At 36.0% G+C, this 144179-nt stretch overlaps 3 protein-coding genes and 1 long non-coding RNA gene across 4 annotated transcripts; all 4 read left to right on the top strand.

The window, feature by feature from the left end:
* Window positions 1-50842: 50842 nt before the first annotated feature.
* On the top strand, window positions 50843-124269 carry ATM (Serine/Threonine-kinase ATM-like protein). The gene is made up of 80 exons (XM_086570884.1): window positions 50843-51126; window positions 51203-51311; window positions 51407-51529; window positions 51618-51779; window positions 51863-52058; window positions 52151-52310; window positions 53276-53415; window positions 53505-53562; window positions 53681-53784; window positions 54452-54550; window positions 57590-57678; window positions 59393-59444; window positions 60498-60582; window positions 62108-62182; window positions 63197-63238; window positions 63358-63428; window positions 66859-66907; window positions 67305-67376; window positions 69788-69943; window positions 70061-70147; window positions 70235-70422; window positions 71070-71622; window positions 71745-71813; window positions 71949-72113; window positions 73229-73354; window positions 73634-73761; window positions 75430-75589; window positions 81616-81662; window positions 81735-81798; window positions 82898-82972; window positions 84525-84644; window positions 86520-86705; window positions 90117-90238; window positions 90339-90408; window positions 90567-90694; window positions 91777-91918; window positions 92033-92173; window positions 92343-92441; window positions 92549-92595; window positions 92688-92883; window positions 92976-93194; window positions 94787-94858; window positions 94962-95031; window positions 96203-96320; window positions 96437-96560; window positions 104366-104509; window positions 105789-105899; window positions 106119-106166; window positions 106271-106375; window positions 106836-106922; window positions 107888-108205; window positions 108317-108432; window positions 108631-108697; window positions 108808-108882; window positions 110119-110241; window positions 110467-110631; window positions 110721-110825; window positions 111286-111437; window positions 111546-111747; window positions 111827-111874; window positions 112047-112130; window positions 112797-112880; window positions 113161-113241; window positions 113329-113418; window positions 113494-113556; window positions 114260-114400; window positions 114511-114567; window positions 114711-114770; window positions 115098-115192; window positions 115586-115694; window positions 115917-116006; window positions 118598-118677; window positions 118759-118837; window positions 119278-119324; window positions 119402-119501; window positions 120246-120377; window positions 120494-120628; window positions 120716-120781; window positions 122466-122609; window positions 123900-124269. The coding sequence occupies exons 1-80, from the start codon at window positions 51058-51060 to the stop codon at window positions 123975-123977; spliced, it is 9108 nt and encodes a 3035-aa protein (XP_086427010.1). The 5' UTR covers window positions 50843-51057; the 3' UTR covers window positions 123978-124269.
* Window positions 80406-81092, top strand: LOC147523387 (uncharacterized). Its single transcript, XR_015216033.1, has 2 exons — window positions 80406-80569; window positions 80655-81092. It is a non-coding gene; the product is annotated as an uncharacterized LOC147523387 (long non-coding RNA).
* A 5785-nt stretch (window positions 124270-130054) lies between the features above and the next one.
* On the top strand, window positions 130055-130837 carry LOC147523385 (protein FAR1-RELATED SEQUENCE 5-like). The gene has a single exon (XM_086570872.1). The coding sequence runs from the start codon at window positions 130055-130057 to the stop codon at window positions 130835-130837; it is 783 nt and encodes a 260-aa protein (XP_086426998.1).
* Window positions 130838-130840: 3 nt separating this feature from the next.
* Window positions 130841-132440, top strand: LOC147523384 (protein FAR1-RELATED SEQUENCE 2-like). Its single transcript, XM_086570863.1, has 4 exons — window positions 130841-131026; window positions 131151-131570; window positions 131871-132192; window positions 132334-132440. Exons 1-4 carry the CDS (start codon window positions 130841-130843, stop codon window positions 132438-132440), a joined length of 1035 nt encoding a protein of 344 aa, XP_086426989.1.
* Window positions 132441-144179: the final 11739 nt, after the last annotated feature.

Below are 144179 nucleotides of genomic sequence, written 5' to 3'. Positions count from 1 at the left end.
ATCCAAAAGCCTGAAATACTGCCAGAATGTACTATGGAGAAAAACATGCAAATTTGGATGCATGCTGTGAGTTCCTTCTGTGATATGAGCAATGCATTTAACAATTAAAGGACAAGTTCCCAATACAAGTGAATTCCAATTTTGAATCCATTTTAGATAATGTGAAGGGAGGAGATTCTGTATTAATTATGGTAAAGGTGATGGAAGGGATATTTTGGCTTTATTCCAAAAGGATTCTGAAAAGTCTATGGAGAGAGTACTCCAAGAAACACAATCAAGGGATCTTTTCAGATCACGAGATTTATTAAACTTTTTTTTAAAGTCAGACCAAGTTGTTAAGGTACTCTGGTTATTTTTGCCAAAATATTTAGCAGTAACCTTGAGGGTCTAGAAAAGACTTTTTTTTATCATTCTGTTCAAAAGATTTGATAACATTGTCCAAAATGGACTTCTGAAAGCTGTGAAGCTTCTGATTTATAAAGAACTTATGCCTGTCATCATAGACATAAGGTAACTCTAGATCATCAAATCGTACTTTTCTTTTACCAGTATTGTTAGACTTTCTAGAAAGAGAATGCGAAGAACTTGCAATGGTGCTGATATAATCAGACTCCAAGATTTTACCTTTGTTGGTGATATTAGGTTGACTAACAGACTCCTGGGAATAATCCCAGTTAGGGAGGCCTAAATTGTCCTCAAAGTATGGTCTAATTTCAAAAGGCACATGGCCATGGATAGAACTGTATTAACATCTAAACAAGAATGATATAGGACATTCAGAAGAACTAGAAGCAATTCCTGTGACTCAAAGATAATTTGAACTATGATATGTGCAATTGTTTATGCTCTATGGAATGAGAGGAATAGCAGACGCTTTAAGAACAAAGCGCACACTCCTGCTCAAGTTATGAATGACACTTTGAGGAAAATGAAGTTATACTTGCAGAAGGAACTCAAGGAGGTCCCAGACAATGCGGAGACTAGATCCATATTAACACACTTGGGAATCAGTTACCAGACTGTCTAGAAGCAGCCAAGACTATGTCAGTGGTCAAGCTTTCATGCTTAATGTTGATGGGTCTCTCCAACAACACATGGCAAGCTTTGGAGGCACTATAAGAGATGAGGAAGGAAATGTCACACTAATGTATGCAGGAGCCTCAAGAAAGAGATCCATCCTTTTTTTGGAGCTAATGGGTATCGCTAAAGGATTGAAAGCAACAAAGGTGGAAGACATTAAACATCTTGTGGTTAATTTAGATTCCCAAAGAGTTGTTAGTATAATCAATGAGGAAGAGCCAACACCATGGTACTGCCTGAACCTTATGTGTGGCATTAGAGCATATAAAATGTCATTTATTTCTGTATCAGTACAACATATACTCAGGGAAGGAAATAGAGCAACTGATCATATTGCAAGAAATCATAATGTGAGAGAAGAGGGAGTTTGGTATAGTATAGGACCTATGGATGAAATACTAAGTGTTATAGTACAACAAGATGCTGAGGGTTATGTTCGTTTATACTAGAGTTTAATTTTAAGGCAGGTTTGGGTGCCTAACCCAAAAAAAAAAAAAATCCTCAAAGTTGTTGATAATTTCAACATCAGCATTATCATGTAAGGATTCAGAGGCCATTGGTGGTTGCTCTGAGGGCTGTCCATATAATGGATTTTCCAATGAACCAAATTGGAGCATTATGTATTCTGTAAGAAAAGACATTAAATAATATCTTAGATTGACAGGATATAATCCCGAAGAAATATTCTCTAGATAAGAATGAAGAGTATATTGTTTCCAAAATATTTGGATACTCATATGAGAACATTTGTTTGTGAATTATATTTTACAATCTTGATTATTGTATTCATGCAAAGGAGAAGAAAGAAACTCGAAAAGCAAAGGGTGATTCTCAAAGTTAGCACAAATACTATATTTATCAATTTTATTAATAGGAAGAATGGCGTTTAAGAACAGAGTTCCCAGAATAATTTTCTGGGTAAGATCTTTTATTAATACAAACGACATAGGTATATTAATCTCATTTTTACTAATATCAACCTTAGTTAATTTATGTTGAATAGCTATTTTACTACCACTAGCACTAGTCATGGTCTGAGTAGTAGCTTCAAAATACTATCCAAGAATCAAACCTTCTTGTATGCAGTTCATATCTTCACCACTATCAACTAAAGCAATATAATCAGTAAGAATATATTCTTGGTTAATAATCAAGGTTATAAATATATTCCATTTCCTGGAAAATATAGTAGAAATAAAATTACAATGTTCAAAGTCGTTGTTTGACTTTTCTTCTATCACCACCTTTTCTGTTTTAATTCAATTTATAAAACTCTCTGTTTTAATTGAATTATATCATTGGTAAGATTCTGCACCTCTTTTTTCAAATCATGAAGAGGAGGTGGTTTTGAAGAACTAGGTTTATTATTTCCTAGGCGATCAAAAACCTCTCTAAGGTTATAACCTTCTGAAGGATCAACAATATCATCCTTGACTACTTTAAAACAAGTTTTAATTAACTTAAGTTTAGTGTCAGGATTAGTAATAGTATCAAGAAGATCTAAAACTGATTACCGATCATTGGTCAAGACATTAATGGTCAAACTATTCATATGTAAGATAGCTTCCATGCTATCACACTTTGCTTGCAGCATGTTACACTGACATGGTGACTCATTATCCGAAGAAGTAGAATAAGGATCATCAGACTCATTATCTGATTCAGAAGAACTGGTGTTAAGTAATAATTTACTTAATTGTAATTTAAAATCTTTATCAATCTCTAAATTATTAAGCTTCTGTTTGGTTTGGCACCTATTGGCATAATGACCAATTTTTCCACATTTTAAACAAGTAACATTATTCTTATGATGTGGATTACTTTAAAAATCTTTATTAGATTTCCAATTTTTATTGAAATTATTTTTATTTTTCCAAGAGTATTTTCTCTTATAAGGTTTATGTGTTTTATGAGAAGAAACCTTCTTCTTCCTCTCATGAGGAATATCATAAGCAAATTGCTCACAAAATTCTCCTAACTCTTTCTTACCAGAAAGGTTCCGCTTTTTAAGCTGATGTTGTAGCTTTATGTCATTGCAAAGGCTAAGACCTTTTTGAATGACATGATTAATAAGATTACCATAAGTATGAGAATTATAAGGGATGGTAGATCATCCATTTAAGTCTCTAAGCTTTTTTTTCTAACCTTTTCTGTAAATAAGTTAGGCAGACCATCAATAAATTTAGATTTCTAATGCTCATTATTAGCATCATGTAATTGAAAAACTTTGGCTAAGAACACATCTTTATACCATCTAAAATGAGATAGAGATGGACATCTAGGATTTTGGAGAAATTATCTAATCTTCTCAGCATTCATATCTTCTGGTCCGATAAAATAATGGACAATAGTCAAACACAAAGTATAAACGACATCTGATATAGATACTTCCACATTTGCATCAGGGTTTAACTCCATCTTTACTGAGTTAAAAATTTCATACCTTTGCTCATTAGTGAGAACATTATCCCACCAGCCTTTCAAGGTTCCAACAAAACCCTGGCATATGAACTTACAGACATCCGTATCTGTATTACCATTAGCTTTGCAGACACTGGTGATATCCACACTTTGCGGTCTAAAGATTTGGAATCTCTGCTCCGTTCGGTGTAGACTCAAGTCCTTACTCACGTCTTCGTGCGTTTTGCTCGAGTAGGGATTCGAGCCAACCTAAATTCTATGACAGCATACAACTTTCTTATGCTCTAAGTAGGGAAACTAGTGAGTTCATATTAGATTACTAGCTAGGTTTAGTTTTGTTGTTTAAATACTAACGGACACTTAAAATGTGAGGCATAAAAAAAAATGGGAAAACTAAGATTTTTAACTTGTAATTTAAAGAGAAGGGAAGGGTAGAGGATTAAGCTACTCATGCAAGGCCTAGCTACAAGTCTTTTAGAAACAGGTCACTACCATCTCAATCCCTAGCATAATATACCTATCTCTAAACATATCATACTAGCATGTCTGAAATATCATTCTAACTCCTAGTTCTATTTTACAACAGTTGATCAGATATTGGTCAATCTCTGTCATTTTGGGACAGGATGAAAAATAGAACCTAAGTCTCTAAGTAGTGATTCTGGAATCCTAAATTTGTAGCATGATCCTCACATGAGCATCATTAACCCTCTCTTTGGGAGGGTTTTAGCTCATGATCCTTGGATTGTTTGAAAGCTACAATATATATTTGTTAAAGAGAGAGAGAAAGAAAAAAAGAAACTAAAAACACTGATTACCTACTGATAAGTGCTCAAAAGAGTGATATTTAACCCTCGATTATGCCTCTTGTTTAGCCATCTTAGTGGACTAATAGTGTTTATAAGTTGTGTTTTAAGATTCTACAGGTGAAAAAGAGAGTTTTGTAGAATATTAGAGAAAATGGGGTAAAACGAAGCAATTCGGAGCATTAAGGATCACATGGGAGGCCCGTGGACAATCATAGAGAAGGCCAAGGAATTGGAGCTGTTAAAGATGCAACTTGGACCTATTTTAAAGTCTATTTGGAAGCCCAAGGCCAAAGGATTCATTGTTTGGACCAAAGCCCGCAAAAGAGGATAGAAGGATAGAGCAGAAGAGAGAAAATCGGCTTATGCGTCTGGGACGCATGTATTGAGCGTCCAGACGCATTGAGTGCGTCTAGGACACATAAATCGAGCGTCCAGATGCATTGATTAAGTCTGGGACGCATGAATAATGTGTCCAGACGCATGAATCGACAGTGTAGCCAATTCCTTCTCAGTTTTGAAGACGAAGTCGGACTCTGGAAGAAGTCTATTTGTATTAGGAAACAAATGACGGTTTGGAATGCTTCTAGAGCCCATTATAACCCCTATAAATAGAGGGCATAAGTGCCTCATGTAATTGGCCAATTCACTTATATTCTTGTCTCCATAACTTGAGGCAGAGAGAGATTAATAATAAAAGATCGGTTTTAACTAGCTGAGTCTTAATAAATTAGTCTTTCTAATCTTATGTTCTTCAACTCTTCTTCTTCTCGTTCTTCGTGTTCTTCCTTCTATATGGAAGACTAATCTTCTCCTTCAAGGGAGGAGATAAAGCCAGTGCTTAAGGTTTAATGATTCTTCTGGTTCATGATGTTCTTCAATCAGGTTAGTTCTTTATGTTTTTAGTTATTAGTTCCATTGCCCACACCAGGGGATGGAAGTATAGATTAAGGTTTTTATTTATTACAATTGAATATCATGCTAGTTTAGGGTTTTATTTATTGCAATTGAATATTTGCTAGTAACATGCTTTTATTTATTGCAATTGAATATAATGATAGAATAGAGTTTTATTTATTGTAATTGAATATTATACTATTATTCTCTACTTTTCTTCTAATTGTGTAGTGTTTTAGAGTAAGGGAAGTATTCCTTGTGTTTGCCTTAGATGGTGATTCATTGAATAGCTGCCCAAGCTCACATAAAAGGAAAGAAGATACTAGTAACATGAACATGGGAACAACCTTAAGTAGAGTTAATTGTTTAACGATGTTTCACCCAAAAAGGCATCGGCACTCGCTTTCGATTGCCGATTAGTAGTCTACTTGGAGAACAACATGAAGCAAAAGGTCATTGAATCAAAAGCATTGGTGGATTTGAATCTCTTGAATCTATCTCTCTCATATTCTCTCCTTATTTCCAATTCTTAGCTTTAGTATAAGTTTAGTTAGTTTAGTTTAGTTTAGCATTAGAATCTACAATATCTATAATCATAGTTTTTAATCCCTCAAATCCCCTTTCCAAATCCACATCCTTCATATAAACATACACTTAAAAGTGGAACGATACCCTACTCATCTTTTACTTATTGAGGGATAATTAGGTTTTGATACGCTTCTCTTTTGTTCAACGACCATACCACATCTCACACACAAAAGGAGGCAGTGTCACCTACAGAAATGATGAAGTTTTTTTTTCAAAAACTAAAGGTGTTCCCCATTAACACTATTACAAGCTTTTCTTATATAAAACTCCAAACTAAAAAGTCTAACTAACCAACAAGCAATGGAAAAAGGAAAAGTAATCAAGGAAGTAAATAGAGTGAATGCCCGTGTTTTGTTTTCTTCCTCTCATATTAGACCATTCTCCTTACATCCTACGTGAAACACACATACACATTTATTTCCATCTTATCCACACATTCAAAACAAAGTGACACCTTGCTTTGTTTTCACTATTAGTACCTAATCTCATCTAACCTCATTAATTACATGCAAGGTGTCCATTTGTGCCAATAATTTGATGCTTTTGTCTTGACATGCTCTATAATTGATGACTCATATCTTCTTGTGGGCCTGGAAAGTGGATCCATTGGTGGGCGGTGGGCCCGGACATCAATTTCTGTAATTTATGGCCTGAGATAAAACTAGTCGTACTGATCATCTGGACAGCTTACTTGCCAAAACCGGAGTCCAGGTTCAAGAGATATGTGCTCCGGAAGTTTGATGCTTCTGTGCATATAATCCTGTTCTGACTTAATTCTGTACTGTTTGAGTCTTTGGGCTTTAGTCTGGATTTGTTGGGCTTCACATGGGCTTGATCGGAAAGCTTATGTATACTCCCTATTCCGTACTTAAATGTTGGCTTTATCATCATTTTATATTAGTTGCTCCAACCTGCAAAAGCACGAAAATGCGATTATTTCATGATTATTAAACACAAAATTAACCGAAATATTATATCTCTATGGGGTTTTATAGTACAGTTTTGGGTGCTTATCACACCACCCCTAAACAGCAATTTGTTTGTCCTCAAGCAAAGAGGAGACATTAAAACAGATAAGTGGCCAAAACTGTGCATTCTAAGCTAATTCTCGTTTTGCAGAGTGCGGTTGCATTAACCGTATGCAACAAGGCCTTAAACCACTAGGAATTCCCTAGTGGACGAGTTATAGCCTCGTGAGAGTTTTCCAGAGAAGATACTCACAAACTTCATTTATACTACAACGACACAGTAACAAAAGCTTGTTTCCTAAATTAATCTCAGATATCTATACATCTCCTTAGCGGGGAACAAAGATTAAATCCTTTGAAACTCAAGTTAATATGCATACAATAATTGAAACATCTACATATGAACATGCATACAGTGAATTTTACATTGAACTGCACAAATAGGGCCGTTTCTGGATCCTTTGGAGAGCGTACCTAAATGGGTTCTCATAGGTATGTGTCGAAACACAAATTCACTCATAATTTTTTCACTCAGGTTCGCTAACTCCAGTTTGCAGTAGGCACACATTTCCTCACATACTCGATGACAATCAGAGGAGCCGAGGTCGATCAATCACATCTACTACTTATTATCACACCATCCTACTCCTAATTGAGCTAGAGGTTTTTATTAGGTATTATGGGGCTTAGGTGATAGTGTAGAAGAAAATGAAAGTGGAAGATAAAAAATGATAAGAATGAGTGAATAAGGTCTTCAAGATATTTACACTCGAGAAATCCTTGTTTTCTTTTCTTGCTTCTACCTGAGTTTTCCTACTTTGCTCTTAAGCCTTTGTACTTATTTCATTTTTTTTCAAGGCTTAAGAACCATGATTCTATTTTTTTCTTTCCTAAAGCAGGTAACTAACTTTTATTTGGGACAAGTGTTTCTCTTTATTTTTCTACATTTCATCCTATTTATCATACTAATCATTTAGGTAGGTTCTTTATTTGGGGTTAATAGATGGGTAAGGAATTTTTGGTGAAAGTGAAAGGTTTGATGAAAGGTTCAGTGGGGTGACTAGCGGTAAAATTTGTAACAGGTAAGAATTTTTAGCTATGTCGATCCAAAGAAGGCCTAAATTCTCGCCTAGGGTTCGAATGGTGATCAAGTAAGTAGACGCGTAATTTTCTCTATTCGGAAAAACTACTCCTCTGTGCCATTACTCACAAATCACTCATATCGAGGCTTTTGGTTAGATTCTCACAAGATTGATAGTTTAAGTAGACTAACCGTGGGTTCCAGAAATTTACTGTTATGTACAATCGATAATACTCAGTGCATGAATACTCATGAAAAGATGTAAAAACTATTGCGTACGTATTATCTTAAGTTTCTTAAAAATGAATCCTAATTTGAATGCTAATGTGAGACTTCTAGACAATTTTCATCATTGAAAAGGAAACAAGACTTTGTCACTAAGTACATTTACTAACAAGAAAATAGAAACTATATACAACCTACAAGTTGCCTAATTTTTGCTACAAGTTTAAAGCACCCCCAAACTGAATGATGTTTAGTCCTCGAAGTAAAAATAGATAAAGAAAGGAATTACTTGAGAATTGTGAGCAAAATTAGGGCTGGACTGCTAGAACAAAAAGTTGTTGTAACATAATATATTATACATAAATAAACAAAGAAAAACAATAGCACACTATATACAACTATATACATTTAGATATATGTACAATTCCCTACTCAAGTTTACCATCTAGGATGTGGTGATGGTCTGGCGTTTTCTTTAGTGAAATGCATTTCCTTAGCATCGCGCCAAAAGATAATGTTTTGCCAAATGGTGGCCCATTCTTGTTCACTCGGATTCGTTCAAATGTTTCAACATCTTTTCATCGTTCGGATAACAACGAATATGTCTCAAGTACCGTGCAGGACGTTTCCATTGCCTAAACCTTAATGAACGAATGATTTTTTTTTGCTGGGCACATAGAATCTACCTTGACCCAGTCATAAAAAGTAGCTGAAAACTGTGGGAAATGTGTCTTCATTATTCGGCAAGCGGTTACAGGTAAAAGTATATACTAATCCCGAACAATGTGAGCTCATTTCAGATTAGGGATAACACAGTTTAAGATATCAAAGAATGTATGACCTTGAGCAAGCGCATTGAAAACTGCATAGGCAGCATCATTGGCGGTCGAAAAATGCTAATCTCCCATGATGTTCAGAAGGACAAACAACATCGCATTCCCCACGTTCATGGTCATGCTGGCTAAGGGAATGGTGATGTCTGGCCATCTGCCTAGTTTAGTTCCTTCATCTTTAATTTCAAGACCATCACCGTATGCTGCGCGAAAAGCAGACCATAAAAAGGAACTAGTAGAGTTTTGAAAAATGTATGGTCATGTTGTTGTCGGCTCGTGATATGGAAGGTCCAAAGTAAGGGCAAGCGTTGGCTCAAAAAAGATATGGTGTGTGCCACCAACTTGGATTGTGAATCCGTCTAAGAAAAAGCCGTGAGCAGCGTTGAATGCTGGTGTTTCTCCCATAATAGCATAAAAGTAGGCCACCAAATTTGGAGAATAACTTTGGTCAGGGCGAATAACAAGAGAAAACCACCCGATGTTAGTGATGTAATCACGAAAATGAAGACCATACGCATTGAAACCCATCATAGCCTGAAAAGATTGCTCAAGAATGAGTTTCGGAGATGTCATGCTTGATGAAGAAGCCATATGTGATGGAGTAGAATGATGGATAATGCAAAGATTCTTGACAGACTATCAATCAATGTACATGAGGAAACGTCCAAAATGAAGTATCCACGTTACGAATAACAACGTGAGAGTCCTATCGGAAGGAAATCAAGTATGTCGCCCACGTTTAATGGATAAAGATGTGTATGAAAAAAAGTGTCCAATAAAGTTTGACTGTATGGATGACAGAGTATGGAAGAAGATAGACCCCTCCTGTAATCAAATCTAAAATAACATGTTAAAATTTGATTATTGGATATAACAACGTGAACTATGATAATCCTAGTAGGTCTAACTTACAAAGATAACAACAATATTAATTAAAGGACGAAAAACTTAATTAATAATAATTATTTTGTTTTATTTTGTTTTGTTTTGGGAAGTTGAGTTTTGTAAAAACAGAACGCAATTTTTTTTTTTTTTTTTTTTAGAAGAAAATCATGGATCAGGATGATGATGAGGATTGTGATAAGGATGTAGATCGTGGACAACACTATTCAGTTCCTCAATTTGTTGGCTGAGCTGAAGTTGAAGGTCCTCCTAGTTGCTAGAGAGCGTAGTTTAATTCTCTATTAGGAGAGTATGATTTTCCAAGGACTGAGAGTGAGTTTCCAAGATTGCCTCCTGGTCAACATCATGCATTGCTTGACGCTCTTGGAAATTCATAAGATTTTTTATAATGATTTCCTGACGTGTGTGTAGTGCTCGCTTGCCTTGGTGAAGAAAATGAATGCCATCCATAAGATTAAAAATGTTCTGTATGGCACTTTCATCAAAAAAATGTTCAGAGTATGAGCTTTGGTCTTCTTGTTCATCTGGCAGAGTATTTGGAGTCCAAAAACCAGTGGCACATTCAGTGTGAATTACAGTAAGGCCCGCTTTTTGAAGAGGTATTTCTGGATAAAGAGGTGGATAACCCCAACGCATCATAATTTTCGTGACTAAAGTAGGTAGAGGTGCTAACCTTTTTTTAGGCATGGTAATCGAGTTCCAGAGATATTGAATTATGCAAAAGTCATCCCTATGATTCTGCATAATCCAAAGTAGGTAGAGTTGAGGTTTTGTCACTTCCGTTGATGATGATGTACCTGCTACATTGTGTCCTAACCAGTGGAGCATGATAAGAGCCCAAAACTGTAGTTTTAACCCCTTAACCATCATACTTTTAGACCAATTATGTGAGTAATAATTAAGAGTTAATACTGATTACATGTTTTTTATGCATTTCAGGCTTCAAAGCCCATGATGTGCAGAAATGTGCCACTTTAGCGAGATAAAGGAGCAAAGGTTGGTTGCTAAGGAGTTTCGTGATTAAAGGCCAAGATTCAAGAAGACAAAGCCTTTGTAAGCCCGGTCAAAAGCTGAAAAGTCGACGCGGCGTAAAACAAAGACACAAAAAGTCGTGAACTTCCAAAGGCCGTATCTTTGGACTCAGACTTCGGAATTGGGCCTACCTTATGTCAAAACGACCGGCTCGGAAAGAGCTTTCCAATGGTCTAAGACTTGACCCAATCAGAGGATCAAAAGTGGACGAAAAGTCTGTTGAAGCCAACTGCAACTGAAGAAGCCTTTTTGGACTGAAAGAATTGGGTTTTGGGCCAGAGAAAACATGGCTCCAAGCCCATGCACGATTTTTGGATCTGAAACATATAAAAACAAAAGCTTAGCTCTTTGTTGATGGTAGATAGTTAGGTTAGAAAATAAATTAGGTTAGGATAAGAAAAGTAGCCATTAAACCTTAGTTCTAGATCTAGTTTTAGATTAATTAATTAGTTTTTATTCTTGCCTTAAATTCAGTATTAAATTATTGTTATTGCTATTCATTAGATAAATAAAGTTAATTAGTTCTCCATAATCTAGTTTCATTTTTCATTTATTTATTAGCTTAAATCTTTAGATTTACTTATTTGTCATTATTAGTTTAATTCAATTATTGCATGAGTAGTTTCGAATTGAGTTTAAACAAGTAAAGTTCAAATCTTTATATTATGTCTTGTTTAGATTCCATGAGAAATGATAGTCTTTTGATTCTCGGCTAAACCTCCATTAGAGGGGGTTGAGAAGCCTTGATGAAAACTTGATTTGTGTTAGCGTAGGATAGTCGTAATTTCTATTCCACTCTAGAAACGATTAGTTCACCATGAGAATGGGTTTAATCGTTCACATGCTAGTTATGAATTGGTAGAAATGCCATGTGTAATTAGGAATTAGGAAAAACCAATTGTTCTGCGTAGCAGTTCAATTCGGATCACGACGATTCGTCGTTAGTAAGTTAAGTTAAGTTGAGTTAAGGTGGAATTCAATCCCCCTCTAACTCCTTATCATAGAATCGACGTAGTATTCCCATAGTTGTTTAAATAGTCTACTAGTTGCATCTTGTGGGTAGTTGCATCGTAGTCTAGTTATCATTTCGTAAATCTCCCATTAGACTTAGAGTAGAGTAATTAGACTAGAAAACACAGCATGTGGAAGGACTAGGAGTGGAACGAACTTCCTACTCCACTATATCTGTTCAATAGATCGAGAGTAGAACAATCTTTGATAAATTTAGCCACGTAATATAAGTTTTAGTTTACTTACGTTTTGAGTTTCATCGTTCATTTCGTAGGTAAACTTTATCTTTTTACATTTATCAAATGGCACCGCTGCCATCTTAGTTACCTTTAACATTGTTTTCTTACTATAATTAGTCATTTTTAAGTCCCATTAAACCCACCCACCCTTGTTCGATTCTAACTGTGGTTGTCTTTTTCAGCATTAAACTTCCTCGAAAAAAAAAAAAAAAAAAAAAACGGAGCGCACCTGCTCCCCAAAGGAGCGCACCTGCGCTAAAGTTACTGGAAGCTGAGGGCGACCCGCGCTCAAACACTGTAACTCGAAGTTTACACTGAGTGCACCTGCGCCCAAAGTGAGCGCACCCGCACCCTGAGCTGAATTTTGCCGGATTTCCACAGGTTTGATTCGAACTTCAATTTTTCAAGTTTTTCAGTGTTCTAACTTGTTATATACACTGAACTCGCATAACCAAGACGTTATTCATAAGCGAAGCAAGGACACAATCAGGAATTCCTTTCTTCCACACCTCGCATCTCCTGTTAGAGGTTTATACTAGTATATCATGATTGTTTGGAGTGTTGACATGTTTAGCTAAGTTGGTATTAGCCTTGTATGAGATTAAGGTCTGGTTGAACAAAAACACTGAATGTAATTACACGACAACGTCAACAAACAAGTCTATCTAGTATACCACCCACTACACCTCTAGCTACTATTTCACACACACCACCTGATATAATGCCTGAAGAAGGAGAGACTCCTCTCTCTGACTTCTACAAAGCCTTGAGCGATAGCCCCAAATCTTGCATCGTTCTAGCAGACCCAGTGGGGGATTTCCAAATCCCCCCAAATATCTTTAATTTGTTACCCGAAAAACCTTATTAGCACATGCGTAGGATTGAACAAGTCCTAACAACATTCCACCATCCTACGGTTGGTGCAGAACAAATTAAACTGAGGGTATTCCCTTTCACCTTAGCCAATAAGGCGGCGTCTTGGTTAACTGCCCAAGCGCCTAATTCTGTGGACTCGTGGGCTAAACTTGTTCAGCTGTTTATGGAACATTTTTACCCACCCCTAAAGACGGATGAGATGCTTTCCAAGATTCATTTCTTTCTACAAAATCCTCACGAATCATTTTCAGAGGCTTGGAATCGTTTCACCGATCTCCTTATAGAGTGTCCACATCATAACCTAGCGAAAGACACGTTAGTTCGTGCCTTTTTCAAAAGACTTCTACACCACCATAAAGAAGTCCTTGACATAATGAATAGGGGTAGTTTCTTAAGTAAAGGAGCCTCGGAGGCTTATAAATTTTTAGAGGATCAAACTAAGCGAAATAACAACTGGGGGGGTAGTGATGATATCCACCGCTCCGCTAGTTCTTCTAATACAGTTAAGGCCACCGGTATGTTTGAAATTAAACACGGTCCCGAGCTTAAAACTCTAATCGAATCACTCACTAAAAAGGTAGAGGCCATTTCTGTTCAACAAAAGCCTATCCCCGTCATGAATGTAAATTCAAATCCATGTAGTTTCTGTTGGAGTCTTGAGCATCCCGACTCCCACTGTCCTATAGCCTATGAACAGGCTTGTTCCATTAATAGTGAACCTAACGCCCCTTGGAGACAAAATCTTAACTTCGGTTTGGAGAAATAACCAACACGCCACACCTCCGTGGTACAATAATCAATATGTTAGGCCAACGCACGCTTATAACCAAGCTCCACCACGACAAGGGATTGGTCGGGGGTAATTATAATAATTATAACAACCAAGTGCAACCTCGACAAGGTCAAGCACAAGGTCAAGGTAGTTATAATAATTATAATGCTAATAGAGGTATCGTTCCAAAGAAATAATAACTATCAAAATCCGCCCCAAAATAATTCACGCGAGATAGTTCGATCCACCACCCGTGATCGCTACACCCACACAACCGGATCGTCTTGACACCTTCATACAAGTGAGCCAAAACTTTTCCAAACCATGGCTCAATCTAACCAACAGCTTCTACAATCCGTTAATAATTTAAAGCCAACGGTTGGCCCAAGATAAAGCCCAACCCAAAGGTGTGTTTTCAGGTCACGCAATACCTAATCCTAAAACAACAAACACAGCCTTTGAGGTAACCGATAATACTAGTAATGAATATGAAAATGTAGGTGAGCTAAATGCCATCACCACTCTCCATTCTGGCAGAGTGGTTGATAACAAAGTAACTATGCCTATAGTTACCCCACCAAGATAACCCTACACCTTTATTTTACTAGATACCGAAATAGAAACTGAAGAGCCCACCACTGTAGAGGTACCAGTTACAACACAACCTAAGAAACAGAAAGCCAAGGTTAAACATCTAGGTGATACATATGCTAAATATAGAGAGAAACCACCGTTTCTACAAAAATTAGCCATGTTAACTAGGGATACAAATTATGAGGAGATTAGGGACGTTTTCAAGAATCTAACTATAAACCTTCCCTTCCTCGAAACTATTAAAAAGCTACCACACCATGCTAAGTTTCTTAAGGAGTTGTATACTACTAGGCGTAAGACCAATATACCAAAAGACACCTTTTTAACATAACAATTCCCAACTCTATCTGAACATAATGGAATTGTTAAGTACAAGGACCACCCTCGATCCCCATCTTGCATATGCATCCTTAGGAGATTCCTATACGACGACCGCGTTATTAGACCTGGGGGCTAGTATTAACTTACTCCTATTTTATTTGTATAGACATATAGGTCTAGACGAGATGCAACCCACTAAAATGACATTGTAATTAGCTGATCGGTCTATTAAGTATCCCAAGGGTGTGGTCGAAAATGTGCTGGTAAAAGTTCAGGATTTCTACTATCCGGCTGATTTTGTCATCCTCGATACAGAAGTCGCTAACGACTCTGTCCCGATCATCTTAGGGCGTCCTTTCTTGGCAACTGCCAATGCGCTCATTAATTGTCGCGATGGTTCGATGTCCATGTCTTTTGGTCATCTTGTTGTTGAAGTAAATGTTTTTAAAACAAAGACACATTTACCCGATTCGTCTATGGATGGAGAGGTTAGCATGATCGAGAGCTTAAACGAGATTATTTCAACAACACGTTCCCTGATAATCATATGCCCAAATTTCTTTCCTTTGGAAGTTTAGACTCCAACATTTTCATCCCTACACTAGTCGATACACATATTATGGATGAGGACGAGATAGATGACTTTCTCAAAGATACAGAGGACTACCATAGTAATGTGGATATGACCAATCTAGATGAGGAATTCGATGAGTTTCTTAGAGCAGGTGATGATTCACCCTATCAAGAACTACTTTGCACAACATCCACCTCGACTCCCCTCCTTCCACCCTTTCAAAGGAATCTCGAGAGTGCACTCGATCCTTTTGTTTCCCCTATGCTTCATAATTTTTTAAATCCACCCAGTAAACAAATACTTCAGAAGGACAAACTATTTGACACTTTCATTTTCAGACTTGAGACATTCCCTACCTACACCATGAATGAGTTTTGTGCTAAACTCACATCCTCATTGTTTACATGCTTTTCTTCTACAACTTATCCATATCCACCATATCTTCCACAACCATTCACTTTTCCACACTTATTCACTAGGACACCCTCTCGTTCAAAAATGAAAAAGAAGGTGCATGCTAGGTTACGTTATAGGGTTATCCGACTTCGCTTTCATTTCACTAGGTTGCGTCATAGAAAATCTTGGTGCTTAATTGTGTTTGGATATGTTTTTTGTGATATTTATTTATGGAATGATCCTCAACTATTTCAGTTGTTGATATATGATAAACTGCGTGTTCATACATATGTTTAGATAAAGTCTCGAGTATCTGACTATAAATGACTCAATTTTTTGTGTTTGGTGCATTTCCTTTCATTTCCATATATTGGTGAGTGCACCATTAAGGTAACCGGGCCCTCCCTATGGAGTGTGTGGCTGTAAGTATCGGATCCTAAGTCCACGTTTAACATAATTCACGTTTTCCACTATTGCATGTTTTCTCGGATTTTTGAGTCATGTTTCTCTATGGGGTGAATTATGTCCTTATTCCTTATTGTTTTTCCTTATAAAAATAAAAAAAATATTAAATAATAAACATAGTAATCTAGGAAGTCTCGAGAATCTGACTTTAAAAGACCCACTTTTAAAAAACAAATTTTCTAAACTCTGTTGTAAAAAATTTGTTTGGGGGTGGGGTGTTTGTGTTTCCATCCTAGAATGTTTTATGTCCCATTAGAGTTGCTTACGCCATTTAATTGTATTCCAATTCCGGTTGACATAATCTATGAATTTAGAGATCATTCGTTCGAATAACTTACGTCATGCACGCACTTTGAGGCATTTTCCATTTTTTTATATGTCATCCACGGTCGGAATAGAGTGTTTTATAGATCATTGGATTGGAAATTCTCTCATGATCGTTTCCATATCTCATTCGCAAAAATCGGACCAGTAACGAAGCGGCAAATTTAGTTTGAAGTTGCGCTAAAAATCGACAAAAATTCGAAAAATTCGAATTGGGCTTGGGCCCAACCCGCGCGCACGGCAGCGCACCTGCGCCCCTTTGTTTCCACCAACAGTCGCGTTCTTCACTTCTCCAAACCGCCATTAACAACCAACAAAGCTTCAAACCCTAACTAAAAAATAAAATTAAAAAGAAACCTAACTACACCACGCCACACATCCAAATCAATTTCAAATCTTCTCAAAAACCTTTCCACCACCACATCCATCCTTTTGAAAAACCAAAAACCACCGAAAAATCCAAAGATTGGAACTGCCGATCCACCACCGCGCCACCACCGCACCACCACCATTGTTGTTCCAGTGAGGTTGTTCCTCATTGCTTCCTACACCTTCTACAAACCCCAAATCAGTTCAAACTTCCAATGGCTCAAAGACGCCGGATTTTGCCAGAGCAAGCATTTACTGGCGACCACTTCGCGCCATTTTATGGTGACGAAATGATTAGTAGAGATTGGAATAGCTTGTGGTACTTGACCGACGCCTTTTACCACGAAAAGTTAGTCCGACGGTTTTACAACACGAGGGAGTTGGAGGGGAATAGAATTTTCGTTACGGTGGCAAAGAGGAGGAAGGAAGTAACTGCTGGGTTGTTGGCTGAGATTCTAGGCATTCCGCCTAGAATCCATCTTGATGCCACGTTACAGGAGTCCCAATATACTGGGGTCGAGCCGTTGATGAACGCGGATTCTACGAAGGGGAACTACAATGTGAGCTCGCATTGTGTTCGCCAGGCATCCCTCAGAACCAACCAGCTGGCTGCAGCTCAGTGGATTGGTAGGAATGTCATAGGGAAGGAGAAGGTCAGCGATATCGGTCTGAACTGCCTTCACATTCTATAGATACTCCAGGAGCAAAAGTATGAGTTCTGTATCTTGGAGTTTTTGCTTAACATGATTAGGGGAGTAGGGAAGTCTATTGCACCTCTCCCTGTTTTGATAACCAAGATCATGCTGAAGTTGAGAGCGACTCCGACGTCTAATAGGATTTACCTCATACTGCACCGAAATCCTCGGATTTATAAGGAGTGTATCCAACAAGTTTGGAAGTTGCCTGAGGATAGGGTAGTCGACGAGGAGGATGGTGGAAATGAGAATGACTCGGAGGATGAGGAGGACTTGACTTGTTTTGATGCTGATGCTTTGGAGAGGTGTTGGTCAGATGCAGAACGCATGGCTGTGATTCATCGTGGCATACGTTCACTTAATACTATCTGCAAAGACCTGCGGACTCGACAGGCTACTATCCACCATAACTTCGAGATTCGTACCCTGCGAGAGGATGAGCGGTGGGAACAGATGATGGCTGAGCTAGAATCTCAGCGCCAGTTCTAAGCCGATATGTTTGCACGCTTCCCACCTCACAGGGATTCTCCTTCTGAGGATACATCATCGAGGCACGAGCGTCGTCGCCGAAAGACGAATGGTGCTGGCCCATCGGGAGCTCAGGAGCCATCTCCTGAGCGTGTGCCCTCCGCTACCAGTACCGACGTGTTTAGGGATAGTATAGCTTGATGATTTTTATTTGTAGTTTTATTATTGTTAGTTATTTTAATGTAAGTTTTAATTCTGTAATTTGAATTTTGTAGTGAAAGGGCATTTAATGCCAATATTAATATAATGTCGTTATTTTCATCGTGCGTGGTTGTTTAATGTTGATCCCACTTTCCCAAATTTTTTGGGGGTGGTACTATTTAGTCCAGCATGATTTTTATATGACCCCCATTTTTTTTAGAAGTTATTTCGGAGTCAGGGTGAGAATATTGCCGATTAGGCATATCTATGAATAAATATCATGGTAGGATGAAATCTCGATAAAATAGGTAGGTTCTATCCTAAATTCAACCTATAAGATACTATGGTTGTTTTAGAATCAAGAATATGAGTTGTTTCCGTTTCGGGTTTGAAAATTTTAGTATTTCCGAAAATTGCCGTAAAAACTTTTTGGCAACTTCCCGATCCGTTTTAGCAACTTTAAACCTATAAAAACTTCAGTCATTCTACACTCACAACCCACACTACACCTAACTTCCATCACTCACCTTTCACTCCCACGTTTCCGGTTGTTCTTCACCATTTTCACAAATCAGCACCTTGGAGCGCACCTGCGCCCTAGTCTCTGTCAGAAATTTTTGCCTTGGCTGCTTCCCAAGGTGAGCATGACTCGCGCCCAAACACTAGAACTCAAAAGCATCGAGAGCGACTCATACCGACCTCCGTAAACACAAAAATTTTCAGTTTTCTGCGGGTTGTTCCCGGATCATTTGCAGCTGTTCCAGAGCATCGTTTTGATATGACATCCCCTACAATAATACTGGAACAGTCTTTCGAAGATTTGTTCCAAAGCACTACTTATGGTGCTTGGTTTCGCGATGCGATCACATACGTAGGCTGGGAACCGCTTATGGTAAGACCTGATGAACTTTATTCTCCAGCACTTGCATCTTATTTTTATGATAATTGTATTTTCTTTGAGAGACCGGATGGAGAACAAGTGTTCTCCATCAACATTAATGATGAACCAATAGAAATTACCAGGTTCTTGCTAGCATTTGTTCTTGGACTTGCTATGCCCGCTGAAATACAAGACCCATGGTGCTATTGGGTAGATAATATGCATGTCTACACTTATGAGTTTTTGCATGAGTCGTATGGGGTAGGCATTTTCCGTGTCGAGGACCAATGGGAATATAACGTCGCCTTTGGTAGCGTGTCCATGAACATAGGAACTGTTATGTTTTGGATCATGCTAAACATTTTAGGGGAATGACGTTTTTCTTCTGTGAATGATGCCACTTGCAGCGTCTTCCTTGCTTTATCCACGGGACGTAATTGCCACGAGCTTTCCAGAACCTTGATGTCTAGTTTAGCTCAAGCACATAGCATGAGGCATAAGTACCTTCTTATGCCTGTTCTAATTTCCCGTATTATGTTATGTTTCTTTCCTGTTTTTTTGTACACGTTTCACGGATTGGATTACGGTCGACACTGTGCGACCCACCAATAGTATTATTCGATCTTTCCATGCAATGACTTGGCAAAGGGTGGAGGATACAACCTCATCGTTGCACCCTACACCTGTCGCGGAATAAGTGGCGCTTAATAGGTTAGCAATAATAGATGATAAATGGCGGAAGCCCGCAAATTATCATGGCATGGCAGATCGCCTGAAGGAACCTCACTTCTTTATAGAAGAAGAGGATGAGGAGGATGATGAATAAAGCGGGAGATAAGGTAAGTTTTCATTCTAGTTAATGTCTGCTTATGTCCCAAGCAATTTGATTCTTGTTAACCCCATAATGGGAGGAACTCTTATAGAGTTGCGTCAGTTTTTATATTAGTATGTTTTAACCTTGTTTTGTAGATGTTCCAGAATTTCACGCGTTTCCATGGTATTTTTCTATCCTATTTATTTAAATGCTTTGAGGACAAAGCATGCTTCTTGTTTGGGGGGGCATAGAAACACGTGTAATTAAGGCATCTGTTAGGATATAGATAGGTATAATGTGCACTTGTTTTCTAGTTAAAATTTCAAAAATTCAAAAATATAAATAAATAAGTTATGCTATACACTTAAGAATATTGGTATTGTTTTCTTTCTCTATGATCTTAATAATCTAGAAGTCTCACGTAGCTTTTGCATTAGAATAATTGTTAGAAACTTAGGTTAAGATGTAGGTAATAATCTTTTCATCTATCTATAAATATATTACATGACTATCTATGATTGTTAGCAACAAGTTTCTGAACTCTAGGCTAGAGTACTTATTCTACAAATCCTGTAAGAATATAGCCTAAAGCCTTATATGAGTGGAACATTTGAGAAATGACACAAGGGAGAAGTAAAATCCGGATAGAGAAATCACACGTCCACTTGCTTGATCACTATGTCATATCCTAAGCGAGAATTTAGGCCCTCTTTGGATCGATATAGCCGAGAAATCAAACCTATGAATTATTTTCCACTAGTAAGCCCCTCCGAGCCTTTCTTTAGCCTTTCATAAACCACAAATCATTTACCCTGTTACAAAACAAAACAAAATAAAAATTCAACCTACCCAATTTAGATAAGTCTAAGAATAGAATGAGGAAGAAAGAAGAAGAGAAAACACGTGTAAACAAAAAGTTAGTTAATTGCTTGAAAAATAAAGAAAAGAAGTTTCCATCCAAATAAAAGAAAAATAAAAATAGAAATAAAATAAAAACTCCAAAAAAAAAATAGAATAAAAGGAGTCAAAAGCCAAAAAAAAGAAAAAAAAAAAAATATGGCTAAAGATGGAAACAAAGTGTAGAAGCAAAAAAGTAAATAACAAGGTTTTCTCTAGTTACATAATATGAAGACTCTATTATCTCAGACTTGTCCTTTTTTGAATATCCATTTCCTTCCTTCTTAAACCATCTCCTAATCCCATGACACCTAATAAAGACCTCTAGCTCAATTAGGAATAGGTTAATGTGATAGTAAGTGGCGGATGTGTTTCATCGACTCGGCTTCCTTGTTGTCATTGAGATTGTAAGGTAAAGTGTGCCCTGCCCACTAGAGTAGCAAAACTTGAGTGGAAAAATCAGTGTTGTATCTTGACTATTATTGTGAGAACCTACTTAAGGGCCAGCTATTCCGAAGTTTCAAAAAACAGACACCTGCTAGGCATTTCATAGTATTACTCATTGTATATATGTTTATTGTAGATGATTGATTATTATGCATATATTAGCTTAGGTTTCGACTTGATTACTCTATATGCATTGCTAGTGAGAGGTATAGTTAATTTAGAGCATGAATAAAGGAAACAATAGTTTTATTTCTTAGTCGTTGTAGTATAGATGAAGTTTGTGAGTACCTTCATGAAAAACTCTCACGAGGCTATAACTTCGTCCACTAGGGAATTTCTAGTGGTTTAAGGCCTTGTTGCGATATGGTCAATGAAATCGCACTCAGCGAAACGAGAGTAGATAGAACTCCATTTTTGGTCACTTATTCTAATTTCTCATCTTTGCTTGAGGACAAGCAAAATGCTATTTGGGGGTGGTTTGATAAGAGCCCAAAACTGTAGTTTTAACCCTTAACCATCATACTTTTAGACCAATTATGTGAGTAATAATTAAGAGTTAATACTGATTACGTGTTTTTTATACATTTCAGGCTTCAAAGCCCATGATGTGCAGAAATGTGCCACTTTAGCGAGATAAAGGAGCAAAGGTCGGTTGCTAAGGAGTTCCGTGATTAAAGGCCAAAATTCAAGAAGACAAAGCCTTTGTAAGCCCGGTCAAAAGCTGAAAAGTCGACGCGGGTAGAAACAGCACACAAAGTCAGCAGAACTTCCGAAGGCCGTATCTTTGGACTCAGACCTCGGAATTGGGCCTACCTTATGTCAAAACGACCGGCTCAGAAAGAGCTTTCCAATGGTCTAAGCCTTGACCCAATCAGAGGAGCAAAAGTGGATGAAATATCTGTTGAAGCCAACTGCAGCTGAAGAGGCCTTTTTGGACTGAAAGAATTGGGTTTTGGGCCTGGGTCAGAATCAGGCCCAAAACATGGCTCCAAGCCCATGCACGATTTTTGGATCTGAAACATATAAAAACAAAAGCTTAGCTCTTTGTTGATGGTAGATAGTTAGGTTAGAAAATAAATTAGGTTAGGATAATAAAAGTAGCCATTAAACCTTAGTTCTAGATCTAGTTTTAGATTAATTAATTAGTTTTTATTCTTGCCTTAAATTCAGTATTAAATTATTGTTATTGCTATTCATTAGATAAATAAAGTTAATTAGTTCTCCATAATCTAGTTTCATTTTCATTTATTTATTAGCTTAAGTCCTTAGATTTACTTATTTGTCATTATTAGTTTAATTCAATTATTACATGAGTAGTTTCGAATTGAGTTTAAACAAGTAAAGTTCAAATCTTTATATTATGTCTTGTTTAGATTCCATGAGAAATGATAGTCTTATGATTCTCGGCTAAACCTCCATTAGAGGGGTTGAGAAGCCTTGATGAAAGCTTGATTTGTGTTAAGCGTAGGATAGTTGTAATTTCTATTCCACTCTAGAAACGATTAGTTCACCATGAGAATGGGTTTAATCGTTCACATGCTAGTTATGAATTGATAGAAATGTCATGTGTAATTAGGGATTAGGAAGAACCAATTGTTCTGCGTAGCAGTTCAATTCAGATCACGACGATTCGTCGTTAGTAAGTTAAGTTGAGTTAAGGTGGAATTCAATCCCCCTCTAACTCCTTATCATAGAATCGACGTAGTATTCCCATAGTTGTTTAAATAGTCGACTAGTTGCATCTTGTAGGTAGTTGCATCGTAGTCTAGTTATCATTTCGTAAATCTCTCATTAGACTTAGAGTAGAGTAATTAGACTAGAAAATACAACATGCGGAAGGACTAGGAGTGGAACGAACTTCCTACTCTACTATATCTGTTCAATAGATCGAGAGTAGAACAATCTTTGATAAATATAGGAACGTAATTAAGTTTTAGTTTACTTACGTTTTGAGTTTTATCGTTCATTTCGTAGGTAAACTTTATTTTTTTACATTTATCAGAGCACAACTTGTTGATTCTGTTTCAAGGAGCGTTGAAGAACAACGTGATGACTGTAGCGTCCCGATTTTCTAGACAATTGAATATTCAAGTAAAAAAGCTCAATCTGAATATTCAACAATCTAATAAACCAAGACATGAGCAGGTTTAACTCACACGAGTCCAAACTAAAACTAAAATATAAAACCCCCCATGAACATCGTATTCTAACAAAATTTCGGCAGAGTTTCCTCTGTATTTCTAACATTATATAAATTTACAACCTGTCATAACCTAAAAATCAAATAATACACTTCCATTTATAATTAAAAAACCTCAACCATAAACCCAACTACTAAAGATATTGATTCGTGGCACCGGCTACTTAACCATGTCGACCAATGCCAGTTAAATCAAATAGCTACAGTGCCCCGAAACCAATCTCATACCCCTGATCGGTCTTTCACAATTTAACGTTAATCCATGTCATAGTTTCTAACTAATTGATGCATTCAAATATGGATTCATTCTTAAGGACAGTAAATAAATACTAAATTATTACAAAACAACTTAAATGAATAAATTTAGGAATAAGAACAGCTAAAAGAACCGTCTTAGCCGATCAGAGTACGCTTCACGTTAAAAATTTCTTAGTGAACCATACGCCTTTTTCCTGTTTTCTGGGAGCTTGTTTGTCCCTGTGAAGATACTTCAACGCTCAACTTTGGATACGTAGTCAATATATAATAATCAACTTGAAATGAAATTGAAAACAAAAGACAAGGTTAACACATACCTTTAGCTACTTAATACTACTTACCGTTTCCTTATTAAATCTTCGGAACTGCATCGATTAACATAATCTCAAGAAAACGTTAGCATTCAATATAATTCAATATATCTGATAAAACATAAAAAGATAGTTTATCTACGAAATGAACGATAAAACTCAAAACGTAAGTAAACTAAAACTTAATTACGTGTCTAAATTTATCAAAGATTTCTACTCTCAATCCTATTGAGATATAGTGGAGTAGATGATTCGTTCCACTCCTAGTCCTTTCGCATGGTAATGTCCTCTACGTATAAGTAATCCTAACTTAAAGTCTAATGAGAGAATTACGAAATGATAACTAGACTACGATGCAACTACCCACAAGATGCAACTAGTCGACTATTTGAACAACTATGGGAATGCTACGTCGATTCTATGATAAGGAGTTAGAGGGGATTGATTCCACCTTAACTTCGACTTAATCCTACTAACAAAGAATCGTCATAATCCGAATTGAATCGCCCATGAAACAATGCTGGTTACTCCTAATCCCTAATTACACATGGCATTTCTACCAATTCATAACTAGCATGTGAACGATTACACCCATTCTCATGGTGAACTAATAATTTCTAGAGTGGAAAGGAAATTACAATGACTCTACGATAATCGGAATCAAGCTTTCATCAAGGCTTCTCAACCCCCTCTAATGGAGGTTTAGCCGAGAATTATCACGCTACCATTCCCAATCAAATTCGAACAAGACATGATATAAAGATTTGAACTTTACTTGTTTAAACTCAATTCAAAACTATTCATGCAATAATTGAATTAAACTAATAATGACAAATAATTGAATCTAAGAATTGAACTAAATACGTAAATGGAAAATGAAACTAGATTACCAAGAACACTATTTTATTAATCTAATGAATAAGAAAACAATGATTCAAATACTAAATTAATAATCTACTTGTTCTAAAGTAATTAATTAAACATGAAACTAGATCTAAAATAAGATATGAAAAACTAATTAATTAACTAATTGAAATTCTAAAACTAATTAATGGAGGCTAACTAATCTAGGTCTAACTATCTACTATTAACAAAGAGTCAAGCTCTTGTTTTTATAATTTCAGATCCAAAAATCGTGCATGGGATTGGAGCCATGTTTTGGGCTAGAGAATCAGGCCCAAAACCCAATTCTTTCAGTCCAAAAAGGCCTCTTCAGCTGCAGTTGGCTTCAACAGACTTTTCGTCCACTTTTGCTCCTCTGATTGGGTCAAAGCTTAGACCATTGGAAATCTCTTTCCGAGCTGGTCGTTTTGACATAAGGTAGGCCCAATTCCGAGGTCTGAGTCCAAAGATACGGCCTTCGGAAGTTCTGCTGACTTTGAGTGTTGTTTCTGCCCACGTTGACTTTTCAGCTTTTGACCGGGCTTTAGAAAGGCTTTGTCTTCTTGAATCTTGGCCTTTAATCACAGAACTCCTTAGCAACCGACCTTTGCTCCTTTATTTCGCTAAAGTGGCACATTTCTGCACATAATGGGCTTTGAAGCCTGAAATGCATAAAAACACATAACCAGTATTAACTCTTAATTATTACTCACATAATTGGTCTAAAAGTATGACTGTTACAGGGTTAAAACTACAGTTTTGGGCTCTTATCAATATCCATGCATAACACGTACAATTATATATTTAGCTAGAATTTATCAATAATAAAATAGATTAAACACTCGACTTCTTTGTACAAGGGGTAGGGGTTTTCCTATGGAAACGGCTGAGCCGGGTGGCTGCCTACGTACCCATTTAGGGATCAAGCCAATCGTAGTTCCCCTATTGAGGGTGTACGGATCTATGGGAATGGATTAAGCCATTCTGATGAGGAAGGCGGTATAGGTTCTTCACTCTTGTTCTAACCATGTAACGTCCACTAATCGATTCTTAACCTTGAATCAGTATACTATATCGTACATCCCTATACTTTTAATTTTTTGAGGATTTTGCCGAATTCTTGAGCAACCACACAACATATATATATATATATATATATATATATATATATATATATATATATATATATATATATATATGTTACCCAACCTAGATAAAAGAAGTAATTCACAAAGAGAACCTATGACAATCGCATGGCATTAATACACTTATCTCAATAATATTCTAACAATATATATATATATATATATATATATATATATATGTTACCCAACCTAGATAAAAGAAGTAATTCGCGTAAGAGAACCTATGACAATCGCATGGCATTAATACACTTATCTCAATAATATTCTAACAATTAATTAATTACGCGGGAAATAAAACAATAAGTTAATAAAAATATACACGGATATATTAAAGCTTGTTACGGTTTGTGGCAGCCCGACAATGGCCTGCAGTGACCTAACATGGCATGTAGCGGCCTGACATATGGCCTGGTGATAGACTCCTTGTGGCATGTAGCGGCCTGAAGGTGTGAGAACAGTTTGAAAATCCAAACAATTGCTTAACAACATGATAGACATAAGGTATGCCACTCTTAAATTAGCTAAGCAAACCTTGACCATTTAAATTTCATGAAAAATAATTTATTAATAGCTATGATTAAGTTACCATACCTTTGACTTACCTTCGATATATCTAACCTGGTGGCACTCAAAGTGAGGCCAGGGATCCGTTATTCCCGAGAGCGAGAGAGAGAATCATCCCCAAAATCTTTAATAATCGGTGACCAGCGCACCATCTTTTTGAAGCAGGAGGCGTTTCTGCTTATCCTCCTCCCTCTATAAGCCATGCGACAGCTAGCCTCCCCATACAACAAAACCCTAGACTTCATCCCCTTTTATTTCCCCCAATTTTAGAGAGAGAGATCGAATGGCTGAGAATCCCAAAACCCCCTGAGAGTTCCTTTTTTTTTTTTTTTTTTTTTTTTTTTTTTTTTCCATTAAAACCGGCCCATACTAGAAGCATACCCAAAATAAAACAAGACTTAAGAAGTGGCCCAATAATTATATAACGGCCCAACAGAATAACAAGCCCAATACAATAAACAGGCCCAATATAAAATTTAACTCCATGAAAAACCCCATATCAATTAATCAAGCCTGCCAAATGATAAATGTTCAACCTCGCCATATACGTAATTACCTAGAGTGGCACTGAACTAGCACGTAAAATGATTAGTTTACCCGTAGGTAAAATTCCGGGTCATTACAATGATTGTGTCCGATTTCACCCCGAGATACAGTGGCATGTAGTATTTGTTTGACGGTATCAAATGGTGACTCTTGAATATGGAACTCCGGGTTATTCATTGGAATTTGAAATATGTCGGAGATAATTTCCCTAGTCAATTCAAATCGTTGTCCATGGGCATAGAAATATAATTTACCATGTTCAAGTCCGCTAAATTAGTAGAACATCAAAACCAATTCACTGGAATAAACAACTTGCGAATGATATAGAAAAGGCATCCATCCTCAATGTACAATTTTAGTGTCAAAATATGGAGAAAACAGGCCGTCATCAAAAAAATTCAAATTTTTTTTCTCGGGCACTATCTTTTGTTGTTGATCCATTTGAAAAAATAAGTGGGGGAAGAATAGTGGAGAATTCGTGAAATGAAAATGGCTGAAAAGAAGAAATTTATAGCCAATATATGAGTCTGTACGAATCAGAATGCCACTTGCAGTTAGATGCATAATTAATATGTGAAAACGTACACTAGTGAACCATGTGGTGTTGGTACACATAATTATGTAACAGTAACTATGGGTATCCATAGTATGTCTTTTCATGTCGGATGTCCAAAACAATTAATGAGGTAGTAAATTAATAGAAAATACGGAGGAAGGTTTCACATGGTAGTTAGACCTACACGTAATTTTAGAATTGATGATCATACCTCAATAATGGAAGATGGATAGAATAATCGAGTTGTGTGCGCGGCAATTGTTTAGGTGTACTGTATAGCGTGTGTGATCTTTTATGAACACAATGAGTTTAAATTGAATTATTTCCGTGAGTTATTGATTTTTCTTCTGTGTTATGGATTTGATAATTTTTTTATGTTTATGATAAGGTGAAAATACAATTAATACACATAAATATTAAATAAGGGACTTCTCCATTTAATACGTAACCCGTACCAATGGTTTGATAATTATTTAACACACCATAGTAATATATAAAACGACAAAAGGAAAGATAAATGTAGGTTACATAGATCTAGATATTCTAAAGGATGTTATGCATGATTAACAGTATCACAACGATAAATACTGCTATCAGTGCGACTGTGAATGCCCCATCACGTTGGTCTTTGTTGAATTTCTCGATCAGATCCATTACGTTGAAGAAGATGAAAATATATGAATATTAAGTTGAGAATGAGAGAATGGGGTGAGTGAAGTTAGATGAGGGGTGTCAGATTTTATAGGCGAAAATCTGACCGTTTGTAGATATCTAACCGTTGGGATTTCTGACCGTTTGGAAATCTGACCGTTGTGCCTAGTGAATCAATGTGGTGGAGTTACTATTTAAATCAGTCCGTTGGGCCTAAACAGTAGGGCCAATGCATAAATGAACAAACTAATATATTTATAATAGGAAGACAATAATTTAATAATATAATTAATTTCTCATTATGTCCCGAACTGGTCAGAAAACTTCAAATGTGAAATCTTGATTCGTTTCAACTCCAAATGGAACGAATGAGGTGCCAAAACAATCAGCATTAAAAATGTCATCCAATGGAATATGAAGAAGGCACATTGAAACCTTTTATTATTATTATTATTATTATTATTATTATTATTATTATTATTATTATTATTATTATTATCATTTTATTTATTATTATTATTATTATTATTATTATTATTATTATTATTTTAATTATTTTTTTATTTAATTATTTTTTGTTTATTTATTTATTTTTTATATACAAATGTACAAGAGGAGAGGAACGTGTCAACAACACTGGACTTTAAGAAGAAAACAATTACAGTAAAATCAGTCAACTATCATGACAGCTCTGGAGCGAACCCAATCCAGCCAGACTATGGCTTAACCTTTATGTTTTGGGGGCCTAGGGTTCAGGACGGTACCATCCCTGACCAATGGCCAATGGCCTAATAATAATATTACCCTTAGTACATATGGTATAGCCTCAAACTGCACCTAATTGCAATCACATAGAAAACTGCTAAGGGTTGGCCTAGTGAAATCTATTGTCCGTCCGAACGAGGGAACATTCGATGTTGCACATCACGACTCTTTTTTTGCACAATGCTTAGTGCAAAGGGAAAAATAAAAGACACGAGTATATACATGTTGAGTCTTTTAACGTCAGATCCTCAAGACGAATGTGAGTCTTTTAACGCCAGATCCTCAAGACGAAGGTGAGTCTTTTAACGTCAGATCCTCAAGACGAATCCCAACCTGTGGGAGCAACGGGCTGTCTACGAAGTTTATCCTGCTGAGCTAGTGTCAGACAAAAATATACCTTATACCAGCTCATATCGGATAGTAATTCAAGACCTAGACAGAAAGGTGTTTGACAATTCATACACCACCCCATCCTTCGCGCATGTCGCTTTCGAGCAAAAGTACTACGACCATTACCTATTCGAGATAGGTGAGATTTACACCAAATGATGAATTGGAGTTCCCGAGGAAGAGAATAGAAAAAAGAAGAAAAGGAATGAGTTGAAATTTTTGGTACTCATTGTTTACCAGAAAGCACGTTTGCTCAATTATCAGAAGACATTTATACTCAGTTCTGAAGTAGAGTTTTTGTGGACTAAGGTTCCGGCGCCTGCAACCACATACTCTAGAAGATTTGAGAAAAGAAAATAGAAGAGAGCCCGGCTACCATAATGGTGTACTTCTCCTGTCTTAAACACATGGAAGGAAGTACACCAGTGAATCTTTTAGTCTCTGTAGACTGGATATTTTATAAGTGTCTCTTCGACATCTAGAGAGCGCAACTCATGATAATGTTTAAGGCGTTGGCCATTTACTTGAAATTCGTTATCATCATTTAAAATTTTCAAATAGATAGCCCCATAAGAGGTGACAACAGAGATAGTGAAAGGACCAGACCATCATGTTTTTAATTTTCCTGAAAAAATGTGTAATCTCGAGTTGTACAACAAAACTTTTTGACCAATTTTAAAATCTTTTCTTAATATGTGCTTGTCATGCACACTTTTCATGTTGGTTTTATAGGACTTCGAGAGATCATAGGCATCACTCCGAAATTCCTCAAGCTCATTTAACTGCAATTTTCGCTTCTCACCTACCGCATTAGTATTATAATTTAGGCTTTTGATGGCCCATAGAGCACGATGCTTAAGTTCAACCGGCAGATGATAAGGTTTTCCAAAAACGAGGCAGTAAGGGGACATGCCTATAGGTGTCTTAAAATCCGTTATGTATGCCCACAAGGCATCAGATAATCTGAGAGACTAGTCTTTTCTAGACGGATTAACTGTTTTTTCTAAAATAGATTTAATCTCTCTATTCGAGACTTCGACTTGGCCACTGGTCAGAGGATGATACGGAGTTACCACTTTGTGAGTGACTCCATATTTCTTTACTAACAATTCAAAATTTTTATTACAAAAATATTTTTTCTCATCACTTATGATAGCTTTGGGAACACCAAATCGAGAGAAAATATTTTCCTTTACGAATAAAACAACAGTTTTATGATCATTAGCACGACATGCCATTGCCTCAATCCATTTTGACACGTAGTCAATAGCTACCAGTATGTATAGAAAACCATGAGAATTTGGAAAGGGACCCATGAAGTCGATGATTCATACATCAAAAATTTCCACAATTAAAATTGGATTTAAGGGCATCATGTTGCGTTGAGTAATGCGTCCTAGCTGCTGGCAGCGGGTGCTTGCTTTGTAATGCTCATGGGCATCTTTAAACAGCGTTGGCCAATAAAATCCACATTGTAGAACCTTGGCCGCAGTTTTCTTACCACTGAAATGACCACCACAAGATTATTCATGACAGAAGGATAACACGACAGTGTGTTTCCAGTCGGGAATGCAACGGCGTATCAGTTGGTCGGAACAATACTTGAAGAGGTAGGGATCATCCCAAAAATAAAATTTCATAGTGGATAAGAACTTTTTCCTGTCCGTACGAGTCCAAGATGAAGGAACCTCCTCGGTAACTAGGTAGTTTACTATATCAGCGTACCAAGGAGATGATAAAACGGAATACAAGTGTTCATCCAGAAATGAATCACAGATGGGTTCGGCATCATTATCGACATCACTGACAAGTCGTGATAAATGGTCTGCAACCACATTCTCACAACCTTTTTTATCTCTAATTTATAGAGTAAACTCTTGCAAGAGAAGGATCCAACGACAACCGCTGTTTTGCATCTTTTTTTGCTAAGAGGTAACGAAGTGCCGTATGGTCCGTGTAGACTATTATGGAAGAACCAACTAGGTAAGGACGAAACTTATCCAGGGCATATACAACTGCGAGAAATTCTTTCTCAGTAGTGGTATAGTTACGTTGAGCTTCATTAAGAGTTTTACTAGCGTAGTAAATGACAATTGGCTTGTTCTCTCGGCGTTGCCCTAGGACATCTCCAATAGCGTAGTCACTGGCGTTACACATTAATTCAAAAGGTTTAGACCAATAAGGTGGTTGAATTATAGGAGCCGTAGTCAGGGCGGATTTTAAGGTCTCAAAGGCTTGTTTGCAATTGAAAGTGAAGTCAAATACGACATCTTTAAGCAGGAGATTTGTTAAAGGTCGAGCAACCTTTGAGAAATCTTGAATAAATCTCTTATAGAATCCTGCGTGTCCTAAAAATGCATGTATGTTGCGAACTAATTTTGGTATAGGAAGGGAAGCAATTTTTTCAATCTTAGCTTTATCGACTTCGATTCCGTCCTTTGAAACAATATGACCTATAACTATTCCTTTTGTAACCATAAAATGACATTTTTCCCAATTAAGAACTAGATTTTTCTCTTCACAACATACTAAAACCTTTTGAAGATTTGATAGACATCTATCGAAAGAATTACCATATATTGAGAAATCGTCCAGAAAGACTTCCAGAAAACGTTCAATCATATCACTAAAAATGTGAAGCATACAGCGTTGGAATGTACCAGGTGCATTGCAAAGGCCAAAAGACATTCGTTTATATGCAAATGTACCAAAAGGACAGGTAAACGTTGTTTTTTCTTGATCAACAGGATCTATGACTATTTAAAAATATCCTGAATAACCATCAAGAAAACAGTAATATGCATGACCCACTAACCGTTCAAGTATCTGGTCAATAAAGGGAAGTGGAAAATAATCTTTACGAGTGACCGCATTAAGTTTGCGATAGTCAATGCATATTCGCCACTTCACTGGAATACGAGCGGAGATGCATTCATCTTTATCATTTCGCATAATGATAAGTGCTCAAAAAAGGCATTTTAACCCTCGAGTATACCTCTTGTTTAGCCATCTTAGTGGACTAATAGTATTTGTAAGTTATGTTTTATGATTCTATAGGTGAAAAAGAGAGTTTTGTAGAATATTAGAGAAAAAGGGGTAAAACGGAGCAATTCGGAGTATTAAGGATCACATAGGAAGCCCGTGGACAATCATGGAGAAGGCCTAGGAATTGAAGCCTATTTGAAATCCCAAGGCAAAATAATTCATTGCTTGGACCAAAGCCCACAAAAGAGGAAAGAATGATGGAGCAAAAGAGGAAAAATATAGTCTCGCGTCTGAGACACGAGGATCGTGCGTCCAGACACGAGAACCGACACTGTAGCCAATTCCTTCATAGATTTGGAGATGAAGTTGGACTCTAAAAGAAGTTGATTTGTACTAGGAAACAAACCACGGTTTGGAATGCTTCTAGAACTCATTGTAACCCCTATAAATAGAGGACCTAATTGCCTCATGTAATTTGCTAATTCACTTATACTCTTGTCTCCAGAACTTGAGGCAGAGAGAGATTAATAATAAAAGATTCGGTTTTAACTAGTCGAGTCTTAATAAATTAGTCTTTCTAGTCTTATTTTTTTCGACTCTTCTTTTTCTCGTTCTTTGTGTTCTTCCTTCTTTATGGAAGGCTAATCTTCTCCTTCAAGGGAGAAAATAAAGCCGGTGCTTAGGGTTTGACGATTCTTCTGGTTCATGGTGTTCTTCAATCAGGTTAATTATTTATGTTTTTAGTTATTAGTTCCATTGCCCAGACCAGGGGATGAAAGTATAGATTAAGGTTTTTATTTATTACAATCGAATATCATGCTAATTTAGGGTTTTATTTATTACAATTGAATATTTGCTAGTGACATGCTTTTATTTATTGCAATTGAATATAATGCTAGAATAGAGTTTTATTTATTATAATTGAATATTATACTATTATTCTCTACTTTTTTTTCTAGTTATGTAGTGTTTTAGAGTAAGGGAAGTATTTCTTGTGTTTCCCTTAGATGGTGATTCATTGAATAGCTGCCCAAGCTCACATAAAAGGAAAGAAGATATTAATAGCATAAACATAGGAACAACCTTAAGTAGAGTTATTTGTTAACAATGTTTCGTCTAAGAAGGCATCGGCACTCGCTCGATTACTTAATTGTAGTCTACTTGTGAGAACAACCATGAATCAAAAGGTCACAGATAAAAAGTATCGGTGGATTCTAATCTCTTGAATTCCCTCTCTTATAAATTCTCAATAGTTTACTTAGTTTAGTTTAGTTTAGCATTAGAATCTACAATATCTATAATCCTAGTTTTTAATCCCTCAAACCCCCTTTTCAATCATGTCCTTCATATAAACATACACTTAAAAGTGGAACGATACCCTACTCATCCTTTACTTATTGAGGGATAATTAGGTTTTGATATGCTTCTATTTTGTTCAACGACCATTATCTATCTACATCATCCATATACCATCCAATAAACACAGAAAGGAACATGTGTCACACAACTGTAATGCTAGATTTCTTTGGAACCACGTGTACAGGACTCACCCAAACACTATCTGAGATGGGGTAAATAATACCTACATCGAGTAACCTTAAAATTTCTTCCCGTACCACATCCTTCATGGTGGGATTTAGACGACGTTGAGGTTCACGTGATGTCTTGGCATTTTCTTCAAGATGTATGCGATGGGTGCATACATTAGGGTCAATGCCTTTAATGTCATCGAGAGACCATCCAATAGCAGAACGGTGTTCTTGAATGACCTCAATTAAACGTGATTCCTGATCGGCAGTCAATTGTGATGATATGATAATTGGGTGACTACCATCTTGATCTAACTGTATGTATTTTAAGTCTGAAGGAATAGGCTTTAAATCAGGGGTGGGAGGAGTAGGTATTAAAGATTCATTAGAAAACTCATCATCCATAGAGAAAACAGATTGATATTCATCCAAGTCGCTTGATAGGATGGTAGTAGGGTCAACTAGTGGTATTGACTCTAATAACTCGTTTACATCCTGTGAATAATCATCAACATCAAATTCCGAATCACCAAAGGAAAGAAATTGGTGTACTTCATCGTCAGGAAAAGAGTTTGTGAAACATTCTTGTACAAGGGTGTCAACCAATTTAACTTGACCATCATTTTCATTCTCTAGAATTTGTTTCATCAACTTGAACACGTTAACCTCGACCAAAAGATTTCCAAAGGACATGGTCATAGAACCATCCCTATAGTTTATGAGAGCATTAGCAGTTGCTAGGAAGGGACACCCTAATATTATAGGAATGGAGTCACAGGCAACTTCTGTATCCAAAATGACAAAATCGATGGGATAGAAAAAGTCTTAGACTTTTACAAGGACGTTTTCCACAATGCCTTTTGGATACTTAATGGAACGATCCGCTAACTGTAGAGTCATCGTAGTAGGTTTAAGCTCATGAAGACCTAGTTGTTTGAATAAGTAATAAGGAAGTAAGTTCACACTAGCTCCTAGGTCTAGTAGTGCAGTGGTCGTATATTTGTCACCTAATATGCATGGAACTATTGGTCTACCTGGGGTATTTAACTATACCATTGTATTCGGTGATTGACGGAAACTGTTCGGTAAGGAATGCTTGTTGAGGAACATTTGTTCTCCTTTTTGTGGTGCACATATCTTTTAGAAATTTTGCATGTTTTGGCAATTGTTTTAGGGTATCGAGAAAAGGTAAGTTGATTGTCAAATTCTTAAAAGTTTCTTGAATTTCATCAAAATTTTCATCAGGTTTATTCTTTACCAAACGGGCAGGAAACGGTGCCTTAGGGTGGAATTTGGCATAAGGATTCGCTCGCTCATTTCCCAATTTTTGAATTGGTGACTTTGATGAACTCGGTGTTTCCACTGTAGGTTCATTATCGGGAGCAGATTCATTGGAACCTCCAATTACGTTTGTTTGATCATCTGGCATACAAATTTGATTGTCAACGGTTTTGCCAGAACGAAGAGTAGTTATGGCATTCACCTCACCTTGGTTTGGAGCATTTGTACTAGGTGCATTAGTGACTTCATAGGCAGTGTTCACTGGCTTAGGGATCGGAACTGCTTGGCCAGGAAACATGCTTTTCTGACTCTTTTCTTCCGCTAATTGTTAAAGTGATTGTTGGATAGACGTTATGATTTGGGATTGTTGGTTCATGTAAGCAAATAAAGTCTCGCTTGTTCTATCAGTAGCAAGAGGCATAGGTTGTGCAACAGGGACAAGTTCACGATTATTACTGAGAAGTTGTTGATTATAGCCAGAATTTGGATTGGCTGGAACAAGGCTGCGGTTGTTTTGATAGTTATCATGGGAATTACTTTGAAACTGATTTTAACTTTGTTGGTATTGCTGATTACTTCCTTGGCGGTATGGAATAAAGTTGTTGGGTTGTCGAACAGGTGGATTTGCAAAACCTGGAGGAGCCATCTGTTGGTTATTCGGGCGCCAAGCAAAATTCGGATGTTGTCTCCAAGGTGCATTAGGAATGTTGAATGCACATGCCTCTTCCGATGGTTGAGTAGGAGGGGCATATAACAAGGGACAATACGCATAAGGATGGTCAGGACTATGACAAAGAACACATGGGGAGGTGTTAACGTTCATGACCTGTATTGGGAGTTGATCGTTTACTTGAACTGCAAGAGCATCTACTTTTTTAGTGAGGGATTCTATCAGATTTTTTAATTCGGGATCGGTTTTTACCTCAAAAATATATGTAACTTTTGTAACAGTATCCTTAGATGACCTAGAAGAATCAGTGTTACCCCAGTGTGTACCTCTTTTCGCTTGTTTTCCAAGAAAAGTATATGCTTCAGTAGCTCCTTTGTCTATGAAGCAACTGTCGTTCATTATATCAAAAGTTTATTTTTGATGATTGGATAGTCCATTAAAGAATGAGCGAACAAGGACAGCGGTGTCGAGCTGATGATGAGGACATTCTAAAAGAAGATCCGTAAATCGACTCCATGCTTCTGTAAAAGATTCATGAGGATTTTGGCGAAAGAATTAGATTTTTTGAAGAATTTCAGTAGTTTTCTTCTGAGTGTAAAATTGCAGCATGAAAGCTTGGACAAGTTTATTCCATGTTTCTATGGATTGTGGTTGTTGTCCTGCTAGCCAAACTGACACTTTATCTGCTAAAGTGAAAGGAAATAATCGAAGCAAGAGTTGTTTCTTAGAGACGGCTGGATGGTAAAATATTGTGGCCACTTGTTGAAGCTTACGGAGGTGATTGTACGGTTTTTCATGATCCAAACCATGATAAACAGGTAACAAACTAATAATATTCGGCAGAATTCGAAAATCACCGACAATATCCTCGAGTTTGATGCAGGAAGAAGGTTCTTCCTATAATGTTTTATAGAAGTCCGAAAGGGGCTTCTCAACTAGGGGATTTTCGTCAGCCATAACGAATGAATGTAATGGCGGCAAGGGATCTTGATGATTATTATTAATGGAAGAAGAACTAAGCTACGGTGAGAACTTATGCAATTGCTTATCGTATTTTCTCCTACGATAAGTATGTTCAAATTCTTTATCCGAGATGAACATGGTGGAGTGATAGCAGGATTTAATGGAAGTGGAGGATTGGAGTCGGTCATTTTCCAAGAGCTGAAGGCCATAAAAGTAGGACTGAGACTTTGCGAAAACAAGTTGTTTAAGCAAGTTCAAGTCGAGTAAGACTCTATGAGAGCTATCCAAGCTATTAACAAACTTGAAAAACCTCCCTGGTTTTGTGAGGATCTAGTCCATGCCATTCATAATATTAAGGAGGCGTTTGAATTTGTGTCGTTCGCCCATGTATTTAGAGAATGCAATATGGCAGCTGACTACCTGGCGGGCCTTTGTGAGACAAAATATAATTTTTGTAATTTCTTAACTCCTCCACTAGATTATCAGTTGACTGTAATAGTGGAGGAGGACGCTTCTGGGAAGATGTATGTTAGATTATAGTTTTTATTGGTAATACAGGTGGGGGTCTGCCTAACCCTAGCTTATTTTCAGGAAAAAAAAATCTTTATTATTACCAAACCTTAATCTCATGCAAGCATAAAATTAGATCTTATGCACACAAGGAACTTATTATTATATTATTTTCTAAAGCATTAAAGGTGAACAACGTAGGCCGAAGCTGATGTTAACATAGCAGTGAAGCTAGAAATACGTGTGCATAAACTAACAGTCAGGTCACAAGAAATATGGGGGAGGATTTCCGTGCAAGCACAGTTCTAATTAAATAACCTCAATCTGTCAAGTTTCCTAGACACCGTTGGAATATGTTTAAGATTTATAATTTTTTTTTTTTTTTTATTTTTTTTATTATTATTATTGTTATTATTTTTTTTATTATTTTTTTAATTAAAATTTATGCAAGGGATAAAGCCACTTCATATTAATAGTATTATTATTATTATTTAAAATTTATGCAAGGTCCTTTTTATTATTATTATTATTATTCAAGAACTAGTCAGTTAAAATTTATGCAAGGGAGAAAGTACAATCATGCAAATACAACTCATACGTATAGAATTTAAGTACAATCATGCAAATACAACTCATACGTATAGAATTTAAGTACAATCATGCAAATGTAACTGACTCATATATTACCATATACAGTAGCATGTGAAGATACTCTACTCATACGTATATAAATACTTATAGGCAAGGTTATATCATCAATAAATATTTCAATACGTACATGCAAATATACATCAGTAATACGTATATGTAAACTAAGAGGCAAATATATATTACATATACGTATATCTACGCTAACAGGGGAATTTATACTACTAGTGTTTTGCATAATAAATTGATTTCGTCAATACTCAGTGAGATTGCGAATGTCATATAGAGAGCAGCTTCACCCCGAATGGTTTAGAAACAACTTACCCAACTCAGATTTTAACCCTTGTTGGAATGTTATCATCTTTCATGACAAAATCAACTTATTAAACAACACAATGCAATTTTCTAAAATGATGATTTTGGAAGGGAAAACAGTGGATTTTTACCTCGAAAATGACCACCACAAAGCATGGTTTGGTGGTGAAAGCGTGCGCGCCGTCAAAATCTTTCCGAATTGAGGTCACACACGTGATTCAAAGAACTGTAGCCAAAGTTATGGCCAAAATACTAAAACACACTCTAATTACTATGTATAACTCATAAGTTATATATGCCAACATGCAAATAACCACTCATAAGGTAATATATATGCTAAACATGAGATAACCATGGCACAATCTTTGTCATTATACCTGATCTTCATGCGACCATTAATAATAAGAGAGTTCGTTTTCTATTTTAGGTATATATATAATTTTACCCATATATATACAAATTTTAGGTATATATATAATTTCTATTAGTTTACATTCCATAAGTAATAATTTGCATATTTTAAGTCCTCGTGATTTATATCCTTATGTGAAAAATTATAAATTTATTCATGTAGGATTAATACAGGTTGCTTTTAGACCTTTGACCCTTTTGGGTATGAATGCTTGTATTCAAGCAACTCTCAGAGATGTTAGATGTCTTGACTATTTACCATCCCTCGTGGGAGCAGTAGAGACTAGTCTTTGTCATGGACCAATCTATTTTGATGTCAATTCTAATTTAAGTTTATCTTTATCGGATAGAAATCTTTATGATTCTTTATCATTACATATTCAGGCTAAAGGTTATAACTTTTTACTTGGATCTGAGGTGATTGGAATTACTTACAGAATTCACTAAAAGGTACGTGTTACAAACTTTAACACCAAATGCACGGCATAAAACTACATCAGGTAAAACTGTGTTAATTAATACAAATATTTTAACTTCTAGTACGTGTAGCAACACCGAGGATGATTCCTTGGAGTGAAATTCAATTTCCAGATTCATGGATTTGCATAAACGCTATTCAACCACAGCCAATCATTAATAATTATTTAGATCAAATAATTCAATCAACATAAGGTGAAGTTATGTTGAACTTTAAGAAACCTTTTGTTAGTAGAAGTTTGTCTTCGAGATCTTCTCCATACCACAATCTTCTAGGCATTCAGTTTCAGATACTGAATTCATATCTCAGTATAATCAATCTGTAGAAGAGATTCGTATCTCTAATCAACAAATACCACATGGTATTTATACACAGAAAGCTAGGGAATCTCCCACAAATCGAAAATGGATTTTGTTTTATAATGGATTATACACCTTATGAAACTTATCAATTTTATAAATTAAAATATGAAGAGTTGAGTAAATATTTTACTCCTATAGAATTGAAACCTATGATTCGTCCTTATAATGATTATTATGATTATCAGCAAAGGAATCGTACTGCTCTGGCAAAATGGTTTTGTCTTGAGTATCAGGATCATAAAATCCTGAATGGCAGAGTCGAGCATGCAACTCTGAGAAAAGAAATGACTGATTATTTAAAAGCCAAACAAGAGGCTAGGCTTATGGCCAAGATAAAAATTGAGTTACCTAATAATAATAATATTAATACCTTAATTGATAAGGATATTAATTTACCTAATAAAGAGGTAAGTCATATTCAAGTACAGGAAAAGATTATTTCTCCACCTGTTATCACTAATGATGAGGAAAATATTACCATTAAAAAATGTAATTTTTCTCCGGTTGATAATTATATTGGTGTATTAGAATTTCATCAGAAGAAATGGACAACTGCTGATGAAAAGGAGATGACAGCTGCTCATCCTCCAACGACACCTTTAAAGCTAAAAGACAGTCTGGAAACGGTGGCTTATATTAAGCCCCAAGAGGAGATGCATAAGTCTGTCCGTATTGAGGACATTAATAAAATCTGTAAACAAAATAATTATACAAATTTATGTTTACAAACGATTGGAGCTCAATTAATAAGAATTGAGAATAATATTGAAAATATCCTTAAGCATATCCCAAGTATAGATGTTAGTAAGGATAAAGAACCTTTAAAGAATATTTCTTTAAAACAACATATTTCTGCTGGTCATATTAGACCATCTATTCAGCCTCCTTTGGATATTCCAAATTTTAAGTTGGATCAATTATCATCCAAAAATGATTTTATTGATAAATTATATACTCAATTAAGTAAATTGAATCTTAATATTCTATCTCAGGAATCTAATTCTGAGAATGATATTAATCCAAATGAGATTTTGGATATTGAAGCAAATTTTGTTTCTCCCAATATTAATAAAATAACTTATGAAAAGAATAGTCATAAGATGGGTCATGTAGGCCATAGTAGAAATTACTATCCCCGTCCTACTCCCCAAGATATTCTTTATGAGGAAGCCTATTTTAATGACCAAGTGTCTTATCAGGTTAAAACTATTTACACTTGGAATATTGATGCTAAATCTGATTACCAGATTTATCACATTTTACAGGAGATGCTCATGTATGCGAGTGTTTGCAAAGCCCATGGTAATACAGATGCAGATGTCTGTAGATTTATTACTCATGGTTTTGTTGGAACCCTTAAAGGATGGTGGGATAATGTTCTCACAAGTGAGCAAAGATCTGAAATCTTTAACTCTACCAAGTTGGAGTTTAGTTCAGAAGCTAACCAAGAGTTAGCCATGTCAGATGCTATTTATACGTTATGCCTGTCTAGTGTCCATCATTTCATGGGTCCTGAAGGCATGAGTGCTGAGAAAAATAGAGAACTTCTCCAGAATCTTAGATGTCCTACCTTATCTCATTTTAGATGGTATAAGGATGTCTTCTTAGCCAAAGTGTTTCAATTACATGATGCTAATAGTGAGCATTGGAAATCTAAGTTTATTGATGGTCTCCCTAACTTCTTTGCAGAAAAGATTAGGAAAAAGCTTAGAGATTTGAATAGAGGATCGAATATTTCTTATGAGTCTCATACATATGGGAGTCTCATTAATCAGGTCATTCAGGAAGGTCTTAGCATTTGCAATGATTTAAAGCTACAGTGTCAGCTTAAAAAGCAGAATCTTTCTAGTAAGAAAGAGTTAGGAGAATTTTGTGAACAATTTGCTTATAATATTCCTCCTGAGAGGAAGAAGAAAATTTCCTCTCACAAATAAACCCATAAAAACTATAAGAGAAAATATTCTCGAAAGAATTTCAATAAAATTGGAAACCTAATAAAGAATTTTATAATTATCCACACAACAAAATTAAGGTTACTTGTTTGAAATGTGGAAAGGTTGGTCATTATGCCAACAAGTGTCAGACCAAACAAAAACTTAATAATTTAGAGATTGATGAAGATCTTAAATTACAATTAAGTAAGATTTTACTTAATACTAGTTCTTCTGATACAAAAAATGAATCTGATGATCCTTATTCTAGTTCTTTAGAAAATGATGCATCGTGTCAGTGTAACATGTTGCAAGCAAAATGTGATAACATGGAAGCTATCTTACAAATGAATGGGTTAACAATTAATGTCTTAACCCATGATTAGCAGTCTGTTCTGAATCTTATAGATTCCATTACTAACCCAGACACTAAGCTGAAGTTAATTAAAACTTGCTTTAAAGCAGTAAAGGATAATATTGTTGATCCTTCTGAAGGTTACAATTTGAAAGAGGTTTTTGATCGCCTAGGAAACAATAAACCTAGTTCTTCATAATCTTCTTATCAGGACCTAAATAAAGAGGTCCAGAATCTTAACAAGGAGATTTTTCAATTAAAGTAGAGAGTGTTTCAAATTGAGAAACACCAATTCAAGGAAGTTATTATAGACAGTGACTCCCAACACTGCAATTTTATTTTCTCTATATGTTCTAGAAAATGGAATATATTTATAACTTCGATTATTAACAAAGAATATATTCTTACTAATTATATTGCTTTAGTTGATAGTGGTGCAAATATGAATTGCATCCAAGAAGGATTAATTCCTCAAAAATATTTTGAAAAGACTACCCAAACTATGACTAGTGCTAGTGGTAGTAAAATAGTTATTCAACATAAACTTACTAAGGTTGTTATTAGCAAGCATGAGGTTAATATACCTCTATCCTTTTTATTAATAAAATATCTTACCCAGCAGATTATACTGGGAACCCCTTTCTTAAATACCATTATGCCTATTAATAAAATTGATAATTATGGTATTTACACTAACTTTGAGGATTACCCTTCGGTCTTCGAATTTATTTCTTCTTCTTTGCAGGACATGAAGATTCAAGATTGTGAAATATAATTCACAAATAGATGTTTTATGAGTATCCAAATATTTTGGAAACAACATACTCTTCATTATTCAGAGAATATTTCTCCGAGATTATATCCTATGTATCTAAGACATAATTTGATGTCTCTTACAGAATCCAGAATGCTCCAATTTGGTTCATTGGAGAATCCAGTATATGGATAGCACACAGAGCAACCACCAGTGGCCTCTAAATCCTTCCAGGATACTGCTGATGTTGAAATTATCAACATCCTTGAGGACAATTTAGGCCTCCCTAACTGGGATTATTCCCAGGAGTCTGTTGGTATACCTGATAGCATCAACAAGGGTAAAACCTTGGAGTCTGATTATATCAGCACCATTGCGAGTTCTTCGCATAATCTTTCTAGAAAGTCTAACAGTACTTGTAAAAGAAAAGTACGATTTGATGATCTATAGTTACCTTATGTCTATGATAACAGGCATAAGTTCTTTACACATCAAAAGCTTCATAGCTTTCAGAAGTCCATTTTGGACAATGTTATCAATTCCTTTGATCAGAATAATAAGAGGAATCTTCTCTAGATCCTTAAAATTACTGCTAAATATTTTAGCAAGATAAACCAAAATTCAATCAAACCTTGGTTTGACTTCAAAAATAAAACCAATAAGTTAAAGAGATCCCTTGATTGTGTGTCTTGGAGTATTCTCTCCAAAAACTTTTCAAAATCCTTTTGGAATAAAGCCAAAACATCCCTTCCACCACCTTTGCCAGAACTAATCCAAAATCTCCCTCCTTCACATTTTCAGAAATGGATTCTTAATTGGAATTCAATTGTTTTGGGAACTTATCCTTTAATTATTAAAGGTATTGCCCATATCACTGAAGGAACCCACAGTATGCACCCAAATTTCCATATCCTCCTTCCTGCCACATTTTGGCAATATTTTCATCATGGAGATATGTATTTAATTGATGAATTGCTAGAGATGGGATTTGTTAAATCCATCACCATCAGTACAGAAGTTTCTTTGGAAGCAGGAAAGAATAACATAACATTCCTGGCCTTTTCATTGGTCCAAGCCATAGAAAATACTATGATGAAATGACATGGAACTATTTACTGTGAATTTATCATAGCTTGTCCTGAATACACAGAATATGAAACTTATCCTTCGGTATTTTTTGTCCGAATCCACAAACAGAGACCTTGTGATATATCAAGAGCTATTTCTCTTTCGGAATCTAAGGAGAAATTTCATACTATTACAGCAGAAGACAGAATTAGAGAAATGGCCGAAATTCGTGCTATTGGTCTTCATCAGATTAAGTGGTTTATCAGATACAATTAAATACAAAAGTATCCAAAGTTTACTCTTTTGTCTAAATCTGATAGATTCTTGATCCTTACAGAATCTTTGGACAATTCTAATATAACCAAATTTTATGAACAATTCAGCATAACCAATTCTTTGGCTCTTAGCCCAAAAGCTTTAGAAATTTTCAAGCTTATCAATGAAGAAGGACCTTATGAGTTTCTTAATCATCTTGGGTACCTTTCCTCTAAGTCAGAACCAGAAGATGTGGATAATGATATCCTTATCTAAGTTGCTGAGAATCTACGCACCCAACTTGGCACTTCTGAACATAATGGCAGACATTATGGCCCATGATAAGGACCAGAAACAGAATCAGCATTATTTTTGCTTTGGATTCTTATCCTTACAGCTGGATTTTCAATGCTTTTGTCTATGTGGGACCTTGGAAAGGAACATCCTACCTTTTGCTTTTCTCCGAAGTTAAAAGTGGAGCATTATAAGGATTCTTATCCTTTCAAGACAAGAGTAAAAGACAAGTATGCTTTGTCATGGTGGCCCAGTCGATTGTGACTTCTTTAACACACGTAGCCACTTCCTGTACGGACTCCAAATTATATTTTGAGATCCGACTAATATAAAAGGGATACCTCACCCTTATTGAGGAACATCTTTTCCTTTATCTTTAAATTTCTTTCTTGTTTAAGTCCAGTGTGCTCTCTTTTCTTCCCCCCTGTAATATAAACATCCATCAATATAAATATAAATAAAAGTTCAGTTTAATCAAGTGTTCTTGCTGCTGACTGATCTTCTTCCACATTAATCAGGTGTTATACCTGATCTCTATTTCTCTATTTAGGTATATATACAAATTATTACTCATGAAATTATTACTCCATATATATATATATAGATAACCATGCAAAACAGTATGACCGATATGTATATATACATTAAGATGCAATTCATAATCACTCAAACGTATATATATATATATATATATATATATATATATATATATATATATATATATATATATATATATTAACAAAGATTCACATGATTTATACATATTTCTAACATAATACGTAAATAATAGTCCATTACCTACGACATATTATATAATACATGTGAATCATACAATAGTCTATTAAAATTTGAAACTTGTTAGCTTCTAGCAAGTCCGCCAAAGAAAATGAACGTGCACAGCAGGCTAAATCTTTCACAATAAGCTTAGTTTTTGTTGTAGACTAGTTTCCAGGTCCTTGCATTCGAACCTGTAAGTGCAACCAAAAATCAGTATGCGGATCAGCAGCAAAACGCAGGAAAATTCGAAACAAGAAAAACGAAGAAAAACAGGAAAATGAAATGAATGAAAGGATGAGAGTGGGGGGTTTCCCCTTGGAGAAATTCCAGTTTATAAGCACAGGTCATTGGTTCTTTAGAATGGAAGAGGCGCCATTTGATATCCACACTTTGCAGTCTAAAGATTTGGATTCTCTACTCCGTTCGGTGTAGACACAAGTCCTTACTTACTCCGTTCGGTGTAGACTCAAGTCCTTACTCACGTCTTCGTGCGTTTTGCTCGAGTAGGGATTCGAACCAACCTAAATTCTAGGACAGCATACAACTTTCTTATGCTCTAAGTAGGGAAACTAGTGAGTAAGTTCATATTAGATTACTAGCTAGGTTTTGTTTTGTTGTTTAAATACTAATGGACACTTAAAATGTGAGGCATAAAAAAAACAAGAAAAACTAAGATTTTTAACTTGTAATTTAAAGAGAAGGGAATGGTAGAGGATTAAGCTACCCATGCAAGGCCTAGTTACAAGCCTTTTAGAAACAGGTCACTACCATCTCAATCCATAGCACAATATACATATCTCTAAACATATCATGCTAGCATGTGGAATTGAAATGATATTTCATCTTTGAAATATCATTTCCAACTCCTAGTTCTATTTTACAATAGTTGATTAGATATTGGTCAATCTCTGTCATTTTGGGACAGGATGAAAAATAGAACCTAAGTCTCTAAATAGTGATTATGGAATCCTAAATTTGTAGTCTGATCCTCACATGAGCATCATTAACCCTCCTCTTTGGAGGGTTTTAGCTCATGATCATTGGATTGTTTGAAAGCTACAATATATATTTGTTAAAGAGAGGGAGAAAGAATAAAAGAAACTAAAAACACTGATTACCTACAGAAATGATGAAGTTTTTTAAAAACTAAAGGTGTTTCCCATTAACACTATTACAAGCTTTTCTTACATAAAACTCCAAACTAAAAATTCCAACTAACCAACAAGCAATGGAAAAAGAAAAACTAATCAAGGAAGTAAATAGAGTGAATGCCCTTGTTTTGTTTTCTTCCTCTCATATTAGAGCATTTTCCCTACATCCCACGTGAAACACACACACACACACATTTATTTCCATTTTATCCACACATTCAAAACAAAGTGACACCTTGCTTTGTTTTCACTATTAGTACCTAATCTCATCTAACCTCATTAATTACATGCAAGGTGTCCATTTGTGCCAATAATTTGACACTTTTGTCTTAACATACTCCATGATTGATGACTCATCTCTTCTTGTGGGCCCGTAAGGTGGGTCCATTGGTAGGCGGTGGGCCCGGACGTTAATTTTTTCAATTTTTGGCCTGAGATAGAGCTAGTCGTGCTGATCATCTGGACAGCTTACTTGCCGAAACTAGAGTCCAAGTGCAAGAGATATGAGCTCCAAAAGTTTAATGCTTCTGTGCATATAATCCTGTTCTGACTTGATTCTGTACTGTTTAAGTCTTTGGGCTTTAGTCCGGATTTGTTGGGTTTCACATGGGTTTGATCGGAAAACTTATGTATACTCCCTATTCCGTGTTTAAATGCTGGCTTTATCATCATTTTTACATTAGTTGCTCCAACCTGCAAAAGCACGAAAATGCGATTATTTCATGATTATTAAACACATAATTAACTGAAATGTTATGTCTCTATGAGGTTTTATAGTACAGTTTTGGGTGCTTATCAACTGACATACATAAGCATTTCTTGTAGAGTGTGATAAATATGGTATTCTGATTTACCATCAATATTCCATGTATAAATGGTTTTAGGATGAAAGGAGGCTTGATCATTAAAAATATCCTCTTCATAAAGAAGATCTTGGGGAGTAGGGCGAGGGTAATATTGCTTAGTATATCCTGCATAATTCATCTTATGATTATTCTTATCATAAGATATTTTATTAATAATAGAATAATCAAAATTTTCTTCTAAATCCAAAATTTTATTAGGGTTTATCTCATCATTTGAATCTAATTCTTGAGATATGATATTAAGATTTAATTTACTTAATTGACTATATAATTTTTCAATGAAGTCATTTTTGGATGACGATTGTCCCAACTTAAAATTTGGAACATTCAAGGGAAGTTGGATAGATGGTCTAATATGACCAGATGAAATATGCTGCTTTAAAGATTTTTTTTTTATTATTATTTTTTTTTTATAGATTCTTTATCCTTATTTTTATTAGGATCTATCATTGGAATATGTTTAAAGATATTTTCTGCATTATTCTCAATTCTAATTAATTGAGCTCCTATAGTTTGCAAACATAAATTAGTATAATTATTATTTTTTCCAGAGTTTATATTAACATCATTTGTACGGACAGATTTAATTTGTTAAGGTCATCATGTGGTTTGATATAAGCCACAATTTAATTCCAGACTAGCTTTCAGCTTTAAAGGTGTTGTTGGAGGATGAACAACAGTCATCTCCTTGTCATCAGAAATAGTCCAATTCTTTTGATGAAATTCTAAAACACCAATATAATTATCTATAAGTTCAAAATCATCTTTAACCTTAGATTTTACTGATTGATTAGGTAAATTTATTTTTACCTCATATTGATTTGGTAACTTAATAATTTTATATGGTAAAGGAGTACGTATTAACTTGTTTAACCTGTTGAGTATGCAAACTAGGTTTTACCCTATCTATTAACACATCATTATCATATAACATACCTTTGGATCTCAAATAATCTTTAACATCCTATTGTAGAGTAGCTCATTTGATTCTAGAATTAAGAATTTTATTATTCTAACACTCTAGACAAAACCATTTAGCCATAGTAGTACCGTCATTCTGGTACCATTGAAAATACTTTGGGTAATGTTGAACAAGAGGTTTCAATTCTGTAGGAGTAAAATATTTACTCAACTTCTCATATTTTAACTTATAAAATTGATTTGTCTCATATGGTGTATAATCCATTATAAAACAAATTCCATCTCTGATGCTGTGGGAGATTCCCTAGTGTTCTGTCTGTAAATACCATGTGGTATTTGTTGATTAGAGATACGAATCTCTTCTACATATTGATTGTACTGAGATAACGATTCAGCTTCATACACTAAATGCCTAGAAGATTGTCGTATATAGATCTTATAAGAAGATCTCGAAGACAAACTTCTACTAACAAAATGTTTCTTAAAGTTTAATATAACTTTTCCTTCTGTTGATTGAATTATTTGATTTAAATCATTATTAATGATTGGTTATGGTTGAACAACATTTTTGTAAGTCCATGAATCAGGAAATTAAATTGCATTATAAAGAATCATCCTAGGGGTTGTTACACTAGAAGTTAAAAGATTTGTATCAATTAACACAGTTTTACCTGGTGTAAAATTATTCTGTGCATTAGGAGTTAACGTTTGTAACACCTTATAGTGAATTTTGTAAGTAATTCCAATCACTTCAGATCCAGGTAAAAAGTTGTAATATGAGGAAGGAACCACATACCATATACAACGCGTACTTTTTATACAACACCTTTTTTATATTTAACTAAGAGATAATATTTTGTGATCTCATCACTATAAATATCATATCCACAAAATTTGAGTTCATTTCGAAATCTCTACCATTTTCAAAAGTTGATTTGAAAATGTTATTTTTTTAACGGTCGGGATTTAAAATTTTGCAACCTTCTTTTATCATATTTAGAAATTTCCAAATGAGTCCGGTTTTTGTAGGGTTGTTATCCACAGTGGAAATATGACATCCACAAAAAATTAAGTCGTAAATAGTTTTGTAGAATGAGATATAGGCCATTGTATAAACTGTTAGTTGTATAAAAAATGTTGTATATGAATCCCTCCCCTATATATATACATCGACATACTATTCTAACATACCATCTCGACATACTCAGCTAACCGTCATATCTTGCATAATCTAACGTCCAGATCTTTGTTTTTAATTAACAAACCAAACAAATAAAAAAGAGGAAGAAAATTGACATTTCGTTTTTACAAAAGAAAAACTCTTTTCTGGCCCGTAAAAGCAAGAGAATGTCTTATTCTCCAAATTTATCCCCACGTTCCTCAAGGAGAATAATCCAAATTTCTTTAATTTCTCGCTGTTTTATTATATTTTTATTTATTTTTTAATTTTTTTTGGACATGCTACAAACCATGAACAAGAATTCTCCATATTTACTAACCATGAATCAATTTTGGATTCGCTACTGACCATGAATTGGAGTTGACAATGAGAACCAAAATATCTCGAACATAATTGTGGAATTATTTTAGGTAGATAATTATTGGGTGTGTCATTCATTTTAAAAGGGGATGATGATGTCTAGTAAGACGGAATCCTATCCAGATTCTCTCCCATTTTATTTATTTATTTTTTACCAAATTTTAAAATTTTATTTTTGTCTAAGTATTAGTCACCCCAAGTCACACGATGGAGTCGCAAAGGAGTCTAGAAAGGGAGTATGAGTAGATTTAGTGTTTGTTTCGTCCCTTTCCTGTCCATTATATAAAGTCCACTTAAACAAACTCTAAATAAACTCCACTATGAAAAACAATAAATTAGAAGTTGATTTTTGGTGGAGATGTTCTTCCTACAATATAGATCATCCTTAGAAAAAATCAGCAATTTTGAAGATGTCTAGACATATAAAAAATTGTTTATAGTGTTGTAAAATTATCCAACGATCTAAAATTTTCAAATTTCAAAACAAGTTTTGACAAGGCTGAACATGTTCGTTTGCCCTGATTTTTTGTAGGAAGATTCTCTATTATGAGAAGACTATCTTCACCAAACATCAGTCTTCAATTCATCTTATAAATCCACTTTTGGTGGTGGAATTTATTTGGAGTTTATATAAAATGGAGTTCATATAACGGGCTCGATATTTTAAATCTTGATCGCCAGAATCCTTGTTGTTCACCCTAACACCATTTTGGCGGTTAGGTAGTATTAGTTAGCTTTCACTAATACTACCATATATTATTATCTATCACTCAATCTCTTCTCCTGTAGAATGGATAGATGTACATCCTCCATAACTAATGGATGTATTAGATAGGGTATAGATGGATCGGGGCGGCTATACCTCCAAAGATTTGTAAAAGTCACATAATGTGATAGTAATTTGTTAGAAAATTAAATGACTAGACTATAAGAATTCGCACCCCCAATTTTTTTTGCAAAAGCTCTACTACCACATGACCGCATCCCTTAGTTCAATTACTGGGTTGCAAATACTCTTGCACCTCCATACATTGAATCCTGGTTCGTGGTTCCTGGTTCTGTCCTCAAGATAGGGAGAGATCTTTTCTAACACCTTTGCTGAAGCTTTTGTACTCTGTTCAGCACAACCATCTAAACAGTACTCGGGTTGCTGAAGCTTTTGTACTCTGTTCAGCACAACCATCTAAACAGTACCCGGGTTGCTGAAGCTTTTGTTGGGAATGCTCTTCAACAAAGGCAGGTTTTCATGGGCTGGACTGGAGGCCCACTTCATTTAACTCCTCGTCACGTTGCATCCATAAATACAGAAACACCCATTTGTCTCATTCCACAAAAACTCACAACATTTCAGTCCTCACCTTAAAACCCTCATCACACATTCTCTTCTCCAAAAACCCAACTTCTTCATTTCCCGTTTTTTTCCACTCTCCATAACCGCAACACAAACCCTAATATACTAATCATCATCAACAACATCAATGATTCCTCATTCAACGATCGAGTAAACAAACTCTCAATTCTCAAAACTTTTGATAAACGACAAATAAAATGGTGACGTCAGATGATATTGAACCAATAGTTTTAAAACTCTCTTCAAATAAAGCTAAACTTCGTGAAGTAAGTTTTTTTTAACTTCACTTTATAAATCAAATATATATATTTTTATATTAAAATCATTAATTTGTGTTTTTAGGAAGGAGCCAATTTATTGAACACGTGGCTAGAAGGAGACAAATCAAATGAGTTTTGTCAATTTATTAGTCAGAGAACTTCAAAGCTTAAACCGAATGACATTCCTAATTGTATGTTGTTAAGTTTCAGTCGTTGACTCATTTTTGACTTATTGTATCATTTGTGTTTGTATGTTTGAACTGTTTGAATGTATATTATATTGCAGCTAAAACGTGGCCGTTTCTTATTGGATTACTTACTGAATGTGTAAAGTCAGAAATATCGGAAAGTAAGAGACGGAAACCGAAGGAGATTTATGCCAAAGTTTTTCGAAATTTGATTGAATCAGGTTAATATTGCAAGTTTTTGACTAGAATTTAAAATGAATGTGTTGTCGTAGATTACTTATACACGAGTTGATTTTGTGTGTTTTATAGGGAAGATGCCGGTTTTTGTTTCTGTGGCAAAGATATTGTTTAGTCACGTGTGGGATGTATTAAAGGATGCGACTGTTTTCCAGTTTGAGTATGGGAAAATACTACAACATCTTTTAGAAGTGAAAGAGTATCACGTTCATATGAGAAAGAAATTGTATTGTGGTGAGTTTGTATTACATGATTTCAGTGATGGGGAGCTTTGTGTTTTTTTGTTTGTTTGTTTTTTATTGTTTTTTTGTTGGTAGGATTTGTTCTTTTGCATTTGGGTAAAGTAGAAGCAAGCTTAAGTGGGACAAACAGTGTTCAGGCTAAATCTAAAAAGGAGTTGGTGAATTGTATTTCAACGCTTCATTCATTATTGGAAAACCCACCTGGAGACTTTCCTGATAGTATTAGAAAAGAGATTGTAGAGGGATTACTTGCGATTTGGTCACTCGTAAGGTACATTTGAATTAGTTCCTGCAGGACTATTGATTATGTGTATGAACTTGTTTCCAAATTATATTGTCTCTTACTGTTGCTAAACTTTTCAGTGACGAGGGAAATATCTCACACAAGTTGATCAAGTGCATCAATACGTACTTGTTAAAGGATGGGCCAAATCTGGATCGTGAATATTTGGAAAGTATCCATTCAGCTGTGCATGGCTTTGCATTTCGTAGTTGGCCTAAAATCCAAAACCTTGGGTTGAAGGTATCTTTTGCAAACCCATTCCTATCAAACTTTTGAGAAGTGCTGAGATGATTTTATGGGTTGGATGGGTTAGATTCTAATATTCTACACTTATCTGCTCGATTCCAAAATTGCAATGGGTGGTAGTCTGGTAGATGCTAGTGACCTTCGTCAATCATTCAATCATTCTAAATACGACACACATATCCGATGGCTTAAAGTGGGCTAAGGAAGATGTAACGGCAAAGAGTGTAGGTATGCAGAATTTGGAAGGGCAAAGGTAAAAGAGGAAAAAGACAAAATGTAAGAGGGAAGTGCACGTGGCAGAGAGGATTTCTGTACTATTTTTGAATTAGAAATACAAAGTGAATCGACAAAATTTATTTTCTTCGAACACCATCCGTGAGACCCCCTTATGACACAATTTATTGTATCCTTGGCATGGCTGATCAATATTCGCTCAGCCAGACGTTAATTCATCTGTCTGTCCTCTTGGATTGTTTGATGGTATTTCAGTTCTTCCTCAACATAATGTAGTTGGAGTGGGTTCAGTGAAAGACCATTTAGCACTGTGGTACATGTGCAGTCTCTTCCAGAGGCAATCAGTTGCAGTGGAGTTAGAGGCATGTTGACTGTTGAGCCTGTTTTTTCTTAGTTCAGTATTAAGAGCAAAAGTTGTTATGCTGTATTGTGGTAGAGGAACTTGACGGTACTCCGTTCGATTACTTTGTTTTATATGAGATACTTTCTTAGGGTGAGACCGTGAGAGTGAGTTTTTCCTGACTTTAGCGCATGTGGGTGTTTTCTGCCTTTTTTTGCTTATATGTTGGCCATGTAGGCCACCTCGACTTCCTTAATTTTTTTCCCTCTTAGTTCTGGTTTGGTACTTATAAATATATCTTCCTTTCACAAATATAAGAAAGCATCCTGATTTACCTATCTCACTGTCCCCAGAAATTATATTTACTCAAATTTATCTTTTGCAGGATGCAGTTATTCTTTATGCAAGGTTACAGCTAAATCTAATAAGGAATGCTGCTGACGGGGTTCATCTTGTAGAACAAGTTCTAGATGTTGTTTGTGAGGAATTAGATCAAAGCAACACAACCAACACTAGTATCACACAGTTAGTGTTTGTTTTTTCCTAAATTTTTTATTCGTAAACATACTTGATGTTTTGCTGATTATAGTCATGCACATGTAAACTCAATTTAGGGGCATGACGAACTCTCAGATTCAACTCATGGAGCTTGCTGCCTTTGTTTTCTTCAAGGTAGTTATTTCTAAGAGAATAATACTTGTGTTTCACTTTAATGACTTTATTAACCGTACAAATTGTTGATTTATTTATTTTATTGTGGATCTATCATAATTTAACATGTTTCTCTCAGGCATGTGTTAATACTACTAAAGCACCATCCTCAGAAAAACGGACAAAAAGGGAGAACGCTGTTGTTCGTCTAAGGCAGGGGCTTATGGATGGGAAATGGTTATGGTGAGAGTATATATATATATATATATATATATATATATATATATATATATATATATATATATATATATATATAAAAAAGATGGTTGTGCCTGTCATCTTTTTGAATTATGGAAGTTAAATTTAGATGTCAAAATGCTAATGTGATTCCTTAGAAACATTGAGTCCCATAGTCTGATGGTTGGGTGATAGACACTGAAAATTCCCTTAGCAGGGATAGATAACTGAACAACTCTGATAAATGGGTAAATAAACACCTCTAGCACTGGATTATCAAGCGACTTGTTACATTTTTGAAGTAGAATCCATTAGCAATTTTGTGAACAGAAAAATCAATAGTAGATTGTTTGCCACGTGAACCACTGCTCACTTACAAAGCCCAACAAAAGACAAGCAAATGAGGAAATCTAGAGTAGATGAATTTTGGTTTATAGTTTTGCTGATAACTTGATAAGTCAGTGAGACACATCTACTGTTACGTCTACACACATTCTTTACCTCACAGCTATTGTAAATCAAACCATTTTCCTTGTTCTGGCAAAAGAGAATGGTATCATTTTAGTATGTGCTATAGGAATAGTGCCTTATTTTGATCTATGCCTTCTTACTCTCACATTTTTGTTTCTTTTCCTGCACAAGCCAATGATATCATTTTGACTATGTGCTATAGGAATAGCGCCTTTTGTTTTCTTGTCCGCAACTACCATTCCCGCATCTGCAAGGAGCTTCTGGTCTACTGGTTTGGAGGAATATGTGAAAGCTTTGAAAGGTATTTCCAGTCCTTTTCTATTTATAAGTTTATTTTGATTAATTATAAAGTGAAGTGTCTTTAATAATAACCGGCTTTCAGTTTTCTGAAAAATATTGGCCTTATTCCAAAAAAAAAAAAGATAGGACCAGTTGCTATAAAATAGTTTAAGGAAATGGAACTTGTTTACTTGAATAATTAATTCCTTTTTAGATTAGGAAACATGGCGACTTTCTGTTAGACAGTTAGATTGTCTTAAGATACTTATATTTATACCTCTTCATCTTTTCCTTCTTCCATAAGTCACTGTCCTCCCGTTTCTATATTTATGCTGCCGTTGATTTGATGTCATAGAGACTATCATGCCGAAAGTTAAGTCTTTGTGACACTTTTGAACTTATCATATTCACAGGAGGATATTTATTCAAGTTGCTAAATATTTGGGCCATCCGTTATTTGGAGAATAACTCTCAATCCTTTTAACAAGGTTAGAGATTTACCAACGATATGATTTTTGGAGTCCACGATCTTCATCTGACGTGATCATCATTCTAATGGGAATTTGAGATACTCCACCAAGTCCTTTGAAACAAGGTGGGCTTGAAGACGAATTGGTGCCTGACCTTTTGTGTGGGTATGTTTTACTCTTAGTGGATTTCATTCTAACCACAAATCATCTCATTTAGACATTTCTAACCGCGCCAAAAGTTGTCTTTGAGTTCCAATGTTTTACATTTTCCAACTCTATTGATAAGGTTGAACATTTTCAAATGAGCTGATTTTTCATGAAGATGATCTCCATGGTGGGGAGATAATATGCACAAAAAATCAGCCTAATTAGTTGTGTGGCTCCCACATTTTTCCTTAAGACTTAGTGGAGCATCTGAAATTCCCATTACTTGGTCAAGCAAAGTAAAAAAAATCCCTTCTAGGACATTGAAAGCCTTACACAATAGTAAATAACTCCCGGCCTCCCTTAGATGCTTTACTTGTAGAAATTGGTTTTGAGTTGGACGCTCTAAAGTTTAAGATGGTACCAGACTACCAGAGCAGGCTGTTGTATTTGGCCTAATTACTCCATGTCACCTAAGTATGTTTGTCCACATGTTAGGCCTAAGTAACGCTACATGTGAGGCATATTGAGATGTTTTATATAGTCCCACATGGGACATTGAAGGCCGTGCATAATAGTATATAGTTCTTGGGGCTGGTGCTGCTCTGCTCGTAGGCAATTGTTTTAAGTTGGATGCTCCAAAGTTTATGAGTACAAACTATGTTTTGGCACACAATAACACTCTTTTTCATTTTTGATAGACTAGATTTATTGTGTTGCACAAAGGGATGTTTATGATTCATGAAATCACTATCGAGCTCCTCCCAAATCTGCATGTTCAGAAATAGGGTTATGGATTTTAAAATCTCCATTTGTAAGATTTGTGCCCCGAACCTTTGTTCAAGTTTCGTTTGCACACATTATTACTTCTTTATTTTTATTTATTTTTCTTATTTTTATATTATATTTTGTTTTTTTTTTTGTATATTGTTGTCATATAGTGTTAGGTCATTTTGGTTGGGTGAGGAGCGTTGGGCTTCCAAATGCTGAATATATAAGGAGGATTTGTTAGGCTTGGTCTTAGTAGGTAGGGCAAGGGTTGCAATCAATAAAGTTAAACCTCAAAAACAATTTTAGTCTTGTGGAATGGGTCCGTTCTCTCTCTTATATGAGAACTCCTTCACAATGGATTTTGTTGAGATATATATAAGTTCTAGTATGTGGTTTAGTCCCACATTGAATAGGTGGTAGTCTAAGTATGTGTTCACTCTTTATTTAAGGAGAGTGAGTCCCTATGTAATGGGCATCTAAGAATAATAATATTTTCGCTTTATAGAATTCTACGCGGTATCGAAGTTTTAGAGTTCAGACCTAGGGTTTTACGTTTTTTGGTCACCAGTGGATGGATCCTGGCGACTGGTTGTTGGCTGGATTCCGGCTACAGAAATTTTCTTTTTTCAGGTCAGTTTGTTAGGTTTTTTTTTTTTTTATTATTATCTCATCTCATTGGTGGTAATGTTTTGGGTGACTGGAGAGTGGTCGGAGTTTCAGTAAAAAAAATGACTATTTTTTACTGGTGATATTAATGGTTTTTTTGTTCTAGATTTTGGTGGGACTGTTTGTGGCCTCTTCTTTCAGTATGAGTTTGTTTTGGTTCTATTTCTAGTATCTAGTAGGCGTTTGATTTTGTGGCTGGATGAAGTTTAAATTGTCATCTTTTATGCCTTCTTGGTGTTCGAAAGAAGCTCTTTAGATCTTTTGGCGTTTGAACATGTGCTACTTGGTGAACATGTGCCTTGTGTTTGTGGTCACTAGTTCGAAGGGAGCTCTCACTAGTTCTTTTGGTGTTTGAATGTGTGCTGGAATCTGTTTAATGTGCTGTAGTGTTTCACTCGATCTCAAGCACGTCAAAGCTGATAGGGTATATTCAATGTTTGTCATTCTATGTTATGTTTGGGTGATCTTGTTTGCTGACCTTGAACGCACATATGGTGTTAAGAGGAAACACAACATAGAAGGGGAACGACAAATGGTTTTCGCAGCCTTGCCTTGGTAGATTACAACGTGATGCTTTTTGATAATGGTTCAGTGTTGCTATTCGACCCGTTTCTACTTGATATTTGGATTATTGAATGAGGGGTAATTGATTTTTGGCTCGGTTGTTATTGATGCACATGTCCGACTTCTGGGTTTATGCTAAATTTGGTTAATGTGTACCTAGTTTAGCTTTGTCTTGTGGTCCAGGTCGTGGACTTCTTTTGCAAAGTTGATGTGGTATGGGTAATCAACATCATTTCAATTTACAGCATGCGAGTTTTAGTGTATTGGAGGTGTATATGTAGCCTTGGTATTCAAAAGAAATTTGTTGGAATCTTTGTGTGCTATTGGATTGTGTGTGTCAGTTTGTTGATTATTGATACTCCCCCATCTTTGGCATCTAATTTATTTTTTTGGTGTACGTCATTGAGTTGAAGTGATTGTGTACTCATGATTTATTTGTTCTTCAGTGAGTTGGTGCTACCACCATGTCTTATATCTTTTGATCAAGCCTCATCTCCACAATGTTCTCTATGCACCATTTGTGCTTCATCAAATTGAGGACCATTTTTCCACCAAAGTAATGCTATCGCCCTTGTTGTATTTTCCCTAGTACATGATACTAGTGGCCTATTGTTTGCCCGAGGCTATGTGTGTGTTGTTGGGTGCTAGAGTTCGTGGTTCGTTGTGGTTGTTATTTGATGCTTGAAGTTGGCTTGGTTTGGTTGCATCTCCTCAAGTTGTTCATGATTTGCTTGGATACATCACCTTTGATGCTATGATTGGTTTTGGATCCAACTCAGCCTTTGTTCTTAGTGGTCAAGCTCTTCTATTGTTTGTTGCACCCCATTCTTCAGCTACCTCTAGTTGAGGAACATTTGTTGGTGGCGCTTCCGAGGCCTATGTGCCCGGAGCCTTTGGTTTTTGGAGCTTCCGAGTGGAGCCATTATTGTTATTTTTACCATGTGCTCGTTCATGGGTGTGCTTGCGGTAGGGGTGTGGAGATGGAGACATTATCTATCTATTGTCTTTGTATTTGTGTAAGGGGGAGTCTTAACAAAGTACTTTGTTGGGGTTGGCATTGTAATTGCAAGCTTGAAATATATAGTCTGTATATTTTTGGCTTGAGGGGGAGTGTTGAGATATATATAAGTTATAGTATGTGGTTTAGTCCATTCAGTTCAGTTGATCTTTTTGAAGGTTATCTACTAAATAGGATCGAATCTTTTGGAAATTAAGAACTACTATGTGTACGATCTTAATCTAATATTATTTGCACCACTTGATAATTCTTTTTTACGCTATTTTTTTTGTCCCCTTCTCTCCCATTTCTCTTATCTGTTTGCTTCTTGTCTCAAAACAAGGAGTGATATAAAATGAAGAAGATGAGTATCATAAGATCAGAATAGGAGAAGATTGAGTTGAAGTAGCTACAAGAAGAATGTGATGTGCCTTGAAAGAAGAAACCAATTACAAATGAGATAATAACTTATGAAACAAGATGAATAATAGAGATAGGTGAAAAATAATGTTTTGGGAGGATATATGGCTTGGAGAACGAAGCCTCAAAAGTGTGTATAAGCCCATCTAGAACGTGTTGAGGAAGAGGAGTATGAGTCCATCTACAACAATTTCCCAAAGATGATGCACTATCAAGGAATCCTCTACTTTGGAGGATGAGATGCTATCCTGGGATCTGGATTACTACCTTCTCTTTAAAGATTGGGATATCCGAGTGTGGGCAGTTTTGACGCACATATTAGATACAGGTAAAAATGATACAATGCTGGTTTTACTTTGAGATATTGGAGGACAAAAGGGTGAGGGAGTTGAATATTGGAGTGGAAGTTTGGAGGAGGGAGGTTCTTCAAATGTATGTTTGTTTTTGTTTTAATGGACGTCAAATAGAGCTCTTACAACCGAAAACCTTAAAAAGATGGGGAGTTCCATCAGCAATAGGCTGTGTTGCATGGGTACGCCCCTTTTGGCGAAGAATCGTGAATTGATCAGAGTCGGCTGGTGTCAGATTAGGATGCAACTCATATTTGTCCATAATTCAGATAAATACTATATCAGGAAAGAAAATTACAAACTTCAGTTTGCATACTTCATTTTGTTTTGCATTTGGTCAGATCTGAGCTTTTAGTTACTTTTTAATCCACTTTAAATTTTTTCTTTATTGATGCTTGAAGACTGATTTGCAGATTATCTATCTTTTCTTCATTTTATTGTTAAATGTTCTTTTCAATTGGTTTGCTATGCAGGATTGTAAGCGTTTGAAGGAAATGCAATGCGTACTTATGATGGCTTACTATGGGTCTTGCGGTATGTTTCTTCCTCTTCCCCTCCCCCCACCCAGAGATTATGGGTGAAACATTTTTGTGATTTTTTAAAATGAAACTAGTGAATTAGAGATTTTGTTAAGGAAACATGTACTCAAATGGGAAGAGGGTACAGTATGGTTCCCTTTTATCTTTTTTTTTTAAACAGATAATAGGGTTAGGCATACCCTTGGACCTGTATTAAAATCTGATGAAAACCTTTCCTCCGACATTAGTAGCTACAAGCTCATCTAGTGTAGCATCAAGAGGTGGGTAGTTACATACATATTGATCATTACTGGAAGAAGACAGACTAGCTAAGTAATCCGCACTCCTATTTACCCTATATACATGACAAAATTTAACATCAAGTAAGAGAGCAACTAGCTTAGTTATAGCTCCTACAATGTTCATACATTACCAAGGCGCTGTCTCTTTCCCTTTTATCTGTATTGCATGTCTCTTACATATTTCCTTATATGTATGTGTATTGTTGATAAAAAGAAATACATGTATGAATGTATATTGATGAATAAAGCCTCTTCACTGAAACAAAAGTACCCCTAAAAAAAAAAACAATTATTAGGCTTACCCCAAGATAGTTTGGGAGACAATACAGAAACAAGGTGGTTATTGGGTTATGCCTTTAACTGAAGTTAGTTATGGGCGTGCTATTGTTTGTGTGAAAAGGATCACCCTTGATTCATAGTAATTAAATCTTTTTTTTTCTAGTTACAATTATTTGTTTTGTTTTGTAAACTTGCTTTTACATCCTCAGGATGAGTGGGCTAAGGCTAATTAACCTATTTGGGATATCTTAGTTCAATGCTGATGCCTAAGGATCCCCTTGCTTGGATGTACTTCTATTTGTTTTCTCCATTGACCTAATTTTTCTTCACTTATAAATAAGTGTTTTTATGTGTTAGTAATTTTTAGGATCTGCCTTATTCTGCATATTATATATTTATTAGTTTTATCCGTTCAAATGCAATTTCTCTTCTTCTCTCTGCGTCATTCTTTTATTTGAAATTTATAGCTTTTGCAATGGATTTTGAAGGAGCCTAGATGAGTTATCTACCATACAACTGCTTCCAGGTCTAGGAGTGGAGGCATCACAGTGCTTATCTGTCGGTATGAATGAGGTATTCTTCTATTGGAATAGAGTTCCCCCCCTGATTATGGCATATATATATATGATAATAAAAGTGGTAGATATGAAAGATCAAAGATGATTGGTTCACATCAGAAACTTGTACATGTCATTCTGTCATTTTAATTGTTTTTATTCTTTTTATAAGGAAAAAAAGCTAACTAAATTAAAGAACAGATCCCCATCATCTTCTATTCTTCTTTGACCACCGATCAGGTCTAGATCCGGTTGTGCTATCTCTCTGGCGAGGATCTAATGATGTTGACCGTTTTTTTCGCTGGCGAAGGTTTCATATCACAACTGTTCTTCTACTCCACCAGTTTGAGGCCTTTTTCAATTGCTTGGATTATCTGGCAAAATGGGGAAAAAAGTAAAGAGTACAAGATTAGGCCAAGCATTGGTAATACACATGACCAGATGATAATTCAATAAAAAAATGATGGTCATGTCTACAAAACAAATTCGAGAACAGATCTTGAATCAATTACCAAATACCGATAATATGGAAGCAATGGATTGCACACTAATTTGAATCTGATTGTGATTGGGTTGGTGGAAAATTCAAATTAACAATACAAATGAGCTCCAACTTTCAGCTCTTATTCTTGATATTGTTATAAAGCGATTTACTTGTCCAACTTCGGAGGATCTCATGTTTGCGAAGTGCAACAATGTACATTTTCAATCAAACTATTGCATCCTTCTCAGAATTCTGATACGGAATTAAAGCTTTTGGTACCCAGTTCTAATTACTTCTGAACTAATTTGAAGTTGTAATGGATCTTAAAGAGATTCTAGTTAAAAATTTCATTACAGACTGATGGTAAATGCTGGAGCACAGCATGGAGAGATCTATTAACTTCTATTAGGCCTTATATGTCTTGGTCCAAGGTAATAGAAGTGATGCATATTATCGTAGATTGTAATGGGGCTGCTATAGTACAGCAAAAGCTTGTAATCAGTGTGTGTGTGACACTATATAGTATTCCTCCATTAGATAGTAAGCTACATGTAATAGTGGAGGATGATGCTCTAGGTACTTTTTTTTGCTCGGTTATGCTCTAGGAACTTTGTACAATACGTTTTGAGATCAATATAGGTTAGGGTCCAAGAAAGAGAGGAAACAAACCGATATGAAGAGACCAGAGAGAGACCACCAAAGTAAAGAATGGAGATGGAGCTCCGAGTCACTTCCCTTGAACAACTTTCCTTTTGCTCGTGGAGAAGAATTCCTTATTTCCTTTTCTTTTCCAATTCAAAACTGATGTAGCTTAGGTCGCTTACGTGGACCACCACTTGTTGCTGTCCTGTGGACAGATTTTGCTTGTATGTCCAAAAATTTGGACTCTTTTTGTTATTGCCGCTTTGATCGATAACTCTCCATTTTGGCAATGTTGTTGCTTTCAATTTGGATATTGGAAAATGGATCCTACTTCTTTCTTCATGAAGTTCTTGCTCTTTCTTGTGATAGTGTAATATGTACTAATCTAATATTTTTTTTTGAAAACTATTTACAGCTTGGTAGTGGTTGGCTAACTGTGTGGAGCTCTTTAGTTCACGCACTACCCATTTTCAGTAACGTGACAGCAGTTGTAAGTTTTCTTACATCAGTATTTTAGCCGATTCTTTTCTTTTTTTCTTTGATCAGTAAAGTTATAATTCTTTCCTAATAAAATTGTTACAAACAAGATTGCTAGCGCTAGCAAGATACTAACCATAGCTAACTACAAGTCCACATGATTCCCAAATACAAAAGCTTACAAAACTAGAATGTCCCAATCACAAATAAAATCAAGTAATCTCAACTCCCTAAAGATGGTGACGTTAACTCGACCAACCATACAATAGTTCTTTAATATCCACCAAACTCTTGTACATTTATTTTTCCTTGTTTTCAAAACAATCTTCGATTACATTCCAACCACATCCCCCACACTATTGCCTTAGCGCTGATTCCTTTCTAACGACTGATTCAATCACAAATTGATATACTCTTTTCTTTTGGCACTAGGTTATAGACCTTATTGGTGTTTTACTTTGCTTGGAACTTGAGATAGTTTGAGTAGTGTGGACATAGTGGACAATATCAATTTATGTGCTGTTAATATAGATGGAAAAGTATGCTTTCCGAATCTGGGAATGATAAGATATGAAGTTTTGCTTACGAAACAACAGTCGATGCATGTCACACACCCATTCTGGGATCAAGCAATTGATGTTTCTACAAATGATGATAGAGCAGAATTAGCTCAGATTAAAAGGGACCGCAAAACAAATATATAAACTTGAGCTGTTGTCTGGAATCATTATGTAATATTTTAATACTGTTATGAAGTATATACGCTTCTTAGTTCATTTTGTTGTCTGCATTTTGATTTTTGATACTCAACTATTTTCCACTATCCCTGAGTTCTAAAATATCTTTTTATGTACATCATTGGTTGTGTTTTGCTACACCCTGTTTCTTATATGACATTCCTGCAAATGACATCCACTTGCATTTTGTTATCCATGAACATTTCTCTTGTGTCTTTGTATGGTCTTGAAGTTCCCTTAGTTTTGCGTTTTTTTTTGTAAATTTTGTTGTGGTATTTGGTGAGTAACAGGCAGATGCTGCATTGTTGCTTCTTGCAAATATCATTTCAAAGGTAAGTATTTATCGGTCTATATTATTTATCTTGCCCTCTTTGATTTACTTTTGGAGTGGCCCTAGACTGAAAAAATTGAAATGCTCATTGCTCCAGTATCACAATTTTTATCTTTTCAGGAGTTGGTCAATCTTCCAATTGTACCTCAGGATATATGGGAGCTCCGATTATTCATGCACATGCCATCAGTGTAAGGGGAGCCTCCTCTTGTTTGATCCAATCCCTTTATTTACCCTTCTAGTTGGTGGTTCTTTATCTTATGATTCTAGGCGTGTAGCTATTTTGATTTCTTGAATTGTATCTTTGAAGTTTCGCGTGATCATTTCTTTTAAGTTTTCTCAAATTAGCTTCTCCTCGGCCCTTACCCCCATTTTAATGTAAATATTGGTATTCTTGACCATAGGTGGTTCCTTCTTTATGATTTAATGTTATTATTATAATTATTATCATTGTGGCTGTTGTTGTGAGTCAAACACATTGACTGTGAATGATTTGTTGGTATTTCATTAATGTTAAAAGTTGTGTGCATCACACATGATTTACAAAAACTATTCTACCTGAACCTATTGGGATAAAGGGACGTGTGTCAATATCTTCTCTATCAAGATGGTTGAAATCTAATGGTTGATCTTTTCAACCAAAAGTGTAATCAAATGACACAACTCTACATATAAACCCTCCAAATCTTATAATATGGATGATTTGAAAACGTAGGATAGTTTATGAGCATGAACATTTTCCCCGTTTTAATTTTAATTCATATAGTAAATCCTGGATCATGGTAAAATCTTGTTTTTACTATTTTTTAGCAAACTCTGGCTTTAGTAATATTCTTTTGTCAAAATGAGGTTGTATTGGGACTTGGTTTTAGTTGTTTCCAATTTGGTTTTCTATATTGATTAGTAATCTTTATTTTGCATAGGACTTGGTGTTAGTAGCTAATTATTCTGAGTAGTTTGTTTCCTATTTGGTTGTAGGAACCATGTTTTCTTATAAATAGGGCCCTTGTGTCACAGAGTGACTAAAGTCTGTTTAGTCAACTTTAGTCAGATATGTGGTCAATGGTCCCTTTTTGGTTATAGTAGAAATCTTACTTAGACATATATAGGGAGGATTGAGTTCCCATTCTTCTCATGGTCACTACTATGCAAGGAACTTCTCTGCTGGGATACCAAGGCTAGCTCATGACGACATTGAAGGGTGCGTCATGGATTCCCGACTACTCTAGGACGGGTCTAGGGATGTAGTTTAGTTGGGACTTGGGTCCATTGGGAAGTGAGGTTTCCAAATACTACATCCTAGCTAGGGGTGTAAACGGATAGGTTCGGATACGAATATGCCTGTATCCAAATCTGAATCTGATGGATATCAAAAATAGTATCTGAATCGGATTTTCGATTCCGAAGATTCGGATATCTGATAATATCCAATCTGAAAATTAATATTAATTTAAATTTATTTGCTTTGTTTAATTTATTTTATCATTATAAAAAAATATTTATACATAATTTGTCATTTTAATATTAATTTTTTGTTATTATGATTTTATATAATATTTTATATTACAAAGATTGAATAAATTAGCAATTTACAATAAATATTAGCTTTTTGGATCGGATTGGACATTATTAGGGGCGGACAGTTTTGTGCTAACCCGACACAAATCCGACATGAAATTAGCGGGTTTGGGTTGGGAAAAAAGGTTTTTGGGTCATAGGGTTGACCTGCCAAACCCGTCAAATAAGTTGGGTTAGGGACACATATGTTAACCCGAGTAACCCGTGACCTGTATAACCTGTTTTAAGATAAGTTTCCTTATTTTTTAATATCTCATCATCCCAACTACCTAAAATAAACAACTAAAAGGAGAAAGATTAGCTGTCATATTGATTCATTTGATAAAGATGTGTTTCGTTATTCAATTTTTATTGATATGTAATTGAATTATAGATGGTTTTTGAGAATTAATACATATTTTTGATAAATACAATCGTGAAATACTAAATATTTTGCATACATGTTATTTTTGAAATCGATCCGAAATTGACCTGCTAGCTTAGCGGGTCATCCGTTATATAGGTGGGTTGGGTTTGGGTGACAAACTCGATACAATTAGTAATTGGGTCGGGTTTAGGTTTGCTCTCCTAACATGTTATCTGAATATGACACGACACGAACCCGACCCATTGCCACCCCTAGATATTATCGGATGCGGATATGGCAGTATCCGAACTATTTCGGACGCAAAAAATTATCCCCGAATCTGATATCCGTAATTTTCGGATGCGAATTCAAATCGGATTCAAATATTTGGATATCCACTGGCCCCCCTAGTCCTAGCGCATTGTGTTACTCCGTGTTGGTCGGTCGTGTGTCACCATTACATCCCTCATCCCGATGGAGTATTGGTTATCCAGTCTCAAGACATGAGACAGGTGTGCTTAGTCTCCTCTCGGGCTTACCCAAGGATTCGACTATAGGTTAATGGGTAACCTACAATCTTGACTATCCGTGAGAATACTCGAGCACCAATGCTCATCAGGCTTGTATTGGTTGAGCTGGACGATCATGTATGCCGCACGAACCCTCTCAGCACATGCTTTAGGGCGTGTCCGTGACACCTTGGCTAGACAAACGACTTGGGATTATTGTTTTGAGAATTAAAGTGATTATTAGGTTGATTGGTGAGGGTTTTCACTTTTTTCATCCTTTATAATTTATTGGTTTTCCCTTTATTTAATTGGTGTTCGTTTTACTTCTTGCTCCCCTGGTGAGTTTGTAGTTCACCCGTTTCCTATTTTGGCAAAATCATGTCCCTTACTGTTGCAATCTAATTTCGATGTCCACCTACTGTTGCAATCAGCCAAAGGCACATAAGTTATGGAAAAAAGCAAAACAAAAAATAGCGAAATGATTTGAATGGGTTCTCTATTATGCGCTATTTGGTGTTTAAATGGTTAGGGATTTTATTCTTGTGGGGATAGTTGGGACTTTTACTCCCCAAATGGCTAAATCCCTTAAATCAATTCATTCCCCGGTGAAGGTGGGACTCAAATCTAAGACCTTGAGACGGTGAGACCAACCTTCCAAGTTTTGACCAACAGTCCACGTGTCTGACTCGTGGTCAAGGGGCCAAGCCCTAATATTGCATTAAAGAAGAGGCAAACCCCAACATCACATCATTTACAGGGATCGAAGGCTAAAAACTGATTATTGTTATTATTGCTATTGTTACCGTTACCGGTTAGAGGATTCTGTTCTCTGCTGAGTTTGACTCAAATTATTGTCACTCACTACAAATCTTAGGCGAGTCGCATGAGCAACGCCCATGCCGAATTTTAGAATACTTGGTTCAGATCATTCCAGAAGCTTTAGTAATTGTAAATAATGGTACTTTGAGGACGTATGCTGGTCTAATTGCTCTGGTTGCTTTTAGTGTGTGTGTTTTTTTTGTTTAGTTATTTATTTATTTTATTTTTTATTGATCGGTAAAGTCAGGATTTATATTAATAAATAAAAAACACAGACACATAATTTCTTTGGTAATATTAAGCTAGTATCCAGTGTTATTGTTTGTCATTTTTTTGGTATCGAAATTTGAATTTGTCACCGTTCTCCAGGTCTGCTTTGTACTTTCTCTCGTGCTATTTTACAAGGAAAGGTTCTCAGGTATGTGGGTTGAGTTTAGGAAGATGAAATTATTACAAGTCTGGAATATTTATGTGGTACAAAAGCATTCATCGGTATATAGATGTGTGGAGTTTCTGCAGGAAGCCTGGACCACTACCAATCTATACTAGATCGTAACATTTTTGGTCACTATGGAATGTCTTTGACCTACCAGAATTATTTTTCGTAAGCTTAGGTTAGCATGGTTTATTGCCATTCACCATTTTAGCGCTGCCAGTTTACTTTATTTAATTACATCTTTGACTCTTTGAGGATCTTTTGCGGGTTTTTGTTGCTTTTGTTGTCTTTAAATGTTCCATGTGAGGACGTGAGGTACATCTTCAAAAGAAAGACAATCATTTGTACTAACTTTCTTTGTTTTATACAATCTGTCTAGGGTGATCTTCGAGAAATTTTATATCTCAGGAGGAATCTTTTAAGAGCGGCTCTGGGATTACTTAATGGAAAGGTTCTGTGCTTTAATACTTACCTACACGTTTCTTAATCAATTAAATATTCGCAGAGTTGATTAGAATAGTATTGCTCCGGATTTTGATATTGAAGTTGAAATGGAAAGTTTAATCAAAGTTTTCTCATTTCAATTGCTTTGCTTCTTTTGTGTTGTTTATCATTCATATCTGTTGAAAATAATGAAAAATCAAGACTACGGTCATCTGTGTTGAGTCACAGTCAACTGACAGAAGTAGGACTAATGTCTAATTTTCAACAATAGTAGGACTAAAGCCTAATTACCCTTATGTTAGTAGGATCAAGACCTAAAAATTCCCTTCTTGAAATTTAGAAGCATCCAACTGAAAACCAGTTTTAAGTTTTAACGAGTGGAGAGGCCAACACTTTTACTATCCTGCAAGGCTTTAAACATCCATGTTGGATACTAAACATTTCAACACACCCCCTCACTTGTGGCATTACTGAAGCCTAACACGTGGACAACATACTTGGGTGATGTGTACAAAACAGCCTTTTGGGCCAAATAAAATTGCAGAAAATTAGTCTAGAGGAGTTAGTTATAAATATTTAGTAGTCCTAAGACTCCTCTTAAATTTGTTTAGAATTTAATATCCCAATTTGACCAGAATATGGAACTAACCACCTGTTATCCAACTTTACCAGGAATAGACGAAAATATCCTAACTTGGAAACAAACATAACCGACTATCTACCGAGTAACATAGTGGGATACAAAACAAAAAATTAAATTTCACACAAAAAATTCACTTATAACTACCTATCTTCACATTTAAAAATGCATATAATGAAAAGAGGGCATCTAGGGTGCATCATAGTGTATGAGTGCGCAGGATTGAGAGCCTTTGGACAATACTTCTTTGCTGCAATACACCAGTACTTGTGCCTATATGAGTGGCCCAGATGCTATACGCTGAGTACACCCCGCGCACACTAGCTTTTCGGTAATGAAAAAACTAAAAATATTATGCCTCCAATATTTTGTGGAGGCATTTGACACTAGTCGTTAAGTCTAAACTCCAAACCACTAGACACTAAACCCAAAATCTTTATAAACTAGACCCTAAGCCTAAACCCTAAACCTTAAGACACTAAACCCTAACCCCTATAAACTAGACCCTAAGCCTAAAGCCTAAATCTTAAGACACTAAATCCTAATCCCTATATTCTAAATTTATAAACATTAAACTCTAAATCAACCCGTTTCATTTAATAGTAGTTAATCAAACCCACAAAATAAATAATCAAATGCATTTTGTATCTGCATTTTAAAATCGTGGTGTGTATGCATTTTTTTAAAATGTATAAGTTTATAACGTGGTGCATCTGCATTTTAAAATATATAAGTTTATAACGTGGTGCATTTGCATTTTAAAATATATAAGTTTATAACATGGTGCATTTGCATTTTAAAATGTATAAGTTTATAACGTCCACATTCGGATGAAAACAGGTAGTGTCAAATTTAACTTTTGGAGCAATACACGGTACTTTTTGCTAAATTATATTCAAACCCAAAATCTACTCTTTTTGTTATAGTAGTTATCTTATCTAAAAGTAGTTATCTTATTCAATATTTATTCTGGTAGTTATCTTATCTACAAGTAGTTATCTTGGAAGGGTGAAAAAGAGAATAATTTATATTAAAAAATAACAGGTGGCACCTGGTCTCGAGTCAAAAGCTTAGATTCTAAAGATTTTCTATAAAAAAACACTTATGGCGAATAAAAACAATGTAGGGGTATTAAAACCCAACAAAATTATGGATAGGGCTTTAGAGTTGTTTTTTTTTAAAATGAGACTCTCTAGCCCAATTTCTTGAATAAAATTGCCTGTCTCTGATACCATCTTAAACTTTAGGAGCTTCCAACTCAAAACCAATTCGTAAATGGAGAGGCTCAAGAACTTTGTATACTATACTGCAAGGTTTTAAAGTACCCATGTGGGACTATTCTAAACATCTCGACAAATATTATGGATTTATTACTTTATAAGCATACTTTTTTTCTTTACTCAATTTCTCCGCTGTGTTTATTTACCTGCTGACTCAGTCCAACAGATCCTTTTGTCACGTCTGGCAGTTTACATCCTTGTTAAATTGTGACATATTGTCAGTCTATGTTCTATAGATATTCGTTTCATCTCGTAAAAGTGTACACACAACATCACATCCTCTTTGTGAAATTTTGGTTGTATTACATCTGCAATTGTACTGACACAATGGCTTCAGTTCATGTTTTCTAAAATATGTGGCAACTTATAATCCGGGAAGAATTTTGTAGTACTGAATTGTTTGACCTTTTGCACACTAAATAATAGAAAATAAACTGTTATTTATTTATCCAGATTCAGGGAATTTCAACATTGTAATGAGATTCATTTCTTTTGCAGGAATCTTTTTTGCTGAACGATAGTGTGATAATCCTGTTGCCAGCAGCTATTTTTTCTCTCTCTGTTGGTTGTGCTCCATTCCCATACTTTATAAAGAATTTGTCTATTGCCAACTCCTGTTTTGATTTTTCTGAAGTTGTAGAGGACGGGATTATGGTACGCTGAGAGGCTAAATATTACTATGTGCCACCTTGATTTATTTATTTTTACACTGCCACTTGTGTTACTTTTTATACTTTTCATGTGGGCTATAACTCGTAAATGTGCTTGTAGGCTAAGGTAAATCAACGATTTCGTTATAAACTTTTGGAATGCTCTGTTGAACTACTAGCTGAAATTGAGAAGGGGTCTGATGTCAAGGTGCTATTTTTTGTTTAATTACTGTTAAAGACATATATTAGATAATAAATTCTTATTTTGGTTTCATAGTTTTGCTTTATTTGGCAGGCAATGCAATCTGAATCTCAACACATTGTGCGTCTGCCATGTCGGATATCAGATCCCCTGCGAAGTGAAATGGAGACCTATATTCTTGCATTCTTAACGGATAATGTGATTGACAGGATGCTTCTGTCAGATATATTTTTCCTATGTACTCTCATATGTAACTGCATTTACAGTTCGATTATAGCAAGGTATCTTCTTCTTTTTATTCTTTCATTGAATTCACACACACACAGGTAGGTCTAGGTAAATGACCACAAATGTTGTCCCGGTACTTTATGAACAGCTCGTTCTTCAACATACAGAAAGTAGCTGTGGCACGTTTGTGAAGAGGTTCGAGCAATCCAACAAGCTTCACTTGCTCGACCTTGTTCTGCTGGCATACAAGTCGCGTCCTTGCATAGTTCGACATCACCACTTCACCAGCAAGTCGTTACATCAATCCCCAATCAAGTCAATAACACATTTAAGATAAAAAACTTCAATATTCAAGAATTTGAATCATGATCAAGACTTTAATCATAGTACCGGCGCCTCCTTCTTGTTTGTACTGATTCTTTAAATATTTTCTGAACTGAAACAATAGTAGTGTCCTTTGTGGGTTGCGTCATTGCTCACTAATACCTTTGTTCTTTGATTTTTTGATCTATAAAAGTTATATTTCATTCCCAAATTTCTTTTTACAATCACACGAAATCATCACATAGTTAGCAAGATGCTAATAATTAGATTCCATATAATCTGACGAACGAAAAATACAAAAGATACTAATACCTGAGGTCTAATTAGTGTTTTATGTGCTCTTGCTTGGTCCTTTACTCATCTTATTTTCTTGCAGTTCTAAAGAAGAAAATTCGACATTCCATTTAAAATTGTGCCAGCATGTAGTAATGTTGCTTCAGCGTGCTCTTTGTCTTGTTGAAGAATGCCAGAACGATCTCCAGAGCCGTGGTGGCTCAGGGTGTAATCTGTTTCTTGATGGAACAGGGTCTATTTTAGCTTCTGTTAGGGGATTTGTTTGCGGTCGTCTTCTCAGCCTTTGCAGGGATCAAACTTTTAATCATGATATGCTTGCAAGGGACATTATTGAAGCTATGGAGAGGTTTCTAAAAGCTCTTGCTAAGCTATTCAAAGGGTATTCTGGTGGAAGATGGAATGTCCACTCTGAGGTGCTCTCGGAGTCTGTTTCTTCTGAAATTGATGCAGACTTGGATTTGAACAAGGGTTCCAACGATATGGATGCAAAAGGAAAGTGCGCATCAGGGATTCCCTTATCGTCTGTTAAATGGAAGTTTGACGTTATCTCAGTGGTTGCGAGCTTTTTCGTTGTTTTACCTGTTACTACATGGGAAATAATGCTTGATTTAATGGAAAACGAAAATGACATAAAGGTAGTTTGAAGGCTTAATATGCATCGTTCAACTTCATGAAAACTAGTTTGTTTTCGGTAGGTAATTTTTGTGTTTTCGTACATTAAAAAACTAATACTATTTCATTTTATAATCTTTGTTAGGTTTGCGAGAACATTTTATGCTGTATCTGCGAACAATTCCAGTCCTCTCCTGCAGGTCTTTCAGATTTGGTACTTCTTGAGTGAAAGTTCGAATATTTTTCGTTCTGGCTTTTATGTTGACTCTGCGAATACAATAAATCACATAGCTGTTTATCTATCTGAATACTCTTCTCCTCTTATTCTTTCGCCCTCCCTCTCTTGCAGGTCTTTTTGATGAATGATATGATTGAAGTGAGGATGCCACTTAACCTCTGTTCCGTTGACATTTTGATTGCAATCCGTAGTTTGTTAAAAGCATTAATATCCATGAGAAACAGTGAAAGAGACAGCAATGCCAACTTATCTCCGGACACGATGTCATCTGGGCAGGTATCTTCTAGGTCATATTCAGTTTAAATAATGAAATGGAGACCACTATCGTACAGCTGAAACTTGAGTGACTGCTAATCGCTATCCTTGAGGCTAACTTTATGTGCTGTTTATATGTGCCAGATTATACAGGCGAGATTTTAGGTGGGGAAATATTGTTTTTATGTCAATCTTGAAAACACACAAATCTAAATGTTAATCTGGGTCCAACCTTTTTCCATGAGATGGACCTCATAATTATCAATTGATCCGTTTGATTTGCGATAAATTCTCAAACTCATATATTTCATATATATTTTAGTCTATGCGGAAGATCAACTAAGTCTTATTTTTGCTCGTATTCCCTAAAAATTAATCTCATCTTGGATAGCTGTTATCCATTCAAACTACTCTAATAGCGTATAAATGTGAATTTTATCCTTCATTGTTGTAATATAACTTTTCAGATCACTGAAGTGCTTAAGAAAATAGAGTTCGTTGCAAGGCTGCGTCTTTCCTGTGTTAGATCCACTTCCCTTTAGTATACGTAGTCAACTTATCTCTTTAACATCTACTGTATGATTCTGTCAGTGGTTGTTAATATTCTCCCAGAGCAATTGATCTTGATTAGTAGCGATAGCGCTAGCAGCAGTGGGGTGCTCTCACTTGTTTATTATTCTTTTTAATCTTTTTTTATAGATTTGGCATGTGTTGTTTGGTGTTAGATTACCTGTCCTCTGAAAAACAATATTACCTTTCATCTCGGGCTTTGGGAGTGATGTGGTATTAAGAGATACACACATGTCAAATCACTAGTCCCTGAACTGGGTTGTGAGGGTATAGTGAATGTTGTTTGGAAAGTTTGCCAGGATTTTGTTTTGCAGGGCATTGAGCAATTCACATTATGCTGGTAATGTAGTTCTAGGTTAATCAAGTTTTTAGAAATGAAATCTGGATAGCTTCATGTTCATAGATATTTTCAGATAACCTACTTAACCAAATTGGTTAGTTTACTTGTGGATTCATGACATGGAATCACTTTAGAAACTTACACTGTTATTGGTGTATTGATCTAATATGTACCTTTTGCATTATTTAAAATCTGTTTTAACTCCTGCTTGATTTTCATTTGTCAGAGCTTAGCTTCTCTTGGAGACTTGGTAAACAAAATTGCGGATGTTAATGCTCTTGATTGGAATGGACGTGTTGTGTTGATTGATTGCATATGCAACCTTGTCATACTTGATCCTCACATTGGCCAGGTATTTTTTTATGAATAGTGGCATGATTGTATTGACAATAATACTTCAGTATTGCTCCCACTTTTTTTGCAGTCTTACTTATTTTTTAAACCAGCCAGTATCGTTTTGTATATTTCTTTTATACTAGATGTGTTTATGTGACATTTCCTGGGGATTGGGGTGGGATATCAGGTGCAAAGATGATTTGATATGTATAGCTTGACTCTTTCTATTCTTAGTGTAACGAATCACTGACTTATTCCTTACGAACTAATTGGTTGCTTTCCTACATTGTAATAGGGAATGATTGAACAACTCCTTAGGATGCTCCAAGATACTGATTATCGTGTTAGGCTCTTCTTAGCTAAACGGATCGGAGTTCTTTTCCTGATATGGGATGGTCATGATGAGCTATTCGTGGATATCTGGTGAGCATTAAGTGCCAATATTTGGTTATGTTTGATTTGTTCTGCTTCTTTTGTGTTTTGAAGTATATCTACAAAGCTTGCAACTCTTAGGCAGTGTAACTCGTAAAAATTGATTTTTCTTGAGTGATTTAATATCAGATTTGAGTGTGCATTTCAGCATATGCTCCCACTTTTCCAGCAATTCGGCTTTTGTAGTTTGAATTTAAGAAAACAATTTAGCAGTGAGTTACACATGAGAGTGTAACTCATATAGGATTGTAACTTCTATTTTTGAAATGTAGTATATGGATCTGGTGTATATTCATATTGATAGGAATAAGCAACAAAATTCAAATATGGTTTATAGTCATATTGATAGGAATAAGCAACGTAGGTGCCTACTAGCAAAGTCGGTAAAACCTTTGGGTGATTATACCAGAGGTCTGGGGCTCGAACCCCGCCAGCATCAAAGAGTTGCTGATCTCATTTAAAACAAGCTTGCCAATCAAAAAAAAAAAAAAAGATAGGAATAAGCAACATGTAAGTCTATGTTTTGAAATTTGTCCGTGATCTTTTTTTCTAATGCATAGTTGGAAAGGCTTTTCGTGACAATTATTACAATATGCCTATGTTATGTTTGTTGATAAATGTATCAAAGAATCAGTGGTATTCTATAAAGTAGTCTGTCGATGTGCCTCACAGAACAAATCAGTAATTGATTTTTTTTTCTCCGTAAAGTTCACTTTGTGTTAATAGTGGGTTACAATGTCCTATAGTCCCAGTAGTAGAGCTACCCGATCTCACTCAAATAAAAAACTCCCTCGAATCCTGAAATTACAACTGCTCGTTCTTTCACTAGACCAACAGAAATACACATAGGTTAAGGTGCACACAACCAATCAAATAGAAACAACTCGAGTTCCTCTTGGTTAGTTAAGGGTGGGTCCTTGGGTCTATGGTCCTGGGTGATTATTTATGAGTGGTTTCCTTGGTGTTGATATAATTTGAACAATTATTAAAATATATTATCTTTTGCCGGTCAAAAAAATGAATTTGCTGTGTCCCTTCCAGATTGAAGTTTAATAGTGTCTGGTTATTATTAGCCTGTAGGCATGGGTAGGGTTGGGATCTTAGGCTTGGATAATTAGTTCTGGCTAATTGTTTGCCTGTTGATGTAATTTCCCTAATTATATCAATTTAATACTTATCATTGTTTTTTTTAAAAAGAAACAGAAAAGAAATTCCCTGATGCCTAGCACAATTGGTAAATTTTTTATAGTTTGGGGTCAAAATCCCTTCTGTTCCTTTCCTTCCACCAAAGTCCAAAACTAGGGACAAGAATCCAGTAAACAGTTGCCCTTAGCATCAAGTGAGTATATGAGAAGAGTTTCTTTACTTAGTAAAAAGGGAATATGTGTCAGCGGACTCCTCGTTGATCTAATTGAGATTTATAATTCCACATCAAGAGTCTAAAGCTATGCATGAAAATATATAAATCCTGGGGCCTCTCCACCCATGGACAATTGTTTTGAGTTGGTATCCCTAAAATATGGTATGAGAGCGGGTTTCTTTGGCCATGTATTCCACTCCACCCATTTAAAGGACGATGATGATGATGATTTCGTGTAAGCTAAAAATTGGTTATCTCTCTCTCTGCATATATATTACCTTTCTTCTCTGTTTTTCCAGTTCGAACTTTGGTGTCAAGATGGTGATGTCATCAAAAGGAAAACTTGTTACGGCTGCAGAGGTTCGGGACCTTAAGCTTCAGCCTTGTAGCCTCAGAATGGAGACTGTAACTGTTACTCTAGCACATCTTGCTTTTCACAGTGAGAAGATAGAAGTTGAGGTAAGCCTACCATGCTTGATGTTTGTTATTGTTTTGGTGACTTTAGATCTCTCCCTCTTTCTTTCTCTCTCTTTGGACATTTTATTTTATTTGTAATGCTAGTAATACTCCTATAATAGAAGTTGAGGTAAGTATATCATTTGAAATAAATATTATATTGATTTGTAAAATGTGCATGATATGCTTCTTGTTAGAGTTCTCAGGGACATCTCCCCAATTTTTTAGGAAGTGTGTATTATTTTCCCTGTTATTTTCTTGTACATATAGAATGATACAAGGTAAAAACTAACTGAAGTTGCATCCTTCTTTTTATAATCTTTGGGCTTTCTTCTTCATTAGCAATAATATATTATTACTCTTCTATTAAGCATATCAATCTCCCACCCTACATCCATGCTATAATAATAGAACCAAATTAAAATATGCTTACCACAACTTCTATCTTGTTAATGTGAAATGCAACATGTGCCGAGTAGAAATTTTAACCCTCTTATCCCAGCTTCATGCTATAATAGTACATAATGATTGTTAAGCATGATATGCCTAGTATTTTGTAGGGCATCTTGTAGTGAGACTTCTTGTATGGCCTTGAGTGTCCTTGATGGTTGGTTCTTTATAAATTATAATTCTTCTTTCTTTTGTATCTATGGTGTATTTGGCTTGTAGAATATCATAAACTACCTATTTGTCTAAGTTATATTGACACAGATACGTGTGTCCGTATCCGACACGGAGTCGGATACGAAACGTCTGACACAGCAAAATATCAAAAATTGAGTTATATCACATACAATGAGTCCGTGTGTGCCTGAGTGCCGGACATGGACACATGGATAGGTATCCGACACGGATTATTTTTTTAAATATGGCGTGCCCATGTAACATAGCTATTTGTACTCAGTAAAAAAATGTCTTTTGCTTGTGTGTGTGTATATATATATAGTCCTTCTCTAAAAAATAGCTACTTAAGTTAACTTAAAATAAGTAATTAAGTAAAACTTCACCTACAAATGAATTCAACCCTAATCTTTTGTGGATATAATATACTCAACATTAAGATCATCTCCACAAAATTTCAATTAATTTGGAACCTCTAACATTGGCAACAAATGATTGCAAAAACTCGACATTTCTGGACCATTAGATTTATTTTTAAAGATAACAACAATTTTTATCTATGTTAGAGGTTTTCAAATGCGTTGAAATTTTGTGGAGATGATCTTTATGGCGAGTGCTTCATAACTACAAAATATTAGGGTTAAATTCATTTTATAGGCGAAGTTTTATTTACGTACTTATTTTAAGTTAACTTAAGTAGAGACTTTTTAGAGAATGACTATATATATATATATATATATATAAGCAGGTTCCGTTTACCATACTTTTTATACCATAGTTTATACCATGCCCCACAGCTTTACCTACAACGCGAATTATAACCTAGCCTTTTGTGGATGTGTTCAACTAATCATGAATATCATCTCAATAAAATTTCAACTAATTTGATAATGTTTAACTTTGTCAAAAGATGATTGCAAAATCAAATAATCTGAGTCGTTAAAAGAAATTCAAAGTTGACAATGATTTTTAATTAGGTTAGAGATTTTCAAATGAGATGATTTTTTGTGTAGATGCTATCTATGATTAGTAGATCATATCCACAAATTATTAGACCTTAACTCATTTTGTAGGGGGTGTGATATAAACTACGGTATAAAAAGTATGGTAAACAGAATCTGCTTATATATAGAATGTTATCAAAAACAATAAATAAAATAAGATAAGAGGTATGGGAGAAAATAGATAAGAGCGGTCATAGGGTATGTGTACATGAGACATGGAGTGGACAAAGATGGCTTGTACATAGACCAGCTAAATGAGTGGACACTTTGGTCTGTATATCGGTCAACTGTACGCAACACCTCTTTTCAAGGAAAAAAAGCAAAGTTTTCTATGTCCCAAGATTTTGCAAAATATTAGAAGATTTGAACTATGAACAGAATGGAAAAGATTTCATGAGAATAGAAAGATATAAGAATATTTATATTTAGAGAGGGGGACAAAAACTAGAATAGAATGTGACATCGAGGAGTGGTTTAAATGATTGGGAGGTGGAATCCTATGGATCTTTCTTAGCTACCATTTATCAAGAGAAGCACAATCTTGAGGAGATAGATAGAATGAGATAGGTGAAAGAGAGCAAAGAGTTTTGTTTGTTGCGTTTAAGAGACTAAGACACAATTCATAATGCTTAGGACAAGAAACAATGTTGAACTTGAGTGTAGGGCCGTCAATGGGTATCGATAACCCGATAACCGACCTGAACTAAACCGATAAAAATGGTTTGGGTTTAGTAATTTGGTTTGCCTTTCACCGACCCGAAACCGAACTAATAAGATAAGATATTGGTTTGGTTTCGGGTTTGCCCTCTACCGAACCGATATGAATCCGAACCGATAAGATGACATTTTAGTAATATTTATGATTAATTTTGTATATGTTTATCAATTGTGTGGCTTAAATTAATCGATTTAATTTAGAATTTAATTGATTTTATAGTTTTCAGTTCAGGTTGGTTCGGTTTCAGTTTGCAATATATCTTATCGGTTTGGTTCGGTTTCGGATGAAATATAATATTATCGGTTCAGTTTGGTTTTGGGTTCCCAATTTTCTTATTGGTTCGGGTTCGGATTTTCCAGAATCCGGCCCAAACTGATCCATTGACAGCCCTACTTGAGTGACGTTCTTTTTCTTGGCTTGTCTTATTTGGGGAGAATTAAGGAACCTCACAAGTTAGTGGAGGGGATCAAAGAGGAGCAATACAATTGGGCTTACGCTTATGCTTGCTCAGGGGGTGGGGTGACCTATCCAGATTGTATTTCTAATTGGGATGCACTTGGAATATATGAAAAGTTTGTAACAGGGTTGCATGCTGTTTGGAAAAATCTTCCTAAACTAAAGAGCGGAGGTAGTAAAAGAGATTGCTGTGTTTGTGGGTGGTGAGATTGAACTCGGAGAGTTGCCTACGTTCCCGAGCTGTTTGGGATCAAATCTCAAGCAAGAAGATGAAGAGTTTCTCCTTGCATCGTAGTTCCCTTGTAATAGCTGGATCTCTATTTATAGGTATCCTTGAATTAGGGTTTCTACCTTGCGGGCCAACAACCAACGTTGGTCATGGGCTTGATCTGTTTTGGTAGTGAAGCTGGCCATTAGGCATGTACCGGAGCTGAGCTGTGAAATCTAGCTGAGCCATTTGGGCTTGAACCAGACCTGTTATCGCCTTGGGCCTGGACCTTTAATAGGCTTGACCCATTCGGGACCGATCAAGGAGGGGCCCAAACAGGATGGAGGGTTTACATATCCAAGTCTACTAGCTTCTTGCTAGGAGAAGCACCGCTTATAAGTTTGAGATATTAATGAATTGACTTTTTGGGATGAAAAAATTAAGTTCGTAGACAGCTGGCAGGAGGTGATGAAAACACAAAGCCTAGATCTGAAGATGCACATGGTAAAATTCATGCTATGGATGTCTTCTTATTTGGAGTCAAAATAAAAATAAACCGGCAAGTAGAATACAAAACTTTACGTTTGATATGCTTTTGTCTTTTCGTAAGACTCCATATTTGGTTCCTTGAGCAACACCAAAATATTTCGTTAGTCTCATAGTGAGATGTTTGTTATAATCCCACATATGGATTGTGATGCGGACATCAGTATGGTCAAAGCCCATGGGTTGTGAGCCAACTAGTTTAGTTATTCTATTTTAGTTGTTGACACGTGTCGTGTTACTATTGGTTTATAGTTTTTAGGATTAGTATATATAACGGGCTTGTAATTAGGGTTCTGGAGAGTTGTGTTATTGAGAATATTTCAGAGAGAAATAAAGATTTGTTTTAGTTTTAGTTGTTTTGTTTAATTCAAGAGTAGATTTGATAAACTGAAGCTTCTGCCAGTTTAATATACATTATTTGGTATTGGAACACGAATCGTGCCCGAGTAAAATCCAATTTTCTTTTTTCTTATTCGTTTTAATTTTTCGTGTTACTGTTCATCAGTACTGTTCACGAAACAGTGTTCATCGGGAACACTATTCACGCGTTACTGTTCACCCGAAAATTATTTTTATGTCTGTCTTCTTTCAAGATCAAAGTTTTAATTTTTATGCCGTATATCAAGAAACCAAAGATGGAACACTTAGAAAAAAATTATCAGGGTTTGAATGCCAAGTTTGAAGCTATGCAAGAAACCTTGAATGCACTTCTAGCCACCAAACAACAAAATTCTAGGGTTTATCTAGAAGTTAGTTTACCTTTTCAGCAGCCGTCACAGGTTCCACCATTAATGGCGCCTTCTCAGAGTTTTCAGACACCGCCAGTTTCTATGCGATTCGGCTATTATCCAGATCTCTATCAGCAGCAGATGATGTATCAGGGTTTTTCTCCTTATTATCAGTCTTGGAACCCTAGTCAATATCATTATGTTCCTCCTTATGCGCCAAACCCGAATCTGGGATATGTACCTCAATCATTCTGTCCACAGCAAGAGGTTTCTCATCTTCAGACTGCTCCAGTGCCGCAGGGTCTTGAAGTGGTGGGTGCGCCTATTGTGACTACAGTACTGTCGCCTCCTACTTTGGTCACTACTATCGCACCCAGCACACTACGAAGAATTCCAACACCTACAGATTGTCGCCTTGCTAGAACGGGTTTGTAGACCGATTACCCGACCATCGCGTCCCTTTTGATGTTCGGTCTGGTCATTCGACTCCTCACCCGTGATCTCTTCGATACATACGGTAACAACAAAAGCCGAAACGAGTTGAACAATGGCTCTAGCATGACCATCCAGTCGAGGTTCCTCCATTAGTTCGTGAACCATTTAATCACGTTGTGTCATGTTTTGAGCGTGATAACAAATGAAATCAGCAGGTTCATCACCTTCCATTACAACAAAGACGTCCTGCTGACCAGATCTATGAAGGTCTTGTTCATCCAACTCAGCAAGCACAACGTGGTGGTTATATTGATCCTTTTCTAACCAATTTTGAGAAGGTTTTTGCTCGCAGCCACAAAACACTTCAAAGCATACTTCGTGACTTTCAATATTCGTTGTGTTTCAAGAAAGGAGTACTAGCAGCATTGTGGTATTATGTTATTTGTTTGAGCCGATATTTGGGCAAGATTCGAAGTCGAATTTCTTAGAACCTCGGGAGAGTGACGTATACAAATTTGAAGAGCTTTTGCATATTGGTGGATTTTTATGTCAACAAGCTTGTGGACAAGCTTCTTCAACATGGGGAGAGATGTGGACATCAGTATGGTCAAAACCCATGGGTTGTGAGCCTACTAGTTTAGTTATTTTATTTTAGTTGTTGACACGTGTCGTGTTACTATTGGTTTATAGTTTTTAGGATCAGTATAAATAACGGGTTTGTAATTAGGGTTCTGGGGAGTTGTGTTATTGAAAATATTTAAGAGAGAAATAAAAATTTGTTTTAGTTTTAGTTGTTTTGTTTAATTCAAGAGTAGATTTGATAAACTGAAGCTTCCGCCAGTTTAATCTACATCAGATTGTGTGAAGCCTTCTAGTATAGAATACATTTTCCTTGCCTCTCCACTTATTACCGATTTGTTTTACGTTGGATGCTCATAATGTTTAACATGGTATTAGAGCAGGCTATTGTGTTTGGCCCAAAAGGCCCGTTTACACCACGTCACCCGAGTGTTGTTCTCGTGTTAGGCTCAAGTTATGCCACATGTGAGGCGGCATGTTGAAATGTTTGTTGAAATGCCACGTGGGATGTGTGAAGCCATTTAGAATAGTATAAATGATCCTGGGCCTCTCCACTTATCACTAATTGGCTTTAAGTTGGATGCTCATAAGTCATAATGTTTAATATCTCCTTATTTGTTTAGTTTCCACACCCCAATATTTGCTTTGTTGTACATTTTTGAATGCTACTTAAGATTTAAAAAAAAAAAGATATATTCATATATGTTTTTTTTTATTTCTTACGGCATATGCAGGCTATTTTCATGATGTGTGTGGTTGCTGCAATTCATCCTTGTCAAAGGTATAATAATCTAGCTACTTTTCTTTGATATCCCTCTCTCTCCCCAGTTCATTTGTTGGTGTTTTTCTCTAGGGAGCTAGTGCGTGCAATACTTGAAAATTTATCAAGAAAACTCCAGTACACTGCTAGGTCCAAGGTATGAATTTTTATTCTCGTTGGAGCATGTTGTCTTATAAACTACACTTTAAATGTTAGTATCATATTTGTCCTTTTTTCCATTTATTAACATTAATTTAATCAACAAATGATCTATGTTTTTTGAAAAAAACAAAACTGTTGGTATGATATGGTTATTTGGTCTGCCCATCCCCCATGTCTCTTTTGTTCCTTTTCTGTTTGTTTTCTGTTATTCACTTGAAGTTGTAGATAGGTGTTCGTGTCTTGGGTGTGTGAGAGTCTAGGGTTGTGTGTGTTTCGGGGTTTGTTGCTAGGAATTAGCTACTGACTAATTTTCTTGGTGCTGATGTAATCTTCCTAATTATATCAGATTAGTGTTTTTTGTCGATAAAAAAAGTGAATGGAAGCCAAAGTAAAGTGCAACAATTTAGAAAAAAATATTGATATGGAATAAAATATTCTTGGAAAAATTATATCCTCTTCCAAAGCAAGGAACAAATTCATGCTATACAACAATAGGGTGCAACTCGGGTGGGTTGGGTTGGGTTGAGGCCTAACCCGAGACCAACCCAACTATCAGATCCTTTAGTCCGACCCCTAGTCGGGGTTAAATAATCAACCTAAGGCTGAGTGTCGGGGTGCTCCTTTTTTTTCTGTGAAACCCATACAATGGAAATGATTTTTCCATTTATTAAGTGGGAGTTCTCCATATACATAATACATGGAACAAAATTAAAAAACGAAATCTTGAAGACGCAATATCAAAGAACGAAATCTATGGGATGAGATTAGAAAATGGAGAGTTTAACAGATTTGACTATATCTTTCTCTAAATCAAAATATCCAAAAATCTTTTCTGTTAAAAGAAGAAATATTTAGTGGGTACAAGATATGTATGAGGATATTAGATTTACTCCATCGGGCTCGGGTTTTTGGGCTTTAAACTCTCTAACCCAAGTTTTAGTCAGGCTCCAACTTTCCAAGCCCAAGCCACAAGAAATCGGGTTTTAGCCTGTCGGGTTTGGGTTTCCCAACCCAAGTGGTGTCCCTATACAACATGTACTTTCTTGTATTTTTTGTTCTTGGCTGTAGTTTACAATAGTTTGTTTTTTATGCAGTATTTGGAGGAGCTCATGGGATCTATTCTCTTTTCATGGGTTGCTTGCGGTGTAGGTTTAATTGAACTTATGGAGGTAACACTTTGATTTCCCCCGTATACCGTTTGAGTTTGCTGTACTGGTGAAAAATGATTATAGCACTTAGATGCGTAGTTTGTATCCATATAAAAGTAGTACATTGTTTTGTAGTTTATTTTCTATGCTTCCTAGGCTTGGGCATGATTCAAAAATTTTCTGGGTTGATACTCGATAGGAAAATTTTAGAACAAAACGCTGTGAGATTTATAGAAATATTGTGAAATTCTCAAGAATTTATGTGAAATACCCCGAATTACCAGATTTCCACGGCCTTCGTGTGCCTTTAAAAAATGTAATTGTTATTGTTTTCCAAGATCTTAACAAAAATAGTTTCTATGTTGAAATATATAGGATAGCTTCATTTTAGGGTTATTTTGGATTACGAATATCTCTACGTCTACTCTTATAAAGCATCATAAAGCTTTTGTTTCCATTGCCATTTGTCAACATATTCCAAGATTGCCCATACAACTTTCCTATTATATTAAAATTGGTCAACAATAGTGGCTGCGAAAAAATAGATGAGGGACCAGCTGTGTGCTTAAATAAATGAGTCTTATTGGCTGAGTAGAGAGGCTACAATCATCTAATCATCTGAGTAAATTTAGTGAAGCCCAACCCAACAACACGGACTATTGAGCTCAACCATATGTTATGGCCTTATGGGTTAGTTTGACTGCTCAATATGGCTTTTTTTACTATTGAGCCCACTATGGTTCAAAAGTTCAAAATTCTTTTTGCTTTTTTCCCATTAACAATAGTATGCCTTTTGCGAAACTCTTTTGATTGATTGAAAATTAATTAGGAGAGGTTGTGGGTGTCTGTTTATTGATTGATTATTTGCTGGGTGTTACAAGGGAACTTGCAACTCTTGATATGGTGTTAAGCCGGTTCTCGCACAAAACAAACATAGTGGCTGACAACAATCAGTTTGCGATTCTTCAGCATCGTGTTCAAATCTTTAATTTCAAGAAAGTGCATCTATGTATCTTTACCAGATGTAAAGTGTCTTTTTAAGTTTCTAGGGATTTCCCCTACATTTAAATATATTTTGGTTTGTCAAAGAATCAACACTCGTTTGATTTCTTCTTGGGAACCATTCCAAATTGCTGATATTTAACTATTTTTTCCTTTCGAGTAGGGTTTTCTTTAATATCAACCTTCAGCCTGCATTATTTGAGTAACATCTGTTCGATTCAGAAGGCATACTATTGTCATGAAACTATTGCTTAATGATGGAACTTACGAGGAGAATAAACCTTGCATTTCTCTTCTTATACTAAGATAATTTTTGTTCCTTAAGCTGTTCGTGTATCTACTTTTTGTTTGTTTTGTTTTTTCTCCCTAGTAAAGTCCTGTTATCTAAGTTGGTTACTTTGATCATTTTTTTTTCTTAAAAGTATTAGTATTATTATTTTTATTTTCACTGTGGACTTAATAACATTTTAGAACTTTAATAGTTAATATTTGGTAAGAAATTCTGCATATATTTTCTTGTTTGCCTGTTGTTTATGCTGAACTTTGAGAATATAAATGACGGGAAATGCAGGTACGGGATCTTTTTGTTCTGAATTCTGAACCTAATTATTTTATGCAATATTGCTGCCCTTGGCTCCTTCCCGCTTTGATTCTGAGTGGGAGCACCGCTGATCTAAAGAAGGTGTCTAAGGTAAAGATCTTTAACTTTTATGTGCACTTCTATCAGTCTTTAAAGTTCTATTTCTTTTCTTCTCTTTTTGATAGTTGAATTTATTTTGACAAAAGAGTGTAAGATGGGAGATTGTTTAGGGAATATGCTAAGAGTGAACTCAAACAAGGTCATAACCTCGTGGACCCTTCAATACTTGTTCGGCATTCATCCTCAATTTTTGAATTACTTTTGCAGTTATAAAATGAAAACATAGGTAAGAAAAGAATGAATTGAGCGGGGAAAACTTGTGTGGGCTGACCCTATTATTTTTCTTCTTTTAGAACGTGGTCCAAGACTCCAAGCTATAGGTGACTCTAATGTCTGTCTTTTTTTGCTCTTCTAATTTAAGGCCGCTTTTATGTAATTTTTTGATTGTGAATGAGTTAGGTTTTCATGCTAGGCAATCCTTGTTGTTTAATGTCTTGTAACTACTGAGAAGAATGGGCACTAATTCTTTTATATCCACGTCTAGTTCATAATTAGAGATCTATGCAAAGAGGGATTAGTTATTGGGTCTCCCCCTCTCTTGCGTATGTCTTAAATCTGTTTGATTCCCGATTCCGCTGAGGGGGAGGGTTTTTGGACATGTTACCAACTTACCATCCTTTATCTGGTATTGGTTTATGCCTACCCGCCTACCTGTTTGTGACCCATTATCCATTTGACATAAATTGTTGCTGCACTCTCTAGTGAAATGGTTTTCAACATGGCATCAGAGTATTTTGTTCCTAGCAGATTGTAAGTTAAAGTATGCATAGTGGTTATGAAAACAAAATTTTTCCTGCTGTATTTCTGAGGGTTGTTTCCATGTAGGTGCGGTTCTTGTATATACAGTTAGGTGTGTGCTTAATGCGAGTGTGACACGAGACCCTGCTTAGGCCGTGTTGTTGAGTATTAACCCCCCGACTCCCCCTCCCACTCCCACTCCCACTCCCCCTCCCCCTCCCACTCCCACCCATGTGGTATTAGGTATGCTCCTACCAACTGTATTACACATGATTGCTTTTCGATATAAATTGTGGGTGCACTTCTCTACAAGTTTGGGCTTAATTCTTCTCAAGACCTTGAACACGTACAACCTCACTACTCGACAATTTTTTCAAATACAGTTGGTGGAATGTAAACAAATCGGCTTCCATATGTCTAGCATATTGCTGAAACTTTAGTAGTTCGTCATTTCCAAATAAGGTAAAATTCTAAATAAGGTAAAACTTTATTAATCTTTGATACCATTACATATGGACTCACTCTCCTTAAATAACGAGAGAACACATACGCTGAGTCGCTGACTTCTACGAACTCAATGTGGGATAAACCACATACTGCTGCATACTATTATCATATTTCTCATCAGCAATCCCATATCTGCTTCGAACTTCAATAATTTTTCATTGTTTGTTGCCAAGGTCAAACAGTACAGTTGTTTACTGTATTACTTCTGCAATGTTTTAGTAATAAAAGGAAAAGCAAACCACCTTTCACTGTCCTGGTGAAAGCTTCAACATTTGAATTTTCTAGAAATCCAAATAGGATGGTTTCTGGTTTTCCTTAATGAGCCGGGCTAAATGATCACAAAAGTATGAACGCCAATAATATCCCTTCAATATTACCTCTCAAGTTCTGTTATTGATCAATATATCTGAATTTGATATCCAACTTTAACAATTTTGAAGGGGCGGTTTTATTATCCTTGACTTTTCCCCTGTTGAACTTGAACTCGTGCCTCTTGTTGAAGATCATTTTGGCAGACTTAACCTTCAGCACTCTGTTTAACCTTTTCGTTTTTTTTTTTTTTTTTTTTTAATAGTTTTATTTTATTCTGTTATGTTTACAAGCATAATTTCTTTTCCTCAGGTTGCTGCTCAACCATTGACTGTTCTTGCAAAAAACCATTTTGTACCAATCTTTGCCATTTGTATGGCTTTGCATTGTAGTAAAAAGCCAGGGATGGAAAATGGTGTATCAGTACTTCAGGGTTCATTACTACATATTGCCGAAATGTCAGACAATGAGCGCGACCACCTTATAAAGAAACACATGGTTTGCATTTCCTTATCTATATCCTATTCTGACTCAAGTATTTGTCATGTAATTAGTTGCAATTTTAGCTATTTTGTTGGAAACTCTTTGGATATATTCATTATGTTGAACACTAACTAGGAAATCAGATTCAAATAGATAAGCACATGCTAGAACCAGTAACGAAACACTGAGATTTAAATATCTATGCCATCCATTTTTAACCAAAGTTTACGGCCCTGAATTTTTTTGTTGAAATGAGAATGTCATATTTTGAGATGTTAGTATAGCCCCACATGAGATAATTAAAGTGTTGCATTGTTGTATATAGTGTCTGGTCTCTCCAATCATTGCCAATTGGTTTTGAGTTGGATTCTCCAAAGTTTCAGATGGTAGCAGAGCAGGCTATTGTATTTGTCCCAAAGGGTCTGTAATCGATGTCACCCAAGTATGTTGGTCCTCGTCTTAGGCTCAAGCCTTGCATATAGTTTCTAGGCCCTCTACACTCACTGGTTGTGAATTGGATGTTTCAAAGTTTGAGCCATACTAAATTCTGAAAATTACCTATGGGTGGAACTTTCGAATTTCTATGACCAAAAACTAGGTGGTCTAACTTTTAGGACCAGTTAAATGGTAATCTACAATTTTTGTTACCGAAAACCTATGATGCACGGATACGGCACTTTATGCTTTGTACCCGTGTGACAACGGATACGGCACTTTATGCCTTGTACCTGTGTGACACGGGTACGATACCGATACGGGATACGGGTCGGGTACGGCCAGTGTTATCAAAATCATACCTCTGATGGACCGGAGTGGGAAAGATCTGAATCGTATAAAAGAGTCGGAGATTGCCAGAATCGTTACAAAATCGCGAGTTAGATCGTAGAATCGGAATAAATCGCATGATTTTACGATTCCACGATTCTTGAAATCAAAGAAAAATTCGACGTTTTATGTTTAACTATGTATGGAAACAAAAAAAATATGAAAGGAAATAAAGAAAGGGGATGAGAAGTGAGAAAGGTGGTAGCTTTTTCTTTAGTTCCTTCTTTTTCTCCTATATCCTTCATCTAAGTGTGCTTCTTCTATGGCGGCAGTGCAAAACCACTGTAACATAAAACCAAATGTAGGGTTTTATGAAGTCTGACTTAAAAGTTAAAGCTTTACTTAGAAAATGAGTGGTCAGAATTTAATGGCTCTATCTAGAAACAAACAACGTTGAATTATTGTTGACTGGGCTTTTGGGAATATGGTGCTGACATGTTGTATTATATATTTGAACAATGGGCCTTAATGCCTTATGATACACGAGCCCAACCATTCTCTATATCCACTATCTAACAGGCGGTCCATCTTTTTTATAAGCCTTCAAAATTTTAATGTAAAATTAAATTTATGCACACATTAAACATATTACTTAAAATAAATATTTTATATCTAAAATACTTTAATAAGATCTTATAGATTATTAAAAAAATATTTACTTAATTATGAATCTTACGATTTACGATCCGATACGATTCTCGATTCACTAAATAATATTAATTACATAAAAAATAGCCGTATCCGACTACCGTACCCGGATCCTAATTTTTAAAAAATCCCGTATCGTACCCGGTATCCGTGTCCACGTGTCGGTACTCGTACCCGTATCTGTGCATCATAGCCGAAAACCAGAGTAACTAGGAGAGCCGGATAAGACTAACTCGAGGAGGCATAAATTCACTATGTTTTCTATAAATATCCTTCTCCAAGTTTTTTTTCAATCGTCTTTTATTTTATTTTGGTAATAACTAACAACCTTTACCCGTTACATGTATGTGGAAACTAGAAACAATGTTAGCAAGTACGTGTAGATTTAAAGAACTGCATTAAAATATATGGAAAGTTAGCTGGAGAGAGATTATTTTTATTTGTTTGAGAAGAAGACTACTTTGAATTGGGTATTCTAACCTCTTATTTCAAATGAAGAGGCTTAATGGCGGCAAAGACAGAAAAGAGAAGGGAGAGAATCATGCACTGTTTTAAAATTTGAAAAAAGGGTAATAAAACACTTTATTGGCGTTAATATAATTGGGCTCCTTGGTTAGTCTAGTTTATGGTAACGAAAATTGTAGATTACCATTTGACTGGTCCTAAAAGTTAGACCACCTGGTTTTAGGTCATAGAAATTCGAAAATTCAGCTCATAGGTAACTTTCCGTACTAAATTTAAACAAATACTATGTTTGGACTTTTATTTCTGCAGTAGTCTTATTAAGAGTTTTGGTGACCACCCATGTGATGTTTTTTTATTTGCCGCATGGCCAGTTGATTTTAAATTGGATGGTCCAAAGTTTTAGACATGCTAAATTTAAGCAAACTATATGTTTGCAAGTCACATTAAGGCTATGTTTGGTTCACTGAATATAGTTTCATCAAGAAATAAAAATCGTTAGAAAATGAAATACCGAAATTCATTTGTCAAGAATGTTCTTTTTGGGTGTTTGGTTCATTTGTGGAAAAGTAATTTTGGACTGAATCAAGCCCATAGCCCATACACCCAAAGCACAGGATCAAGCCCCGAGAAGCAGCCCCAATAATACCCATCGAAACCCCAATCTCTCTCGTAGGCATGTCTTCTTCCTCTTTTCATGGACTGGCGCTCTCTCTCTCTGCCGTCAATAAGGAAAGCAACTTCCTTTTATTTAAAAAGGAAGTTGAGTTCACTCATTTTGACCAAGATGAAGAATGTGTTTTCCATTTTTCTGTTTTCTCAAGTGAACCAAACAGCCAAGAGATTCTACTTTCCAAGAAAATACTTTCTTTTCCTTCACTTTCCTTGAACCAAACACAGCCTAAGAGTTTTTGGAGACCACCTAGTGATGTTATTTTATTGCCCCGCCCCCCCAACACACACACACACACATACACACACACATTGTTTCCTTGACTGTACTTGTTGACAACGCAACTTTGTGTATACAAGCTTTAGGATATTGTATTTTCTGATCATTTTAGATCTCACCTTTTTTGAAAATTCTGCAACAGAATTTATTTGTTTATTTAATTTCTCTTTTATCTAAAGCTGGAAACTTTGAAATAATTAGCTAGTATTAGTTATATGGATTGAAAACTGGACAAAGCAATAGTCCTGGCAGAAAACGTTAAAATCTAATTTTCAGAGTTCTTAACATGTTCCTCTTTGCTTCAAATTAAGTTTAAGTGAATGTATTCCACTGAGAGGAAGTTTTAATCTCTGCAGAGTGTTGTACTCTTCTTTTGATTCTTTGTGGTTAAGACTTAAGACTTACAAGTTTAACTCCGTAGTTAAGTTTGCCATGCATGCTTATTCATTGCTGTGATGTAATTTCTGTTTATCTTCATGACGAATATGTTTCAAAAATGTTTTTGACGATTTCTGTTTTGTCCTTTGTATTGTCTACAGGTCTCCATTGTCAGCTTTCTTTTGTCACTTTCCTCTTCTGCTTCAGATCCTGCTAATCCATTCTTCTCGAAAGATGTCATTGTGCTCGCTGTACAAACTGTTGTGGATGGATTCATGGAGATGTATAATGCCTTTCAAATTATCACTTATATATTTTGGTTGCTTGATGAGCGATGGCAGTAAAACTCTCATTTTTTTATGCTTTTAACTTGGTTCCTTCAGGGAAGATCGCCCTGAAAATGTTGGGATTGTGGACAAAATAAATGTATTCCGCGCTGATAGAGTATTCATGGTAATACTTTGATCCAAGTGAAATTGGTCATTTTGTCTTCAAATTGAATGTTAAATGGCGTAGTGTTACATGGGTAGTTTATCTCCTTAGTTTTCTTTTTATCTTTCTTGTTATGTGTTTTTTGGGGATTTTTTTTTATTCTATGTATGTTTATGCAGTTTATTGTAGAAATGCATTACAAAATTACTGCAGCTGTTCATCACAGACACAAGTGTCATCGGTTGTCTGCAATTGAGGTGCTTATCAATATAATTGGACATAGGGCTGCATTCTCGAGCACTTCTAAGTAAGTGCAATTTATTTTTAGAATATTTACTTCAATAATTCCAATTGGACATAAAACTTCTTGGTGACGAATCTGTTCCCACAGTTTGTGAAACTGTAAGATGAAATACTCTGGCACACCATGTGGTGAAGCATCTACATCTTCATAATATATTTATTTTCTATTTTTCTATTTTTTTTATTTTTAGTTTTTAATCGGAAAAACAGGAATTCTTGCTAATAAACTACTCTAATTGAGAATGTCACATTAGAAACACAAAAATACAAAAGTTATACTGTATGGATTGCATTGTGCCACCCGAACATAAGATCCTCATATCTTACTCCTCTCAATCTAATGTTGACGAATTCTTGTTAGATGGTTGACGAATTTATTCTGCTGGATATCTCATAATACGACTTAGGATTATATTGATTATTTTACTGCATACATATCTTTACCGCTCAAAGAAAAAAAGATCCATGTAAGAATTTCAAAGAAAACCAAATTCTTTGTTAGATTGTTTGACTTATAGAAAGGTTACTCATTGTGAAACTATGGAACATGACTTGACTTGTAGCATTTTATCGGCATCTAGTAAAATAATACGTAATTTCAAATTTCAGAGTCCTTGCTGCGTTCGCGTCCCACTTTTTTTTAGTAGATTTTCCGTGTTACCTAGCCTGCGCTTGACCCTTGTGTCTGTGCCTGCGCCCTTGCTTCATAGTTTCCATTTGGGCAGTCACAGTGTTGTTGGGATGGATTGGAAAAGAGCCACAGATAGTGTTTTATTGATCCAGACTCATATTTGTTTTTCTTTGGTAATACTCATGTTTGTTAATATCTTCATTTCTATTTTAAAAAAATGTGTTCCAGTTGTGTTTATGCTTCAACTTGCATAAAAATCTTAATACTCTTCAAATCATTTGTTAAGGAAAATTTTACGATCCTTTCGTTCTTTAAACCTTTTTAAAGTTCTATATCAATGGCGTTTGTTTTTCTTTTAAAGCGTGCATTAGTTTATAGCGGTTGGAACAAAAACACTTGTTTTAAAGTGTGCATTGTTTTATTTTCTTTAAAATTTTAGATTTGGGGTTTTGCAGTTATCTGTTTAACTTGGTTGGGCAATTTATTGGTTGTCAAGCTCTGCAAGAACAATGTTGTGTAATTCTTTCCAAGTTACTGGAAGTTTTTAAGAATAATCCCACTAAAGATATAACCAGCGTGCTAGGTGAACAACTTCAGGTTCTTACTTTCCTAGTTTCTTAATGCTTTTTGGCAGTTGTTTAATAATATATGTATCCCTATTTTTATCTAAGATACAAAACATTTCTGTTGTTGTGCTGTTCCTAAATGCAGTTCCTTGTATCAAAGTTGATTGCTTGTTGTATTCCTTCTGAAAGTACGGGTGAACTTTCTGGAGTCCCTCCCCCTCAAGTATTATCTTTGCTGCACCAGCTTACTGTTTCTTCTGATCCTTCTCTTTTTGATTATATCAGGGTATGATCTTGTTGATTTCCACGTGAAAGATTGATAGTTAAATCAGTGTTTTATATTGATGGGCAGTAGGCTCAACGTTTGAATGTTGTTAGTTTTTGTCGTGTTCTCTTTGACATCTCCATTTTCTTAAACTTGATACATTGATTGTCGTGATTGCTGCCTTTGACAGGAATTAGAGCCATTTCCTGAAATTAATTGCTTTGATGGAATACGGACATTTCATCAGGAACTTTGTAAGGCTTACTCCCCAAGAGATCATTTTTTGAAGGTAAACAGACTTGTACACTAAAAATCAGATGACTGACCTGCCTCATTTTTTTTTAGCTGCAAATTTTCTCAGTTTCTCCTAATCTGCTGTTTAAATTTCCTTTTTAGTTTGTTAGGAGAACATCTTATCTTCCTCAAAGATTGCTTCTGTGGAGGTTTGTACCTTTTAGTTTTTCATTTTACCTTTTCTGTTATCGTTAGCTTTGTTATTTTGATCATAATCATTATGTTTACTTTTTCATTGCAGCCTTCGAACAGTACACAGAAAGTTACTTATGGGAGAGATCATATTTCCTGAAAAGGATGTCAAAAATACAGTAGAGAAGTTCAATAGTTGGCGTTGTGAACCTGAAATCGTGTCTGCTGTCTGGACCTTAGTTGGCATGTGTAATTCAACTGATACAAACAATATTAGTGGATTGGTGTCTGACTTTATTTCTAGGGTATGGATGCAACATGTTTTTTCAACTTTAGATGTTTTGTCATATATCGCCATTATACACATCTTGGGTTGTGGACAATTCTTCTCTTTCAGGTAGGTATTGGTGATCCGCATTGTGTTGTCTTTCATTTGCCAGGAGAGGCTGGTCAAGTGTCTCCTTTGCAGGTGCTCGATCAAGGTAGTGATCAAGAAGTCAGTTTCAAGGATTCTGGCATGCCAGATGGACTTCTGATTACACTTATAAGAGTTTTAAAAAAGTATTTATTGGACGATTCTGTAAGCACAATTGATATGACATCACGAGCACTTCAGGTGGGTATCTATCATTGTTTTAATGAAATTTTCATTCAGTGTTCATTTAGTATCGTGTTGTAGATTTTGGCATGAGCTATGATGGTTACTTAAGTGTAAGATGGAATATCTTCCACTAGTAGTACCTCAAAGCTAGTCTTGGAATCATTCTTGATTTTTCTTCGACCATATGGACGATGGATTGGCTAAAAGTTTGACAAGGGACATACTTTGGTTCTCGTACAATATGAGTACGTATTTTGTTAGATCCTTTGTCAAGCTTGGCTTGGGCCATTCAGGCCTATGCCTGGCACTGGCATTGATATGCCAGAGGATGTGCTTGGCACAACTTCGCCTGAATGAACTGATCCCAATCTCAGCCTTATGTTTTTGAATTTCATCTTTTACTCTATGCATTATCTAAGAAAAATTAGGATGAAACGGTAAATCATTTTTACTATCTATTTACATTCAACATATTTATAAGTATTAATTAAGTTGGTCATATAGGTAAATTGCGTGGAAGTAAACAAGCTTTGTAGATTGGTAAACAGTTGGAGAATTGATTCTTGACATTTTAAGTGATGCAGGACCTAATATTATGCTATAGTTTTTTGTTACTGGGAACAAACGTCTCGACTCTTGTGCTGTATAGATGCCAATTGCCATGTAAACTCTTTCTAACACATAGGATTAGAGCTTCATTATGATTTATGTTTGTCATTTCTTCTTTGTTTGGTTGAAAGACTGAATATATTACTGTAAATACTCAATATTGAACATCTGTTTTAGTTGCATTTGTCCTTTTTCTTCGTTGTACTTTGGTCATTGGATCTGTCATCTATGGTTATGGTTATTTATAGTTGTTAGAGTTCTAGGTGGACTAGGGCCGAACTCCGATGGAGATGTTCCATAATGCTACTTTAGTTGTGTACGGGGCCCACTGGGGGTTTCGGGGGCAGCGCCCCCAACCCGAATATTTTATGCAGTTTTTATTATTTCCTGATTTTCATATATATATTGAAGTGATACAAGGCCAAACCTAATTAGGCCATATCCTCTTTTTCTCCAAACTTCGTCTCCATTAACATAAATACAATTTCACTATAGTATTGATACTTTCATTCACGCTACGTTTGGTATATAATATAGTAATGACAATATGAACACGCATTTTTTTAGCGTTTAAACTGTAGCAGGTCATCAATGAATAACTAAGTTATATTATATGTTAAACTTTAATAAATATCCATTCCTGCTCGGGTGTGGGAATTTGATTATATTAAAGGCTGGTGTATAACAATTATACTTTTATGAGGAGATTTGATCATTTGATGATAATGGTCCTTTACTCCGGGTCTTATACTCATTCTCTTTCCCACTAGATAAATATGGATGTACTCATGGATTACATTCGCACTTATCGTGAACCTAAGCTTGTAATATATGTTCCAGTCTTTTGCCATTCCCTTTGTAGGCAATGTACTCTGTAGTTGAACCAATCCCATGGAAAGACTTGTGTTGTGTTTTATAACTTTAGTATTATATACTGTTTATGCAGAATCTTATTGTTCTAAAGTCTAAACTGATGGGTTTTCTTCTACTGTAACAAGGGTATACTCTCAACTGAAAGGGGTCAAAGAGCTCTACTGTCGTTTGATTCTTATGAGAGGTCTCTAATTGAGGTAATTGAATTTGGTCCATAAGCATAAACTTGTACTGTGATGTGAGGTTCTTCCCATTTGGGCTAATTTGGAGTTTTGACCTTGTATTTTTTCACCGTCTCAGGTTCACTCAAAGGGTGTTAATATGGAGCTAGTTGAGAAGTTGTTATCACATTCTGAAAGGAAGTCTAATGGTAAGTCCCGTTTATTTTTTGTTGGTCCTCTTCTATAGTATTTGTTTATTTTTTTTCTGTGTACGTTTTGGTTTGTATTGTTAAAGCTTCTTATTGTTCGTTACCTCCAGCTTCATTACTTAGAATTCATACCCAATCTTTGGGCTGGCAAGACAAATCCTCTATTATCATTTCACTCCTTAAATGAAACAAAATGATTAATTAATTGATGTGAGCATTTGTTGAGAAATATCCACAAACAGTGAGTTCCATTGTCATTCGATTTAGGCTTTTTGGATAGTTTAGGTAGATAAGAAATCTAGAATTGTATTGATAATAGGAGAAGTTATGACTACACCGGACTCACTCTCCTTAAATATGGACAGAATACAATTGTAGCACGCTCCTACATATACTTTTTATTAAGTTTTTTTAGTACTGTTGAAAAGGTTTTTTTTTTTAATATCGAAACTCTTTTGAAGAATGCCAACATTTCAAAAGTATCATGACCCCGCTCTAGTGCTTAATGAAAGAGGGAATCTTCTTCTTCTTCTTCTTCTTTCATAGGAGAAGTGATCAACTGTTTTCAGGAGAGCATTGCGATTAACATTGAGGAGTTCCTATGTTCTTGGGATTTGGAAACCAAATTTAGAAGATTTTGGTCTTACATCTCTGGATTTATCATGTCATAATCATGATCTTGGGTGTGAAGGACGACCTTAGTACTTGTTAACAGAGCGCCATTGAATTGTCGTGAATTTGGCTTTACGGGTGCCCCAACCCAACTTAGTCCCATGGTACTTCTGAATTTTTGAATGGCCATATGCAGGTCTGTACATCAGATAATGCTACACCATCTCAAAAACGTACGTGCACAAGAGTGTTTTAAACAATGAAATTTGAAGAAAGGGATTTGTGAATAGTGTTTTGCGCAGGTTTAAAAAATTCACCTTTTTGGGAGAGACCTGAAGTAACGATCCAAAATTTTACTTTAAGCTTTTAGAAATGTTTTTCACGTATCATTGATTGTGCAAACAAGTGAATGTGTCATATGCTGACCTGTATGACTAGTTGACTGCATTCTCATCCTAGAAAACTTAACTAGGGTACCACTGTTAAAATTTTCTCATACCGACATTCATTGCATAGACGCTTCCCTTACATTTTTTGTGCCTTCTCACATCACTAGCAGTTGAAGCGACAGCAGTACATAATTCTTCTCTATGGATGACGCATGGGAAAACGTATGAGATGTGGATTTGTCGTCTCGTTTATTCACTTATTGATCATACCAATGATATCATTCTCAGGTTTTCCCATTTATATCCTAGTTCAAAATGTTATGTGAAATTTGCTATTCAAGTTTGTATAGGTGATTGACATTTGGTTCTTGAGTTTATCTGATTGTGTTGTACACCACATGCAGATTATGCCAAGATATAGTATTGCTTAAGGCAGAAGTAGCTGAGCTTTTGTTGTCAAACATCCTTGTTAATCTAGCAGGAAGGAAAGATCTAAGTGTTGATATTTGCAAATCAATATCATTACAGGTTTCAGTCATTACCATTCTTAAGCTCCATTATTTTCAATTGGTTCAGATCGCAACCTTTATTATTATATACTAGTGAATGCCCGTGCCAGTCAGCACTCTAGACACATTGCTTTTGAACAATACCCTAAGAGACCATCTCTATGGTAGCATTGCATTGGATCGATGATATAACCATTTTCAACAGTTTTATACTTCATAATAATTTCATACGCATACTCAAGTGAACTTAATTATTGTAATTCTATGCATTTCATTTCTCGCAAACCAACTCATTACACATATCTTTACACATTCATTAATTCAATACATATTAGAATGAGAATGAGGAAATAAAGGGAGAGTTTTCAATTAAGAGCATCATCATTTTTATTTTTTTTAAATAAAAAAATCCAGTAGAGTCTCTTTTGTATTTTCAACATTTCAAAAACCTAAATCCTGTCATAACCTGAAAATCGAACAATATAATTCTCATAGATCAACCATATCAAAATATATAACTTCATATTTATACATAACACAAATTACTTCTAAACCTAAAAGACAACTCATTAAACATTAAAGAAGACTTTGCATAAATTTTCACCTGGGGCTAATTCTAGTAACGAAAGGGAAAAATAAAATAAAATAAAATAAATACTCCACGCCCACTGATCGAATTTCTCATTTCTCTCATTCTCCCTTCTATGCATACTGTTTCACACCATTCTGCTACCATATGGATAAATGCGCCATGGAGCAATGACTGCAATCGTGTTGCTGAAAAATTCTGGCAATTTAACTTGGTACCTGCAAACAAACCACATACACATGATTTTTTTATACTTGATACATTTAGCATATTGTTTACAAAATAGATGGTTCTCAAAATGAAATAATCTCTATTCTTACTTTTAAGTATCCACGCTAAAAAAAAAAAAAAAAAAAAAAAAAATCATAAAAACTTACATAACATATATATGGATATAACATATTCTTTAATTTCTAAACCAATAAAAGTAATATTCTTTAATTTCTCACTCGCCTTTTCTCATTGGTATCGATGTTTTTAATGAAAAATTTCTGGATATACGACATTTGTGGTACAATTTCTTGCATTAGGTGGAAGAAAAACGGATATTCTTTTTGAAAAAGTACATCTGGACATGGCCACATAGAGTTGTCCATGACTGAAAACCAGTGTCCTCAAATCAATGCCAACATATTTCATTGACTGGCCTTGCGACTTATTAATTGTCATGGCATAAGCTAGTTGAACAGGGAATTGTCGCTTTGATAGTTTGAAAGGCAACTCCGAATTTGAGGGAGCCAGAGATATTCTTGGGATGAGTACCAGATTTCCAGCTTTCTCTCCAGTCAAAATTTTGGCTTGAAGGACTTTACTTGCACATTGAAGCACTATAAGACGTGTCCCACTCTGCAAAGGCCATCTTTAGGTGCTATGTTCCTGAAAGCAACATTATAGGGCATCCGTGTTTTAACTTGAGATTGAAAGGTGGTAAGCTGGAAGGGTTGAGGGAGTTCAGAAACTCAGTGGGATAGTGAGCCCCACTTGGATCATCAATATCATCTTCGATGATTTTATCTGCAGCCAAATACTCGAGTGCTTCACCAGGGAACAAATTCAGTGCAACATCATTAATTGCACTCACATCATTATTACGGGCAGCAAGAATAGTACGATCAATTAAGGAATTTGGAGACGGTGTGTCCATAACATCCAATTGGAGATAGACAGAGAAGATGAGTTTTTGGATATTGGTACACTTGCGTATTCCATTCGGCAATTGTACATATTCTTTGGGATTTGAACTAATCTAAATGAATCAAAGCAAAAAATGAATTCATTAGTTTTTAAAATAGTTCGTTTATATATGGAACTAATGAAGAAAAAATATTCTAATTAGAAGGCATTAGTAGCACACCTCCAACAAAAAATCGGCAAATTCGACATTCTTGGACTCCGCCATTTCAAGTCGCATGCTCTGTACCAAGTGCAAAACTTTTAAATAACTCTAAAGGAAATAGCGCCGTAGTGATGCACCAACAAATTGCTCTCTGGCCTAACGGTATAACAGAGGCAGTGTTTGTCGAAAATCACCACCAAGAACTGTAGTGATACCACCAAATATCTTTTTGTTTCCGCAAATATCTTGAAGTGTTCTATCCACAGCCTCAACACAGTATCTATGTTGCATGGAGACCTCGTCCCAAACAATTAGTTTTGTTTCTTTAAATAGGTCAGCAAAGTCGGAATGTTTAGCGAAGCCGCAAAAAGTGGTATCCATCATATCAATTGGAATCTTAAATGTGGAATGAGCAGTGCGTCCACCAGACAATAACAAATATGCAATTTCCGATGATGCCACCATGATGACAATAAGACCCATGCTGCGGCAGGCCTTTGTAATTGTATTATACAAAAAAGTTTTTCCTGTACCAGCTGCTCCATTCAAAAATAAAAGTTTGCCCTTGTCACTAAATATTGAATCAGTCACAGCAGTGTAAGCATGACTGATAGTCTATTAGGAGTTGCATTAGATCTTCGATTAGGAGGCACAACAGATGGAGAAGGAGTAGACCTTCGACTATGAGGCACAACAGATGGAGGAGTAGATCTTTGATTATGAAGCACAACAGATGGAGAAGGAGTAGATCTTCGATTAGGAGGCACATATACCAGATTAGGGGGCGTAGCATATCTTCGATGGGAAGGCACATATATTGGATTGGGAGGCATAATAGGATGTTGAAGTCGCGACTTAAGATATGCCCGTTAATATGTTGATATAGTTGTACTCGTAAATTACAAAGTGAGATACAAAGTGAAATCACATAATAGTATTTCATACTGTTGCAATCCGCTCTTTCACAGCCCAAATTCGCTCTTTCACCATGATTGCCTAGGAAGGAAATTATGCATAAAGTTAAATGGTATCATAACTGAAATGATGGTTTAATAAGGGGAGTCCTAAGAACAAAAGCGGGTGAAATATTATATATGGAATATTGGTTTAGGGGAATATCCTCCTGAACAAAAAATGGGATTTTAATTTCATCAGATGAGTGATTGTCAGCAAAACCACACCACTACAGTCCTTATTGTAAGCTATTGACTCCAATCCTCTCACTTGGAAGTAAAAAATAAAATTCAAATGCTGCCTAAAAAAATGGTGTTGACTAATAACATGAAGTAAAACAGTTTACCAAATTTATGTTTTTCTTTTTTCTATTCAGGTTTGATAAATAATTGACAAATATCTAACGAAAGCAGCACCAATATAAAGCAGTCCAAAGCAAAACACAAAACAGTATCGTAGTACAACATACACATAATATCAACACATTGATGCATAATGACAAATACTCTAACAAACTTGTAATATGTCACAAACGATAGGTAAACACAAAGCTTCAACACGTTGACAACATCTCTAACCACCATCCCCTCAAAAAACTCTCGAGCAGCCTCCATATCAAGTGAAATATCAGTAGCAGGATGGACATGTCAGACAACATTGAGTCATTGACTCTTTAAGACAGTCCACTTGTAAAGGGACCGTACAACATATAAAACAACATAGTGCAAGTAGATAAGTGTATCAAATACATGGACCGATATGCATGGAAATATGGAATAGTTGACAACTGTATCGATCTAGGAACCACGAAAGAGTCTGAGACAATCATCAACATGGTAATAAAGGAAATCACATATCGAATTCTATCCATTAGTATAGTAGACAATGGAGACATGGCATAGCAGGGATTTGATATAGTAAAATTATAATTTCTCTACTGAATATAGGAGAAGATGATGAAATCCTGGAGAAGAAGAGAGAAAAGACTATACTGCCTTAATCAGTTTCACATCAATATATAAGAAAATTGTAGGGTTTACATTATAGAAACATCCTAATAGATTCAACCCAACCTTAAAATGCCCTCGGGAAATGTCCCGAAGAACTCTAACAAATATTATTCATTCACTATCAATGGCCATATCCTTTACCTTTGACCAGACTTGAGGGATTTGTCTGAATGAGGTGTCAATCAGTAATACATACATCCTTCTAAACCATATTCAGTGGATGTTGATTGGATGCGTTTTCTGGAGTTTTGATTCTGTCTTAGAGTCGTGCAAGAAATATGTATAACAGGATTGCTATGCACTAATCTGATCCAAATCTCAACACCCATTCAACAACAACAAAAACAAAAAAACTGATGTTTTCAAATGCAAAGCATCATCATATCAATACATCAAGGAGAACGGACATAAATCAATTATTCAAGTCACATTCAAGTTATATTCATCACTTCACCAAAAAGAAGAAAGGATATCACTATTTCAGCAGTAAACAGTCAAATACTTATCTATTGAACTCGTTAAAAAAGTACACAGGAATGGCAGTACAAACTTGTGAAATCAAGCCAGCTACGAAGTACGAACCTAAGCCTGGTAATCACAACATCAAGCCTTCTTTACTGCCTTCTTTGCTCGACCACCTAGTAAATCTATTCACATCTAAATATATAACTAAAAATATGTGACCGATAAAATCAAAACCCTCTATCACTAATGATAAACTTTGTGAAGAAGAAAGGAATCGAGGGGTTTTTCTAAAGAGAAATTGTCAAGTTTTGGGTATCTAATTTAGCAAGTGGGAGCCGTATATATGCCTGTTGGAGAAGAAAGGAAACGAGGGGTTTTTCTAAAGAGAAATTGTTGGGTTTAATTTAACCACCAAGGTTTGGGTTTCTAATTTAGCAAGTGGGAGCCTTTCCTGTCGATGTCAATAATTAATCCGCACTCAACAATCGTTTGATCTTGGTCAAAATGATCTGGACCGTCGTTTGTGTGTTATTTTGTCTTTTAGTGAAAAAAAACCCTATCTTATTAGATAGATATATTAGTATTATTATTGTTATTTTAATTGGCAAGCCTATTTTTAAATGAGATTAGTAACTCGGATGATGGCAGGTTTGAACTCCAGACCTATCACCACCCAAAGGTTTTACTAACTAAGCTAGCTGGCTCCTGCAAATCTCTGCATTTTTCATGAAATGTCGACTTTTTATATGTTCTAGTAGACTGCTTTAGGCATATCCAATCAATCCTTTCATTACATTCTACTTTCGTCTCATATTGTTGTTACAGTATGTTTACAAGTCAAAAGCTCTTGTGGTATTTGTATAGATGAATAATATAGCTTAAGTTTGGGTTTTTACATTCACCAAAAGCTGGCTTCCATTGGGGTCAGGGATGCCATATTCTCTGGAAGATTTACCACAATCCTTTTTTGAAGTCCTTTGATGAGAAGGTCTTTTTACGGTACTTCCGGCGCAAGATATAGACATGTAGTAGGAAAAGTGGAGGGATCAGAAAAATGTAGAAGGGAAACAACAACTGTGGTGGAGATGGAAAGGTGGGTGGATGTGAGAGTGGAGAGGAAGAAGTGGCGCTGGTGGTGATCTCTTTGGAAGATGAATTGGAGAAGCTTAGAAGAGAAGAAATCAAAGAAGGGAAAAGAGAACTGGAGGATGAAGAGGAAAGACTTGTCAACTGTGGCACCAGATAGGGTGCAAAGGTAGCAGAGAATCAAGGAAAAATAAGAGCTCCGATTGAAAGCATAGAAAAGGAAAAAAGAGGCAAGGGGTAAAATAAAGGTTTGTAATGTAGGATTGTAAGGGTTTTGGTGAGTCAGAAGATGATATGAGATGGGGAAAAGCTGGACTTAGTGTTCTATAAATCTTGAATGAAGTGTGGGACGAGCTTAAAGACGGAGAAAAAGTTTTTTTTTGTTCAGATGGAGTTCGGGTATTTAGGATAGGTTATAGCCTTAGGAAGCACGGATACCGATATGCGACATGGATACGACACGACACGGATACGCAAACACGACATTTTTCAAAAATCATGGACACGTTTGAATAATATATATATAAATATTATATAATTGAGCATTTTTCACCAAATTCAAATTAAAATGACAATTCTACTTCATAAAATGACCAATTCAAACACATTAAGCAGCAACTTACATGTATAACTTGGATTCACTTCATCTTTCTTTTCTTGCATCTCTTCTTAACTTTTTTTTTTAAAGATTAAGCTCGGGTTAGGCAGACCTACACCTGTATTAATATAATATATCCTTACATTCATAGTACCACTCGCATCCTCGTTTATAAGCACGAGGATTTGCAAGTGAACCGTGGACAATACAACATCTTGGTGCAATTAAGCAACCATGCTAGTACTAACTATGTTGAAACCCCGTTAGGCAGGGCTCAAACTAGGTTCAAACATAGGGGACCAATAGCTGAAGAAAATCCCTTTAGCCCGGCTCAAGTCTACACTCTAGGCTAATAAACCGGCCCAACTAATCAGGCCAGAATCCAAACAGCCCGAGCCCAACCACACCAACCCGCTTGAGAAGTGGATCTGGATCAACAACCCACCACCTTCTTCTCTACCCGCCAGCAACAACTACCACCAACTTTGGCAGCATCTCTTTCCCAGCGCCACCAATCAACCAACCAGACCCTCCATGCAATGTTCTTTGCCCCACCTCCCGACAGATCCCCCAGCCCACCCTAGAAACCAACTACAGCAGCCAAGAATCCAACTCTCAATCCCAATTCAAACCAAACCCGTCCAGAGAGGTTGTATAGGTCATCTCCTACCACCGGTCACCTCCAGAGTTCCAACCAGCCGCGTCTTTGAGTCAAGTTCCGAGCTTTATCCAGCACATCTCTGCCATCCCAAGCTCACACACCCACTCCAAACCACAACACAGTCAAACCTCCATAGCAATCAAGAGTAGACCACACTACACAACCAGTCGGCCTTGTCTTGTTTGGATTCGGAGACAATCCCTTCTTCTCGCCGCCTGAGGATCGGTCTTCTAGAGTTATACCGATCAAACCGCCAAAAGAAGGAGCCGAGACAAATCAGGGGGCCGAAATCACTTCTAGGTGGCAAGGGATCTAAGGGAGATCCAAGAGAGATCCCGAAACACCTCTCACCAGACCCCCGAACTCATACTAACCAAACCTAGACCAGAGCATTGAAGATATCTCTATAACACCAGTTTGATTTCTGGTTAGGTTTCAATTCGAAACCCTAAGAGAGAGTGAGAACCAGCCGCCATGAGAGAAAGGGGCCATCTCTTCTTAACTAGGATTTCATTTCACTTGTTTTTTTTTGTTGAAGTTCCAAAAAATTTTATTGTATGTGTGAGATTACTGTCCCCCGCGTATCCCCCGCGTGTTGGAAATTAAAAAATTAATTATAAAATCGGATACTCCAAATCGCGTATCCGACACGTATCGGACGCGTATCCGTGTCGGACACGGATACTTCACCCTTAGGGACGTATCGATGCTTCATAGGGTAGAGCGGGAGAGAGGTGGTGGTTGGAGGCAGATTTTGGTGTTTACATTGGGCCGGTTGTTTGTCTTGGGTGGAATTGGCTTAAGTTAAATTTTGTTTGGTTCATTCTTAGTGGTTATATTTGTGTGTGGTTCTTGCCTTTCTGTTTTGAGCGCCGGGGGTGCATCTGCTATCTGAGATTTTGTGTCTTATTATTCAATTGGCTACTTATTCAAGTATTGGTATAATCGGATTTTGAATTCCTCATTTTTTTTTATTTTGATTTTACGAAAAGGATAAATTAACTTTTTCCTACCCATAAACGAAAAGAAAAAGTTATACCATTTCCTACAGTTGAGGAAAACTAAACCGTTTTGCTGCATTTGCATAAAGAAATAGTGGAAGTTATATGTTTGGTTGATGTGCAGGCTCAGGAATATATTTTTAATGAGTCCAATGAGTTGATAAAGTCAGTCCAGATTATGCTGAATGCACTTAATGAACTTCGATCGTATCATGTTATGGAGAGAGCGACCACTTCTTCAACACCCGTCAAGCGAGAAAGTTCAAAGGTGCTTTTCTTGTACACAAACTTTCCAAATATGAGAATTGTGAATCCTTTTCTCCTTAATGCCTAGTCTCACTAGTACCGTTCAAATTGAATCGTTAAAGTATATATATTTTGCAGACAACACTTTTTATATTTATATATGGTACCCTGATGCCTCTACTTGCCTACTTGGCCATCGTAGACATGTCGAATATGATAGGATATGGTTATCGAAAATAATAATAATAATAATTCGATAGGATACCAATATTTATCGGATACTGGTGGGATTCTTATCCCTTTCCAGAAAAAGGAAAAGGAGGAAAAAGAAGAGAAATTGAATAAAAGCATGGACTAGACTCATTGACTCTTTTCAGTCCATTGTAAAATGTTTAAATCCAATTGAATGCGACAACTTATCATTCGCCCATTATTAGAGACATGTATACACTGGTCTTGTTGAAAAGACTACAAATAAAATAGATACCCCTACCCGTATCTGTATCCTAATATTTCTATAAAGTTACGTGTCATATCCGGTATCGTTGTCGATCAATTGTATTAATTCAGTCAATCTAAGTTGATGCCTTAAACCACCACCCCAATTTGTGGCTTGCCCTCTTAGCCAGTAATAATTGATGGAAATATTAACTTAATCAATGTGATACAAAAGAACAGCGACTTTGTTAGGTTATGTTGAAAGAACACGATTGGTGATTACATTGTTGTATATGAACTCTCTATCAATCGCTATATTTTTATTTGTTTAACTCTTATGTTGTTTTTCCAAGCACTTAAGCTTATTGAATAAAAATGCATGATGCAGAAACTCAATCATACTAGGGAGGGTCACCGATTACCATATTTCTCTTACGCAATTCTCATGAACTTGCATTATGATTTCATTTCTCCAGGGTATGTTTTGACCAGTTTATCGTTTAAAACTTAAAATAAAGAAACTAATTTTTATCGATAAAAGAAAAGTTCTAGAATGAAATAAACGCACTTTCAAATTGCGAATATGAATTTTGGTAAGAGAAGTAACGAGAAACTCCAAGAGTGAAAAAGTTAACATCCACAATGGATTTCTAATAAATTGTTCCAATGGTGCAAATTGTATCTTAATTGTGATACACAACTGGAGAGAATATCACCTTTAGAAATGAAGTCTTACTCAGTCGCATGGCTTATTCCTGGGAAGCTCTTAATCCCTGGTGCTGTTCATGTGATTTTCAGTAGCAGACTGAATGGGTGCAATATCCTCATGAAGTATTTAACCAATGTATGATTTATCTATGCAGTATGACAAGTCTTCGAGTTACAGCTCTAGGTCTCGTTGCACATTAAAAAAGTCAATAAATCTTTCAGCTATGTCGAGTGCAGCATTGCTTTCCACTTTCTCATGGGAAAAGGTAAGGCTTCTCATAGCTATTTTTTCATTCACAACTTGGATTCACTCTTTTTGATTTTGCTGTTGGGTACCTGACACAATGATTTATTTCATTAACAGCAATTTCATAAAATTAGATTTCATTTCTTGATTTGTTCTTTGGAACCCGATATTCATAATTTCATCTTACATCTGAAATTATTTGGCATTGGTCCCCTTCTAATAAGTTGATATTGTCAAGGTCTATTGGCTTTCGATTGATTACCTTCAGGTTGCAAAATCAGCAATTGTGAGTATTCAACTGTCTCTTGGCACTTGTATGCCTGATCTTTTTTACTTATCTGTGATTGGTTATTTAAACCTTTCCTTAATGAAGATGTCTCCTCTTGGCAGCAATGTGGCTCGTACTTCACCTCTGTCATGTACGTTGAGCATTGGTGTGAAGAGCAATTTAACAGCCTCACCTTAGGAAGCCCTGATTTTTCGTCTCTTGAAGTGGTGAGAATAGAGTAATAGACACATTTATAAACTGGGAGGGTTAGGTGTATTTCCCTATTTGCACTTCAGTAGCGTCTTCCACGTTCAAAGATGGACCTACAACATGGATTACAAGTTGATCTCATTTGGATGTCTAACGTTGCCTAAAGTTGTCGTAAAATTTAGAATTGGCCTAACAATCCAGTCATTGTGACATACTTTTAAAGAGGTTAGACAGGTCCAGATTAGCTTATTTTTTCGGAGATGATCTCCTTGATGGGCAGGGCGTCTCCACAAACATTCTGCCCTTAATTCATGGTGTAGGTCCAGCTTTGGAAGTGGTTTACAGTAAAGCAGTACAAGCTGTAATGGATTTTTCGATTCTATTAGTGAAAACTGCAAGATCTCTTCGTCTTGTGTTATTTGTAATATTCTTTACTTTGAAATGCTCTTTCCTCTGACCGTTATATTTATTTTCCAGCTTTTACCTCACATTGAGATACTGGTGTCAGCTGTTACACGGATCAATGAACCTGACAGCCTGTATGGAATTATCCATTCCCACAAGGTGAATCAAAGAAATCAGAAACCCTTTATTTACTTGGTACCTTTGAAATGTTTGAGACTATTATATAAGGAACAAATGATATCTGCTTACACCATCAATTATCAACTGATCTTAATTGATAGTGAGCATACAGAACATTTTTTTTTAATCGGTAAAGTATAGTTATATATATATCCAAAGCATAAAGAAATAGGATGAGATATCCTATAGTACAAGTTACAAAGGAAAGAAAAAACAAGACTAAAGACAAAAACAACATTTCTCCCATGAGCACGTTATAGTCTCCCATCTGTAAACGAAAGTCTCGAATGGAATGTGACGAAACTGATCATGCACTTTTGACCAGAAAAACAAAAGCGCTTTGATGGCCAAAATCACTTTCCCATAGACAACGGCGTGTCTTCAAAATGTCTGTTATGCCTCTCCAACCATATACCCTACAAAATCGCAAAAGGGAGCATATTCGGATAGTGTTTTTGATAAATTGGTTTTATCCACATTGCATCTAAAAGACATCTTTGAAGGTTGGCCCAAGGTCTTGGATTCGATTCTCAATTTCCCCGGAATAAAGGGATTCAAGGGATTATCAATTACTACGGAATAAAGTTCTAGCTATTTAAAAGAAAGAGTTGGCAATTGGGCTTAAAAGTAGTGTTTTTTATTTTTTGATCGATACAGCATTCTATTGATATACGGAAACTACATCAATGCTTGAAATGTAACCAAGGCTAGTTTGTAGGAGCAAAGTGCCGTTCCCCATACGACCATGACACCTTAACTGCACATACATCAATAGTAAACAATAGCAAAAATGGCAAGACAGAAAAAAGATAGAAGCTAAAAACCAGCACCAACCTTCCTCCATATTCACCCTGACTACCATCGTCCATCTTCAACCAATCTTATAAATTATTTTTTTGTTCTGGTGAGCATACTTCTGATCCTATAAGTCTCATATTTTGCAGTTAACTTCTCAAATCATTACTTATGAACACGAGGGGAACTGGAGCAAGGCTCTTGAGTATTATGATCTACAAGTAAGAGCAGAACATGGGGTACAAACAGATGGATGCCTGGTCAACTTGTCACAGGGAAAATTACAGGAAGCCCATCAAGTATCTCTTTTGCAACCAATAGATGAGATGAGGCACTGGAAATCATACAAAGGGCTTATGAGATCCTTACAGCAAACTGGTTGCACTCATTTGCTGGATTTGTATTGCCAAGGATTAACATCTCAAAAAGGCCAGTTTCATCATGATCTTGAATTTACTGAATTACAGGTTCGTATTAGTTTCCTATGAAAAGTATTCTTTCTCTTAATCCATATGATTGTTTTGGATCTAGGGATATGTTCACGATTTACCTGCATTTCCACCTTCTATCATTTGCAGTATGAAGCTGCTTGGCGTGCCGGCAACTGGGACTTCTCTTTACTCTGTGGGGAAGTGGATTCTCCACCTTCCAGAGGACACATACATAACAATCGTTTTAACGAAAAGTTGCATGGGTAACATCTTAAGTCTCTAGGATTTTCAATTAAGACTGTGATAATGCACATCTAAAGAAAATGGTGCAGTTCTGAACATGATTGATTGACTCTGTACTTGTGATTGTCCAACTTATTGTAAAATTTTGGATCACTCTACCAAAATACCAACTTTTTTGTTATCCTCACTAATCTCTCACTTGTCATCTCGGATATCAGTTGCTTGAGGGCATTACAAGAGGGGGATTCAAACGATTTTCACATGAAGCTTACAGATTCAAAGCAGGTTGATGATAGTGGCCTCCTTACTGCTGTTTTGACTTCAAGGCCTTTTTTCCTTGATGAGAACTATACAGTTTTTATGGATTTGCCTGTTAAAATGCCTCCTTTATGTAGGAACTTGTCTTCTCAATCCATCATGCAAGCAAGGAGAGTACTGAATACATTTATTCTTCAATAATTAAACTTCAGGTACTTTGTTTTAAAAGTATGTTAATTTCACCTCAAGTACAATATATTCTCTTAAACTTTGGAGCATCCAACTCAAACCCCTTGGTGATGAGTGGAGTGGCCTAGGAACTTTTCTATTACACAGCAAGGCTGGGAACATCCCATGTGGGGCTAAGCTAAACATTTCAACACATCTTCTCACATGTGGCGTTACTTGAGCCTAACACGTGGACAACATACTTGGGTAGCGTGGAGTAAACGACCCCCTTGGGCCAAACATAATAGCCTACTCTGATACCATCTTAAACTTTGGAACATCCAACTCAAAACCAATTGGTCATGAGTGGAGAGACCCATAAACTGTTATACTATACTGCAAGGCTTTAAACATCCCATGTGGGACCTGTGTTGCATGGGTACGCCTATTATTCCGGCGTGTCCCGTGTCGTGTCGTACCGACACCGACACCGACACCGACACGACACAGATTCGCATTTGAATCTATTTTCAGTTTCAAAAGAAAAAAAAAAATTAAGAAAGAAGGAAGAAAGAGAGAAATAGAATAGACTGACCTGAATTCCTGAGTGGTGGTGGATTGATGTGGACTAACCATCTTCTTCTATGGCCGGCGGCTGCAACCCAAATCTAAGATCTAGGGTTTGTTTGTTTTAATAAGGGATGTGGGCTTGGGCTATTTTGTTTCTTTTTTCCATAGATACTTAGATAAGATTAATTGGGGTTTTAATAAACAATGTGGACTTGGGCTTTTTTGGAATGGTTATATTCAATATCTAAAGTTAACAAAAACTGTTTTAAATGGCTAATGGGCTTTATCAAAATCTATATATATATTTTCTATTTAAAATAATTTATATTTTAATAAAATATAATATTAAATTAAAATATTAGCCGTGTCCCCATGTCTTGATTTTTAGACCTCGCCGTGTCCAAACCGCCGTACCCGTGTCTAAACCCGACACTCGTACCCGTACCCGTACCCGTACCCATGCAACACAGTGTGGGACTATACTAAACATATAGTCTGTCTACCTATAGTAGGGAGGCCATTTTTCACATAATAATGCACCCCTGTATAGATCTAGTTATTTTTTTCTTTCATCTTTTTTTCTTTTCTTGTGTTTTCAGTTACTATTTCACACTCCTTGTACACCTTTTATACTATTAATACAACTTAGCTCACTTAGCCAAACAATACTAAACAACTCAATGCATTCCATTCAATCATTTCATGTGCAGATTCTAGATCAACTTGGAATTGCTTGGGGTTTACGTTGGAAGTCATCTCCATATGCAAAAACAAGATCCCTTTTTGAGAAGAGAAAGATGTATTCTGAACCTATAATTCCTACCTCAGATCAGGTATTTCTCTCAAGTTTTCCCATTTTCTGTGGATCAGGAGATTGAAGGCAAGTGCGAGAAGGGAGTCCTTCACATATAGGACTTGATTGTTTTTAGCAGATATTGTTTTCTATGTGAAGCAAATTTCTTGTCGGTTTAGTACTGAAACTTATTATTTGTACTCTTACCTCATTTTCTTCTCTATAATGTTCTCCCTTTAAAAGTTAATATTGACTTATGACTCAGATGGAGACGCTTAACACAGATTGGAGCTTCATTTTGATGCAAACACAGCTACATATGAATTTGTTGGAACCTTTCATAGCGTTCAGGAGAGTTCTGCTTCAAATCTTGAGTTGCAAAGACTGCATCCTACAAAATCTTTTGGAATCCTCTTCCACTCTTCGCAAGGTTATCATTGCCTTGATAAATTGGACATTTAGTAATATGGATAGTTAAAAATCTATCTTTTTTATAATTAGTTAATGGGTGATGTGCAGGGTTCCAGGTTTTCTTTATCTGCTGCAGCTCTGCATGAGTTTAAGTTCCTCAATGCTGGAGCAGAAAGACAACTCCCAACACCATATATATGTTGCCTTGGAAGGGTATAGTCCTCCGTAAACCTTTCTTCTTTGTCGCTAGCCTCTAGTTCATCTAGGTTTACAAGAATTGATGAATGCATATGATAGCTATGGCTGTGGATAGCTTTCTCTTGATCCAAAATGATTTTAGTACTTTTATTAAATGATTACCTGCTTTTCTATTCTATTGTACAAGTCTACTGTATGACTCGTGACAATGATGAGTATAATTTCATCCTTCACTCCGTTGAGTTCTACGACCGTATCTTGTCATCTTTACAACAATCTATACCGCTCGACTCTTGTTTCCTAGTGATTTGTAATCGTTGTTACTTTTATAATCTGTTACTACTGGTAACTTTCTTATCTTGGGAAATTCATCATATCCTGAGTCTAAAGATACTGACACGCACATTATTTTCATCGTTATTGAGTTGCCATTTCGGTTTATTGTCAAAGCATTACAACCATTTTGTATGTACAGATTGAAGAAGCTAAGCTTCTGCGTGCCCAAGGTCAGCATGAGATGGCTATTAATCTAGCTAGACATATATTGCACCATTACCAGTTGAATGGAGAGGCTTCTAATGTACATCGCTTGGTTGGGAAGTGGTTGGCTGAAACACGATCCAGCAAGTAAAGTTATTAAACTATTTGCTGTCATGTTTGTTTCGGTCTTTAAATTTTCCTTGCGATACTGATTTCTTTCTCATTCTTAAACTATCACTTGCAATGATTGTGCAGCTCAAGAACTATTTTGGAACAATACTTGAAACATGCTGTGGATCTTGCCAAGCTTAACAAAAGTGCAAACAAGAAAGGCATAGCGAGAGAGTGCCAAACACATTTCCATCTTGCACACTATGCTGACGCCTTATTTAGAAGCTATGAAGAGAGGCTTAACTCTAACGAATGGCAAGCAGCAATGCGACTGAGGAAACACAAGGTATCCATTTGGAAGAGGAAAATAATTGAATTATGGTATTCATTTCATTCTGGTTCAATTTAGTTACAAACTTGTGCAGACAAAAGAGTTGGAGACACTAATTAAGCGTCTCAAAACTTCAAGCAAGGCAAGTACCTCTTTGTCTCCATTCACATGCATTTAATACTTGGGGAAAAAAAATGATTTGAGTTTGCCTGTATTTATTTATTTATCTGTGATTGAGTTTACCTGTATTTTAGTAATGATCTGAGGTTGAGGTTGCTTCGGTTCTCATTGTAAATGTTCTGTTGTGTTTGCAGGGAGAGAAAACAGATTATTCAATGAAAATACAAGAACTGCAGAAGCAACTTTCCATGGACAGGGACGAGGCAGAAAGATTACAGGTTTTTTTTCTTCCTAGTTATCAATTCTCAAGTGGATTCTACTTGAGCTTGTTTTAGGCAATGAGTAGTGAGCACTAAAGTAACACATTGCTTCCAAAGGATACACACTTTGAGTTTGTAAGGTATCTTTAAATAAAAAGGTATTCAGTATGTAAGATGAGCTTATTATGGTAGGTTGACATTCGATATTGACATAACATTTTGTCATACGTAATCCAAAAGTGGACTTGCACATTGAACTAAGAGCTGAATTCTTATGGAGATGATCATTCCACCGTGGTGATCATCCCCACCCAAAATCAGTTGATTTAAAATGTCTAGCCTCATCAAAAGAACATTAAAATTGTGGACTGTTAAAACACTTCCAGACTTGAACACAACTTTTTACAGGGTCAGACATGTTCTAATGAGCTGACTTTTTGTGAAGATGATCTCCATGGTGTGGAGATCATATCCTGAAAAAATCTGCCCTTGGTTTATTTTGAAGGTAGGTATGTCAAAATTGTATGTCAACCTAGCCTGCCAAGAGTGGACAAAAGTGGCCTTGCACCCTGTGTAGGTTTGTTCACTGACATACCTAACCAAAAAGTGGACATGCACATTACGTTTGTGTGGTGTTTAACTATTGCACAGTGAATTAATGTATTGAATATGTTTACTCCTCAGGATGACAGGGACAATTTCCTCGGCGTAGCATTGGAGGGATATCAACGTTGTTTGGTCATCGGAGACAAGTATGATGTTAGAGTGGTATGCTCTTACTTATAATATCTTCTGTTCAAGTTATAAACTGATGTTGCCTCTGAATAAGGCAGGGAATGGATTTTGTAAAATATCATATCGTGTAGGAACAGTAATATAATTTACTGTGCTACAGAAAGTTTTCTATTTATGATATTTTTATCTGTATGTAATGGTATTTGAAATCTGGAAGATTATAGGATTAAAGGGTATTGCTTTGTGTGTTGAGATTATTATGTCAATTTGTAATGAGTATGGTCACATATTAAACTGATCTGTGTGCTTCCAGGTTTTCCGGATTGTTTCCCTCTGGTTCAGTCTCTCTTCCAGACAGAATGTAATAAATGGCATGCTTAGCACAGTAAAGGAAGTATGCAACTTGATTTCTTTACTATTTTTCTTGTGTGTAAATAATGTTTGTAGCTCTAGTTTATATACTAGCAAACTATATTTGCAGGTTCAGTCTTACAAGTTCATTCCACTGGTCTACCAAATTGCTTCAAGAATGGGGAGCTTAAAAGATGGTCAAGGGGCACATAGTTTCCAAGTACAACTCTGAAGATTCATCTCATTTTAAAACAGTAAATTTTTTTCTTATCATGACAGAAACCTCTTTATGCAGTATGCTTTGATCTCACTTCTGAAGAAAATGGCTGTGGACCATCCATATCATACTATTTTTCAGGTATTTATATATGATATGTTTGGTTATTTAAATTTTAAATCAACACCTCAAAAAGTAGCTTGAATCTGTGTTTGACGGACCAAAACCCAGAAGTGCAGACCCAAGTACCACCTCATACAGACAGGGACTACCTTGACACCTTTAGACATAAACAAAAGAGGAAGCAAGTACATGAATGCGAAATATGCAAATAAAATCAGCAAAAAGGAGCCTAGAAAATGCCTATCTACCCTGCCCATCCATGAATAACCTTTAGTCTTTCTCCAGTCTCCACATCATAACCATCATCTTCCTCCCCTTCCACCTCCTCTTCTGCACACTAGACTTTTTCTTTTTAGGTTTCTATTTATTTGAAATGTGACTCTGTTGTGTGACACGTTGACATGTGCTAAAAGCACGTAAATAGGTGTCGAAGGCATGTCAAGATATTTCAAGATGCTGGCACTACAAGTAAAATTGGTAGAGTGACACTGGCAACTACAATCTCTACTGTACATATATGATATATTAAAATTGCTCCGGGTATCAGAACCCTCCTAAATAACATACTCTAATGGTGCCTGCAGTGCTTCTTATTGATTTTATCCATGCAAAGAAACTTTGGTACTGTGTTTCTAGATGCCATGTTCTTTTTATGTATGTATTGTATGCACACAAGTGTCTTACTACTAAGTATCGTTTGTCTGCACCTTTTCTGCATTAGCTTCTGGCTCTAGCAAATGGTGATCGTGTTAAGGACAAGCAACGCAGTAGGAACTCTTTTGTGGTGGACATGGATAAGAAGCTTGCAGCAGAAAATCTCCTAAACGAGCTATCTTCAAACCATGGAGCCTTAATAAGACAGGCATGACCATCCGAAAGATTCATTTTTGTTTGTTCTTTCTTTTTAGGGTTGAGGGGGAGGGGGCGCTCAGTTATATTTTATGTTCTTAACCTGTAGTTTGTAATATACAGACAAAGCAAATGGTCGATATCTACATAAAACTTGCAGAGTTAGAAACAAGAAGAGAGGTCAGTCATTTGTTACTAAGTTTGGGTTTCTTGCCATAAATTTCTGTCTAGATACTTATTACTGATTGATTAATCTCAACAAGCAAGGAGAATCTGTTGTTTACTTTGTTAGTACCAGGGGTTTGACGTAATTGTTTATGCAGGATACGAACAAAAAGATGCCTCTTCCAAGAGAAATTCGTAATCTTCGTCAGCTTGAACTTGTAAGTACAACATCATACATTTATCTTATAAAAACTTGTATTATTGTGTACCCCAGAAAGTTTATACTACTTTGTATAAACCCCCATAGTTGCAGACCTTGGATTCACATTTAAGTAGGCCAAAAGAGACTATTTTTTTTTTTCAAAAAAATATAAAATGAAAAAAGTGACTGGTAGAATTCTCACTCTTGGAATTATGAATAGAAAAATAGACTATGTGAATTTTCCCTTCATATTGGTTATCAAGAAGATTGTATGATAATAGAAAAAGCAAGAGGGTGGGGCAGTGTAAGCACTATCTTTGACTCTTTTAATATGACTTTTCAGGTACCAGTAGTAACAGCTACGTTCCCAGTTGACCGTAGTTGTCAGTATTGTGAAGGATCTTTCCCGCATTTCAAGGGATTTGGAGATTCTATAATGTACGTGTATATTCTTATTGCTATCGACAGTTTTTTACCTTTTTTTCCCCTTGTGTCCCCTTGTCAATATCTCAGTGCTTTGTTAGCTGGAAAATTCATGCATAAAGCTTTAAAAACTATAGCTTCATGTTGGTTTGGTTTTTGAGTCTATTGTCTCTTCGGGGCAGTAAAACTAATGCAAGATCTGTTCACTTTTCTCACATGTCTTCCTATCTGTCCCCTGCTTAATCATAGTCTTAATTTTATTGATCATCTTCTGTTGTACGCAAGTATTGATTTTTGACTTTTTTCGTACGGTTTACAAAATTTCAAGGAGTTTTCAGTGAACTAAGTAGTTCCTGTCTAAATATTATTTACTGCAAATGTTTTAATTGTTATTTCTGGGACATGTAGGGTGATGAATGGAATTAATGCTCCAAAGGTGGTCGAGTGCTTTGGCTCAGATGGTCACAAGTATCGCCAGCTAGCAAAATCTGGAAATGATGACTTACGACAAGATGCGGTATGATGGCATACTCTCTATTATAGTATTATGTTATCTTTATGTTCCTTTCTCTACTTCAAGCAACAAGTTGTGAGTTTGACAGTGGGTTGTTAAAGTCCATTGCAATTGTAAAACTCTTGTAAATTTATTATGGGTTCTAAGTGATTTATTTAAATAATTTTATCTATAAGGAAGAGTACTTTGTACTTTCATTTTTCTTATGAATGACTTTTTGTGCAGGTTATGGAACAATTCTTCAGTCTGGTAAACACATTCTTACAGAATCACCGTGACACGTGGAGGAGGAGGTTAGGAATACGTACATACAAGGTATCTACAATTCTCAAAGTTTTCTTGGCTTGTTATTTTGGAAAATTACTATCTACTACAAATTTAGAGACTCTTTCGTAAGTAAGGCTAGTCATTTTGGCTAGAACTTTTTTCGATGCGTTCTGCCTTAGAAGACTAAGATCATGCCACACCTTAGAATGTTTAATACCATTTTCCGTCATTTCACTTTAATAACTTACTCAAAGACATCTTTTCAATATCGATCTTGTTTTATTCGATTTATTTATTTTACAAAATTGTTCACTTGTTCCTTTCTTCAAAAACCACTCTTCCTGAAATTTACATCTTTTATTTTCACCAAATTTCCATATTTAGATTTTAATATTATCAGATTTACGGATGAGAATAGTGGGAGTGTCCCATCAACTCGAAAGTGAAGAGATTTATTGAATGTGTCAAATGCCTCAAATTGGTGGATTTACTTTCTGTTGGAGTAGAAGGGAGTTTTTACGTCGTCTAAACAGGAGGTCGCCTTGTTAGACTGGACCAATACTATGGATTGCATGGTTTGGAAGAGATGATCGAATCTAATCCAAACAGGTGACATAGCATCTATGTTCGATATTGGACCGCTTACCTTGGAGTGTAAGTAGTGCTCTAGGCCTCAACTTTTGATGTTATCCCAGGTAAAAATTTGGGAGGGTTTGAAGAACCCATGCAAGGTTCAAAAGCTTTTAGAGCTCTTTCTGGCTTTGAGTGGTTTGGGTGCCAAGACCCCATTGGTAAACCATTTTAAGAGGTTGAGTTTACTTAGACTGATTGCATGACAATTATTATGAGGACTTCAAGTTATATGGTTATTTGGATGGAAGAGTTGATACATCTCAAATGGGTGTAGGTTTTGGTTCGTATCAAAACTCAAAAGTTGATAGTTAGCCTTTGGTTTTATGTCCTTCAGGCCTGTGAGTCTAACAGTGTAGCCTAATGGTTAGATTAGATCATGAAGATTTTCTCTGGGGTGATTTGGAGGTGGAGTGTGATTACAGCCTTGGTGGACAGAATAGGATGTGCACCTCCAGAGAGAAACTTCTATCCTTAGCGCTTAGGACCAAACTGATGTAAATAGTAGATGCTATTTATAGTAAATCACGGAGTTACTATTTACTGTATTTGCGATTTTTAGTAAATTCTGGTTTAATCATATTTTTAATATTTATTTTCTTTGGTAGTCCAATAAGTTTTAGGAGGTTCTTTTATATAGTAATCCACTAATCCATATTGATGTACGAATTCTTGTTAGTTGCCAATTTGTGTTAGTTTCCTTTTTGGTTTTGGAAACTTAGTGTTTTGTGAGTTGAATAACTTGTGTTTAAGGGTTGAATCCCGCGGGTTAAATCCCGTTTATCCCCTATTGATGATTCGAGGGTTGATTTATTTCAATTAGTTTTGTTCAATTATGTTTGTTTAGTGTTCTTCTTTGAATTTATGTTTAGTCTTTTGTTAATTTCAATTGGTGTTCATCTTACTTTCACCTTCCGTGAGTAAGTTTCATCACAAACTCTCTCCTAAGCGTCTCCCAACCAAAAAAACATCTCATTTAACCAGGTATTTAACTATAGTCAAATGTAATAAATTAAGGTTTGTGAATTTTTAGACCTACACCTTCATTTATAACCCGGAATAGGCTTGCCCCTCTGATTTCAGGAAACTTGACAGGTCCCCCCTCCCCAAAACACACAAAAAGAAAAAAACGAAACGAAAAAAAGAAAAAAATTGCTAATGGGCCATCCAAGTCAACTTGCCTTGACAGTCATCTTTGTGGTCAAGGTAGATAAAATGTCTTGAATACCCTCTGCGATTTGAAATTACCTTGTTGCCCTCTTGACTTTGCATGACTACAACTCAAATTTGATACCATAAAGCCACATTTCCTTATTTCATTAATCTCATCCAACGGCCAACAACTCCTCTTACTAAATGATGACCACTACTCCTTTCTTGAAATTACCACTCTACCCTCCATCTTATTCCTACTTGATTCAAAACAGTAATGACGCATGTCCCAATCTAATGGATTTCATCCAACTTCCTCCAGTGATGTCCCATATAACTCTTAACACCATTTTTCAGCACTATCTTACTCTGGTTGTCAACTATTCGAAGTGCTTTTCTTGCCTATTCTTGATGAACCAGCATCTTTATATAGATGTAGGAGAATGTTTTGGGAAGCAAGAAACAGAGTTTGTTGCAATAGAAAGCATCATATTTTGTTTCTAATAGCTTTATTTGTGGGGTCTGGATATTCTCTTTCTTAATGTTTATGAAATAATACTTGGGTGCATTTTCAACTATATTCACACTTTGATTATGGATTTTATTGGAATGTTTTCGCACGATAAATTATGTCTTCTGTTGCTTGACATTCTTGTCTCACTTACTCAACAATTCCTTTTAATTTTTATGCATGTGCTTCTATAAATTGGAGAATGTTTTGCTTAGAAAAGGATGATTGTTGGCTGACACTATTCTTGTGTACATACCAGTCAGCACTTTTCTTGTCCATTTTATTTATGGTTTGATCATATCTTGTGTTGTTCGGTCTGGCCAATTGTGTAAAATTTGCTGAACAGGTGGTTCCTTTTACACCCAGTGCCGGTGTACTTGAGTGGGTTGATGGCACTGTTCCACTCGGTGAATATCTTTTAGGAAGGTTAGTCTGTTTTCAAAAGGTTTAATTTGTACTGTGCAAGTGATGCTTTGCATTAGTCATGTTGATTCTTGACTGTTTCAGCTTGAGGAATGGAGGTGCCCATGGAAGGTACGGAGTAGGAGATTGGTCATTTCTCAAATGCAGGGAGGAAATGGCAAATGTATGCTTTATATATAGCTTGTACCATATCTTGTGTGGAATATAAATTTATAACGTAATGTATTCTTCACAAATCTTTCCAAAAATTAGTGGTCATTCAAGTCAGTTTTCGTCAAAAATATTTATTTAGATTTTCTTTTGGCATTAAGTCTTTTTCCATTGGTATGCTCTGAATTCTTTTTGGTGTATGATCTACTTGGCTGTTCAATGTGCAACTCCGCATACAAAGGGCCGTAAGACAGTTTTTTAGGAAATTTTTTTAAGGACTCCTCAAGCCCATAACTTATATTATATTGTAGTGGCATGCATTGGATGTTGTTTATCAAAGTGGCATGCATTGGAAGTGTATGTCAGTATGGGAATGAAGAAACAAGAAATACTTTAAGAAGCTTTCTTGTCACTCTTCATCGTTAAACTGATTCACGTATCTAATCTATGTAGGCAAAGGACAAGTGTAAGGCATTTCAGAAAGTCTGCGAGAACTTCAGGTTCATCTTTTTGCCTATTTGGGAAAAAGGAAAGATCTTCATTGGATCTGATCTGCTAATCTTGTCAACTCTCACAGGCCTGTCATGCACTACTTTTTCTTAGAAAGATTCTTGCAACCAGCTAATTGGTTTGAGAGGAGGCTATGTTATGCACGAAGTGTAGCAGCTAGCTCTATGGTGGGTATATTCTTCTGTTCTGTGACATCTCCTGTACCCTTTTTTTTCTGAATCATCTAATGCTTTTCCTTTCCTATTTTGATAACTATTTTAGTTAAAAATGTGTAGTAAGAGAATACTAATAGGTGTGTACGCTTTTCTCTCATGCTTTTTTTCAAAAAAAAAAAAGGCAAGTAATCTAGTTATAAAAAAGTATTTTTTGAAAAAGAAATATGGATGACTCAATTGTTAAAGACTTGGAGGCCTATGTTATTGTTTAATCCACATAAGGTATCATTGAAACATGATATTTTGAGATTTATCCGGTGATAATATTGATTAGAATGTGTCTTGTCACATGGAATTAGGGTCTATGTGTAAGACATGTTAAGTGTTATTTCTAACTTGTATATGTGTCTATGGTGTGTTAATGTGTGCTCACATACTGTAAAGTTCAAGGGTGAGTGCTGAAAGCACTGGTGGTTGCTTGTGTGTGTGTGGGTCTGTAGGTCTTTTGTCATTTGACTATGCAGTATGCACACACAAAAGTGTGACATGATTGCAAAGATGAAAGACTTATATTGTAGGTACATTGCATCATCTACAGAAATTATTGAATGTGACAATCATTTAGGCTCCTTGACTTCAGTATACCGTTTATCTTAATCCTTACCTAGTAATGAAATTTGAACTCTGAGACTTGGTGAGTTTAAGAACACTAAAACAAGTTCTGAGATTTGAAATCACAGCTTATTTTGAATGCAGGTGGGTTACATTGTTGGACTAGGTGACCGACATTCCATGAATATTCTAATTGATCAAGTCACTGCCGAAGTAGTACATATAGATCTTGGTGTTGCCTTTGAACAGGGTTTGATGCTCAAAACACCTGAGCGGGTTTGTGAATTATAAATTTAAAACTTTCCTTGTTTTCCCTTGAGATTGCGAATGGAATTTTGTAGATAAGGAAGGCCTCCTTTACTACTGAGGAATTTTGTTGACTATCTTGGCAGGTCCCATTTAGGCTGACAAGAGATATCATAGATGGTATGGGAGTCACTGGCGTGGAAGGTGTATTTAGAAGATGTTGTGAGGAAACTCTCTCTGTTATGAGGATGAATAAGGAAGCGCTGCTAACCATCATTGAAGTGAGATCAAGATTTCCTTCTGGAACAAACTGAAGCCCCTTTGTTAATTTTTTCTGACAACATATCTAAATCTAAACTGTTGTACAGGTTTTCATCCACGATCCACTCTATAAGTGGGCTCTCTCTCCTTTAAAAGCTTTGCAACTCCAGAAGGTATTGTCTTATTATAATGTCATGTGTGTGACTAGAAATGAACTGCAATTAATGTTACTAGCTGTTGATACCCAACTATCACATGGGACACATGAGACCAGTCAGCTGACATTCTAACTGGACATAATATTTGTGTGTGTGTTGGGGGGGGTGGGGGGGGAGGGGGGAACAAGCACCTACTGGTTCGGAGGGCCAAAAAATGCTAGCGCAGCTCTACAGCCTGTGACCACCAGTGTTATCAGACGTGGTCCAGACACTGAACCCGTGAAGGTACTGGGTTAGTGGTCCAACCAGTGGGTCATTGGTCACTGGTTGGACCGGCCAACTGGTTATAATATATATATATAGTTAGCTTTAATACAAGAAAGTCAGTGTAGCGTGGTGGGAACTATGCGTCCTGGTTATTTTTGAGACCTCAGTTCGAACCACCAGTCCACCACATGAGCATTACAAATAAATCCGTTGGAGTTTTAAAAATACAGTTCAAGTTTAGTAAAATTAAGATCGTATTCACAACACGAGAATTAGTATGGCATGCTGGTAAGCCCCGACCTTAGAATGTTATAATCTCCTTATCCTTCTTTCCCTAAAATCTTACTTCTGTTCCGCCTTAGTTCTATAGAGCATGGATACTTCATATGCTCTATAGAGCTGGTGTATTTTATTAGGGGGATGGATATTTGAGTGCCTTAGGGGCACTGGAGTTGAGGTGCCTTCGTATGCAGTTAAAGTCCCCTCTAGGCAAGGTACTTTTGAGTACTCAAGGGGGTCAACGATTTTGTCGTTGTTAACTTGGTAAGGCTGGGCTTGGCGCACATGACTATTGGTTTGACGTTTGTTAATTGTATGTTTTGTCCCAAAATTTAGGAAATAGTATCTAATTAAATAGAGAAAACAGTTTTTCTCATGTTTCTGGTTGTACGCAAATCCTTACTGTTAGTAATATAGGCTGTCAACATCTGTTCACGGTATGTTAATTGCAGCGCCAATCACAGCCTAAACTATTGTTAATAGTCCAGGAAAAGCTATTATTGTTTGTATTTATTCTATCAGATTGCATGTCCCCTCTTTCCATGTTCTCTCCCTCGTTCAATCGAAAGTGACTTCTTCATCCTTTTTCTTTTATTTTTGTCATTATTGTTATCACTAGCAGAGTAGTTGTTGGAGTAGTAGGAGAACTATATTGCTTGTTTGTCACATTTTGGTTTTTGAGCGTGTTTTATTTGGTGCTGGCTTCAGGGAATATAGGCTTATGGATGAGGTTCCCATTGCACTTTAACTACCTTGGTCAAGCATATCTCCAAACCAAAAGTTTGAATCCATGTTCTTTTGTCCTGGAGCTTAGTTTCTTGACACAAACATTAGATCATACACCTCTCAGTTCCTTATATTTTGTGATGCATGAATGAGAAGTAACCCAATACGATCACACAAGGACTTCGGGAAAAGCATATATCACATCAATAATGTATACCACATATTTATGACTTTTCTTGATTAGTTTCCAAACAAGGATGCCTATTTATGACTTTTCTTGAGTAATTTCCAAACAAGGATCACATCAATAATGTATACCACATGCCAAGTGTATTTACTGGTACTTCAGTGGGATATCTGAATCAAATGTGAGGTCTCAAGCAGGCTGAGCAACTTCTAATGGGAAACTTCGTGTTCTTTGTTACAGGAACCCAATGACGATTTTGTGAGCAGTTTGGAAGACTCACAAGATGTATACGAAGGGAACAAGGATGCTGCTCGTGCATTGATGCGTGTCAAACAAAAGTTAGATGGATATGAAGAGGGTGAAATGAGAAGTGTCCATGGCCAGGTAATTGTTACTCCTATATGGGAAAGGGAAACATTATTTTCATAAAACAAACGTGCTTCTTAAAAGGTGAAAGGACACTGAAATTATGACTATGTGATGTCAAATTGCCTTTAAGTTCTCTCGTACACAGTTACATCGCAGACTAAACAATGTTTCATCAGAGAACTTGCATTGAAAGACGATACTTTCACAAAACCACAACTTAGGGCATATGTGGAAAGCTAGCTAAGAGAAGTCTGTTGAGTTTTGCGAGCAGTTCCATTCTAGTACCAGGGATCTTGGGATTTATTGCAACTTCAGTTTGTCCAATGTCTAATGGTGTGGCAGTGTGCTCATCTCCAGTCCTCTAGTGAGAAACCCATCTAAGACGAGTACAACTTTCACTTCTGTGGTCTCTGTCGTAGTCATCATGTTTGCTTCATTTATGCGCCATTAAAGCTTCACTTGTGCTAAGAACCCATATCCTATATGCTAGGTGGTCAAGTTGAAGTTTTACTCTCCCGTGCTTCAAACTCAGTTCCTCCAGAAAACCTTGTAGCCAGATCATTTCCTTACAGGTCTCATATCCACATAGTTTGATTCTGTTGTAGACAATGCAACAATCGGTTTTGGATGCACGACCCAGCCCAATGCATTTGCTTAAGTTGTGAGGTTGGTATCTGCAAATGGAGCGCGGAAGAAACATCTAAATAGTTTGTATTCAAATTATCATTGGTTTTCTGATTAACTGATTATGGTATAAGAAATGAAAAATTAAAAAGGAATAACATTAGGGACAATGGTATTGGTTTTGCAGAAAACCCTTCCTTTTGGGTCAAAGAAACGAAACCGACGGGGTCTGTCATCCCATGCGGTTCACTAAATCGATCAAGATTCCGTTGGTAGTAGTAACCATTCTCACCTAAATCAATTCATCAAGTTCTTGTTTCATTGCCCAGGGTCTTGATTCAAACCAAGCAAGCTCTTCTGCAGATTGCATATGATTTTCTCCTTATCTTTCACCATGAAACCCTCTGGTTGCTACATGTATATCATTTACCTGCGTGTATTTCATTCTCTCCTTACAGTTACATCTAAATTCTAAATGCATTATGGAGTTCCATTCTATGTTGTTGATCAAATTGAAAACTTGGGTGCTTCATTCTTATGATATTGTTGTAAAACCAGTGTACTTATGTTATGATGCATACAGTAGAAATATGTAGTATGATTCTCTGTTTGACCTTATCTACAAATGTACAATCCATGTACTATAAGTTGTGATTTTGTTGACAGTTTTGTACATGACAGGTTCAACAGCTTATTCAAGATGCAATTGATCCAGATCGTTTGTGTCAGATGTTTCCTGGATGGGGATCTTGGTTGTGAGTAATGACTTTTGGACACTTCTTCACCGAAAAGTCAACAATGTACAGGCATTTTGTTTTCCTTTCCATAGGTGTGTATATGTGTGTAGGTGTATAGTTATCGGGTGTTAATCTGGCGGGAGTCTGTGTGTACTTCCCCAGCAGGGGTAGGGTAAGCGTGATTCTTGTAATTAATCTGTTAGGGGAACTGAGACTTGGAATTATTTTTGCATTGATTCTTGTGACATGTAATTTCTCTACTTTACTGGAAAAAGATAAGAAAGAAAAAAAAAAAATTGTCATTTTGGGATCCATTTTGCAATGAGTATGAGCCTTCGTTGAAAATGATAAAATCGTAAAGCTTGAGCAAAATTATTGTCAGTTTTCCTATCTTTTCTCAGAGATTGTTTTGTTGCATTAGCACACTAACGCCTCTACTAGTGGAAGTGCTGAGGTCTTTAGGCCTTTACATACGTCTCTTTGTAGTGAGGTATATAAGAAAACAAGTCATCCTTCTTTACTTAAATAACGGTCACTGTCAGTAACGACCGTAACAATTGTTAGGGTGCATTTGGGAACTAGAATTTCTCCCGTAATCCAATTTCAACAGATTTTCTATTCTAACATGTGTTTGGAACCCTAAAAGTGTTTAGAGTCTAGAATTCTAAATTCTAACATGATATGGACGAAATCATGTCAAATAGGATTAATAATGGTAGTTGATGGGTTGAAACGGTTTTAACTCATTCTTCTACTATTTAGATGTCACATGCAACTTTAGTTTCTAAGAGAGTAAGAGCATCTCTAATATAAACAAAAAAAAACACCAAATTTTTTAACCAAACCAAACACCAAACCGAAAAAACACCAACCAATTTCAGGAACATCAAATATTTGACATCAAATGATGCGGATAGCCCACGCGGTTTTCTCAAAACCGCGCCACTGAAGCCCATCTTAGAAATGCAAGCCCACGCGGTTTTCCAAAAACCGCGTGCTATAATCTTTTAACCCTCTAATCATGCGTGGTTCTCTTCATTTTTCATGTTCTATCTAATCCTAAACTTATCTCATTAAAAAAAAAAAAAAAAAACTACTTAAACTCTTGACGATTTTTCAATAGATCATTCATCTTCTTCTTCTTTTTCTTCATCGAGCTTGAGCTCTTCAAATGATAACACTGCAATTAAACATTATAAAAAATTAGTGGGTATTGCTCTACTTTTGGTCCAACATCGTTTGGGTTTATTGTGTCAGCAAGAAGTGAAGTCTTCTTATAAACCACATGGTGGTTCGAAGAAAGGAAGAAAATGCAAGAATCGTCAGTACGAGGTAACACTGGCTCGTGTAAATGCCAACTACTTCAACGCAAATTCTATATTTCGTGACCACGACTTTCAATGCTGATTTCGTATGAGTGAGTCATTGTTTACTCGTATTTTCAATCATCTTAACCATAATGTACTATATTTTCAACAAAAAGTTAATAATGAGGGTAAGTTTGGGATTCACCCAAAAATCAAAGTAATTGCTGGTATACGAATGCTTGTTTATGGGCATCTAGCTGATCTAGTAGATGACATGTTACATGTTTGCTAAACCAACTGTTCATGAATGCATGCGTTATTTCTGTGATGGAATTATTAGAATATTTGGAGGTGAATACTTGACCAAATGCGGCAGATATTCAGCGTTTGCTTGAAGAGTCTGAGGAACACGGATGGCCTGGAATGCTATGAAGCATTGATTGCATGCACTGGCAATGGAAGAATTGCCCATCCGCGTGGCAAGGGTCTCACACTGGCCATGTGCATAAACCAACAGTGATTTTGGAGGCGATTGCTTCTTGTGGCACGTGGATTTGGCATGCTTTTTTTGGAATGGTGAGTTCTCACAATGATCTTAATGTGCTTGACCGCTCACCAATATTTGATGATATAGTCAATGATGAAGCTATTCCTTGTAACTACACTGTGAATGTGCATTATTATGATATGGGCTATTACTTGGCTGACGGTATTTATCCTAATTATGCCACCTTGATTCAAACAATTGTTAAACGGTTAAACCGACTGTTGCACAAGACAAATATTTTGCAAAGAAGCAAGAAGCTGCTAGAAAAGACATAGAGCGGGCGTTTGGTATATTGAAGTCGTGCTGGGCTATTTTAGCGAATCCGTGCAGGTTATGGTATTTGGAGACCATGGCTACTGTTATGAGGGGTTGCATCATTTTACACAATATGATTGTGGAAGATGAACGCGAAACGGATATCCCGCAGTATATTCCTGAGTATAAAATGCCAAGTAGAGAAGGTGCATCTGAAGATTAACGCCACTTTGTTCTATCTTGTTGGGCATCTGGCGTCGAGAGGGTTCGTTCAAAAGTTGTTCATGATAGATTGAAGAATGACTTGGTCGAGCATTTGTGGAGTAGGCGTGGGCGGCGTGGTCAGCGTTGATTTCTATTTCTATTTGGACTTTGTGTACTTTTATTTATCGTTTCAATTTTTATGTATTTGTGTTCCAAGTTTATTTCTATGTATTTGGGGTTTTATGAAAGGATTTGTGTATATGAGAATTTTGAAAATACAAAGTAGACTCTGCCGAATTTTTTTAGAATGATAAAAAGTATCAACTTTAAATTAAGGTAACTCAAATTAAAAGAAAGTATTCAATTAAAGTACATTCTAATTAAAATCAAAATACAAACTCAAATTAAAGTATGTCATAAATTAAAAGACAAATTAAAATACTCAAATTAAAAGACATACAAACTCAAATTTAGACTATGTACTACTTTGATTACTACCAGTGATATTGCCAACTCGATTCTTCACTTTTTGTAAAATTTCTGCCTGTTTGAGTTGCCAAATTTCGCGCTCATCTTCTAGTAATCCTTCTAATTTCATTCCTAGTATTTTAGCATCATTTTCATATTCTCGAACTCGGAGCGCATCATCTTTCTTCAATTGAAGTTTTTCTTTTTGGATTTGGAGCTTCCAATCCATCGCATTTTTCTTCAATTGAAGTTTTTCGGATTCTATCTCATCTTTTTTCAATTGTCTTTGAGCTTTCAATTCATAGCCTTTTTTGGTGGTTTTAGAAAGTTCCACAAAAAAATCATCAAGTTTCTTAGCGGATTCCTCTACTTTAGAATCACTTTCTTCTTTCTCTTTTTGCCTTCTTTTCTTTTCTTCTTTCTTTCAATAGGCCTATCCTCAAGCCCATCAACTTGGTGTGGATCATAATCCATTGGTTGAGTTGTCGCAGTTGATATTGGAATTGATGAATTTCCTTCCCCACTGTTTGACTTCGACTTTTTGGTGGGTCGCAATTCATTTCTCAATTGTAGCCTCTTCCATTTGGGTGAGTCTTTCACCATTTTTTTTTTTTTTTTTTTTTTTTTTTTTTTTTTTTTGAACGGCAAGCAGGGTTTTTGAGAGGTCCCTTACCCCTATTTTATTGAAATAAACTTTCTTGGTTACATTCGTACATACTCTCTGCCCATGGCATCATCATATATTATCTTCTTTACATCTTCCGAAAAAGAACTAAGAGTAAACTCTATGTAGCTAACTGTAGGTATGGTGGAAGCTAATTTGTTTGCCTCCCTGAATACATGAATAATGGAAAAAACTTCTAGCTACATTACGCATCCCATATGCACTTATTGATTCCTCAACCTACCAATTAAGAAAAAACTAAATTAGAATTAAAAAATGTATTTGTGAATCAAAATAACAAATAAAAAGTAAATACTTACAATCATATTGTCATTATAGCCACTTGGAGGAGATGCTTGAATCTTAGAAAGAATAAGATGGAACTTGTTGATATTAGCTTGAATGAGAGTCCAACGGTGTTTCATGCCCGTCAAGTTGCGTTCGGTCACTCTTCCTAGATTTGCATGAAATGCATTTAGAATCCTATTCCAAAATTCGTTTGACTTTTGCTCATTTCCTACTACACCATCTTGACTAATTACTTATAGCCAACTATTGGTGAGAGCAATATCTTCTTCTTATATCCATGAATCCCCTCTAGATTTTGTTTTTGGTTATTCACTAATCATTGTGGTTTTAAGAGTAGAGAGTAGAGAGTAAAGAGTAGAGAAAAGAAGTGAGTGCAAAATCTATTGTGTGAGTGTTTCAATTTATAGTGAAAGAAAAATATAGCCATTTTTTTCCCGTTTTTTCATTGAGAGCACGCGGTGTTGGAAAAACCGCACGGTTTTCTCAAAATTGCACCATAGAAGCCCAAGCCCATGCAGTGCTAGAAAAACTGCTCGATTTTTTCAAAACCGCGAGAGAGATTTGATACAGCACCAAAGCTGGAACCAAATTTTGCCCAATTTGGTGTTTGGTTTGGTGTTTTCATCAACATGTGTCTCTCCTAAAGATGAAAAAACACCAAATTATTGGAAATTAGTGTTTGATGCTAGGAAAGTATCTCACCTAAAGATGCTCTAAGAGCAAGTCCCATGGGAATGGGAAGGCTATTTAGCACCCCTAAACGCCAAATAACCATTCTAATGGGGCTGCTAGAAAGGTTTTAAATTTGGTTGGTGTAATCTACCCAGTCAAATGAATAGTTATTAAAAATAAGTTCCGAGAGACGGACTGTTTCACGGTCACTACCGTCTGTCCACCAATTCCACAAATAGGGATTACGGCCCAAGGACAAAGCCCAACAATAGTTTTACAATAAGTACAATACCGAAATGAATTCCGGCTCAAAGACAAAACCGGGCTAACGTTAGTAATCTTCATTAATAATCTCGGTTTTAGGACAAACTGGGCTGACGTTATAATATATAAATTTGTATTTACATTTGGTAATGTTCATTTACACAGTTTTATTTACATATGTAAATTTAAATTTGCATATGAAAATATAAATTTATAAAATATTTTACATATGACAGTGTATATTTACACGTGGAAATTTAAATTTATACCGTATTTTTCGCAATTGGTAAAATTATATTTTCCGAAAAGCTAGGGTGCGCAGGGTTGTGAACCACACATTTTTAAATTTTTGACCGGGTGTTTAAGTTTTGAGGAAAAGGAACAGTGAACAACAAGTGAGGGTAAAAACGTCAATGCAACAAGTGAGGGTAAAAATGTAAATGCTCCCTCTTCTCTAAACAAAAAAGAGTTGTGCTTTAATGGCTGAAACCAAAAAGTCGGAAAACAGACAAAAAAGAGTTGTGCTTGAATCATTTGAGGTCGGATTAATAAGTTTGAGGTCAGATCATACCTCATTTCAATAAACCGAATTCACTTATCAAAAACAAAAATAGTATGATATATGAGGTCAGATGATATATCTAATGGCAAATAGACTACAATGTCATTTGTTGTTGGATACTTAATTATATGCTATATGTAGTAGTTTAATAGTAGTATGCTACATATAGTAATTTAATCTTAGTATGCTATATTTAGCAGTTTAATAGTGTTATGCTACATTTAGTAATTTAATATGTGTATGCTACATGCAGTAGTTTAATAGGAGTATGCTACAAGCAAAATGAATAGTTAAGGGTAAGAAAGTAACAACACATCTTCTCTCCCTCTAATATTTAGAATGGCGCGAACTAAACTTTTCCCTCTCACTAAAATCCGTTCAACTTGAGAACTCTTGCCTCTATTTCTCGTAGTGTACTTTGATATTCAACAATTATAAGTATGGGGTTAGTTGATTTCTTTTTTGGCTCCTCTTTTTCATGTCTAGGTAAAATTTCACAATTGAATGATGTATGATTTAATGTCAAATGAAGTTGACATTGAAATTTTCCAAAGTGGTATATGGTTTGAGCACCATAGTTATTTGGTTCTGACCATTATACTGTTCAAGCATTTATGTGTTTTTTTTTACTATTACCACTGTGATTACTTCGTAGAGTAAGAAAACGAGTGAATTTGCGCTAAAAGTGCACTTGTTTCATGTAGCAATCCGATGATGAATCACTTCTTTGATGACGAAGAAGATTGGCTTCAAAATTCATGTTTTGATAGTTTTACGTATGAGGATAGTGATTTTGTGGATGTCACATCTATGGGGGAGGGTGAAAATGTTGAAATTCATGAGAACGATGATAGAGACAAAGGATGGGTGTGAGGCTAGTAGAGTTTTCGAAGCAGACAAAGCAACATTCTATTCTATGCAGTTCAAGACGACTGAGGAGGCTTTCGCAATTTACGATCAGTATGCAAAGTTAGTCGGTTTTAGTGTTCGTAAAGATACTTATAGAATGCGTACATATGGTGTTTGTGTTAAGCGGAGATTTCTATGCTTAGCTGCTGGTGAACGAAATGTAAACAGGGTGACACCCAAAAAATGCGACATCGAATCCAGAGAGTCGAAGGCCATCAGTAGGTTTAAATGTAAAGCCCGCTTTGAAGTTGGTTATGATTTTGAATCAAATTTATGGGTTGTGAAGAATTTTATTGGGGAACACACACATCCACTTGTACCAGATCCGAGCTCGATGTTCTTAAGATCACATAGAAATGTAAGTGAAGAAGATTTGCAATTTTCTGTGAGCCTAGTTGATGTTGGTATTCGTAAATGCAAGGTGATGGATATTTTTGTATATAGGGCTGGAGGTTTCTCAAGTGTTGGTTTTTTGAAGAAAGACTTGTATAATCATATGAGGCTTGATAGGAGAAATCGATGTATTGATGGTGACGCCAATACACTGCTGGCTTTCATGGATAACAAGGTGAATGGAGATCCCTTATTTCATTACAATTATAACTTAAATGAGGATGGGCAGCTGGTTAGACTGTTTTGGGCAGATTTCACCTCACGTGCGGACTACAGTTGCTTTGGAGATATATTGTTGTTTGATTCAACATACAAGAGCAACCAGTAAATGATGCCGATTGTTGTGTTTGCTGGAGTGAACAACCATCGACAAATAGTAGTGTTTGGTTTTGCATTGTTGACGAGTAAGTGTGTGGAGTACTCTTATGAGTGGGTATTGAAATCTTTAGTTGGTGCGATGTATGGCAAACACCCTAAGTTAGTGATCATTGATGGTGACCCGACGATGCGCGAGGCTGTGAGATCTATTCTCCCAAATTCGAAACACCGCTTATGCTGTTGGCACATTATGAAAAATTGCCTAAAAAATATCCACATCCTTGGATTTTAAAAAGTATTTATGCATTATTATGTTTATGAAGTGGTCGTCTAATAAGTTTGAAGAAAGGTGGGAAACACTCGTGAAGAAATTCCAAGTCAGTAATAACAAATGGGTGAACATGATATACAAGAAAAAAGAGATGTGGGCAGAATCATATCTCCATGGTGAGTTCTTTGCCGGTTGCAGAAGCACCCAACGTTGTGAGAGTATAAACTCCGTAATCCGGCTTCATGTGAAAGTTGGAATGCAGTTGTTTGGAAAAATGGAAGTGGTAGTTGCAAATATCCGGCACCGAGAACACGAGGAAGAGGTGATGACGAAAGTAACCAAACCAGTCCTTCATACCCACTTGAACGATTATGCATATCAGGCTGCATCTATATATACGCGAGCTGCTTTTGATTGTTTTAAGAAGCAATTAAAGGATGAAGTGATGTACACTGTAGATGGTAAAAAAGATGTGAGTGACAATATTCGTGTGTATACTATGAGTCGCCATTTGAATAGGCAAAAAAAGTCGACTGTGAGATACAATGTTGTATTACAGGATGCTAGCTGTTCATGTGGGCTATTTGAGTCATCTGGATTTCCATGTAGACATATCATTTTAGTTTATAAACATGAGGACGTTGTTCATGCGGCCTCTGTTATACATTTCAGTGATCTTACAACCAAATGTAGGCAGATATGTTCGTGGGCCTCCCAAATAGCGGAAAGCACTGAAGCTTTCAAAGTTTTTTAAGCTTCTTTTTCTACAAAGAACCGAACTCCATCTGTTTCTGAAGGCAGTCGACATGCTCCTTTTAAGATGCCTAACAGTCCAACAGAAAATCCAATAATAGATGAAACTTCACCAGCTTATGAAGGCAGCCCACGTGTTTCTTTTGAGATGCCTTTTACTCCGCCTAAAACCACACATCGGCAATCGGTTAATGATCCCCCACATGTAAAATCCAAAGGCCGACCGCAAAATCCTAGTAGACTTCAAGGTCACAATGAGACGAATAAGAATACATGTGGCCATTGTGGTAAGATAGGTCACACAAAACCCATATGCCCACTCTTGCATCCGAAGGATGGAGGTAAGCTTTATTTACCTTTGTGATTTTTTCTTTGGTATGGTCCCAACTTTGTAATGTCTATATTTCCAATTGTATCTATTGATTAGTTTTTGATTCTACTTTATTTTGGCAACATTTTCGTTGTGTTTCACTATTTTATAGGTACAAGTATTAACCGCAACTATGTTGAACACACTGCTCGAGTTGCCGACCTATGTGAGGAAGATGACGAGTTGAACAGAGATACAGGGTGTAAGTTGAAAATTTGACGTTATAAAATTCATTTCCGTATAGACCTGTGGATAACAGTTGGCATTCATAAGAGTGTCCGTTTATCTTTTACCTACATCAAAATATATTACTACAAGGTGTGGGAAGTCATAATAACATGCATGCATGTACATCTCACTTTTAGTTTTAGAAAATTCCTTTTGGAGCACATGACATTTTATTTCTTTGGGTTATAAGTAAGTAAATGTTGTTTGTTTCATGGCCTTAGTGAGATTGGATAAAGGAACACCAGAATCTCGAAGGTACAAGTGTAGCAACTGCCAATCTACGGAGCACACAAAGCCTAGGTGTCCACATCCGCATAAACACAATGGTGAGCAAGGTACGACACATGTTTTGGTTTCACACTTGTTTAACTTAGATGGGGATGATATTATAGTATAAATTTAGATTGTATGGTTCACGCAACTCTTTTATTTTGATTTTCTGTTGAACTTACAGGAAGAAGTGGTGGTGATGTTCCTAATGGTGAAGTTATTGGTCATGTTCCTAGTGGTGATGTTCCAGGTTATGATATTGGGTACAACACTCCAGAAAAATTCAATGTTGAGAATTTTTGTAGTGATGATGGACGGGTGTTTTTCCGCATGACAGATATTTGATGAAAGGGAAAGAAATGTGCAATTGAACAATGTAGAGTAATTTTGTTGTTAGAAGCAGTTGTTCCTAAGCTTCTCAGAAGATTTAGCGATTGTTGTAATAGTTAGAGCAATTGTTACAACAGTATTTATTTTGGCTTCAGGAATCGGATAGATATTGTGATTTTGCAGTTCAGGAAGAAGTTCACTGATGTTGGAACTTGTCAGTCCATGAGTCTTTTGAAATGATAAAATGTCTTCATATCACACTTTATGTGATATAATTTGGAATATGATACTCTATATGACATATTTAAGTGTTAACTATTATGAAAGCGGTTCTCAGTATGATACTTTATGTGGCATATCTCAGTGTGTTAAAGTTGAGTTTGGGACTAAAGCCCACAATTCGAATGTCAAACCCCATTTAGCCTTGTTCTTTTCTCTTTCTTTCTTCTCTATCAACAGTAAAAACAGCAAACTCCAAACTTCTGAAAACAGTTAAATGGTAGAACCAAACTCCAAACTTCAAACAACCTAAAAGTACAGAGCTTGCAAATCCACTACAGAAGATAAAGAAGAAAACGACCAACAATAAAAAACCATCAAGGACGAAAGCAACACCTATGAAAGCAGTTGATACAACAAAGAAGAGAAAAAATGAGGAAAATGTGCATTTAGAGTCAATGGGGAGCGGGAGCAAAAAGCGATGCCCAGGAGAGAAGGTCAAAGACAATTTTTAAGCTTGTTGTTAATTTTGGATTTTTAAGCATAAGCATTTGAGTTTTTTTGTAGTTGGATTATTTAGAGGAATGTAATGCTATTAAATGATTGAATCTGAATAAATTCTATTCTATTAATTATTTCCATGCATAATCTATAAGAAATATAGTTAGCAGCTAAGAAAAGGGAAGGGAAGGAAGTGGTAGTTCAGAGAGTGGATGAAGATAACAAGAACAAGAAGGAAGAGAAGGTAATGGATGAAGATAAGAAAGAAACGAAATCTTATCCTTTTCGCTCAAGCTTGTTTCCAATTTTTTATCTTGCCAATAAACTCCGTGAGTCAAAAGTTGGTGTTGATTTCAATGATCTAATGGGTAGAACACCATTTGGTCACATTTTTAGAGTGTTCTTTGATGATTTGTTAGACAAACAAATGTTGGTAAAAAAAACAAGCATCATAGTGGATATTATTAAAACTTACGATGAAAGGGAAAAAACATTCAAGTTAGGAGAAGTGTTTGTCAAATTAACAGCTGAAGATGTTTCTAGAGTGTTTGGTATGCCAATGAATGGGAGTCATGTGACTACAAACGTAGATGCGGACGAGTTGAGTAAAACGGGGTTTGTGACTCGTCACTTTGGCGGAGAAAAGAACTTGTCCAAGGAATTGATTGTAAATGCTATTTATAAAGTGGTGAATTCATGGAATGGCAAGCAGGATGAAGATGACTTCATCAAACTTATTTCATTATACATTATCACCACTCTTCTCTTTTCAACACCATCAAGAACACAGTGGTGGTTTTTGAAGTACTTAGAGAGTGTAAAAAAATGAATGAAGTATCCTAGCCAAAAGTGATACATCAAAACCTTATGTGCCGAATGAAGATGTACTACCGTGAGCCTACAAAAGTAAAATCTTGCGCAGTTCTTCTTTTGGTAACTTACAATATGAATTCACTCTAGTTTAGCCTTGTTTTTTTGTCATTTTATTATTAATTTCATTTTTACATGTTTACTAACTTTTTTTGTGTGGCTCTTGATATCAGTACTGGTTGTACAATCACGTTAATTTGGTTGATGCAATGCCAAATAGAGGTGCTGATTATGTACCTTCGTTTGCAAGATAGGATATTGTAACACTCAGCAAATGCTTCGTACCCAGGCCTTGTCAAATTTGACCGTGGACAAGGTGAGCAAATGTATTAGAATTTGAAGTCATTTCCCTTCCCCCTGTCAGTCTTCTTTGAAATTTTGATGTCTTCAAAATTTCATTCCAATTATGGAAGTAGTTTTCACTGTCCAGAACTCTGCTGCAATGTCAAGTTCATTTCATATTGATTTGATTTTTTATCACTTATGAAGTTCAACTTCTTTCCCATGTCAAATGAACTTGACACTGATCATGACACATGTCAAATGCATTCGACAGTAGTTTTTTCCAATGTAATTTTTATCCAGACAAATCCCCTATTTTCAATGTCAAATGAACACTTTACATTGCATTCTTATTGTGTGAAGTTATTATCGGTGTTTTCAGGTGACTGCCAAAATCAAATTTAAGGAAGTGGAGCTTGTTACGTTGACAAGTGATCCGATTCCAACAGAAGAGGACTTAAGGGGAATGTGTATTAAGTTGGAAGAAGAAAATCAAAGCCTGTGCGCAGAGAATGAAGCCTTGAAGGCCAAATTAAAAGAAAGAGAAAAGGATGCTAAAGAGAAGTCCAAGAAGGAGTCTGGGTTTGAGGCTGAAAAGGAGATGCCACCTTTTAGAGATAATGATATCCAAGCATTGCCATTGACACCGTCTGTTCTAGTGGATGTGATGCTAACAAATGAAGCCAACAAAGAGGAGATGTAACCGGAGTTGCGATCAATGGTTGTAAATCAAAAGAAAAGGACGAGAACGCCTACACAAAAAGTGAAGAAGAAGAATGAGAAAGAGGGAAAACAGAAACTGATTACGGTAATATGTGTTGACGACTGTCCGCCTATAACAAATCTTGGTGAAAAGTTACTTTTAGTAGAATCTTCAACAACGTTTCAATGTCTTAATTCTCAAAAGCACCTAGTGGTTGGGAGGTTTTTCAAGTCTGCACATGTCAAGTATGTAAAATCTAAGTCTATCTGAAAACCTTTTATGATGCCTACTGTTCATTTGACTATAAAGAATGCGTAGTTGTATGTATTTGCAATGACAATTGAATAGGCCATCACCGAGATGTATATGTTATTGTATTAACTGTTAATGATTATTGTATGTGTTTCATTGCAAAGACCGCTGCTTGGGATGGAGACACAATTCAAGTACACGGTAAACAGTTGGAAGAATTGATGCTTGACAGATTTGTTAATGGCCAGGTAAGCCAAACACACATTTTGTTCTCAACTTCTCATATATCATCGATGAAAATTGACTTACTTCTGGGATGCACTATGCAGGTATTAAATTGGTATCCTCGAGAGATAGAGAAGAAAATTTATCCTGGTCGTAAGCCTCAGAACATACCACTTAGCCATTACTTTGACACTATGATTTGCGTATGTTCGAAACCTAGGGTTATATAATACACAGTGTTGCATACTATTGGTATTGGTATATTCATTACATATTCTTAACGGTATTCTTATGAGGTATTCTTATTAGGTTATTATTAATATTTTTTGACAGACTGCTGTGATTTGGGCAAAACACCTTGAGAAGGTTTTTTTGATTGATCCACTACATCAACTTCACGAAAATGTTAAGAATCTATTCTTTCCTCTAAATAGTAGAAAAGCAATCAAAGAAAATGGGGGATACCATTGGACGCTCCTACATTATAACATGATGGATAATGTATGAAACACACTTTGATTCAATGAACACAAGATATCCCCTCACATCCGTTCCCTACAGGAATGCCACGAAAGTAGTGAGTTACTAAAATTGAGTTTGTGCACTTGCATGTGAAACTGTTTTGTTGTTGATCTTAAGTTGTAGGTTTTGTTAGAGTATTTCTGACTGATGATATTTGTCATATCTTCTATCAATTTGAAATGGCACACAGATGGAACGTGTCTATACAATTTTAAATGAACACATTGTGCAGAAGAAGAGCAAGAAACCCCTTTTAAAGGCTACGGTGTTGGAAATTGGAAAGTGCCCTCAACAACGACCAGATTCGTAAGTACTTCTAGCCTAGTTCTTTTGTGATAAAGTTTGTCGAACACTGGAAATGTGACGTGAGATTTTTAATACTTCTTTTGTTTGAGCTTTAGGGTGGACTGCGGACTATTTGTGTGCAAATTCATGGAGTGGAAGGCACGTTCCATTGATCACTTCCCAAAATTACACCAAAACGTGATGAATGATTTTAGGGGGGAGTTAGTGTACAAATTACTAACTGATGAACCATACTGCTAGAAAGCATAATAGAAGCAACACCCCCGAAAAGCAAACGAATGTTCATGAGATTAACTGGGGGCTTACAACTGAGGATGCATGGATTTGATTGTGGATGCTATGGATTTGACTGTGATGACGTTGGAATGAAGTATCCGGATTTCGTTAGCACTTAGGGCTCGAGTTGGTCTTGTTTTAGTTATGTTAGCTAAGTATCGTAGTTGTATTTGCATGAGCTACTTGTTTGAAGAATGGACTAATTGTATTAGCTTATGAGCTCTTTTATGAAATAAAAAACTTGGCTTGTTTCCTTTTCCTTTTTAAATGGTGTCTGTTATGTTAAACTGACTTCATTTTAGTTTTGAAATGAAGATATGATGGTTGAAAGCAGTTCAGACAATATCACCTTTTATGTGCTTTACTTTTTAATATGACACTTTATGTGACATACTTACATGTGTTTACTACTATGAAATCAGTTCTGAATATAACACTTATTGTGATATAATTTTGAATATGATACTCTATGTGACATATTCAGGCATGTTCAGTACTATGAAATAAGTTCTTAATATCATACTTATTGTGATATAATTTTTAATATGATACTTTATGTGACATATTAAGGTGTGTTAAGTACTATGAAATCAGTTTGGAATATCACACTTATTGTGATATAATTTTCAATACGATACTCTATGTAAGATATTCAAGTGGGGAAATTAGTTCTGAATATGACACTTTATGTGGTATAATTTGTAATATGATACTCTATGTGACATATTCAATCGTGTTTAGTACTGTGAAATCAGTTCTGAATATGATATTTTATGTAGTATAGTTTTCAATATGATACTCTATGTAACTTATTAAGGCTTGTTCAGTACTATGAAATCAGTTCTGCATATGACCCTTTATGTGGTATAATTGTCAATTTGATGACCAGAACATCCTAACCAACAAACCATGAATAGATCAGACTATAAAATCATACACAAGTCATGAATATGAAAGTTAATATAAGTAGAGAAATAATAACATTGTATCCCATCATAACCAAAACAGACCACCACAAGTCAACTTACATTTCGAATCTGTTACAATAAGTTTCCAAAAGAACAACACTATTACAAGATTCACAAAAACCGAAGGTCTTCGAGTTCCAACGACAATTTGGTTGAGGCAATGCCAAATAAAACAACACTACGATAGAGTTTAGAGCAAAGGCTAATTAAAAGATTGACAAAAAACTTAGGTCTTCGAGTTTCAACGTCTCCAAACTATCGAGGCAACAAAAAAGACGTGCAAACTTCTCGAAGCATACGTTCTCCATATAATCTATGGGCGCATTTTGTTTAGTTTCGACATTACCATTGAGACAACAATGTGTTGCCGGAAATAAGCCATATCCTCTTGCAAGTTCATATACAAATCCGCGTGGTTAGTCAAAATGAAGATTTAAGGTAACCAAACTATAGATAATTAATTGGACATATTGAGAAACATACTAGATTCTGTCAAATTGTTACCTGATCAAACTAATGTACCAACTTTTCCCCATCCCAAAGCTCCATGAATTTCATCATGAACACCTCACAATCGAAGCTATACATATAAAGATACGTAGTTACTATACTTTCAAAGATTGCACTAAACTCAAATTTGAAACTATAAGTTAATTAGGGCCATAAGATAAGATATATACCCATTGTGTTGTTGTGGCACATCTTTGCATTTCTCAATAACCCAGTCTTTCACATCACAATTTTTGGCATGGAAATCCCCAATCAGAGACAAAGTGTAGTGCATTTTCGTAACCTAAGAAAACACAAAAGTCAAATTTAGTTCGAAAACATGAAGCGTGGACTGTGAGATATTCTCAAATGATCACAAAAATACTTTTAAGTTACAAAACTCACCATAGACTTCATCGAATCCATCCCTCCACAAATGTAGGATGCGCTACCCGCAAGAGAGTCCAATATCACAACTTTGCGAGCACTAGGATCAAAGACATATAGCCACCAGTGATTACTGTCGACGACGGGCACAAACCACTACACAACCATAATCAAAAGTAGTTCAAGGTGGACCTCTCTACCAAAGTTAGGAACTGCCTTATTGATAAGAGCCCAAAACTGTAGTTTTAACCCCTTAACAATCATACTTTTAGACCAATTATGTGAGTAATAATTAAGAGTTAATACTGATTACGTGTTTTTATGCATTTCAGGCTTCAAAGTCTATTATGTGCAGAAATGTGCCACTTTAGCGAGATAAAGGAGCAAAGGTCGGTTGCTAAGGAGTTCTGTGAATAAAGGCCAAGATTCAAGGAGACAAAGCCTTTGTAAAGCCCGGTCAAAAGCTGAAAAGTCAACACGGGCAGAAAGAGTGCACAAGTCAGCAGAACTTCCGAAGGCCGTATCTTTGGACTCAGATCTCGGAATTGGGAGTAGCTTAGGTCAAAACTACCGGCTCGAAAAGAGCTTTCCAATGGTCCAAGCCTTGGCCCAATCAGAGGAGCAGAAGTGGATGAAACATCTGTCGAAGCCAACTGCAGCTGAAGAGCCCATTTTGGACTAAAGAAATTGGGTTTTGGGCCCGATTTTCCGCCCAAAACATGGCTCCAAGCCCATGCACGATTTTTGGATCTGGAAGTATAAAACAAAAAGCTTGACTCTTTTTGTTAATGGCAGTTAGGTTAGGAAGCTAATGTTAATGGAGTTTAGGGTTAGAAAAAGTTAGATCTAGATTAGTTAATTACTTAGTTTTCATTCCATTAATTAGTTTCATTCTTTGTTTTAGCTTAGTTATTTAAATCATTGAATATCATTCATTAGATAAATAAAATAGTTGTTATTCATTCAATCATATCTTGTTCTTATTGTTCTATTAGATAAATAAAGTTAATTAGTTCTCCATAATCTAGTTTCATTTTCATTTATTTATTAGCCTAAATCCTTAGATTTACTTATTTGTCATTATTAGTTTAATTCAATTATTGCATGAGTAGTTTCAAATTGAGTTTAAACAAATAAAGTTCAAATCTTTATATTATGTCTTGTTTAGATTCAATTGTTGGGAATGGTAGAATAGAAAATTCACATCAAATCATTACTCTCACTATTGTTCCTTTTGGGTTTGATTAGTTGAATTTAATTTAAGTCTTGAGGGTTTAAGAGTGGAACGAATCCTGACTCTCTGATATTATTTCATTATTGAGAGTAGGAATATTGATATAAACACGTATTTACGTAATTTGATTAATTGTGTTCACGCATAGATAGTTAGAATACGTAAAATCACTGTTATCAAATGGCGCCGCTGCCATCTTAATCTCGTTCAAGACAAGAATTCAATTGCTTGAATCCAAGGGCAATCCCCATTCTCTACCCACCCACCCTTTTTAATTTTTCATTCTTGTTTCTTGAATTTTCGGAACCTGCTTCAATTGTTTGAGGCATAGGGTCTGGATTCACAGAGAAAAACACTGCGGTGAAGGTATTTCTAAATTTTCGAAAATTCTAAAAATTTTCATACATATTATTTAATGTGTTGTTGATTTACTGGAATATTTTCAGATTTTTCAAAGTTGTTTTACCTTGTGAAAAAATACGATCTTTACAGTGCTGCATTTCAGTTTTCACACCGTATGTTCTTGAAAAACAGACGAGTAAGGTTACTTAGGGAGTTCTAAAAATTCTATAATTTTTACAGGAGTATCTATCCTAACTAAGGAGTTTGTAGTAAAAATTTTATGAGTTTTTGATTTGTTTTGACCTCCTAAATAGTAGAGTGTTTCCAGTGTGTTTCTGCAGTGTTGCAAACACTTAATATCTGAAACACCAGCCAATAAGGAGAGGTTATAAAACTCCAATTGCTCTAAATTTTTTACAGGAACAAGTAGGATCTGTCAGGAGTCTCCATTAAAAATTTGGCAATTTTTGGAGTTTTTTTGATGGGTTAACCATTCGGTTGTTTGTATTGTATCTGAAAACCGTTTCGCAAACTTTGAAAGGCTGTAGAGGGACTTTCAAAGCTCGGATTGATCTGAAATTTTACAGGCTACTTGACAGACGTCTTAGCAAATTACTGTAAAAATTTCAAATTTTTTGGAGTACGATAAAAGGCCTAAAACTTGAAAACCCTGGAGCGCGACCCGCACCCAAACTGAGCGCGACCGCGCCCAAAACACTGGACATTCGACAAAACAGAGGGCACTCGCGCCCAACTCGCGCCCAACCCGCGCCCTACAAGGAAAATTCATCGTGAACAGCCCGATTTTCACAGGAAAGTTCAAATTTCTATTCCTTAAAGTTATAAAGTGTTTCTAACTTGATAAATACACTGAAATCGCGTATACAAGACGCTATTCGTAAGCGAAAGCAAGGAAGCATTCAGTACTCCTTCTTTCACTCCTCGCCTCTTTTGTCAGAGGAGTTTTAATTCTAGTAGAATCAGGCTTGTTTTTCGAAGAATTAAATACAACACGCCTATCTAGAATTTCACACACTACACTTGCATCAATGGCTAAAGAACAAGAGACTCCTCTCTCTCGATTTTTATAAAGCCCTAAACGATGGCCCTAAGTCGGTATCGTTCTTGCAGACCTAGTGGGGATTTTCGAATCCCCCTCGATATATTTAACTTGTTACCGGTTTTCATGGTTTAGACCATGAGGAAGCCTTTACCAAAGATCGCGTGGATAGACCAAGTTCTCACTACATTCCATCATCCTAGCGTAAGTCCGAACAAGTTAAACTTAGGGTGTTTCCTTTCACCCTAGCCGACAAAGGCGGCGTCTTGGTTAAACTGCCCAAACGCCAAACTCTCGTGGACTCATGGGCTCAACTTGTTCAATTGTTCATGGAACAGTTTTACCCACCATCAAGACGGATGAAATGCTTCACAAGATTCATTTCTTCCACCATAATCCTCATGAATCCTTTTCGAGGCACGAATCGTTTCACCGATCTCCTCATTGAATGCCCGCGATCATAATCTTGCGAAAGACACGCTTGTTCGTGCTTTCTTCAAGGGGGCTTTCACATTATCATAAGGAGGTTCTAGATATCATGACCGGGGTAGTTTTCTTAGTAAAGGAGCCTTGGAGGCTTATACATTCTTAGAAGATCAATCTAAGAGGAACAACAATTGGGGAGGTAACGATTCCTCCCGCTCCTCTCCTTCTTCTCTTGAGGTTAAACATGATCCCGAGCTTAAAACTCTTATCGATGCCCTCACTAAAAGGTAGATGCCATCTCTGTTCAACAACAACCCACTCCAGTCATGAACATTAACTCTACTCGTTGTAATGTGCATTTGTAGTCTTGAGCATTCCGACTTCTATTGTCCTCTTGTCTATGCACAAACACCACCACAACCACCACACTTCAACCAGTTAACTCAACATCAAGGACAAGGGAACTTAGGTGACCAGAATAGAGGTTTAGTACCCATAACCCATAACTATCAACATCAAGACATGAACGCCAACAAGCTTTAATTCCAATACAACCATCTACGTACAAAGTAGTAGTGACCTTGTTGGAGAAACAAAATCAAATTATGCAACAAAACTCCAACTTGATGAAAGATCAACATGATCAAAAACTCTAATATGATGAAACAAACGATGCAAATGATGCGCCTTTGTGCCAAAAGGTTATTGACATGTCTTCTAACCAAAATAATAACCAAACCGGCGTGTTTCCAAGTCAAGCAATGCCTAATCCTAAGTCAACAAACACCGCCTTTGAAATAAAAAGTATTCAGTTGTAATGGTAATATAAACCAAGGGGACCTACAGTGATCGACTCCCTTCGCTCGGCGCAGTAGTTGATAACCAAGTGACTATACCTAAAGATTACCCAAAAACTAAAATGATACCATACCAAATACTATAATAGAAACTGAAGACCTTACAACTGTAGAAGTACCAGTTAAACCACAACCAAAAGGGAAAACATTACAAGACCCAATAATAGAAAGTGAAAACCCTACACCTGTAGAGGTTCAAATATGGAAACCTAGTTCGAAAGTGATAAAAGATAAAGCAACGGTTAACAAATATGTTCCCCCTCATATTAGGCATAAAGATAAACCACCGTATCCCAAGAGACTAATTGTGTCTAAAAAGGACGAGAATTTTGATGAGATTAGGGAAGTGTTTAAAAATCTAACTATCAACCTACCTTTTCTAGATGCTATAAAAAGTCTACCAGGACACGCTAAGTTTCTAAAAGAGTTGTGCACCAAGAAGAGGAAAACCAACATACCCCACGAAGCCTTTCTTAACCAACAATATCCCTCTTTATCCTAACATAATGGAATTGTTAAGTACAAGGACCACGGTCATCCCTACGGTCTAATGTACCTTAGGTGATACCTTTATAACAACTGCTTTATTAGACCTAGGGAGCGCGAGTGTTAACTTACTCCCTTTTTATTTATATAAACAACTGGTCTAACAAAAAAACTTCAACCAACCAAAATGACTTTGCGGTTAGCCCGATCGTTCTATTAAGTATCCCAAGGGGTGTAGTTGAAAATATTCTCGTTAAAGTTCGGGATTTTTACTATCCAAATTTACTTTGTTATTCTCGACACGAAGTTGCTCATGATTCCATTCCCATCATCTTAGGGCCCCTTTCTTGGCAACCGCCAATGCTCAAATCAATTGTCGGGATGGCTCAATGACTCTTTCTTTTGGAAATCTTTACGTAGAAGTTAACATGTTTAGACAAAAACAGGGACAACTAGGTTTGCCTATAGAAGGAGAAGTGAAGTCCATTGAGAGTTTTGTACCTCACATTAGTGCGGGCCGACGCTTTAGTCCCCACACTAGTAGATACCCTCTTATGGAAGAAGACAAAGATCACAATTTTGACTCTTTGAACATAACTGAACTAGAGAAAGAATTTTCAACCACCTGCCTTCTCGACCATACAAGAGATGGACTAAACCTCACAATAGACGAGATAGATGAATTCCTCAAAGATGGAGATGAATACCATAATTATATGGATGTG

The sequence above is a fragment of the Coptis chinensis genome, chromosome 1 (genome assembly GCF_015680905.1).
Source record: "Coptis chinensis isolate HL-2020 chromosome 1, ASM1568090v1, whole genome shotgun sequence".
Taxonomy (NCBI): domain Eukaryota; kingdom Viridiplantae; phylum Streptophyta; class Magnoliopsida; order Ranunculales; family Ranunculaceae; genus Coptis; species Coptis chinensis.
Note: the sequence above shows the minus strand (reverse complement) of the source record. Positions and strands in the feature narration are given on the sequence as shown.

What these genes read in the sequence shown, in the direction of transcription:
- ATM (XM_086570884.1), top strand. Translation starts at nt 51,058, where the DNA reads ATGGTGACGTCAGATGATATTGAACCAATAGTTTTAAAACTCTCTTCA. An exon ending in GTTTAATTGAACTTATGGAG is followed by an intron (nt 82,973 to 84,524) that starts GTAACACTTTGA and finishes CGGGAAATGCAG; the next exon opens with GTACGGGATCTTTTTGTTCT. An exon ending in TGTCTGACTTTATTTCTAGG is followed by an intron (nt 92,884 to 92,975) that starts GTATGGATGCAA and finishes CTTCTCTTTCAG; the next exon opens with GTAGGTATTGGTGATCCGCA.
- LOC147523385 (XM_086570872.1), top strand. Translation starts at nt 130,055, where the DNA reads ATGATAGAGACAAAGGATGGGTGTGAGGCTAGTAGAGTTTTCGAAGCA.
- LOC147523384 (XM_086570863.1), top strand. Translation starts at nt 130,841, where the DNA reads ATGCCGATTGTTGTGTTTGCTGGAGTGAACAACCATCGACAAATAGTA. An exon ending in CTGTAGATGGTAAAAAAGAT is followed by an intron (nt 131,571 to 131,870) that starts GTGAGTGACAAT and finishes TTTTCTACAAAG; the next exon opens with AACCGAACTCCATCTGTTTC. An exon ending in CTTGCATCCGAAGGATGGAG is followed by an intron (nt 132,193 to 132,333) that starts GTAAGCTTTATT and finishes ACTATTTTATAG; the next exon opens with GTACAAGTATTAACCGCAAC.